At 41.7% G+C, this 124,614-nt stretch overlaps 12 protein-coding genes across 19 annotated transcripts; 4 read left to right on the top strand and 8 right to left on the bottom strand.

The window, feature by feature from the left end:
• Nucleotides 1–3,024: 3,024 nt before the first annotated feature.
• gjb10 (gap junction protein beta 10) lies at nucleotides 3,025–5,978 on the bottom strand. The gene is made up of 2 exons (XM_086127956.1): nucleotides 5,778–5,978; nucleotides 3,025–5,273 (listed from the first exon to the last, which is right to left on the bottom strand). The coding sequence occupies exon 2, from the start codon at nucleotides 5,242–5,244 to the stop codon at nucleotides 4,459–4,461; it is 786 nt and encodes a 261-aa protein (XP_085984082.1). The 5' UTR covers nucleotides 5,245–5,273; nucleotides 5,778–5,978; the 3' UTR covers nucleotides 3,025–4,458.
• A 541-nt stretch (nucleotides 5,979–6,519) lies between these two features.
• ppie (peptidylprolyl isomerase E (cyclophilin E)) lies at nucleotides 6,520–9,732 on the bottom strand. The gene is made up of 10 exons (XM_086127169.1): nucleotides 9,690–9,732; nucleotides 9,299–9,397; nucleotides 9,154–9,197; nucleotides 8,905–8,931; nucleotides 8,724–8,805; nucleotides 8,537–8,637; nucleotides 8,341–8,464; nucleotides 7,316–7,501; nucleotides 7,053–7,195; nucleotides 6,520–6,722 (listed from the first exon to the last, which is right to left on the bottom strand). The coding sequence occupies exons 1-10, from the start codon at nucleotides 9,718–9,720 to the stop codon at nucleotides 6,654–6,656; spliced, it is 906 nt and encodes a 301-aa protein (XP_085983295.1). The 5' UTR covers nucleotides 9,721–9,732; the 3' UTR covers nucleotides 6,520–6,653.
• Nucleotides 9,733–11,121: 1,389 nt separating this feature from the next.
• On the bottom strand, nucleotides 11,122–22,976 carry pabpc4 (poly(A) binding protein, cytoplasmic 4 (inducible form)). Of its 2 annotated transcripts, XM_086127166.1 has the most exons (15): nucleotides 22,424–22,975; nucleotides 18,319–18,512; nucleotides 17,248–17,363; nucleotides 16,254–16,393; nucleotides 14,996–15,090; nucleotides 14,783–14,920; nucleotides 14,598–14,693; nucleotides 14,255–14,524; nucleotides 13,182–13,269; nucleotides 12,984–13,079; nucleotides 12,266–12,396; nucleotides 12,074–12,164; nucleotides 11,856–11,986; nucleotides 11,639–11,756; nucleotides 11,122–11,548 (listed from the first exon to the last, which is right to left on the bottom strand). In XM_086127166.1, the coding sequence occupies exons 1-14, from the start codon at nucleotides 22,614–22,616 to the stop codon at nucleotides 11,655–11,657; spliced, it is 1,881 nt and encodes a 626-aa protein (XP_085983292.1). In that variant the 5' UTR covers nucleotides 22,617–22,975; the 3' UTR covers nucleotides 11,122–11,548; nucleotides 11,639–11,654. The 2 variants fall into 2 exon arrangements, 1 of the variants encoding a protein (XP_085983292.1); XR_015102661.1 differs by lacking the exon at nucleotides 11,122–11,548 and having other exon boundaries at nucleotides 11,856–11,960; nucleotides 22,424–22,976.
• A 1,394-nt stretch (nucleotides 22,977–24,370) lies between these two features.
• zpcx (zona pellucida protein C) lies at nucleotides 24,371–27,657 on the bottom strand. Its single transcript, XM_086127167.1, has 9 exons — nucleotides 27,286–27,657; nucleotides 27,105–27,214; nucleotides 26,269–26,342; nucleotides 26,021–26,192; nucleotides 25,839–25,938; nucleotides 25,670–25,755; nucleotides 25,242–25,327; nucleotides 24,559–25,171; nucleotides 24,371–24,392 (listed from the first exon to the last, which is right to left on the bottom strand). Exons 1-9 carry the CDS (start codon nucleotides 27,655–27,657, stop codon nucleotides 24,371–24,373), a joined length of 1,635 nt encoding a protein of 544 aa, XP_085983293.1.
• A 920-nt stretch (nucleotides 27,658–28,577) lies between these two features.
• On the bottom strand, nucleotides 28,578–31,449 carry LOC147196081 (tubulin beta-4B chain-like). The gene is made up of 5 exons (XM_086127088.1): nucleotides 31,348–31,449; nucleotides 30,460–30,568; nucleotides 30,268–30,378; nucleotides 29,459–29,703; nucleotides 28,578–29,387 (listed from the first exon to the last, which is right to left on the bottom strand). The coding sequence occupies exons 1-5, from the start codon at nucleotides 31,402–31,404 to the stop codon at nucleotides 28,578–28,580; spliced, it is 1,332 nt and encodes a 443-aa protein (XP_085983214.1). The 5' UTR covers nucleotides 31,405–31,449.
• A 1,731-nt stretch (nucleotides 31,450–33,180) lies between these two features.
• On the top strand, nucleotides 33,181–38,287 carry tmem54a (transmembrane protein 54a). The gene is made up of 6 exons (XM_086127251.1): nucleotides 33,181–33,336; nucleotides 35,144–35,340; nucleotides 36,408–36,467; nucleotides 36,970–37,164; nucleotides 37,238–37,375; nucleotides 37,985–38,287. Exons 1-6 carry the CDS (start codon nucleotides 33,324–33,326, stop codon nucleotides 38,117–38,119), a joined length of 738 nt encoding a protein of 245 aa, XP_085983377.1. The 5' UTR covers nucleotides 33,181–33,323; the 3' UTR covers nucleotides 38,120–38,287.
• A 48-nt stretch (nucleotides 38,288–38,335) lies between these two features.
• On the bottom strand, nucleotides 38,336–46,352 carry LOC147196079 (putative histone deacetylase 1-B). 2 transcript variants are annotated; one of them, XM_086127249.1, is made up of 14 exons: nucleotides 46,186–46,352; nucleotides 44,781–44,893; nucleotides 44,179–44,296; nucleotides 44,016–44,090; nucleotides 43,790–43,928; nucleotides 43,044–43,185; nucleotides 42,874–42,966; nucleotides 42,696–42,804; nucleotides 42,488–42,628; nucleotides 42,132–42,240; nucleotides 41,391–41,521; nucleotides 41,080–41,250; nucleotides 39,150–39,201; nucleotides 38,336–39,077 (listed from the first exon to the last, which is right to left on the bottom strand). In XM_086127249.1, the coding sequence occupies exons 1-14, from the start codon at nucleotides 46,232–46,234 to the stop codon at nucleotides 39,050–39,052; spliced, it is 1,470 nt and encodes a 489-aa protein (XP_085983375.1). In that variant the 5' UTR covers nucleotides 46,235–46,352; the 3' UTR covers nucleotides 38,336–39,049. The 2 variants fall into 2 exon arrangements, with proteins under 2 accessions (XP_085983375.1, XP_085983376.1); XM_086127250.1 differs by having other exon boundaries at nucleotides 41,098–41,250.
• Nucleotides 46,353–47,567: 1,215 nt separating this feature from the next.
• Nucleotides 47,568–62,624, bottom strand: lck (LCK proto-oncogene, Src family tyrosine kinase). The gene is made up of 13 exons (XM_086127037.1): nucleotides 62,498–62,624; nucleotides 61,402–61,514; nucleotides 60,687–60,747; nucleotides 60,363–60,453; nucleotides 59,134–59,232; nucleotides 58,890–58,993; nucleotides 57,703–57,852; nucleotides 57,472–57,624; nucleotides 54,948–55,127; nucleotides 51,662–51,738; nucleotides 49,557–49,710; nucleotides 48,031–48,162; nucleotides 47,568–47,940 (listed from the first exon to the last, which is right to left on the bottom strand). The coding sequence occupies exons 2-13, from the start codon at nucleotides 61,507–61,509 to the stop codon at nucleotides 47,744–47,746; spliced, it is 1,506 nt and encodes a 501-aa protein (XP_085983163.1). The 5' UTR covers nucleotides 61,510–61,514; nucleotides 62,498–62,624; the 3' UTR covers nucleotides 47,568–47,743.
• A 4,281-nt stretch (nucleotides 62,625–66,905) lies between these two features.
• fam167b (family with sequence similarity 167 member B) lies at nucleotides 66,906–70,763 on the bottom strand. The gene is made up of 2 exons (XM_086126436.1): nucleotides 70,370–70,763; nucleotides 66,906–68,361 (listed from the first exon to the last, which is right to left on the bottom strand). Exons 1-2 carry the CDS (start codon nucleotides 70,646–70,648, stop codon nucleotides 68,098–68,100), a joined length of 543 nt encoding a protein of 180 aa, XP_085982562.1. The 5' UTR covers nucleotides 70,649–70,763; the 3' UTR covers nucleotides 66,906–68,097.
• A 2,975-nt stretch (nucleotides 70,764–73,738) lies between these two features.
• LOC147196076 (myotubularin-related protein 9) lies at nucleotides 73,739–81,000 on the top strand. 4 transcript variants are annotated; one of them, XM_086128022.1, is made up of 11 exons: nucleotides 73,739–74,169; nucleotides 74,360–74,416; nucleotides 74,695–74,803; nucleotides 74,973–75,098; nucleotides 77,180–77,353; nucleotides 77,428–77,645; nucleotides 78,154–78,315; nucleotides 78,437–78,578; nucleotides 80,170–80,390; nucleotides 80,465–80,616; nucleotides 80,865–81,000. In XM_086128022.1, the coding sequence occupies exons 1-11, from the start codon at nucleotides 73,985–73,987 to the stop codon at nucleotides 80,966–80,968; spliced, it is 1,650 nt and encodes a 549-aa protein (XP_085984148.1). In that variant the 5' UTR covers nucleotides 73,739–73,984; the 3' UTR covers nucleotides 80,969–81,000. The 4 variants fall into 4 exon arrangements, with proteins under 4 accessions (XP_085984148.1, XP_085984150.1, XP_085984147.1 ...); XM_086128024.1 differs by having other exon boundaries at nucleotides 74,357–74,416; nucleotides 80,230–80,390; XM_086128021.1 differs by having other exon boundaries at nucleotides 74,357–74,416.
• A 1,212-nt stretch (nucleotides 81,001–82,212) lies between these two features.
• srrm1 (serine/arginine repetitive matrix 1) lies at nucleotides 82,213–96,292 on the top strand. 3 transcript variants are annotated; one of them, XM_086126874.1, is made up of 16 exons: nucleotides 82,213–82,330; nucleotides 83,696–83,785; nucleotides 84,936–85,058; nucleotides 88,564–88,734; nucleotides 88,935–89,023; nucleotides 89,111–89,356; nucleotides 89,540–89,722; nucleotides 89,805–89,924; nucleotides 90,047–90,252; nucleotides 91,842–91,928; nucleotides 91,993–92,128; nucleotides 92,207–92,293; nucleotides 92,932–93,390; nucleotides 94,530–94,716; nucleotides 95,265–95,438; nucleotides 95,599–96,292. In XM_086126874.1, the coding sequence occupies exons 1-16, from the start codon at nucleotides 82,310–82,312 to the stop codon at nucleotides 95,707–95,709; spliced, it is 2,490 nt and encodes an 829-aa protein (XP_085983000.1). In that variant the 5' UTR covers nucleotides 82,213–82,309; the 3' UTR covers nucleotides 95,710–96,292. The 3 variants fall into 3 exon arrangements, with proteins under 3 accessions (XP_085983000.1, XP_085982999.1, XP_085983002.1); XM_086126873.1 differs by having other exon boundaries at nucleotides 88,561–88,734; XM_086126876.1 differs by lacking the exons at nucleotides 82,213–82,330; nucleotides 83,696–83,785; nucleotides 84,936–85,058 and adding an exon at nucleotides 85,298–85,400 and having other exon boundaries at nucleotides 88,561–88,734.
• Nucleotides 96,293–97,945: 1,653 nt separating this feature from the next.
• Nucleotides 97,946–114,594, top strand: clic4 (CLIC family member 4). Its single transcript, XM_086126877.1, has 6 exons — nucleotides 97,946–98,340; nucleotides 108,167–108,276; nucleotides 110,915–111,040; nucleotides 111,155–111,261; nucleotides 112,320–112,501; nucleotides 112,895–114,594. The coding sequence occupies exons 1-6, from the start codon at nucleotides 98,272–98,274 to the stop codon at nucleotides 113,057–113,059; spliced, it is 759 nt and encodes a 252-aa protein (XP_085983003.1). The 5' UTR covers nucleotides 97,946–98,271; the 3' UTR covers nucleotides 113,060–114,594.
• The last annotated feature ends 10,020 nt before the right edge of the window (nucleotides 114,595–124,614 follow it).

Here is a 124,614-nt window from a genome sequence, read left to right as displayed (position 1 = left end):
TTAGTCACGATATGATATTAGCACAATACTTTTAGACAACCACACCGCTCACAAAAAGCCTCGAGGTATTTTGCTTCTGGGTTAAAGGATGAAAATGAATGCAATATTAACACCGCGAGTGAACCTAATATGATCTTCTATACATTTTTTGAACGCACATGTCCAACTGTTTGATGTTTCAACGCTTCAAGAATAGAACGACAAAATTTACTATAGGTGTTGGATGGAAATTTCCAAGGCTGTCCACCTCTATACCTTTCTGTGACTCTTCCAGTCTCTCTGTTGCAACCGATGATACGCTGACACTCTCAGCGCAGTGACTTATTTCCTCTAGGACATTTACTGTTTGAAGCCTCGCAATTGTTAGGTGTGGTCTTGGTAAAATCTAAAAATTTGTAAAAATTCCTGCATGAAAGAACAAACAGAAAAACGATACCATAAAATAATGAATGCGTATTTTAACCAGTTGATGGACAGGAGTTGCAACAGTGGGCAGCTTATCATGTCATCACGTTACAGGATGCATAAAAGCGTTAAAATAGGGCTTTAATTTTCAATCAGCCTGGATATTGATAGAGTCGGGCCCCAGCCTCCTATGACATAATTTGGAAAATGTCATATTTAAAAAAAAAAATCATTCTAAATGTCTACATGTCTGGGTGTTATTTATTTATTTGACAGTTTTTTGTTTTTTTTAAGACTCTTAAGTCTTGAAAATGGTTGCACTCTTTCATGATTCACGTTAATGGCTGAAAATCGTTTGGGGGGGGGTCTCCTGAAAAGTGTTCATTTTGGAGGAACAAGAATTCCACCCGACACCGGCGATATGCGAACCAAAGCCATTATTCGGGCCCTCTTGGAATTGCATTGTTTATTATTATTTTGGGGGGGGGGGGGTCAAACAGTCCTGAAAACAGACTAAATTTTGCTCATATATGTCGACTCGTAGGGCAGCCTGGTGGTCCAGTGGTTCGTGGATTGTGCAGCACATTGTGCTCACAGTGCAGAGGTGCAGGGTTCGATTCTGACTCTGGCCTTCCTATGTGGAGTTTGCATGTTCTCCCCGTGCCCGTTTGGGTTTTCTCCAGGTACTCCAGTTTCCTCCCATATTGCAAAAAAACATGCATTGCAGGTTAATGGAACACTCGAAATTGTCCCTTGGTGTGAGTGTGAGCGCAGATGGTTGTTCGTCTTTGTGTGCCCTGCGATTGACTGGCAACCAGTTCAGGGTGTACCCCACCTACTGCCTGAGGACAGCTGGGATAAGCTCCGACACGCCCCGCAACCCTTGCCAGGATAAATCGATTGAAAAATGAATGGATGGATGAATGGGTCCTGGTAAAAATGTATTTCATTTACAGGTCCCCAACACGAAGCCCCAAAACTCACTCAGTGGAACCTCCTGGAAAGTTAGATAATTTTCCCGCAGCACAAGTTTCAACAATCCTCAAGGACACATGCATGAAATTTAAGAGGAAGTTGGCCCTTTTTGGATTGAAACAGCCATTGACTGGAACCTCAGAGATGGCGCCTAATTTTTTGTGAAACCTCTCAAGTTCAACTTGTAAGTCTACAAAGGCAAAATCTTAATCGCTCTTCCATTGTACAAATACTTTTAAACTGCAAAAGGATTGATAAACAAACAAAAGCCAGCAAGTGTTGTCTTGCCTGTGAAAATTCCGAGCCATCTACGTCATAATTGCAGCTGGATTTAGCAAGCAGGTCAACACTTGTACACTGGAGTTTGTTTTCAGCAGACATGTTTATCATAATATTCCAGTATTAATGTTAGCAAAAAAGCCACTTCATTAGTTGACTATTCATATCAAATCCCCTTCAAGTCCAATCAAGCGCCAGCAAGGATTGTCTAAGAGCCAAACACTCTCAACCAAGCCCATAAATTCAAGGATGAGGGAGCACTTTCCATCTGCTAACTCACAATGATTCAACACGGAAACTGGTACAATGTCACCAGGAGGCCTTGATGAGCACGCCAACACTGAAAATATTTTTACATCCTTATCCTACCTCTGAAGAAATGTGGCACACACTTCCTATACTCATAAAAAAAGTTTGAGGCTGTGTAAATTGTTTGGCGGCTCAATGCGTTGAAAGATTTCAGGGCAAGTAAACAATGTGGGTGCTGTCAGCGAAATGAGGAATTCTGAAATATCAAAACAGAAACCTCTCAGAGGTCTGGCAGCTGTGAGCTAAAACTCACAGAAGATCACCAGATTTCCAAAGTGACTTGTGATGTTTGTGTGCGCATGATGTGAATACACTCGCTTTAGTAAAACGGAATATTTGAGCTCGAGAGGGGGGAAGGGTGAAACACTTGGTTTTTGGCGACAACTGAAGAACTGGTCCAGTCAGTTTGTTGGGACACACCTGGAGGAATGCATTGATTTGCTCAACATCTTCCAGCGTGTTTCGACAAGATCAACCCACACAAAAACGTCACGACGCTGAGCCGTCGGAGTAAGGGAATATAATGGCAGGATGGAGAAAAAAAAGCTAGCACCAGGAAGAGAGACAGCCAGAAAAATCCCATGATTTACAGCACATTAGGGAGCCACACAGCTGTGACTTTTTTTTTTTTGGGCGGGGTGTAAACAAGGACAAACATGTACTGGAGCAAGCTTGTATTTTGACATGAAGAGGCCACACGTGAAGCATCGAGCAAACACAAGATCTCCACAGCGCTCCATAAACACGTTCAAATCCACATGTGGAGTCAAACGTGAGCAATTTTGATGGTATAAGCTTTACTTTTGCACTCAGCCTAGACAAACTTCGCAGGGCAAATACAAAGAATAATCAATCGACTGTCAGCACGGGCAAAGAATTCCTTCGCTGGGTGGGCCTGCGCGTCACCGGGGATGACTCAAACCAAGGAGCACAAGGCTCCTCCTTTTATTTCCCCTTCTCACAGTACCAATCAAGGTAAATAACGAGGGTGTTGCAACATGGCGGACGAAACATCTTTTTTTTTTTGAGAAACAAAGCAAGATAGGACTCAAGAAGTGGAAAACAAGTCTATTTAATGCAAATGTACATCCTGAACATCTTAACAGTGTAAAAACAAGCAACTTGAATCTTTCATATTACAGTGGTGATAAATTACATGCACAGTATAAGACAATGGAAGCAAATGGACACGCGCGGATATAAACACACGCATTGTGGACAAAAGTATTGGGACGCGACCACACCGCAAGTAAAAAGTGGATTGAAGATGTTCCAGATTCCACTCGTTTGGGAATTACGCTTGGCTCATCGTCTCTATGTGATGGCAGTGACTGTCATGGTTTTACTTAACAGTCGATTCAATGATCGTTAGGAAAGCGGCGTGGAAGCGATTTTGAGCGATCGATTATCGCAACTGAAGCAAAACGGAGTGCCCTCCTTGGTTGCAAACAGCATTTGATTTGGTCTCAACTCGTTACGCTCGTACACTAGCTCAGCTTTGCGAAGTTGAGTACAACAACACTGGCACGGAAACAGGAGTTCAGAACATTCAAAGATGTGGAGTCTACCCCAGCAGACTGGGATAGATGTAGGCTACACACACAGCACAAAATGCATTGAATAAAACCAAAGAGAATTCAACATTATATATTTAAAGAGCAACAACCTGAAGAAGAAACACGGGTCCCTCCTTTGGGCTCACCTCCTGTTTGAGGAGCCAAGGAGGTCGGGAGGACAGTCCACACATGACCTTTAGAATCAAACGTGTTTTGGGAATTTGGGAGGAAGACGGAGAAGACCCGCACAAAAACAAGGGAAACGAGATTCAAACCCAAAACGTCACAACTCCTCATCCACCGTTCTGCCCATTCACCTGCGTGTTAGCTGATTGTTCATCCCCCCCCCACCCCCCCCGAGCACATCCAGAAAATGTCATCAAATGCTCATCCCCAGTTCAGGGCTTTCAAGTTCTCCTAAAATCAGGTGTTTTTTATTTGCTCCCACAGTGTTTGAAGAACATAAATTCTTAATTCATTTGGAAAAATGCAGTTTCGGAGGGTACTAAAGAGTCTGGCCCAGTCTGTAATTAACTGGATGAAGAGCAGAGTCTCAAGAGTTTTGTCGATGCAGTGTATGTGCGATTTGAAAAGACTGTATAATTTGAATGAAAACATTTGGAGGTTTGGCACTGCTCAGAGGAAAATCTTACACAGAAACCGTGTGTGTATATCTGTGTGAGACCACACTCTCCAAATCACAGAATGACTCATGTATGGTCCAAAAGCCCGCTTCACATAAAAGTGACTTTCTCGCTTTTTCTCTCAAAATGTCACTAAAAGCACGACTTTGACGGGCCGTTGCGGGGCAAGAACCTCAAAATTCCAGACAATAAGAAGTCAGTAAAGATCATTTTCTCACATCATTAAAAAAAAAAAGTGCCTGCCTTGTCAAGTCTTTACCTGAAAGAAAAAAATAACATAAAACAAAATTTCAAGATACGGCCACGCTGTACGCCGGAGCAGGTGGGACCGGCGTGTTCTTTTTGGGCATCTTGAGAGCGTTTGATTCCATCAAGTTGCTGTGACTGGTGGGCACCATGCGGTGAGAGTGATGATAGACACCGCTGAAGATCTCGCGGCAGCGTTTGCCCACCAAGTAGACAATCTCCAAAATAGAGAGGAAGATGCAGGCCAGGCTGGTGACCACCATGAAGATTGTGAAGATTCGTTTCTCAGTGGGCCGGGCGATGAAGCAGTCCACCTTGTTGGGGCACGGCTTCTGTTCGCACTTGATGAGCGAAGGGAAGTCGTAGCCCTCGTAGATGTGGTAAAGGAGGTAGACAAAGGTGGCGTCCACGCCGACTTTAAAGACCAGAGTCAGGACATAGGTCCACCACAGACCGCCGCGCTTCTTGCCCGTGTTTTGGTAGAGGCGGTGGCAGTTCTCGCCGTACTTGAGGCGGTTCTTGCGTTCGCGGTCCTCCCGGTAGGCCACATGCATCACCACCAGGAACGAGGGGCAGGTGACGAAGATGAGCTGCAGGGCCCACAGCCTCACGTGGGACACGGGGAAGAAGTGGTCATAGCAGACGTTGTGGCAACCCGGCTGAGCGGTGTTGCATTTGAAATCCTTCTGTTCGTCACCCCAAACCTTTTCGGCCGCTACCACGAACACCAGCACCCTGAAGACAAACACGATGGAGAGCCACACTCGCCCGAAAGCAGTGGAGTACTTGTTCACCCCGCTCAGGAGGCCCTGGAGGAAGCCCCAGTTCATGGTGAATCACTTTCGTTGCTTCTTTCTTCCTGTTGATGAAAGTGGAAAATCATAGGATAAGGGAACAAAACAGGTCACAGGTCACATGTTAGTGGGGCACGACAAGGAAAGCAACATTTTCAAACGTTGTGTTCAAGATTCATGTATGTTAATATTATGGTTGTACATTTCAACTTCAGGATGTCACGGCTGAAAAAGATCCGCCAAGTTGTGATCTCATGTCACAACTATTTTAAGTTAGTTATTATTTTAACTAAGTTTAAAATGGGCAAAAATAACAGGATTACCGGGAGCTGACTGTAAACGGTAGTTGAATATTTCTCGAGTGGAAACCCTTTCGTCTACTTCTATAGCAAATCAGTCACGTTGCGTTCACGGAACCAGTTAAGTACGTTGGAAGGCAAGCCAAATCTTAGGCAAATTCCCCGCTTTCGAACGTCCGCACTCGCTCAAGGCGTTTAACAGAAAGGACAGAAAGGACGACAAACCTAAATCGGCCTGGTTTTAATTTTAAATTTGAGTAGGGTACTTACAGTGCAAGACGGAGGAGCAGAACTTGGATGAAACTTGCCGACGGGGCAATCTGAGCAGTTGTCAACAGGACCGACGAGTGGAGGGTGGAGCTGTTCCTCTGCCATGTCCTTGCAAAATGTAACTTGCCTGCTCAGGTGTGGCAAAGCCATTCCGCCACTGTTGGTCGAAGCGACGATATGTGTCTGCTTTTCGCTCTTTTTTCTTCTTTTCTTAACTCCACCTATGTCTGCACTCTGCAGCAGTGCGCATAATGGTGGTTGGGGTGTTGACCGGGCAACAAGAGGTTTCAGGGGATTTCCGACAAAAATCGCTCTCAACATTTTATTTATGTATTTATCCATAGCATTACGAGTACTTTTACACACTTTGTTATGGAATAAAAGTCGGCTGTCAGAGCAATTTACGAAATAAAAAAGAGGTACCCTCTTCAAAACAACAAATAAAAAGCAGGAATAATAGTTGCAGTAATTTTACCTCAAAATTGATATTTTTTTCATGCATTCCAATTGGCTAGCAGATGCTTTTAGGGTAAACCACAATTGCAATGCGTTTGCACTACCTAGTGGGGAAAGTTGGTTCACAGTATTTATTTTTTTCTAGCCCTTGAACAATCTTCTCTTCTCTCTCCTTTCTCGACTTAGGTGGAGTTAAGAAAATACAGTAAGAAGAAAAAATAGCAGCGAGGAGAGGGAGAGAGATTTCTCCTCACTGAATACCTTCACCAAGATGGACCACCGAGTCTGACTGTTGCAGTGTCTTTATTTTAAAAAAACAAAACAGTTTGAAATATTTACATTGCAAAAGATTTGGACTCAAGGTGTAAAGGACGGCACCTATCACACAAAGTCAAACAGGCGCATGAAGTTCGGTTTCTTTTACACACATTCTCCACAGTCAGAGATGATGACTTTCTGCTTTGCCTTGCCGTCTTTTGTTCCCTGAGCCTGCACAACAAAAATGGTTTTTGTCAACCAAGAATGCATGTGAAATTGTGATTGCTGTTTTACAACAAGGCAGCACAAAAAACACCAGTGTCAACAGTATTAGTGTTTCGCATATGCCCATCATCTCAAATTTGAGTGTTTCATCTAAATATGATTCAGATGAATATTTACTGAAAGCTTTTTATCCCACCGCCATCCCATCCAAGCATCCCGGTCAGCCCCCAGGAAGAGGATGTGTACCAGTATGTCCTTTGCCGTCCTTATTTGTCTCATAGACCATCCAGCATCAAAGAGTGAAATAAATGCAAGCTGTTGTCATCTGGCCCTCACCTCCATTGCACGAAGCACATCCATCCCCTCCACCAGCTCTCCGAACACCACATGTTTGCCATCCAGCCAGTCTGTTTTGTCAGTGGTGATGAAGAACTGGGAGCCGTTGGTGTTGGTACCAGAGTTGGCCATAGAGAGCTGCCCTGTGTTTACCAGAGACAAAGTGAAGTCACTCTTCCGGGGAATGTGCCAGTGAACAGAAACCATGAAGCTTCAAGTGTATATTAATAATGAGACAACACATTCTAAGGCGAGCCCCTCACCTGGAGCGGTGTGTTTGAGGACAAAGTTTTCATCATCGAACTTCCGGCCATATATGGACTTGCCACCTGTGCCGTTGTGGTTGGTGAAGTCACCTCCTTGGCACATGAACTGGGGAATGATGCGATGAAAGCTGCTTCCTTTGTAACCAAATCCTTTTTCATGTGTGCATAAGCAGCGGAAATTTTCTGTAAAATAAATCAAGTCTATGTCAATTTGCATCCATGACACAGCATTTCAACTCATCAATGTGCTCACGGAACATGATGTCCAAGGTGAGAATGGAATCTCGAAGGTAATGAACCTAAGGTTGGACAGTTTCTAATTTGATCACTCATTTTCAGAAAAAAAAACACCTCTACAGTCACACAAAACTTAGTTGAACCACAGTCTTGCAAGATGTGACACAATATTATAGCGTATTGATTAACCTGAAACCGGTCTGTAGCGCAAAATAAAAGTTAAGGACCACTGCTTTAGATAGACCGAGCAGAGAAAGAAAGAAAAAAATGACTTTTTTGCAGGACTGATGCAGCCAACCTGTGAATTGTGCAGTCGTGTACAATCGGTCCATTATGTTGACATAATGTATGGAAATTGCGATAGGTCCTCATAAGAAATGAGGTGGAAATGTGCAGGGATGTGCTGATCAGTCTGAAAATATTAGAACGTACGGCTTGACATATACATGGGCACAGGCGGGTGCAAATGATTTTCAAAATAAAACTTTTTTTCAGCCGTTGGTAATTAATAAAACATTTTTATTCAGTCTCTCTGTGCAGCCCAGTGCCAAATATCATGAAGACCAGTACCAGAGCCGTGATCTAAAGGCTTAACATTGCTTACAGAGTAGAGACCAGTTTTAAGATGGCATCAGATAGATGCTGGAATGGATCCGTTCATTTTCCATAATTTCTGATGGAAAGAGTTTATTTTATTTTACTTTTTCTTCGAGAAGAAACGAATTGTCTCCCGGAATGGATATTATCTACTGTGCTGAAAGCCCAGTGCATTGCAACATACAGACCCGCTGTCATGGGAACAATGTCGGCCCGAAGGAGGAAGCGAAGTCTCCCTGCAGGTTTGTTGCCAATCTTGATGTCCATGTAGACCTGTGGATTAATTCTGCCCTTTTTAGCAGGGGGTTCGGCCTGCAGAGACAAATGATAACAGGCTTCCAATCTGATGTTGCACAATTCCACACAGTAGAGTGTACACTCAACCTCTGGGGCAGCACTTTTGACTCCTTCTCCTGCCACTTCCACCTCAGCATCTTCTATAGTCTTGCCTGAGAACTTCTTCAGCCAGTCGTCATCCGACCACACTAAAGAAAGAGAAGAGAGAAGATCAGAATCAAGCGACCTGAGCCTCATTTCAAGAAAATAAACCAGTCAATTACTATGTAGCCACCTGGTCGAGAGGATCCTTCTTTGATTCTCATTGGCTTGGCGATATTGACACGGACAGTTCGACCGAAAAGCTCAGATTCATTCTAAAACAAGTATGAAAACAACAGAATATTGTAACATGGTAACCTATTTTTTCCACACAATGCTGAGTGTAAATGTCTGCAACGATGCAATGCACTCACCATGTTATCAATAGCTGCAGCAGCATCCTGCACGATCAAGTGGGACATACACGATACTTATTATGAATGTTCACTAAGAACTACAAAACATACATCAACTGTTAAATTATGAGCGAACTAGATGAAGTTATAATGTCTTTGTGGAGAGTAAAATGCTTCAGGTCACACATCAAAATGCACATTCACGTTTTTAAGACATAACTGTATTGAGACAGCACAGTTTGTAGACAAGTGTAACCTCAGACATACCTCTGCCAGCTCAAACTCAACAAATGCAAATCCCCTGTGCTTTTCTGAAAATTGAGCAAAGGATTCATAAACATGTTGACAATAAATTATTGAGTGGAACCATATAATGTCAGGATAATCAGGGCGGAATGATTATTAACTGTACCTGTCTCATAGTCTAATGGTATTTGGATATCTGTGATGTCTCCAAAGGGGATAAAAGCAGCATGCAACACTTTCTCGTCCACTTCCTCCGCTAGCCCACCTAAAACAAAGACGCAGCAAAATGTGTACACAAATAAATTCACACTCCCTTAATTTCAAATTAATAATTTGCCAATGAACTAAGGAATGCCCATTTCAAATGAAAAGCTCCGAACACTGTACGTGTTGATCCCGGTAGCTCAAATAGTTTTTGTTATCGTACCGCGTAACCTGTTTCCACAATTTGCACACACCATATTTGCTTATTGTTTAGTGTTTTTTTTTTCAGTATTGAGGTCGTCTGAATAAATTTGATTATTAAACTATGTCGCCGACATGAATCAAGAACTCACCAACATATAAAACTCGCTTGCTTGCCGCCATATTGGAAGGGAGGGTTCAACTTTAACCCCCGCTCTGATTGGTGGAATAAAACTAAAACACGCCTCCGCTTCTGCGTAGATTCCTGCGTCATCCAACAACGTTGCGGAACGTCACTGTACTACAAGTGCGCCACATGCCGGCCGTATCAAGCTATCTATCTTTTGTCGACAATACTGTACTGTCATTCTAGGTTGCTCAAATTAATCCGTATCTCTCAACAAACATTTATTAACTAAAACGAACTATCTGATTGACGTCGTCTTTCACTGCCAAAAGTACAATGCATAGCGTGTTTTTATTCTGAGAGCCCTGCAAATTTATGGTGACAATTCCTGGGTGTGCCCTGCCTCCTGCTAACAAAAGGCAGCTGGGATATGTTTCAGTTCACTAGATATGTTATGCAGATGAGGGATGAATGAAATGATGAATAAATTGATGGATGGATGAATTAATATTCTATAGAGGGCTGGGCAGTCACCAGCCTTCGGGAGAGAGAGCTACTTCTTGGCTACTGATCAGCACAAAAAGGCAGTTTGATACACACTTCTGAAACAAGTTTGCATAAATTAACTTTAATCATGTTATTATGAGTAAGTCAAGTCAAGTTGACAGGTTGGCCGTGGCAGTCCTGAGACCCCACCACGTCCCCAGCTCTGAAGGCAGTGTTCCAGGCCCTCAGGAGCCTGCGGACCTCATCTGTCAGCCATGGCTTCTGATTGGCCCGGATGGTGATGTTTCTGGTGACTGTGGCATCGTCCATGCACTCCCTCGCGTAGGACTTGACGCTCTTCGTATACTCGTGGAGGTCAGTGATGCTGTTGTTGGGGGTAGCTGCCTGTTTGAACACACTCCAGTCTGTGGTGGAGAAGCAGTCTTCGAGTGTCTCTGTGGACCCACTCAGGCCACACCCGTACCTGCTTTCTAGCTGGTTTGATGACTTTAACCAGCGGCCTGCGTGCTGACATTAGCATAACAGTGGTGTGGTCCAAGGCACTGAGGTGGGAGAGGGGGAGGACTCCTCTATTTGTAGTGTATACGTTGTCCATAATATTGGTACCGGTAGCTCTTGTGGGAAAGTTGACGTCACAATGGAGTTGTGGAAGCACACTCTTGGGTTTTGCATAATTGAAATCCCCAGCCAAGATGAGAAAGGCATCAGGGTAGTGGCGCCCGCTTATTCGCATATTCACAGATTTATTTTTCCATCTTTTTTTCAATATAAAAAAAAAAGCCACCAATTTTCCATGTTTCATATGGGAAAGGAATATTGCATATTTATCAGCGTTTTTAATCAAAGAATTTGTTATCTTTAACTTTGGGGGGGGGTTTCCAAGCATTTCAATGGCAGTCAAACAGATTTTGCCGATTTGCATGCCAGTCCAGTCCATTACCCCTGCAAATAGTGTGAGTCCAGTGTATTCTTGTTGCATGAAGTCCCTTTACAGCACATTTGAAGAAGAAACACTCCACAACATCAAATAAACCAGCATTGTTAAAATGATACATCATCCTTTTATTGAGAATACCACAAACCCATCATAATAAAATGGGATGTAGAAACCCACCATTTCAAATCAAACACTTTCAATTGAAGAAAAAGTTCAAGGGTCATTTTCCTTTTTGGAAGTTGTTTCTTGAGCTCTTCATGACTGCATACTGTTTGGTGTGCAGTTTATTAGATTTAGAAAATAATTACCTGTCAGTTTCTCTTTAAATACTAAGTATATTTTCAATTTAGATTTAGCTTTTTCCCTTTTTTTTTTTCTTCAGAACTGTTCTCAACTTGTCTGGTTTCATTATAGCATGGCTCTCCACAGCTCAAACTGCCCTGCAAGACACAGTGATCAAATTTGTCAATACTTTGGAATGTACAGTATAAACAGTCAGTGTGAATATTATCACAAAGTGTTGTACATACCGATTGAATTAACCATTCAGGATGTGGTAGCAGCACCGGTGTTAGTCATGCCGCCTACTTTCTGAGTGGCATCTTTCTTTGCTTGGTGGGCCTGCAGCACCGCAACAGCTTCTTCCACCTGTCTCAGGAAAAACAACAGCAATCATTGAGCGCAACCTTTCGGATGAAAAAAAATAACAACAACAAAAACATGAAAGTAATACTGGAAGTGGCGCACCTTTGAACGCAATGACTCATGAGATTCCAGCATATGTAGCAGTTCCGAGTTGTCGATCTCAAGCAGCATGCCTGTGATCTTTCCCGCAAGGTTGGCGTGCATGGCCTGAATCAGTGGGAATAGACGTTCCCCTATTCAGAACAATGAAACCGCACGGAGGAGAATCATCAACATAATGAATGTGGAAACGTTGATGCTTCGAGGCTACAGATTGTTACCGAGCATTTGCTTTTGCTCCTGCGGAGGTGCAGAAGCCAGCATGGAAGCCGTCAGCGGTTCCTGACCCTGAACATGCACAGCTGGCTGAGTCTGGAGGGGACAAATTACAAAGACAACATAATTGCAGACGACACCTGACACACATCCACAGTCTAGTTTTAATGAGACGATGATTTCTGCTCTGATCGTACCTGCTGTAAGGCAATAGGTTGCACCACCTGGGGATTTGGGTTGCGCACACCCGTAGCGTATTTGTACGGCGGCATGGTCCGGGGACCTGGCACTACCATTGAGGGACGAGGACCAATGTTCTGGCCGGAACCTGCCCAAAAAGAAAAAGAAAAAAGTACAATATGAATATCCAGCCATCCATTCTCATCTGTATCTGACGAACTGATTGACCAAAGGCTTGCACATGCAAAAACAATCACAAACTTTACTCTTCAAACAGGAGTGGAGGGTGACCCACCAGATCAATGTGATTTACAGAACTTGAGATGAGACGTGTTGCGGTACTAGCGTAATGCAGGCAAAATGAGAGGCAGCGGCGAGACATTTTAAATAGTGTTAACATTTTTTGAAATGCCAACAGAATTTTGCATCTATTTTGCAATACAATTTTAAAGCGTCTGAAGAATACGAGGCCTAACTTGAAGCCAGTCACAAGAAGGAGTCATGCTGTATTCTCTGACAAAACTCTTTTCTGCCTCATTCACGCACTGTGATAATTGGCGCTTGCCTCTCCAAGAACAGTTTTGTAGGCGTGCCGTCCCCAAATTTTAAAAGCAATGCTACGCAGGATGGGTTATACTTTTTTGGTGCAGCTAATGTTAGATTCGGCTTCTTTGGCACACATAGTTAGACAGGTGATTGAGCTAACCTGTTATTTGCTTCTACTTGGCTACTTACCTCTTGGGCCTTGGGTGTTGCTGTTTGGAGACATGTGTCTCAGGTTAGCACGTGGACCTGGTTGCCGCAGTGAGCTGGGCATCCCCTGGAAACCACCTAGGAGCACAAATACCAACAATGACAATGACACCCCCATACTCATATCTACAAATGTTGATTGAAGCCCGCTTAAAGTGCTCTGTGATGCTACATGCCCACCTTGACCCCTACCACCTTGTTGCCAGCGAGGATTTGGTCGCATTTGGGCCATCTGATTGGGTGCGTAGTAAGTCGTTCTATTCTGGGCCTGATCAGTAGAAGAAAATGAAAAAATGCAGACTCCTATAAAATCTGAAACTATAGCTTGGTTTTCAAGACTATCTGCATTTATTCAACATCACATGTTAAACCTCCAACAGTTTTGTAGCATAGCATGTTGTCCATTCATATTCCTGACGAGCACACCATTGGCACCCTGTGCCGTTGTCATTTTCTTATACTGTAAGTCAGTTACTAATTGTGTCAACTTGATGCTTAAAAGAAGCCTGGTGAGAAAAGCCAATCTTCTTTCCTGAAATGAATTGCAACACTGTTGGTTGTAAATGCGTTGCAATTCATTTTAACGCTTTCATTCCACAAGACGTACTTCATTTTAAAATTAGGCCCCGCCTACCAAAGACGTACTTGTAGTCTAAGACTTTTTATTGCGTCATAGAGAGGAGGAGGGTCTGATCCAATCTGTGAATGAGAATAAGCCGTTTGCATTGTAAATCATGTAAAAACAGCGACCAGTAGGTGGCAGTGGTGCCTGATGTGCTTGAAATGCATGCTTTTCCAAAAAGCAATTATTCTCCGTTTTTTGCCCAGGAATCACCATTTTCATGAAACCTAGCCATTTTGTAATGTCGATTGCTGAAAAATGGGAAAATAAACATTTTTTTTTTCTGCTGAAAGAAGAGAGTCCAAACTTTTGGTCGGCTCCATGTTTATATAGCATTAGAACCAAATATTCTGTGGGCCTTGCAAGATCAGTCAAAATCCAGTAAAACGCTGGGATTGAGGGGGTTGCTCCAGTGATAATGGCTGGGATTGAATGAGTTAAGTAGGAGATGGTATTTTTGTCACAGGGTGAAAGGTAATGTACCGCTATAACACACGTGTTCTAAATAACATGTTGACCGGTGAACTGGGTACTTAAGAAGCTAGAGATGAAACTTGAATCATGTGCTGCGTTGGTGGACAAAAACACGGCCTCCTGAACCCCGACCAAGTTTCCGTTTCGATGCTCGTACCTGTGGCACGGTTGGCATGAAGTAGCCACTGGTGGGTTGAAACTGATTAATGATGGCGTTGGCCGGCATTGCCCTCATGCCCGTGATGCGTTGCATGTACTGGTTGGTGAGATGGGCTTTACGCTCTTCTTTGCGCTGAGCAAGAGCCACATAGAGCGGTTTGGAGCCGACGATGCGTCCGTTCATCTCAGTTACTGCTTTGGTGGCCTCCTCGGGGGAAGAGAAGCAAACAAAGCCAAAGCCCTTGGAGCGGCCCTCCTCCAGCATCACCTGACAAGATAGTGTGGTTAACCTTTACTCCAATTACAGAGCAATCACATCTCATCTCTTTGGAATATCTCACCTTGGCACTTGTAATGGACCCGAAAGGGGAAAACTCCTTACGAAGTTTTTCATCATCGATGGTGTCATCTAGATTCTTGATGTAAAGATTAACTCCCTAATTCCCAAGAATAGCAGTCATCAGCAGAGCAGTTTCTAAGAATCTTTAACTTACTCATGCTGAGTGTGTCACGGTGTCCTGCCAACCTGATAGCGGCTGATTCTCTCCTGTTTCAGCATCTCAAACTTGCGCTTTAGTTCTGCCTGCCGTTCCATTTTCTTCTGAGCTCGTCCCACAAACACGGTCTTGCCGTTGAGATCCGTGCCATTCATGTCCTCTACAGCCTAAGGATTAAATTATCACCATCACGGGTCATGATGAATATACACATTTCACACATTTCCATGAGGCCAAAATACCTTGTTAGCATCCTCATGCTTCTCATAACTAACAAATCCAAAGCCTCTGGATTTGCCAGTAGGGTCTGTCATCACTTTCACACTGAGTGTTTTGCCTGCAGAATTAATGCACAATTAGTGTAAAGTTCATTCAAAGATTTTTTTTTTGAAATACATTTTTCATGTTTGAAGATAACCGATGTCCTGAGACCTATGTTGTACTTAATTGTGCAGCTGCCTCAATAAATAGTTTTTCACCATTTCACTTTTGCTTATTTTTTGGGGGCCGTGGCTAAAACGCCCCCACCGCCTTGCATTTAACCAGAAATTGCTTCACTCGTTCATCATTCTTATCAGCGGATAACCGGCGAAATTGCGAGTTACTTATGCTCACTGCACACCAAGCGATATGGCCGAAAGCAATTGAAGGAGACCATGGCAAAAATATTACTGTCGGCAAATCTTTGCAGCACACAAAGCAATTAAAATACCTTATACCGACCGACACAATGGAAAAACGGAGACCCTGTGTTGCATTTTTGAGACTCCGCAAGCATTAAAGAGCCCAATAAAAAAGCGTGTGGCTATTTTGAGAGGCTGTTGTTGGCAATGAGCAATCGCTCGTTGCTAACAGCAACAGAGATTCAGTGCTTTGCTTTCTAGCCACAGGTACTTATGAAATTATAAATATAGGTCAGTATTATTGTAAAACAAAATATTCAGATACAGGTATTTTATATTCTACGGCTAGATCCATAGACACTGGCAGAATGTGTATGCGTCAGTATAGTACGACATATTTGGACAGTTGTGTTTCCAACTTTGTGTGAGCCATTTGCTGAAGGTCCGGTTTCCATTATGACTATGGCCCAGTGCTTGGAGACACGTCCATAAAAGTTGGATGAGTTTGGTGTGTAACAAACTGAGAATCGTCAGGTCATCTCCATCAAACACGTTTGAAATCAATTAAAAAAAAAAAAAAAAAAAAGATTGTGAGCAAGGACCAGGGGCGTCATTTATTACTATTGCTTACGTACAAAATAGGTCCTGAAAATTGTTATGTTACATTTTCCACCAATAATGGGATTGATAATCACCACTTTACCGAGATGAAAGGTTTAATTTTTTTTCCCCCACAGTAAAAAGGGCCTGATCAACAGGCCCAAAGAAAACCATGTTCATTCATAAGGAGCTTTGCATTCCATTGAACTTTTACGGATGAATGGAGGTCTGAAGAGGGCAGGGCCAAATGATAAGAAATCAAATCTACACATCTTACCATATTTGTCAAAAAGCTCCTTCAGATGCTCATCATCCATATCGTCACCAAAGTTCTTGATGTAGACATTTGTGAACTCCTTGGCTTTGGCCCCAAGCTCGGCCTCACGCTCCTTGCGAGATTTGAAGCGACCGACAAACCTGAAGGAGGAGAAAGAGCAACGGATACACACTCTTTTAAAACAGCCCTGAGTGATCTGGGAAATCTCAAACGATTTATAGCCATCCTTTTATTTTATTTTATTTTTTATACACATCGAAATCAGCTGAAGATCAGGAAGTGACCATACCAACCACAGAATAGTCACCATTCACAAAACACAGCTATATCACATCCTCGCTGCTGGGGCAAACATGACAAAATACACTGCAGGCTTGTTAATACCACGGGAGGCAGGCAGATATGTTGACATGCTTGACAGTGACTACCAGTTCAGTACCACCTTGGTCCAATATGAGGAGGAGGATGATGATGATGATGAGGAAGAAGTGGATGGAGAGGGTTGGAGGAACAGGGTCTCACAGTACAAAGGAAAGCTGGGGAGGACCGAATGTTCTCATATATACCTTGCTATGTTGACCTCTCCCATTCTGCCATCCAGTATTGCATTCCTGCATTCGATCCATCACTAAAACACACAAGCGTGGTCATACACACAAACACACTCAGACGGGTAACCAGCGAGTGCACTAAGAAGGCTGCAAGAAACTGTTTCTGGTAGAAAAGATCAGCATTTTAGTCGGTTATTGATCAATTTGCAGGTTATCCTTCACGCTGGCGAAAGCAAAGAGATGAGTTTATTAGTCATATCACTTCATCACCAACTGGGGGGAAAAAAAACCAGTCCATTTGCCACACACGGGTGCACAACAGAACAGTTAAGGCTTGCAAATTGCACACGGAACAATTCGGGCTGACGCACGAGATTCATTGACGTTACATGAACCTTTTATGACGCACAAATTGATAAGTGATAAAAGGATGAGACACTCACACCTTGCGGTCATTCAAAAGCATGCCGTTCATTTTCTCAATGGCGCGGTCAGCAGCGTCCTGCGTCTCAAAGTGGACGAAGGCGTAGCCCTTGGAGCCATTTTCATCACACACCACCTAGAAGACAGTCAGGAAATATACATGGTGTCCTGCTCGACAAAGTGAGAAACACTTAGGTCCTTCTCCACTTTGTTAGCACTTTTGTGTTGACATTTACAAAACAAAGTACTTCATTGATCCATCCTTATGAAAACTTTACTTGTATACTTCTGCAGAAATGCATCCATCCATCCATTTTCTGATCCACTTATCCTCACAAGAGTCGCGGGGCGTGCTGGAGCTTATCCAAGCTGTCTTGGGCAATAGGCAGGGTACGCCCTGAACTGGTTACCAGCCATTCGCAGGGCACACAGAGACAGACGAACAACCATCCGTGATCGCACTCACACCTAGGGACAATTTAGAGTGCGCCATTAACCTGGAAATGCATACATGTAATGTCAAAATATGTTTTCTAATCGTAGTTGTGACACTGGGCGGCCCGGTGTTCGAGTGGTTAGCACGTGCGGCCTCACGGTGCGGAAGTGCAGAGTTCCATTCCAGCTCTTCTCCCCCGGGCCTGCGTTGCTTTTCTCTGGGCACTCAGGTTCCCTCCCACATTCCAAAAATATGCATAGCAGATTAATGGAACACTCTAAATAGTCCCGAGGTGTGAGTGTGAGCGTGGATGGTTGTTCGTCTGTGTGCGCCCTTGCGAATGGCTGGCAAGCAGTTCAGGGTGTCCCCCGCCTACTGCCCAAAGATAGCTGGGATGGGCTCCAGCACCGTCTGCGACCCTTGTGAGGGTAAAGTGGATCGGAAATTGGATGGATGGATGGAGTTGTGGCACTGCATCATACTAAGAGCTATTTCTGGGGGTTCTGTTGCTTTATTTAGCGGGTAGTCACATCATTCTAGTATACTACAACAAACATTAACAATATCAAACCTGCTGTTATGGCATACCTTCTGTACATATACCTGCAGTTGCATCTCTCTAAATGTACTGTATTTTTACACATAGAAAATCTACCTTGCAGGACAGGATGTTTCCAAAGGCAGAAAAGGTGTCATACAGCGCTTTGTTATCGATGGACTTGTCAAGGTTCTTGATAAAGACGTTGCCCACTCCAGACTTCCTGAGGGAGGGATCTCTTTGGGACCACATGATTCTGATTGGCTTTCCTTTCACCACATCAAAGTTCATGGTGTCCAAGGCTCGCTCGGCTGGTTTGTGGGGGAGGCGCGCACACACACACACACACACACACACACACACACACACACACACACACACACACACACACACACACACACACACACACACACACACACACACACACACACACGCACGGGATATGGGTGCTTGTTTACATAGAAACACTGGTTTGTGCTACTGTTAGTATTTTAGTGTTTGGCTTACTGGTATAATTTACAGACATACCTTCTGGGATGCTAGCCTTCATGCTGTATTAATTTCACAACAAAATCTGTCCTTTTTCTTCATTGATAGATGTACCACCCTCAAAAAGAATCGCTCCCACAAAGCGTTTGAGTATCACAAAGGCTTTCTGAGATTTGGTGACGCCAAAAGGCAGAGAGCGTCTTGACTTCCACTGTGCCTCTGACACAGAGACTGATGTACAACAGCGATTCTCAAAGTATGGCACCAGTAATGGTATGCAGCCTGTCACTCCTGCTGGTAATACAGTACTGCCAAAGTGCAGTTCAGTTATATGTACATTTTAGGTTCAATATATTCACTTTCAATCTTTAAGAATGTTGTGTTTATTGATCTACAATTTTACTTTAATGTGCAGGAATTTTATTTAACTCTTTATTCAAGTACATTTTGATGGTGCTGGATTTTGCAATCATATTAACCCCTTCGGGGACGGCGGTTACTAGAGTGGGACATCTTATCCTGTTTATCAGGTTACGGGTTGCATGAAATGGTTAAATATTCTATTTAGGAATAAAAAACGGCCTCATTTTTTATGAACACTTGGGCCTATTATGCAACTGTATTTTATTGTTGCTCATGAGTGTGGTATTTGCAGAGCCAAATACTTTTTGGGGTGGCACTATGTGCACAAAGTTTTGTGTATCAGAATCAAAAGCACTTGAGACAAAAATTTAGTGTATGACTTCACTGTAAACAGTAGAGGTCACCATTGATACAGACTCATCTTTTCTTTTACAGTACTGTACCTGTAGTTAGGTTCATCTAGAAAATAAATATTCAAACCGTTCTAGATTGATGTCATTGAAGTAAAAATGCAAAAAGTCTAAATATATAACTTAAATCATATATGCATAATAGTCCATGCATCTGTTATGTAATTCGTGTATTAATGTGAACACATTTAGATGACTATTTAGCTGAATAAAAAGACAAAAAAAAAGGTAAGCTGTGTGATAGTTCCTTGCGTTTCTGAACCATTATGTTGGGAAAAACGCATTCATTGTTAAGCAAATACATATTATTTAAGTGATTGGTTTACTTGTGCTCTGAAAAATATTATTCAGAGTAAAAAGTAAAGTTTTCCGTACCCAAAGAATTTGTCAGAACACAAGAAATCTAAAACACATAATATGTTCGTCTTGAACAGTAATTTCATCTGAACATTTAATTCACTGCATTATGTTGTGGCACACCATACAGAAAACCAGATTGCACACATACAGGCAGGCAAGGAAAGATGCCAGAGTGATGGGCTGCGCATCTGGATCATTGTCAAGATTAGAATGTCGAAAAGGAAATTCTGCATCACAACAATCAATAGGAACATCCATATTTAAAAAATAAAATAAAATAAAGACTCGTCGATCAACTGATTGTTGAATTTGTCCATTGTTGATCAAGGAAACGTAGTCAACACCATCCCTTAAACCAACTGACTATTTTATTTATTTATTTTTATGATCAAGCCGTCCACATTGCCTGTTATGAAATAGCGTCTATAATATCATTCGACCATTGCCGTACAGTTACCGGGATGCAGAATGCTGTTACAATTGTGCATTGGACACGCATTTTGACACATAATCTATGAGCAGCAGGGACATACTGCTGTATGGTCAAGCTGGGAACACATGGGCCTCTTCTCTGGCTCAACACGTGCAGTTGGCCTCACAGTGGCACAGTACACTGGGCCTCTGATAACACCAGCAGCCGCAAGCCACGGTGTGAAGATGACATCTGTTTGCATTAAACACCACCTTTTGTTACGCAAGCCGAAATCACTTTCTACTGTCTGGAGTACACTGAGATTTGACTCATAATCTGACTCTTAACATAGGACAGGGCTCCAAAGTCCATGTGGTTATATATGCCTAACATGCTTTTGTTCCGTCACTCCACATTAACACACACAGAGGCCAGGCTGCTCTGCAAAAAAAAAAAAAAAAAAGGTCTGGTAAACAAAACAGAGCTGCCTTGCGTCTGCTGGCATCAGCAGTTTGGCTCGCAATTGTACTTCACAAACCGTATGTTCAGAAGTGTGTGATAGCCGTCAAACGTGCCCGGCCTGGGCACTTCAATCTTGGCTTTCAATAGGAAAATATCCTTTAGTACAAGCACACTACTTGCTGTACCACCCCCCCCCCCCCCCGAATAAATGGGGAAACAGAATCAAACTAAAAGATTAAGTTCTCTCTCATTTTGTCTCGTCATTTCGAAGAACTCATTAAAGCGCCGGCGGGTTTTTGCAGCTCGGAGAGATGTTCTATATTTAGAGAGAGGGGTCCTCAAAGGTATGTGCTGGCATGGTGTGCCAGCACATACTCCATTGATGGGGAGAGACATACAAAGTGTGGTAGAAAAGATTCAGGACTGGTTATGGGGAAAAATATATTTCAAACCCAAAGTACGTGTCTTCCCCTTCGATGTGGACCAGTTGATCAACCAGCAGTTCTACCAAGAGCGCTTATGGCAATTGCTTCATTCAGTGCGCGAGAAAAGGTGACGGTTGTGGAAGGACAACATGCCTGCTCGCAAGGGGAGAACATCGCTTTGCCGAGCAACCTTCACACTCACACAATGTGGTTTAAAGCTCAAAAGGGGTTGTCAAGGAGACGCGTTTTGAAGATGTGGAGGACATCAAAATGGCTGTGATGATGACGTTGCAGAGGATCTTGAAAGAATACCTCTCGGATTGAATGAAGGGGTGGAAGAAAAGGCGAGGAGTAATCTTTGAAGGGGACAACTTGTAGTCAGGATTTGAAGTATGTCTTTTTTGGCACGCCTTGTATTCAATTGTAATGTTTGGAACACCAGGTCTCGTGAGCCTTGATCTCAAGAATCCAGTCTCGACAATGTGGTTTCTTTCACCTTCCACTAAAACCACTCGACGCAGTCTTTGTCAACAAGTCAAATGCCGGTTGTCCATAAAAGCAGCAAACATGTCACTCAAGACACGTGCCGGGACTACGTGGAATTGCCCAACAGCTACCACCCCCACCCCAGTACACAGTACACGCCTGACAACAAATGGTGTCGTCTCATCAGAGGCTCATCTTACAGTTTCAGACACCAAAACGTCTGGAAGTGAGCCAGTTGTGATCACTCCACCGCCTTTCGGTTACCGACTGGAGCCCAGATATGTTGGAACAGGTGTTCCAATGAAGCCTGATACAAAGACTCTTAACTGCTGCCCCCACTTTACTACCCACCCACACACAATGTAACCAACCACCTGACATGACTGCTCAATCCTTAAATCATGACTGTCAATATAATAAAAGACGCATATGAGGAACAAGGATGACTCTGCGAGTCTTGGTCAACTTGACCACATGGAGTCATAAATCTTTACGAAATCGCTGTGAATGAAAGTCTCCATCTATGAACAGAGCACACTAGCATATCACACAAACAATGTGGTGGCCCAGTTTAAGTGTTTGAAGCATCAAAGGAGGTCGCCTTTGGGTCACAACTGACCCTATGTATAAAAATGAGGAGACGCTTGTGGGTCTGTACGAACTGGTCAGTTCTTAACGAGCTTTACAATTTGAATATAATTGCTTTTCTGGCTAATGTCCTATGAATGGGAATTTTATCTTAACGGGTTGACATTGAAGCCACGCGTTAGTGTCATTACGCGAGTGATGCAAAGAGCAAATAGCGGCTTTCTTACCGTCCGCAGGCTGGGAGAAGTTGACATAAGCGTACCCCAAGGACCGCCGGGTGATCATGTCTCGGCAGACCCGAATGGACAGCACCGGTCCGGCTGGGCTGAATTTCTCGTACAACATCGCCTCCGTGATGTCGGGGTGCAAGTCGCCAACGTAAAGAGAAGCCATCGGATAACTCCCCGTCGCAGTGTTCATATCCCGAGCGTCTAATTCAGTGAACTTCCTTTCAAAACGTTGCTATGAGGAGCGACTGATCCAAAATGTGCGCGTTCACCCAGCTGGCAAGGAACCGCTTCCAAACAAAATTTTAAAAAAATAAAAAAAACTTCAAAGATCGACGAAAAAAATGTATTTATTTTTACGACCGGAGGTCTTTTTTAATTTTGCAAATTTTTTAAAACTATTTAACTATTTTCTTAATATAAACACTTCGTTTCTTTTTATGAAGTTTTTATAATTTTTATATTTTTTTATGTATTTTTTTTCAAAGTTTTTCAAGAACAGTGAGTTAGACACTCACGGTGGTTTTGTGGCCGTGGAAAGAGACTGCATGGGGGTAGCATGGGTACTTTATACACGGTGCGCAGCGTGTGGAGGAAATGGCTGCAGGGTCAAACTTGGGGTAGGTGGGGGGAAAACACGCCTCTGCGCATGCGTAGTCTGCAGAAAGTGCGTCCCAACCATAGACGTGTGGGACGCGACTCCTCATTGATCTTTTTGGTCGTTACTAAATAAATATGCAATCTGTTGCAATATTAATCAAAGCCTTAAATGTACATGTGACCTGAGTTTTGTAATCCTTCCCTTCTAACATCTGTTCCCCACTGCTTTCTCAGTCATCGTTGGGAAACCTGCATAGTTAGGTCAGCAAATAGCAACAATAATACATATATAGTACAGTGCAAACAGGCTTCGTTGTGGGTGATTATGTACAGAAGTTAGCAAAGTCAGAAATTGTTATCTTTGAGGGGGGGAAAAAACATTCTTCAATTTTAATCCCATGAGATGTCTTTTACTGTAAACACGAATATTTTTTTTTTCCAAGCAGCAAATAAGATTCTCCGCGGATGGCTATACATGTATTTTTTCACACCCAACAAGGCAGCGAAGTTGACGTCCAACACAGTCCCCGACAGGCTGACACCACACTGGTTATTTATGCTAAGCACATGGCCTAGTTCCCAATAGCGACATCTGAAGGCGCGAGAGGCACACTGCCAGACAGAAGACAGTGTACAGTGCTGTACTGTATGTAAAAAAAATAAAATAAAAAAAACCGATACTGAATATATTTCTCAACAAAAAAACAAAACCGATCTTAAATAGTTCTAATTAATTTTGAGGGGGTTACAGGACAGTAAAAGTAGAACATTGATTGTCCTGCATATTTACTGGACTTTAAACCACAAGTGGTTGACAGAAGCCAAGTACTTAAGTCTAAATAATTGATTTGAAGTAAAAAAAAAAAACCAACTCCCAATTCCCACACAAGTGGTACATAATGTCCTTCCAAATATTTAAAAATGTTCGCATGAGCATTTTAAATGCTTTAAACTGAACTTATACTAAAATCAAACTGCATGAGCCGTTTTATATGATTCAAGGGACTCTCAAAGTGTGGTCCTTGCAGGTTACCTGGCACACCATATTAAAAAGGAACACTTGCCACAAATTACAGTGTACAGAAACCCAAGTATTTAAACGCTGCTGTGGGATGAGCCTTGCCACCAAATTCATGTTATTGTATATTACAGTTTATCAAGTAGATTAAAATAAATCCAGTAGAGACACCACATCCTTGAAAAAGTAATAGGATCACATTAGTGAAAAACGTAACAGCAATACTTATGCGGTTACTTCGACCACAAATTAGATTATGTCGACAAATGAACAAAGGCTACAAGGAATGAATGTCAAATATATATTTTAATACGGCTGGAGAGTTGTAGTTACTCCTTTTTATCCATTTGCCTGGAAATGAAGGAAAACAAAAATTAAACCACAATTAACAAGCTACAACATACAGTACAAAGATCATTCGATTCGGCACATATATCCAGTATTGTAGTGGGTGGTTACATATGAGAGTGTTGAAAATGGGGTAAGCAGGTCTGGCCTTTGCTACAAGCTCAGTTACCTCAACAAATCCAGAAAAATAGAACGTAGTGCCCTGCGTGCTCGCCTGCGTTTACACCCAGGTTCATCTATTCCAAGTGATCTAAAAGCACCTCCGTCTTGTGCTACCACCGCTTCCTCATAACTCAGAGTTTGGGAGCCATCAGCACTTTTGGACAGCTGAATTTTTGAGTGGCGTATCGGCTGGGCAGAGTTTGTCCGGTCTTGGCTTTCCACTGCTTTGTCGTCACCCCGCAGTTCATCTCGCACTTCGATGTGCAGAGGCCTGTCCGGGGCCAAGTCTGCACTTTGACCTTTGGTATCATTTAGGTTCGTCTTTAGTTTCAGGATGGGAATCTGGAGCTCATTTAATGCTTCGTCATTTACAGTGTCGCTTTGTTCATTCTGCGCTGGTAGCACAAGTGTCAGGCTGGAGACCGGGTCTTGCTTCACAACCACCACAGCGCTTAGTGGAGTGGGCCACTGGAATTCACTTGAGAGTGAAGTGTCAATCGCACTCTCGTCCTCTGGTGCGGCGGCATCTGACTGCATGTCGTTAAAGGCTGGTTTTGGGATAGTGGGTGCTGGTCTTTGCACCATGATCAATGGACCAGTGCTAACAAGTGCCTTAGCATCTGTAGAAAAAAAAAAAAAGTTTAATTTAGTATGATTATTTGGTGCTTTTCTTTTACTCAAGAAACAGACCTTCAGAAAGATGCTTGACAGACAGGCCTTTACACTTTGCGTTACAGCAATGACACACCTTCACATTGCCACTTAGCTCCTCCCATCTGAAAATAAAAATTAAAAAACATGGGGGGGGGGGATTGCGCAAGTATCACCGATCCCAAACTTGTAGTAGGGGAGTTTATTTACTCAAATACAGGCATTTATTTCAAATAATCATTTGTGTGGAGGCCTGACCCAGAATTGCCATTTTCACATTGCACTGGAACTTTGTAACCGTCTCACATTAGTAATTTCACTTCTTTTAACATTAGTGCAGTGCAGTTGGAGACAACTGCTTTTTGATTTTTTATATATATATACATACATACATCTATTTTAAGCAACGAATGAATGCATGCATCATTTAAAACAGGGGCCATTGTAATGAGATACAATTCAAATACCTTGAGTGGACCACATCATAGTTGCAGGATTTAGAGCCACTTGTTATCCCAATGTCTGCGATGAGCACACTACAGTGGATGTACAGCTTCAAGGGGGTGAAAAAAAAAATGAACACACATGGCCATTAGGTAAAGAACAGAAACTGTGCGGTATTTTAATACAACTCACCTCTGAAATCAAATAGGTGGAATTTAGAGCAAACTTCACTTCTGAATTGTCCGAGTTGAGGAACTTGACTGTGTAAGGAGAACCAAACGGGGCTGTGCAGCTACAAGGAGTATTAGCATCAATTCAAAATATTCCCGATGATAATGTGCAAGTTGCAAAGAAACAATTAAATGGCCGCTCACCCTTTATTCATTATGATTGCATGCCGGGGTTTGGTGTGAAACGCAGGAGATGCAGAGATGAAGCACGACTGGATGAAAAGCTGCTGTTGGGGACCGATTTTAGCAGACACCTGAACATTGATGATTTGGCCTCGCATATAGACGTTAGACTCCGCTGCACTTGTCCATGACGCTGCAGGACAAACACGTGCTGAAGCATTCAATACAGTACCGATTGCAATTATTATTTCCATCTGTACTGCACTCACGATCCATTGCTTGTATGCTGAACCGTCGGCTTTTTTCAGCAAGTGGGTGGTAGGGCAACATTGGTTCTTTTAACCTGGAAGACATTTATCATTTATTGCCTGCAAGAAGATTATTATTATTACTATTTTTGTATACAGCTGCTGGCTTTCCACTTCTCCAAAAGCATGGTTACATTTGATGAGAATCCAAAGAAAGAAAAAAAAAAAAAAGACCAGATCCACATAATTGAGCAGGAGAGATTGAAAAAGCCCAACCACAAGCTGCATTAATCACCCCCCGCCTCCCAAAAAAGCATTTTCTCTGACCTATTGTACTAATGTGCCTAACCCAACTTGACAGTATCTCATCCAATTAAAACATCTATTCAAGCATCCATTCTCGAAAGCTTTCTCTCGCATAAGGGGCGCAGACAAAATAAGAAATCCTTTATTAGTCTCGCAATGGAGAAATTCCCAATCCACAGCAGCAAGCTGGAGCTCATCCAAAAAGACTGTGGTCACATTGAAGGTTACACTTCAGTCTGGTCGCCAGGCAATCACACGGCACATACACAACAAACAAGTCTGTCACAATCACACATTGAAGTCAATTAACCTTAAAGACTCTGGGGCGCAGCCAGAAGGTTCACGACCCGATTTATACAATTACGATGCATCTGAAAGGCTGGAAGCGGATTTTAGCATGATCTGAGCACCATTTGGTAAGAAATTGAACTTTAACATAGAAACCGCCATCTACGAATTGGCTGTGCTCATGTAGTAAGTCACTTGGTAAAATTACAAATTCTCTCTCACGCACACCAAATGTCCACTCAAGTCTTACATGGATACTCTACCTATCTGGAAGACAGGAAAAGTGCACAGTAGAGGGTGTGAGCCTCGTGTTCAAGACTTTCCTGGGACTGAAATGAAGAAAGTTGGAGAACACATCCAAGCCGTTCTCCACCTGTGACACAATATTTCACTCAACAGCTCATTCAAATTATAATTCAATCAATCAGACTTCGGTCAACTCACGTCATGACTTGTTCCACATTGATCGTAGCCGTACGCGAACATCAGCTGGCTTGGTAGCTCACCGTTACTGTAACAGCCATCACCCAACTGAATTTCATCTCGGTGGAGGGTGACATCAGCCAGTCTCTTGTTGACGAGTAGAATTAGGTCACGCTCATCACAGTAAACCTGAACGGCCTTCATGACAGAAGAGATATCAGCCAACATGCCAAATTCAGGGAGTCGTGCGCTCCAGGGGTTGAGGATGGCGTTGAAATCACTGGCCATTTCATACGGAAAAGGAAGAATGCTTGGGATAAAGGCAGCTTCTGTCAAAGGAACCAGCAAGATACGGCCAACAAATACACACCAAAGTACCTCCAGCACACCCATGGCTAAGCTCAAAGTGGATCAACCACTCTAACCATTATGTGGAGCCGCGTGCCACTTATTGTCTCAGCGGTGAGGTGACAGCTGCTACCAGTCAAACTAATGAAGCTGTAGTGGCGCGTTCAAGATGACAATTGTTCACTAACCACACACTTGTAACTGGAGAAAAGGTTTGCAATTAAATGCTTGTTATGGATAAGAAGTCATTGCAAATATTAACTGCATGGCTAATTCTATGTTGCTTATTCTTCTATTTTATGCAAGTTAATAAAATCTGAATTTAAAGGTTTATATAGTTGCGCACCTGAATCATCACTGTGCATCTACTTGTGCACAACAGGACTGTCTACAATAACCGAAATCTTTTGCCAAAAGCAATGACCGATACAATTGGTACAATACATTTAATCCCGTTGGGAATACCAGACAGACATCCATTTTCTGATCTGCTTCCCCTCAAGGGTCATTGGACATGCTGGAGCCTATCCCAGCTTTCGTCAGGCAGTAGGCGGGGGACACCCTGAACCGGTTACTCGGGAAAATTTCGAGTGGTCCATTAGCCTGCCATGCATGTTTTTGGAATGTGGGAGGAACCTGCAGTACCCGGAGAAAACCCACGGCACGGGGAGAACCAGTGCAATCGTCACAGGAAGGTTGCGGCCAGAATCGAACCCTGCACCTCTGCACTGGGAAGCCGGCGCGCTAAGCAGTCGACCACCAGGCTGCCCGACATATAAACTAAAAACATTGGTGGTTTATGCATAAGACTGAACATGAAGACTGTTGAGCAACATCATTTAATATGACAAGGCTGAACTTTTTTTATTCAAAGATCTACAAAATATCCCCAGTCATACCGGAGACCAGCCAATGCTGGTTTCTTCATATGCCAATGAATGCACTGACATTGTTATCTTCAAGCTTTAGTCGTCGTCAGCCTCCTCCTCACCTTCCCCTTCATCCTCAGCAGTAGCGTCCTGGTACTGCTGGTACTCGGACACCAAATCATTCATGTTGCTCTCAGCTTCAGTGAACTCCATCTCATCCATACCCTCACCCGTGTACCAGTGCAGAAAGGCCTTACGGCGCAGCATGGCTGTGAACTGTTCAGAGATACGCTTGAACATCTCCTGGATGGCTGTGGTGTTGCCTATGAAGGTGACGGCCATCTTGAGGCCGCGGGGAGGAATGTCACAGACGGCGGTTTTGACGTTGTTGGGGATCCATTCGACGAAGTAACTGCTGTTCTTGTTCTGGACGTTGAGCATCTGCTCATCCACTTCCTTCATAGACATTCGCCCACGGAACACAGTGGCAACTGTTAGGTAGCGGCCTTGACGCGGGTCGCACGCCGCCATCATATTCTTGGCATCGAACGCTTGCTGGGTGAGCTCGGGTACCGTGAGTGCTCGGTACTGTTGGCTCCCCCTGCTGGTTAGCGGAGCAAAGCCTGGCATGAAGAAATGCAATCGAGGGAACGGTACCATGTTGACAGCCAGTTTACGGAGGTCAGCGTTGAGCTGGCCTGGGAAGCGCAGACAGGTCGTGACTCCGCTCATGGTGGAGGACACTAGGTGGTTAAGGTCTCCGTAAGTGGGCGTGGTCAGTTTCAGTGTGCGGAAGCAGATGTCGTAGAGAGCTTCGTTGTCAATGCAGTAGGTTTCATCTGTGTTCTCAACAAGCTGGTGGATGGAGAGAGTGGCGTTGTATGGTTCGACCACAGTGTCAGACACCTGATAGAAAAAAAGTGTACGTGTTTAGCATCGTTAGCCAAAACAAACTTTATATTACAAGGACGGCTAACCTTGGGGGAAGGCACCACACTAAACGTATTCATGATCCTATCAGGGTATTCTTCACGAATTTTGCTGATGAGCAGGGTTCCCATGCCCGATCCAGTTCCACCCCCGAGAGCATGTGTCAGCTGGTACCCTTGCAGGCAGTCACAGTTCTCCGATTCTTTGCGTACCACATCCAGAACCGAGTCGACCACCTCGGCTCCCTCAGTGTAGTGACCTTTGGCCCAGTTGTTACCAGCACCGCTCTGACCTTTGGAGGAAAGAATGACCTTTGTCAATTTAACAGTCCTAATCATCCATTTTCTATAGTTACTGCTTATCCTGTTCAGTGTTGCAGGGAGCAGCAGCCTGGCCCAGTTGACTTTGGGCGCACGGTTGACTACATTCACTCACTCACATCGTCACTGAGAGGGAAACTAATCATGCTGCCTGCCTTGTAGTCAGGTGAATGACCCACTACACTGAAAAAAAATGGGTGTGTTGAATTCACTCAATTATATTTCATTGGATCCAGATGATTTTAATTCATGCAACCACTTGACAAAATAAAACTAAATTCAAGAAAACCTTTTTCAATGTACACCTTCAATAACTACAATCATTAACATATTCAGATTAAGCAGGACTAATTTACATCGCATGAATGGAACACAATTCTTTTGTCAAATCTAACTGGGGCCACTCTTGCATGCAGTGGTAAATCGAATATTGTACATGATTCAAATAACATGATACGCTGACATTTTTAAACATCAAGATCTGATGTGTGACCATAACCATTTGTCTAGTGATAGGCTCATTTTAAATCACTCACCAAACACAAAATTGTCAGGTCTGAATATCTGTCCAAAGGGTCCGGATCTCACAGAGTCCATTGTACCAGGTTCCAAGTCCACAAGAACAGCACGTGGCACATATTTACCTCCTACGTGGAGAAGAATAACAATGGTATATTGGCGACCCAGTTGGAAATTTGTCCAAACGTATTAAACAATCATGTCAGAACCTGTTGCCTCATTATAATAAACATTTATCCTGTCCAGCTGCAGGTCACTGTCTCCATGGTACGTCCCTGTCGGGTCAACGCCATGCTCGTCACTGATCACTTCCCAGAACTGCAAAAACAAAGTTGGATCACAAGATTACTCCATTAATAAAAGCAGATGAACAATTTGTCATTGATACCATTGGACCCAGAACCTCCTTGCTATGTGAACAACTTTCTTGCTCTAAACATGGCACCATTCTTAATAGCTCGAGAATCAACAGGTAGAAATTAAAATATGAGGATTTTGCAGACAGAAATGTCACACATTAGCATACGAGTAAACAGATTGCATGCCAATATTTAACTTTTATATATGGACATCTAGGAATTAAACCTACGTGGCGTGAACATGGGGGAGCACAGAGGCCAAGTGGTTAGCCTACCGGTAATAAAAGAAAAAAAAAAAGCAGGCCTGTCTAACAGTTCTGAGGTTCAGGGTTTGACTCTTAGACTAGATTTATGCTTCTGCATTCCAAAATCATGAATGTTCAGTTAATTGAAAACTCGAAAATTGCCAATAAGTGAAAATATGTGGGTAAATATTCTTTGTGCCTTGATTTGGCTGGTAACCCGTCCAGGATGTACGCTGCTACTTAGCCAAAGTGAGCCAAATAAAGTCCCCAAATTGTGTGAAAGAAAATGGATTGAGTGAAAATGATGGGGAAAAAAAAGCTTCCACCCACTCTTGATGAATATATCATTTGTTGCTTTACATAAGGTTAACAAATTCAATATGCAAAAGAAAGTTAGTAATTAGATTTTTATTTTAATAAAAAACTTTTTTTATCCATAAACCGTTAAAAAATATTTAGGTGCATTATGATAGTTATAATTTTGAATAATTACCTTGGCACCAATCTGGTTACCACATTGGCCCGCCTGGATGTGAACGATTTCCCTCATTGTTGAAACAAAAACAATATATACAACGTTGGACACTTTGGAACGTTGAGGGTCAAATCTTCTAATGTTGAGGTATCTGTTTCTTTTTTCCCGACTATGGCAGAAGTGCCCTATACCCCGAGCAGAGCCGACGCCACACACGGACCCACTTGACTCTGTCACAGAGGTGCACGGTCACCTCACGCGGGCACGTATGAGCGTGAACGCAGGTGACGCTTGCACGTCGACCTATTGTAAGAAGGCACTTTGGCGAATTAAAGCTGTGCATTTCCACCATGTTTTTCTCGCAAGTAATAAATACAGAGGCTCACACATGACAACATTAATCATTACAGCATTCAATTAGTCATCGTACGTAAGACAACGTCCGTTTTTATAACAACATCAACCAGACATCACATATGACGCACTAATGTATTGAATCAGTGACACCTTTTTTTCATCACAATAAAGAATTAGATCAGTTGTATGAAATGTAGATATGGGAGTATGCACTTTGACTATAATACCTACACTTTTAAATCAGATGCAAGTTTTGATTTTTTTTTTTGCTCTCGTTTTTTTCTGTAGCACAAAAGGTGCCCATAATGATAATAATTTTAAAAAATATATGTATGATGTAAATACGTTATATAGTATTACATTTTGTAATACTGCATTCGAGAATTAAGGGGTAGGTTAGGTTCGGGACCAGGTGTTTTTTTTCTGAAACGTCACAAATGATAATGATTGGTAAAATATGTTATTGCGCAAACTAGGTCAAACTAAATAAATGAAAATATCCGAAAACCCCGATTTGCTTGGAAAAAAGTAAATACCTTTTGTTAAAAATACATTTGGGGACATACAAAACCATCTGATTTAAGTTTGCAGTTGAGGAGTGTAAGTCAGCAGTTCATCAATTATCAACAGAGGATATCGTTCCTAAAACTGAAAAACATTCATTGACCACAGTATTAGGTGCACCGGCACAACACATTTATTTAATGAACACAATCTGATTGTTGTAACTATAAAAATCAATTTGCTTGATGAACTATGAATGTTTTGAGTGGTCATTTGAACTTTGATTGCATTTTTCTGTACGCTGTATTAAATGTTCTCACCCACTTAATAATTTAACAACGGACTAAATATCATTCCGAAAACAGTGACAAGCACTCAATGGTCACGTTTGGTACATCTGCACAATATACTGAGCTTTAAGCTCATGACGCTCAGTTTGACAGTCACCGAGGCATCAAATTAAGAATTGTTGAACGACCGCAATAGTAATCAACATCAAGGTTGATTACTGCTGCGCTAGTTTGTGTAGCGGTGTTACGCTAAAAATATTTCTAATATGTTGCCGCTTCTTGTAAGTCAACGCGGTAATAATAACATTGTTGATGTTAAAAAAAACAAGACGTCAGTGCCAATGATGCATTATAAAAAACATAACGTCAGTGCTAATGATACATTAGTGGCCAGTGCGTGCATGCTGTACGTCGTAGGCTGATTACGCGACGATGCACTACGTTTTGTGGAGAAAAAAAATATTGGCTCTACTATTTTGCGTTATCCAGAACGCGCGTGCTAGTTTTCAAAGCACGCTCCTGTGGCTAAGGTTAAGATGCACGAGCCCAATAAAATACAGTACACGCCCTTTCAAAATATCTTATCTGCATAGTAAATACCACATATTTTTCGCCAAACGTGATGTCGCAACAATAACAATGATGTTTAAAAGAGAAGTAATGTGGTGCAGAGAGGCGTGGCTTAAATTCAGGTGAGGAAGTTGAAGGAATCGCAGGCGAGCGACAGTTGAGCAAGACAATCCCGTAAACCATAATGCGAGTTTTTCAATAAACGCTGTCAGAAATGAGAGCGGCACACCGTGTGTTCATTCTTATATAGTATAAGAGAAGAGGACGTCAATCATGGTGAACTGTGGTATGTTTACTTGGACTTTTTCCTGCGTGTTTTAGTTTGAGATGACAGGGGCATTCTGTTAAGGTGTGGTTCTTTTCTTTCGTCGTTGAGAAGGCGCGTTTAGGTCCAGTTAAACAGTTGTAATTGTTGTATACCAAGCAGCTACCTCACTTACTTTTGTGGTGTATTATCAAAATGCCAGATTTTAATATTTTGGGGAATTGCAAGGCCTCAAATGTGAAAACGACCCCCATATAAGCAACAATTACAGACGGTCAAATATAAACTTCATACAAATACAAAATACTGTACATAATTCTTTAGAAGTGCAGTTTTTTGTCTCAGATCTTTGTTTATACTGACTTCTGCTCATTGTACACTTCATCTAAAATAGTGGGGAGCGGTTAGCAATGCAGCCGAGCTGTCGAGGTTCTGAGTTTGAATGTCAGCTTTGGCGCTCCTGTATGGAGTTTGTAGGATTTCTCCAGTTCCTCCGGTTTCCTCCCACATTCCAAAAACAAGTTTATTTGGTTCATTGAAGATTGGCGTGAGTGTGTGAAGGGTTGTTTGTCTATACGTGCCCTGTGATCTGCTTCTTGCTCAAAGTCGGCTAAGACAAGGCAATTGATGATGTCTCGAAGTTACGAGCACAAGGGGCAACCTCACGTACCGCCATCCTTAGTCATTTCAATCGGTTGTTTTATATCGATGGTTTCGAAGAGTTTTTCAGCAACATTTTTTTGGGCGGTAGTAATTATTTATGACTATTGCATTAGCACAGGTGAACCATTACTCTCGTACAAAATACAGTACATTGTGGGCATAAAAATATAATTCAGCCTTTATTAAGATAATCATGCTTAGTCTTAACTGCTTGACACTGTCAGACACATTCATTTCACAAAATGTTTATTGTTGTGCTATTGGTCAAACGCACCGCATTGTGCTGAGAGGTGATGCCGATAAGTATGGTCAGCATCGGTGAGTTATTCAAAGCACTTCTAACCCTCTTTGACGACGTCAAAACTTGAATTGGAATGTTGGGTTCATCTCTGGTATTGGATCTCAACAGAGTGCAGGCGTATATATTTAAAGTGATTGTACACAGTAAACAGACTGAAATCTTTTCATCATCAGTTCATGTGTACATGTGAATGGCAGTGAACAAACTAATATTATGACCCAAAACACCAAGTTGGTCTAGCAAGAAACTAACAGCACTCAACCCTCGGGGAAGATATATGTTACACCCCACCCAAACCTTTTGTTAACTTTGTCGAGATAGTGGGGTTTTACAGATCCCATCCTGTAGGGTGCTCAAGAGAAAATAACATTGTTTTTTGCGACTGATTTAAAAAGCTTAATCTGCAGAGCGCTTATAAGAAGGGGATAGTCTGGTTGTAAAGCGAGCAATGTGAAGCAACGCCACTGAACAGCTCAGCTTTTATGTTATCAAAATAGTTTTGCTAAAACTAAATTGGTTAACAATAACATAAAAAAAACATCTACACACATCCTTGTTTTTTTTTTTAAATTTCTCACATGGAGGATTTTTGAACACCAGATGGTTTTTAGGCTGTCACAACGCATCTGTTACAAATGATAATTGTAGCGAGCTGATAACGTCAATGAACAGAGATCGTCTTGCTTCTCTGAATACCGTTGCTGTGGTTGTTAACGCTCGAACCTAGATGGTTCCCGTTCTTTCGTCTTGCTAACAGCCTGATAAGGCCCCAACATTCTAAATTCAACCACAGTTGAGTTTACCGTTATCGTCATCTGCGGGGGATGCAAAGTGCTGGAAGTTAACATATTTCTTCTTGTGTAGGGGTGTGCTGTGCTAACCTCAAAGACAACAAAACCCTGATGAAGATGGGCTTGGCACTGGTGCTGGTGGGCCATGTCAATTTCCTGCTTGGCGCTCTGGTGCACGGTGCGGTTCTCAGGCACATCAGCGTGCACGCCGAGGCCCGCATCTTGGTGTACGCCATCACTAATGTCATTGCCATTGTGGCAGGCTTAATGGTAAAATAAATTCCCACCAATGTATAGCAGCCAAATTTATGTTTGGAATTATATTTGCGTTTTAAAAAAAAATCATTCATGAATGTATGAGTATCGTTTGAATTCATTGATGTGCATAAGAGGGTTGCATCGGTGGAACAATTGCAGTATTTGCACTGTAGACATAAAACATTTGGGTTTGGCATTACAAGACAATTATGAGATGACATAATGTCAGCTTTTATTTACAGGTAGTTACTTCTGGGTCTCATATATAGCCTAAAATATATGGCCCTTTTGGTTTCAATGCATGGATTTTTTTACATAAGCAAAAGTATTGGCATTTGTGATTGACAGGTGTGTTTAGTTTGTTAGGTGTGTCCTGTCACAGTGGTTATTCAAACAATAAATAGCAAGAAATTTTGTGCCTGTGTGTGTGTCCATTCCGTTCACCCCACTCGAATGATATCTGACAATTCTTCAGAACAACAGTGCTCTCGGCTCTCACGAAATCGTAGAACTCCTTTGGGGTTCTCATCTGGTTTGTTACTACACATCTTTGAGAAAAATATTCACGGCAAAATAGCCGCCGCCTGAGATGGATAAAATGGTGGATTTTTCGGAAATGCTGGAAAAGCACACAGAAGCAGAATGCAGCATTTGGTGATGTCAACGGGTCACAGGCTTGATGCAATTTTTGCCGCTGAAAGAACTATTAAGTATTTGGCCTGTTCCAATACTTTTGCTTGCCTTAAAACTAAAACGTTGAATTCAAAAGATGTCTTTTAAGATGTAGCAGATCCAGATGTTAGTACCTGGAAATAAAAGCTGAAATGTTTTGGTAGCTTATCTCCTATGTAAAATTCCTATTTTGATGTTGAACCAAAATGTTTTTCATGAACAGCAAAACTAAAGGAAATGGCATTCCAATACTTTTGGAGGAGAGTGTAGATATGCTTCATTTTTGTCGTACTGATGAGCCACAAGGCAAACCATTTGAACAACATTTAAAAGCTTCATTTTAAATCAGTTTCACTTGATGAATTTGCAAAATAAAGTGTTGCTCATATATGTCTTCTGCTCCTCAGGGAATTATTGGTGGAATAATTGCAATTGTCTTGTCCAAAAACAAGAAAAGCAGGATTTTGGTGAGAACTGTTTGCTTTACTTTTGCAGTCTTTGCATGCTTCTATCATAACTTGTCTTCTCTGTTCAGTGAGGGTGACAAATAGACCGCTCAAAATAGTACACACAACTTCAGTGGGACCTCCGAAGACGAACACAAAAAAATTCCGGGATGCTGGTCAATCTCTGAAAATATTGTTTGCTATACCAAATAGGCTTCTGCGAATTAACAATCAATTGAAAGTTGCATCCATAGTAAATAGTGAAGAGAAGTCTCAAATAAGTCACCCATTGATGATGCAGTCATTCCAGTCATGAAGGTATATGACACAATGCACTGTAAAACTTGACGAATTAGTGCCTCGGTGGCAAATCTCTTCAAAGTGACACAAAGTCGAGCTAACTATTACTGCTTTGGAGGTCCCACCACGACTCAATGTCGGCGTCTTGGAATTCAAATATATCACCTAACTTATTTTCTTATTTTTAAGCCTACCTGAGAGTTATTCTGTGGTGTCTGTGCAGAAGTGGGTCCTACTGGTATTCAGCTTCATAGCAGGTCTCTTGGCTGTTGCCTCCACTTTGGGCCTGATAACGTCCGTGGTCACCGCCATCGTTCACAAAGGACGAAGCCTGCTGACACACTGCATTCTCCTCAAACACGGTGTCGGATCTTCCAGTGTCACCTACGAATGCCCCTTTGACCCCACCCGCATCTATGTGAGGACAAACACAGAAGTTAAAGACAGTGTCCGCCGAAAAGTTCTACCCAATCTTGTTTTTCCTCCATTAGAGCACCACAATCATTTTGTGGGTGCCGCTTATCCTGATGTCTGTGGTGGAAATGGTGTTCTCCTTCCGTTGCTTCGCTGCCTGTACGTCATTCCTGTACCTCTGTCCGTGCAGGCGGAGGCCCACCATCGCAAAGAGGGTAATTTGTTCTTAATTTTCGGGATTGATGCAGGCATTCCAGATTACACCTAGAACATCATCGAGATTGAGCTCTTCTTACCTCGACTTTAATAAAAGTCTGAAAAATAATTTTCTTCCAAAGTAAAAAAACAAAAACAAATGGAGCATACTAAGGCCAAGATGTTCATATTAAAACATTTTATAACAAAAGAGGCTGAGCTCTACTGGTTACATACTTACGTATTAAAACCACATTAATTAGTAATTTGCATTCAGGATTATTTGGTGAGGGGGTGTGGTACAATTTCAGACAAGCAACAAAGGGAAAGACTAGAGTACTGCTCTTTAGCAAGGCATACAACCAGCAACATTTAACATTACTTATAGGACAAACTGACCACATTTGAATATGGTATTCATCCACACCATTAAATATTAATGGTGATATTCCATAAATGCCATTATACCAACTCGAGCCAGATTGGTCATTCACTAGGTTTAGACATCCATCGGTTTTGTCACCTTAAATTCACTGTCACGCACTGGGTTCCAAGGTGACATGTTCAAGTCTTGCAAGATGATCTTCAAGTGTTCTCCCAAGTGCTTTACAAGTGTTGTGCGGTTCCAGGTCCGCATGCAGAGGGCCGCCGCAGTCCCCCAATCGCCTCCAAGGGAGCAGCCGACCGAGCTTGATTCTGAGGCTGTAGAGCAAGATGAGCTGCTGCGCAGCGGTGCGGCAGCAGAGCAGAGCCACTGGCTCTGAGCACATCGATTCAAATAAAATGGGATGAAGCGATGCCTAAGATGAACCAACATTTGGAGTGATACACATTTGTCTAATATTTTTCCTATGTATGTAAGCTTTTTTTACTTGATAAAATACTGTTATTTTGTGTTATGACCAAATTGTGTATTAAAAATGGTAAACATGGGTGGTCAGCTTTCTTGTTCATTTGACCTGTTATAGAAAAATACTACATTGTCTCTATAAATTTTATTTGAATCAGTCAAATATCTCATTTAAACGATTCGAAAGGATTCGCCAATTTGAAGCAGGTTCTCATTTAGAGTAATAATGGCATTGATTTCACTGGATTACCACTCAATCTGCCATTTTTCCATTTCCAAACTTCTGATATCTTTGCAGTGTTTCAAATTACAGTACACAGCTAAATAATACTTCAGAAAATTTCAAATATGCAATGAAAAAAAAAGCACAGGTACACAAATAATTCCTGAAATTTTTAGCAGGGAAGACTACTGAGACAGAAGTATGATAGAAAAGGTTCTATTATACAAACATGCAATAACTATACTCTCAAAGGCACAGGACACAATTGGGACTGAAAGACATGTTAAAAAAAAAGGAAGGGGCAAAGAGTCCAAATATCTATGATTTAAATAAGTTAAACTCATGAGATATAAAACCAAGTCATTTTAAACAGTTGCCTGACGCAGGAAATGCAAGTGTTGGTGCATTAAAGGTTTGGGTGTCGATGTATTGACAAAACAAATTTTCTGATTTCAGCTCACAATAATATTGGAAAAGTGTCCAAGAAAAAAAACAATCCTGTCCCAGTTTATAACCTATTCCATGGGAGCACCCCCCCCCATCCAACCACAAAGTATAAAAAGAGAATGTTGCTTTAAGATCTTTTCTTCCCAGCGCTGGCATCATTAGCTGGGGGGGACCTTATGGTGTCTTCGACTCCTCTTTTGGCCTAAAGGAGCAGCATGCGACATGATTAGAACAACTTCCTGGACACTATATGTGTCAACATGTGTTTTCTCACTTTGATGTGTCCATTTTCTCCTCATCTGGTGCCTTCTCCTCATCTTTGACTTCTGTCAGGAGTATAAAAAAAAACCAATTAATTAATCACCATCGCAACCCTAATAACCAACAACCATTTACATGTCAGCAGTGGTGACTGGTTATGACAGTTTTTTTTTTTTAAACATGCCAAATCCACTTTAAAAATCTCAAATACAAACTGTAGACATCTGGAAATGCTCAAATATAAAACTGGTACCTTCAGGTGTATCCCACTAATTAAGAAATATAAAATACAGAGGACCCTCAAGTTATGAACATCCCTTTTTACGTACAATTCAAGCTACACACACACACACACATTTCTTTTGTGGAGAAATGACCTCCATTTACATACTATTTTCGATGTACGAACGGTCTTGGCATTGAAGAGTGGATGAGTCTATGTTGTGTTTTTTCCTCGCCCCGCGTAACCATTCATTGGTAACATGCATAACACATGGTTGTAAACTTGTTGTATCCCTCCACTGCTTAAGGCGGAACCGGAAAGTTGTTGCATACGTAGGCGGAAGTTCCACCTTTGCATACTTGATCATCCATCCATTTTCTACCACTTATCCGAGGTCGGGTCGCGGGCATACTTGATCATCCAATCACAAATCTAATCGTGGTTGAATGATACATCGCCTAGGAGAAATCTGAAAATCATTCCATTTTCATTCATAAAAAATAAAATAAATAAGAATAATACTATTTACAGTGTGTTATTAATTGAAATATAGCTTCTCTTAAATTAATCACATCAAATATCTGACTCTGCGTGTTGTCGCGAGGCAAAGGTTCCTCCTACATACGACACATTCAACGAATCACAGACGCCAGTGAGGGCCGCGTTGAATGAATGCGGAAGCTGGTCCCGTGTGGACAGACACGCTGAACCGTTGCCAAACATGTAAACAAAACGCAAAACAGTCAGAATGACTCCTCAGAAAAGGGGAACTACTAGGGGGGACTGTAATTGGAAGCGCTTGCCATGCATGAGCAGAAAGATTCTTCTCGCCTTTTGTAACAAGACTATGTATCTGTGGTGGTCGTTTTGGTTTTTCTTAGACAGACAAATGAGAAAACACTCGCTAGTGATAGCATGAGCGAAGCAGATTAAACAAAAATATATAAAAAGAATCAAAAGAAAATGTGTAGTGAATTAATCTATTACATGACAATGTGACGCCTCACTTTACGGAATAAGACAAATTTCTCCAAGCTGGTATGGCAAAAATCAATCAATGAATTAGAAAAAACACACATGAGAAACACTTGAATCAGATTTAATCCATGTTATGAAAGAAGAGTCTTTTTCAATGGAGTAGCAAAGTACTCCCATCCACTGCTAAAGAGCAATAAATACTTATTTTTTAATAATGTGTTTTCACTAATTTATATTTCATTATATTTATTTTTATCCAAACACTGGTTAATTTTTTTAAAAGTAAATCTACACTTAATTTTATTGGCTGGGACGGATTAATCGAATTTCCATTCATTTCAATGGAATTATGTATGAATGTTTGAAGTTACAAATGGCTCAAGGAAACAATTAAGTTCAAAACTTGAAGTTCCACTGTACATTATGACTGCAATGCAAAATCACTGTCTCACTTGGTAAATTTGAATGCACAACATACCGCTCATGAGTACTAGTTCAATTACAATATTGCATGTCTGACAATGACACATTAAAAGAGTGAACATCTCAGCAAACAGAAGAACATGGCTGCCAAGGGAGTCATTAAAAAGTTTAATTTCATTCGTTTTAGTGGCGGTCAGTTTTAGAAAGAGGCACCCCAGTGAAGATTCGGACAGATGGCTAACAAACGGAAGCGTCAAGTGATACACAGCACCGGTACGCTGGGCGAGATGAGAATGGAAACAAAAAAATGAGTAAATACCTTTTGTTTCCTCCTCACCTTTCTTCTCCTTTTCTTCACTCTCTTTCTCTCCTTCGGTCTTGGCTCGCTTGGCCTTCTTGAAGTTGGCTGTGTTTCTGCGACCTCCTTCACCTTCATCCTCCGAGTCAGAGAACTCTTCCTCACACGCTATCCTCTTGTCATGAGCACGGACTGAAAACAAAAAAAAAAGGGGGGGGGGGTGGGCGGGCTACATTAAAGCTCTGGCTCTTGAATGGATTTTCATGGTTAGATTTGATTGATTGATCCGTTGATCTCATGTTTTTGATCAGTAAATGCCAACAGATTCATACTGGAGATGCGTTTGTTGGGATCCTCCTCTTCCTCGTCTCCACTATCCTCCTGTACGGCGTCTTCAGGGATGGCCTGCATTTGTACCCCTGGAGCGTGGGGCAGCATGCGTAGGTTCTCAAATAAACGCTGCCTGGAGGACACAACCCATGTCACAGCTTTACAAATAAATTTCACTGACCTCTCGCCTTCAGGTTCAAACAAATAACAGGGAACTTGCAAGACTGAAGGTTATCTTCATCCATCCATCCACCCATTTTCTAATCCGCTTATCCTCACAAGGGTCGCGAGCGTGCTGGAGCCGATCCCAGCTATCATCGGGCAGTAGGCGGGGTACGCCCTGAAGTGGTTGCCAACCAATTGCATTGCACAATTTGGCAAATAACCATTCACGCTCACACTAATGGACAAGTGTTTCATTAAGCTCTCATGCATGTTTTTGGAGTGTGAGAGGAAACCGGAGTACCCGGAGAAAACCCAAAAACAAATCTCACAGCTCACCCCTAACGTCCTCTATCAAAAGGTCACCAAAAGAAAAAAAAAAATGGATACATGTATCGTCTGCTATCCAGTAGAAGAACGTTTAATTATTTTGCTTGTCACAAAACAGTTCTGGCACACAGCATACAGATTTAAAAGGATACATTTGTGGGGAGATAAATTTGGGGACCAATTTAGCAAAATTGGTTAGTTAGGCACAATTGTGGCACACTGTTTGGGAAGCACTGCTTTAGTGGACTTACTTTATCTTCTCCAGGTAATCATTGGTGTTCTGGTTAGTCATGTTGGAGGGGCTGATGTGCAGCTTGAAGTCTGGTCCAAAGTACTCAAAGTAGTCATTGTATGGGAGTTCTGGGAGGGTTTGAATGGAAAAAAAAGCAATGTGAAATGAAGATGGGAGGAGAAAAAAAAAATCACAACACATTACTTTTCATCTACCGGATGCTAATAGTAGCACGCCAGTGGATAGAAAGTGAGGCAGTATTTAAATCAACAGCAATACAAGTTCAAATTAATTCATTCTTAAATGATAATCAACAGCCCGGTGTTTGATTTGCACTGCATGGTATATTGCAACACCTCCTGAATGAGTACGTACCATTCGGGATTGATGTATCGAGAGCGACAGCGGTTTCATAAGTCCAACAGCGTGCTACGTTTCGGATGGTGTAGCCGCCTCCTCCCAACATGAGGAGAGGCAGGTTGAAGCTTTTCATGTACTCCACACACTTGGCATGTCCTGTGGGAACATCATAAGGCTGTTAGAGAAATTTGTGCTTGCAGCCAAGTAGGCCATGTCTCGCTACCTTTAATGGTGAGGTTAAAGCAGCCGAGTCTATCGCCTGACAGAGAATCTGCGCCACACTGCAGAACCACAGCACTGGGCTGGTACATCTCCATTACCTTGGCCATGATCTACATAAGACAAGAACATCCACTTCAAAATGCTTCTTTCAATCAGACATGGCTGTTTCATCTACTCACAGGCTTGAATATGGCTTCATAAGACTCGTCATCAATCCCATCTCTCAGAGGGTAATTCACAGCATAATATTTGCCCTTCCCAGCACCAATGTCCTGCAGAGGACCAATCGAGCGTCACTTCAATATTTAGTTATTTTGACAAGAGAGTGTTGCTTTTGTCAAATACATACTCGCAGGTCACCGGTGCCAGGGAAGTACTCTCCATACTTGTGGAATGACACAGTCATGACACGGTCTGTGGTGTAGAATGCCTCCTCCACACCATCTCCATGATGGATGTCGATGTCTATGTAGAGAACTCTCTGGTGGTACCTAAAGCACAAAAGCAGTGTTGTAGATTACTGTTCCACAGATTCTGTGACACTGTTTTTAAGATCAGAAAAAGATCATTTTAACAGGACTGTGTTCACTCCCGACATCTGCTGGACACCGGACACACGATGAACACTTGCACAGTATGATTCACTGTCAGAGAGGTAAGCATTTAACACTATGCTTAAAACTATAGCTGTAGTTTGCAGTAGTGTAGAAATGTACAGTATCACACAGAGATGTTTCTAATATTTCTGAGTCATGTAACTAATTGAATTAACTAAAATACATAGCTCTCGTATGGCAATAACAGTGCGAAACTACTGCCAAACTAAAACCACAATAATAAAAAAAAAAAAATTAATTTTTAAAAAGCAAAGTCAGCGCCACTCACACTGAACATTATTACCTTTTAAAAGAGAGAACATTAGATTGAACCATTGTATTGAATACAAAATGCAAGTGGTCCTCATTGTATGATTAACAATCTAATTGGCTATCCAAAAAAAGGTAGCGTAATCTCAGTCTTATTTTCATTTTTTCTATTGATTTAGAAAGCTAATATTTAATCACTTATGGCTTGGTGCCAAGTTTGTGTGCTTACTTGAGTAACTCCAGTATAGCCAGGACAATATCATTGACGTAGCAAAACCCAGAGGCCTCAGACTTCTTGGCGTGATGCAGACCGCCTGCCCAGTTGATCGCTATGTCTGTCTGCTGTTTGTTCAACTTGACGGCACCGGCTGAAGCGGAGAGCGGATGTACGAATTAGCACCCTGATTTAATCAAAGTTAACAAGTTGTAATGACAGAAGTGGGGCACAATTTTACCAACAGAGCCGCCTCCTGAGAGCTGGCAAAACTCAAACAAGCCATCAAATACTGGACAATCTTCTCCTACATTGACTGGAGGAGTAACAGAAAGGCAAACAGTGAGAAATATTCTGCATGTGAGCCTAAAGGAATGCTGCAAAGACTGAGTGCTTCAACTTACACCGCTGCATCTGTTTGCTGTACTCTGACATGTTGTCTGGACGGATGGAGCGCAAGAATTTGATGTAATCATCACTGTGATACTTGGTCATCTCCTCGCCACTGGCTTTGTGTGGACGCTGCAAGCAACATTAGAGAAACATAAAACAAGACTCTGAAGCCCCCAAAATTAATCAGCACAATTACTGTTCTGTATTTAACACCTACTAGGGCTGAACCATTAATCTAATTCAAGATGACATCACCATGCAGCATGATGTCAAATCGCAAAGGCTGCAATTTGGAGGGGGGTAAAAGCTTCCTTTTGGGTGGTCAGTAGACTTTTTTTTAATAGACTGCAAATACACAGGGTGTAGATAAGTTTAGTGCTTAAGTGCAATCCACCTTTTCACAATGATTTCATCAAACATGAAAAGTTTGATATAAAGCCACAGATTTGTTCACATTGTTTCATGATGATTTCTGACTTTTTATGTCACATTTGGTGGAATTTTGTGATGTTGTAGCAAACGCTTAAAAGCCTGCAAGTCAAAGTGTTTAGTCAGTTCACAGCTCTAATCGCAATTAGACAATTTTTCCAAATCGTTCAGCCCTAAAACCTACATATATCTCCATCTTTCTGTAGAGGCCATAGTTGAGCAGCAAGTTGTGTGTCATGCGGATGCGGTGGGGCTTCATGGGATGACCCTGTCCATAGTAATAATTTCCAACATCACCTGAAATGAGAGCAAGTTGTATGAAAATCATTCAAAGGAAGCGCACACCTAAACTGCATCACAGGACATTCCTGTGCAAAGCTTTAGTGAACGAGGATGAACTCCAGGGACAATCTAAAATGGTTAGTGAGTGTATTTTTTTGAAACCACAGCCAATCGCCACCAAAATTTAAATGTACAGTACATCTCTACCGAAGACCACTTCAACCTCTGAAAATATCAAACCAATCGCCAACGTATTTGGGATTTACGGGCTTTAAGCTTTTTCATTACCCAAATACATTCACGACTGAGAAAAAGCTTGACGAGGCTTAATGTTAGAAAACTACAGCCATTGCATCCATAATTCATGTGCACATTTCTATGCCCACACCAATCCATGAAAATATGAAAACAATCACCTCCATATTTTGGATTTAATGATCATTAAGGTTTGAGTGTGCGCCAATGGAGAGGAAAACAGTCTATAAAATCTCAAATAAAGTGCGTTTGTTATTAGGTTTTCTGACATTGATGTGGGCATAGGCAGAGATGTCAACGTGAATTTTGGTGGCGATTGGTAGTAGTTTTCTAACATTAAGCCTCGTTAAGGTTTTTCTCTACAGTGAACGCGTATGAGGAGGAAAAAGCTTAATGCTCATAAATTCCAAAAGACTGTGGCGATTGTTTTGATATTTCTAGAGGTTGGGGTGGGCGTAAGTACATATGAGCATGCGAATTTTAAGAACGATTGCTCGTAGTTTTCTGACAATAACCCCAAGTGAAGCTTTTTAAAACTGCCCCGAAATGTACGCACGGCGATCTGATTTTGCACACGCTAACAGGTGAAAACAATAGCTTTGACTGAAAGAAACATATAGGTCTCGGAACCGACGCGGAGAATAACATTTGTGTGCAAGTAACATTTGATTGAAATGTGTTCCCTTTCCGCGAAATGAGCTCCGCTGATGCTAGCTACGCGTTATGTTGACAATGAAGCGCTCATACCGCCATTGTTAGCTCAAGCAACAAATGAGCACATGCAGAATGGCTAAAATGTGCTCAAAATACACCAATAACGCATTTTATGGCATGGCGTTTACGAACACTAAATTAACACGACTGGGTCAAGCGTCGTCTCGTGTGCCTGAGTATGACAATGAAAGCAGCTCTACAGCTTTAAGCTAGCTATGTAGTTAGCGTGCGCGATTAGCAGATGAGGAAATTTAAACAAACATTTGATGGCGATAAACTGCCCATTGCGTGAATCTCTCGGCACTCGACTCCAAGCACTCGGACACGATGGAACTTACCGTCGTAATAGTAGCAAACTTTTTTCTTTGTTCCTTGACTAAGCGCCATTTTCGTCCTTTTTGGTTTGCTTTAACTGCTCACCCGCGGGAGACTACGACAAGAGGAGGACGGACGACTTGTAAAACGTTCAAACGGATGGCATGTAAATGCTCCTTGCCTCCAAAAGGGGCCGACAATTTCCATCAGTCTCCGTTCTTCTTATTCCTTGCTTTTTGCATCCAGAAAGTCGCCCGAAATGTTGCATGCCAGGGTGTCTAAACAAAATACAGAAAATCCCGAGATGTTTGACATTCTTCAACTTTACATTTCAAACCCGCTAAAACCAAGATAGGTGTGTAAGATTTCAAAGATAGATTAATTTACATGACACCAGCAGTACAAATTTTGTAATTTTTTATTTTATTCTGTGGGAAATATTAAGAAAGTTAATTATATCAATAAACATACGATGCACTGTGCGTAAAACGCGGCTCTGCTGTGTCTTAAATTAGCATCATACTGACTGCGTCTTCTGGATCATGGTCCTGCGCAACGTGTTTTATTGCAGCAGCAGCCGCCCAACTTGGGAACGACCTCCACGCGGTGTTGGGCGTGCCTTCGGGCTACGAACAGTTTCCAATCAACGGCCGATTATTATCGGCCGTTGATTTATTTACAAATTAAAATCTTGACAGTTCACGTTTAAAGTAATAGCTTTCAGTTAAATAGTTTAATGAATTGCACATAAAGGAGGACCCTATTTTTGTAATCAGGCGGATGTATGCTCTGTGTAAAGACTTGTGTATTTTCGTGCCCGGGTATGTTTAGTTCACCATGGTTGGGAACTTCTAATTTCCATTGCACACCCCTGGTGCACGTGACAATTTGGTGACAGAAAGTAAATTACACTTTATTCATTCATTTTCCGAACCGCTTTATCCTCACTAGGGTCGCGGGGGGTGCTGGAGCCTATCCCAGCTGTCTTCGGGCAGTAGGCAGGGGACAGCCTGAACGGGTTGCCAGCCAATCGCAGGGCACACAGAAACGAACAACCATTCGCGCTCACACTCACACCTAGGGACAATTCGGAGTGTTCAATCAGCCTGCCATGCATGTTTTTGGAATGTGGGAGGAAACCGGAGCACCCGGAGAAAACCCACGCAGGCCCGGGGAGAACATGCAAACTCCACACAGGGAGGCCGGAGCTGGAATTGAACCGTTTAGACCAGGTAAAACCTGGTCTAGGTTGTGGTGCAGGTGGTGGTGTAACGCAGTTTTGGTGGATATGATCCACATATGAAAATTTAGACTGAACTTTGCGTAAGCTAAAATTGCACTAGGCACGAAAATAGGGCCTGAGATGTGTGTGTCTGTCAACCTGCTGCTAATTAGAAAAGTCAAATAATTCAAAGATTTTTTTTAATTGTACAATAAAGACAATAAAAGTAACACATTTATGAGGACAACAATGGTAAAATGTTCCCTGAACAACTGTGATGAAAGATAGAGCTGAAGTATTGCATCAGGCAGACATCAACCTGGCCTTCACAGTCGGAATGTGACTTGGCGCAGATAAGGCTACTCCTGATACTGACGTTCTGTGGCAATAAAGAAGTCCTCCAAAACACTCCTCAGGTACTCGAAGGTGGGTCTATTTTCCGGGTTCTCTCTCCAGCAGAGACACATAAGATTATAAAGTCCATCTGAACACTTTTCTGGCTTTGGCATCCTGTAGCCCTGCTCCAGGTTCTGGATCACCTCAGGGTTGGACATACCTGAACATTGATAGAAGAGTCAATTACCAGTGTGGTTATTGTGAAGAGATTTGTGTAAATATTGTAAAGAAAATGCAAATAAATGGTTACCAGGGTATGGTATGCGGCCATATGTGACTACTTCTGTTAGGAGGATCCCGAAGGACCATACATCAGACTTGATGGAAAATGTTCCAAAGTTTATAGCTTCTGGGGCAGTCCACTTGATGGGAAACTTTGCTCCTGTGAACACAAAGGTAAATGAACATTTGAGCTGCTGCCACGGTAGGAAGGTTGTGATGCTTCATGTTGGTGTAAAGTCAAATAGTAATAAGTAAAAAGTCTAATTATGCTGCAGTTTGTACAATCGTTGGGAAAATTAATATCGACCATGATATACAGTATATCTCTATAATGCTGAATGATAACATAACATACTAGAGTGTGTGGCATTCTGTCAAGACTGATGGACTCACGTTTTTCTGGCGAATGACAAAAATTTCAAAAAAGTTGCTGGATTAAGCGCCAATGGAAGTGTATTTTCGTCCGTCACTGAAATCGTCGCTACCCGATCAGCACCTTAACTGAGGAGCTCCCGTTTCGCTGACGAGTGACGGAAACACGTGCCACGCATTTGGCATGTATTCGTTTGCAGGGGGCTACTACACCAGGATTGCTTTGAACGGAGCAAAGGAGTGGCTCCCTGTCCTCCGACAGAAAAAAAAACTTTGAACATCGCCTGTCAATCTGGTGAACTATGGTTGTGTTGGCTGCTAACTCTTAGTTCCCATTCTCTAAGCCTGCCCCTTTTTTACGTTGCAAATAACTGATAAACCGTAGGCTAAATACAGTACTAAAAACTTGTTTTCCCATAATGCTGCGGGGTATTGACTTGCGCATGCGCAAGTAAAAAACAAAACATGCAATGTTTTTAGCCTTTAGCCTTAAATTACCGGTATACCAATAAGTTGGAAAATTAAGTAAACATTGTTTATTAGCAATTTTAAAAGATGTCTGCAGAGCATGATTTCCGTTCTGTATTTTTCCCATAATTCCACGGGGAATTGACTCACATGCGCAGGTAAAAAAAAAGTTCTGTTTTTGTGACTGATGTTGACAATCTTGGTCCGGCTTTAAATAATGACGGACTGATGATGATGACGGATGGGTGGCCTGGCCGCTGGCAAATGATGAATGAGCTACCGGCAAAATGTATTGACTCCTGTATCTACGGTGTATGAAATATCTATTGGTATGCCTTACATGTATGCACAATAATTGTATTGCATGTTAAATTTTCTTCAAGTTTCACAACATTAACTCTTTCAGGGACAGCGGTTACTACAGTGGACAGCTTATCATGTTATCAGGTTCCAAGGTGCATGAAAGGGTGAATAGAATGAAAGATGTTAACGCAACGAGGCCTTTGTGAATGCTTACTTATCTACAGAAAATGTGATCATTGTCAAATATTCTACAGGCACAGTTCAGCAATAACTGCAAAATGAGAGCTATAATATGGACAAAAAAAATTAACAGTGTGTATACAACAGGAGAACAATGTAATATCACAAAATACTGCATAATTGTCTGCATGAGGAAAGGCTAAAAGGGAGTAAATCAATTGGTCTCCTTACCCTCCCTAGCTGTGTATTGACTGTCCTCAATGAGTCTGGCAAGTCCAAAGTCTGCTACCTTACAGATGAGCTCATGGGACACCAGAATGTTGGCCGCTCGGAGGTCCCTATGGATGTAATTCTTCTGCTCAATGTAAGCCATGCCGTCTGCTACCTGCAGGGAGCAGCACACCATTAGTCCGACCGTTCTGTACTTCTTTGCATACACCGTGTCTTCCGTTTACGAAGACGTGTGCGTGTGTGCGCAGAGAGACTTGAAAGACAGTGTGTGTGTGTGTGTGTGCGCGTGTGTGTGTTTTGGACATAAATCCGGCTACATCCATTTTTTTAGCAACTTTTTATGTGAAGGGTGACGGGAAGCTAAAGCCTTTATCTGACATTGGGTGAAAGGCAGACTATGACTTGGACTGTTTGGCAGTCCATTGCGGGACATTGTTTTGGGCTGAAGACGAGAAATGTTGACAGGTCAGGAATGTAACACTTTCCTCATCTACCTTTGACAAGACCTCTCATCTCCTGCAGTGTCCTCCACCCAGGTACACAAGTGGGCCTGCTATTGCCAACTATACTCTATCTTGCCCTCGTTGCAGGCTAATTCCTGTGACCATCATTTTTCACGTAGAGAGAATGGTGGGATTGTAAGCATTTTGGTTTGCTTGGTCTGAAGCGCATATTTCAGACCTCCAAAGAATGTGTCTCATAGGTGCCGTTGGCCTCGAGAACTTGTCAGAAACGTGACACGGATAAAGTCTGTTTGTTCTTTTAGATTTTAGTCAATGGCATTACAACTCTTTATGCTCCTTTCCATTCATTACATTGTCACAAGAATCAGTCATGTTTGTTTGATGTTATTTGTTCAATTGATTTGACCAACTTGCCACATATGTGTAATGGAATAGCGAAAAACAAGTAATGTGTCACATATTGGATTTTTATTGACATGCCTTGATTTGAAAAACTAAGGTAGAAGTGGCAACTTTATCAAACAAGGGGTGCACTTGTATTAAATATATGGTGGCTTCATTGGTAGAAAAAATAGTAATAAAAAAATTAACTTTGTCTTGATTTATTTCACTTTTATGGCAACATTTTCAACACACGGGTATGGCCATGTTGGATCCAATGAGATGTAACCAGATTAAAACACATTTTGATTTCCATCCCATTATTCAAAAACATGACTTTGTTTCAAATTCACATCAGACATTAATTAATTATCGTGCTCCACCCGACCACCTTGCCATGGAGCCCGCCGCCTCGTCAGTAACATACGTTGCCTCAGAGATTAAGACATGCAAGTCAGAACGCACGTCGCATAACCTAAATTTATAACCTTTCAAGCCTTTGTATGATCGCAAGGATTCACCACTGGAGTTCTCCCCATTGCGATAGCTGTAAAAAACACTCCTGGCACTTGATAGGGATCTGTAATATCCCTGTCCATCTTGCACATGTATCTCATTATGTCCTTCTTATTAAACTAGGCTAAGATGGGAATTTACTTGGACGTATTGTTGACTAATAAATGCTCATTTTATCATTGCTCACCACTGTAAAGTCTTTGCCTGCCACAGCTTCTACCCTGCCAGTGTAAACAAACGCACACAGAGATCATTCAAGTGACGTCCAGAGCTCTAAAGGTCAAAGCCGCGATGCGTTTCCAGAGGCAATGCCGTCCGCTCAAAACAATCCAGGTTTCCCATCATTCATCAGCAAAATGGGCGTCTGTCAGTGACGGATTGGCGAACCATCCATCAGTATTGACTGAATGTCCACCTCTGTGTACAATGTTATATCGAGGTGTACTGAGAACAGATTTTAGAGACAAATTATACTATTTATAGTGGCGTCAGCGAGTTGGGAGTGGGAGGGGGAGGGGGGTGCGTAATAGAAAATAATTGAGACACACTGGTTTAGGGACAACACACGTTTGTTAATATTGCAAGACCTAGTGTTGAGTCTACGGCTCATTGGCACAGTGGCTGACTTTTTGTCTGTGATGATCATGCTCGAGAAAGAAAGGTTTAAATAAAATTGTGCAAGTGGCACGAAAGGAGAGCATATGTCAGAGAGACAGACAGAGACAGAATGAAACACTGTCTTACCTGGGATGTCATGTCTATCAAAGCTTTCATGGACAAATTACTCCCCTGTGTTGTTTTTAGGTATTCCAGCAAGCTACCTGTCAACAATATAGGTTTCATAAAGTCACTCCCAGTGTTCTTATACATCCATTTTCTATACCAGTAAGGCTCATGAGGGTCACAGGTGAGCCAAAGCCTGTCCCACCTGACTTTGGGTCAAGAAGCATTTTTGTTCTGACCTCCACGGGAAAGAATGTGACAGGATGTCTTTTTTGAAATTCTGTGCACATTCCAGTATGCCAATGATGATCAACATTTAAAAAAATTGGTTAGAATTTTTTTCCTCTAATTCGTTGGCGTTATGTTATTGATGACATTGTTCAAATCTTATGAAAATCTGATCTGACCAAATTTGGTATGCAGACGCTCGGGCAGAAGAAACTATGGCATCAAAACAACTTTCATTAAAACCACAATGACTTTTTTTGGTAAACAATTTAAATTGAACAGGGAATATCCATTTAACACTTTCATATTTTTATTTACCTCAAATCACACCAGGTTCGAATTGACTGTGACCTTGTTACACGACTATTATTGTACCCTTGGAAAATACATTTTACATCCGCATTTTGGTTAATATTGCATTGGTGTACTAATAATTAAACATAATAGTTCATCAATCTCAGGATGCCTCAGGATTACCTTGTGTTGGTGACCGAAATTAACGTCACAGCTACCCTCGCGCGAACAAACCCAGAAAGAAAGTTTAGTAGACTCTCTAGCCGTTTCCCAGTTTGTGTTCTTGTATGTTCTTACGTCCTTGTGATCTTGTAAAATGTCACCAATCGCGGCCCAAATCCTGTTCCAGTTGAAAATATGAATAAACCAAAAATGCACGGAATACCCGGATGTTATTCTTGTCAACTATCTTAAGCAAAGGCTGCATCGATTGGTTACATGTGACTGGGAAAATATCCCAAGATTTGTTACGTGCTTCCATTAAAATTGCTGGGGAGAGGATTTAAGATTAAACTTTTTTTTTCTCTTTTATCATGTTACGAAAATACTTCAGAGCAGGGCGGAAGTTCACAAGTACACAGTCATTCCAATGACAAAGAGACACGCATTCTTAGCAACTATGCTCTCAAGTCCGTTCTTCGGACGACCGTACCTGCCGTGTTCACGAGACCGTTTTTAAGATTGAGAAACGACTTCTGTGTATGCTGCAAGTTGTTCACATAATGATTCTGAACCATGAACCTGAACTTGCTAAAATGTTGTTCAAACTATCATGCCACCAACCTGTAGTTAAGCTAGTTATCGCAGCATACACAGCGAGTCTGCTAACCTGTTCAGGTTTGGTCACATGACTTTAACAACATTCGAAAGGGTAGTTGCGATGCCCAACATGGTGGCACCCTGAGATTAATAGACATTGATGAATGATTGTTCTTAAGTCTTATTCCATGAATGTGATATTAACCACAATAGTGTGTTTTGATTAGCGGTGGCACATATAACGTATTCTAGTCCTCCCAAAAAGTTCTCCTTGAAGAAACTCCATGCTTCGAAAATACATTGGCAGACTTGGACCAGAATAGAAGTTCAAATCAGGGAACATAACAGTGGAAGGAAGTACATTGAGCATCAGTCAATTTGGGTTGGAATAGAAAAGAACAATACCTTTGCATGTCAGACAGCCACATTAACGCAAAGGGAAGCAGTTTAAAAAAAATGTCTGTGGCAGGAAAAAAGAAGCTTTACTGCCCTGTGTTTGGGTTGCGTTTGAAGTCGAACAGCCAAATGAATGTTTTTTGTCAAGGTCACACAGAAGCCTCTGAGGACACGCCTGTTATTTTCCATCTTTGTTGTTGTAGATAGTAAAAAAAGAGACAAAGTCAAAAGACGGGAACTCCAAGCCATCCTTTCTCTTGACAACAGAGGCTGCATTTGTTTCCTCTTTACACGTGGATTTCAGACAAAGAGAGCCACTGCTGGTAGTTTGACAGGCCGGTCGTAGAAGACTTTTACAAAAGAGCACCATTCAAGGCGATGGTGATGTTTGGGGCAAGACCCCAACCAATTTTGGTATTGTTTAATTGTCCGACCAGAAATCATAAACCTTTGGAGATTGAGGTTGCACATGAAGCAGTTTCTTGCTGCTATTCATTATTTCCATGTGTTTATGAATCTTTCACATTGTTATATATGGAGAAGGGAAAAGAAGATCCAGTGGCAAGATTTGGTACAATCTGCTTTTGTCGAGAGGCTATTTGTTTACAACCGCGATTGGGCTGTGCCAGTATTGGAGTGCATGTGACAGTGCGCGTGTTTGTGTCTGCGGATGCACAGATTCTGGAGAGGGGCCAGGGGTCACTGAGAGTCTCTAAACAATAACCCGGTGAAACGCCCTTTCCATCTTTAACACCTTCCCACAAACAGGCCTTGAGAAACTTTGCCTTTGCGGGTAAACAACAGTGACATGACAGCATCCGCAGGAGCGCACAAAGCCAGTGAAAGTTCATGTTTCCTCGGAATGCCCGAGGAACTGAAAACAGCCAATCAGACTTCTTCAGCATAGCAGAGGAACATTGTCTTATTGCCTCCGCCAAGCATGAAAAGGCGAGGGCGAGAGCTACTACTTTGGGTTGTTTGATCATTAGAAGGAATGGATGATGACTCATTTAATTTTGGTGAAAATCCAAAAAAAGGGTGCCGATATACAGCCAACCTTCATTTTGACTTTTAACTCTAACAGTTTATATGGAGAAATATTTTTCCTTGGTAGAGGTCTGCCATCTCTGAGGTTCTATTCTTATTTAGATTGTTTCATATTGCTGACTGTGCTTCCTTTCACAGCTATCCATCCATCCAGCCATTCTCTGAAGAAATTGCGCCACGTTACTTTTGAAAAACAAGGAGACGGTCAGCGGTTTGATGAAAAAGAGCTCTTTCACTGCTCTACCACAATACGTGAATATATGACTCAAGACTATGTTGGGAAATGAGGGCGATTCTAGGTTTTGTTCAAACATGTGCTCTATTATCCAGAGATTGAAACCATAGCGATGTGTTAGATCCTGAACATGGATGACACAACACTGAGTGTTTCCTCGTTTGCACTTATGCCTTTGCGTTGCCTATGGACAAGAAACTGCTCTGTCAGATAACGTTTGATTGTTTTTAAGGTTTTGTTAGTCATTTATTGGAAAGACCCAAGGGCCAAATTTGCTTTTGTTCTTGATGCTCCAGTGATCCATTTGAAATCCCGTTGAAATAGTCATTGGGAGACCCTCTTACGTACCGTTTTCCATGTACTCAGTGACAATAAGGATGGGCTCCTGGCTAACCACAGCGAAGAGGCGCACGAGACGAGGATGTTGCAGGTTCTTCATCACATTGGCTTCTTCCAGGAAGGCTTCCGTCGACATTGTGCCAATCTTCAGACCCTTAATTGCAACCTTCCTGTCATTATTGTAGAAACCTGAAAAGAAAGTACTTGAAAATGAAGAAACAACAAGGGGCTTTATTTGTATTATTCATTCATAAGCCTCGACCGCAGGGGTGTCCAAACTCGGTTCTCAAGGGCCGCCGTCCTGTTTCCCAGCTCTCCCAGGAGCAGCACACCTGATTCAAAAATTCTGAACGACTTGCTCGAGTCCATGCAGGAGATCGGCGCGTGTACAGTAAATGTATTGAAAATGAATTATGAAAAGCATTCCACTTGACTTCAAGTTAGCCGTTGTGCAGTGAGATCGCCTTCTAGCCCCGATCGTGCGACCGTGTGTGAAAATCCATCCATTGTGCTTTGAAAAACATATTTAGGACGATAACAAAAAAATAATTCAATGACTTGATTTCTTCAGACTCACAGGGATTGACGCACACTGTTGTCACGGTTCTGATTGAAATACCATGGCATCCACCACACACGTCCACGGATCCAGAATCTGTCTGCCGATGCCACGATCAAATTCACCAAGATCAAAAACTTCATCCTCGCCACAACTTAGAATTGCTTTAAGATGATCTTCTAGTCTACTTTCTGGAACCAAATTGTCAACTGCACCGGAGACGTGTAATAGAAAGTGCGCTTGGCCTGCCGGAATGCCCGGAAAGGTGCAGAGCGGTCTGCCAAATTTCCAAACAGCATTGTTCGCTTACATTTTCCATGTGTCTGAGAACTCACACAAACACTCTGAGCATTTCCTTGGAACACGGTGAGCAACATCAGACATGAACATTAACACATTACCTGATGTAGGTATCTTACAAAAATGTCAAACCACTTATATATATCAAAAGAGAACATATAGCTCAATATAGATTTGTGACACAAATAAAATTAATCTTAGTTTGTAAAAATTGCTCCAAGATGAAGTATTCTAGGCCACTTTTATGTTGTCGACCAAATCGACCCAAATTGGCTTGTCCAAAAATCAACGTAAGTTTATGGGAATTGTTAATACATTTTCGCTTCAGTATTTGCTGTCTTATAATATCAAAACTATGAAGTGGAGAGTTACATGAATGACGTTTGTGTCGTTGAAAAGGTAAACTCACTGTTCAATAAAGTTATTGCTAATAGCAGTAAAAGTGTTGAGATCCTTCACTTCACATCTTCTCATTCTCAGTCGCATTTTCCTTTTGTTTTTGTGGCATTTTCTTTCCATCTCTTGCCATCAACCCACCATCCATCCATCCATTTTCAATACTGCTTATCCTGAACAGGGTCACGGGAAGTTGCTGGAGCCTATCCTTGCTGAATTTGGGTGGAAGGCAAACTACACCCTGAACTGGTCGCCAGTTAGTCACAAGGCACATAGAAAGACAAACGACCATTCACACCCACATGCGCACCGTCACTGAGTGTCTCCATGAACCACATGTGACAAAATACAATTTTCTGGGAGGAGAATATGAAAACACAAAATGCAAACGGCGCTCAGGATCGTTTTTTTTGGTTTTGTTTTTTGTATGCGCTGCATACATTTGCGGTGCGCTGAGAGGGCGAGGGCAGTGCACAATTGCTCACACTTAGACTGAGGGAACATTAAAACAGTAAAGTAGACTTGCCCCGGCATGAAAATGAAGATGCATCAGTGTTTACTCCGAGCGCACATGCACCTATCTATGAAAATAGGGCCTGAGTGTTTTGTTGTCTTAATATTAACAGTGGTTGTTTTACTAACAGTTGCTGATGAAGTTGTTGATAAAGATTTTATTATGCAAGGAAGTTTGACCCGAGAATCCATCCATTGTTTCTATTTAAGTTTTGTCCTATGTGGAAAAAAACAAATAAATAAATTCAAGAGGTCGATCTGCGTCATAGAGCTGCTTGTGTTCGACCTTAGAGGTTGCACTGTGGTAAAATAGGGACTGAAATATGGAGAAGTTGAAGCGAAGGTCATGTTTTCACACTCGCTGTGGTGAGAGTTCATCACAGCCGGTATGAGGGCATTTAAAAACAGAGGAAACAGTCCTCCAATTAATGATACAAGGGCCGTGACTCATATTGTCCAAGTACTATAATAGCAATTAAAGCAGAACTATTTGGCCTCTGGATGAACTTGCACAATGGACGGTCATGCTGCTATTGTGAAGATAGAATTCCTTAAATATAGAAAGTTCTCTGGAAAGATAGATTAATGGAGCCTGAGTTAAGCTTCATGACAAGGCTAATTTCTTGCATTATTCTGCAGGTCAAAGAGCTTAAAGTAGCATACGGTAAAGAGCCACTGTTATCGGGAATAATCGAGTGCAATGCGGTGTTCCCCATGCAGTGGTAAATGTCAGACAAACAAAGACAGAGTGGTTGCTCGGCTCACCCATCCAGACATCTCCAAACTGGCCCGCACCGAGCTTATTCACCATTTTCAGGGACTCCCGGGGGATCTCCCACTCATCTTGCCACCATGGTTTCTGAGGAACTCTTGACTGGCATGGCTTCACCAACTTGGTACACAAACCATCTGCATCACCTGAACGACAGAAAGTGGATCAGTGAAAGACATCGCAGCGATAAACCTGACTTTTTGGGAAGTACTAATCACACGTACGTGTATGATGCTGGACAAGCTCTTTCAGGGAATTAAAAGATATCTTATTGGTGATGTAGAAACCACCGCTGTCCAAGTTGCGGATCCTGTAATGTTTCACTCCTTCACCCGTGCTTGGGTCAAAGTCCCTGATTGACAAGGAGTATGACCCTGAAACAAATAAGATGAAGACATTTACAGTAGAAATGAAAGGAGGGGTTTATTTTTTCTTTTTGCCCTTGGGAGTCACAATTGAATCATCACAATAAAGTTAACAGTTTGTTAACTTTTTTTTGTTAACGTTTGTTAGCACATTTGTTAACAGTTCAACCTTTGGAAGGTTTGTCGACTAAGAGCCACTACAATGGCATCAGCGGTGTCGAGGATGGAAAAGTTTAATCTAATTTGGTCTGTAAATATTTGGTCTGAAACCTTTGACCTTACCCAAGTACTTCTTTATCCAAAATGCGAGGAACTAAATTGAACGAAGTGGTAAGACCACAAAACTCTCACCTCCAGACAACAGTTTTTGCACACGTCCTCACATTCGGGCCCACATTTTCCCATGGCCATTCAATCATTATGCACTTTTACAGTTATTTTTCATAAGTAGCTTTTTTTTGAACGTACACAATCACATGTGCAACACTCCTTTCAGAGTACATATTAGAAAACTGATCCATCCATCAATCCATTTTCTGAACCGCTTTATCCTCACAAGGGTCGCGGGGTGTGCTGGAGCCGATCCCAGCTGTCTCCGGGCAGTTGGCAGGGGACACCCTGAACTGGTTGCCAGCCAATCGCAGGGCACACAGAGAGAATCAACCACCCGCGCTCACATTCACATCTACAGACAATTTAGAGACTTCAGTCAGCCTGCCATGCATGTTTTTGGAATGTGGGAGGAAACCGGCGTACCCCGAGAAAACCCACGCAGGCCCAGGGAGAACATGCCCCCCCTCCCACCACCACCACCAGCCCCACACCACTGGCCCCCTCTTTCCCCCCAAAGGCAAGGTAAGGCTAAAACGGGCATTCTGAGAGTATTATGGCCATTTTCATCCAAGTGAAAAACAAAAAAACTATTTTTAACAGGCCAGCACACGTGTCCTTGATAGTTCGGTGTGAAATTTTTTTTCCAAAAGCCTATGACTTTTGGACAGTACTGTATGTGTTACTGTAGTACAGTGATTGCACGCATCCGTCACCTGGGATCGTCTCACTCTCACGAATCAGGAAGGAGCCCTTCGTGTTCCCGGGAGCAAGCAGGAGCCTCATTGAATCATTTTTAGAAATGTTCTTAAAGAACCACCTGTAACACACAACATGCTTCACACTGAAAACTGACGCTTTTTTTTTTTTTTTTAGGCTGGTGGGCTGGCACTGAGGTTGCAGGACACAGCTTTGAGGTCAACATCTTCATCAATGCAATATACTGCCTGTGTGACATACGGTTCTGTCTCTTCGGTCTTCATTGCAATAAAGTTGTGTGGGACGTAGCCCCTCTGTCCTGTGGTGAGAGATTCTGCCAAATACCACTCTGGATCATCCCTGATAGTCAAAACACAATTATTTTATGAGTTAGCTTACAAATGTGCAAATCTGACATAGATGAGTACAAATCCTATACAGTAGTATATTTGTGAGTAATGTGCTCAGAGGACGTGTTTCTTTATAAATGCAAGTGAGCACTATCGAAATTGTAAATACCAATTGTAAATCATCCATTGTGACAGAACATTGTTGCTTGTAATTTATTTGGTTATTTAATAGTGGCGTGAAATGCCCACTTGAGAATGCGTTGTGGTGCCGAACCATGGAATTGCATATACTGTAACCGTTTTTTTTTCTCGCTCTCATGTTACTCAGAAAGTCCCGCATGTGGACATATCCTCAAATTCCTCAAACTTCGGATACAAATTCATGAATTAGTGCAGAGAGATATAAGTCTGATGTGTTTCAAAGGGAAATAAGTTGGATGACCACTCAACTACACAATGGATTACAGCTAAGGACATTCTTCTAAGAGGGAAACAGAATAAATGTTTAATCATCACATCTTATTATTACTTGTACACAACAGACAAATAAACAAATAAAATTGATGGATTACTCATTTTTAAATCAGTCAGCTGTTTGTTGTTTGTTCAATTATTGTTCAAGTCAGTATTAACAGTGTAAAATAATTATTGCAAAAGCTCAACGTTATTTAATTCCACGTGACAATTTGACATTTCGGTTCAGATTTTCATGGATCATGGAAGTTGACACACATGATTTGCTTTCGAGGGCCACATAAAATGATGTGGCGGGCTGGATCTGGCCCCCGGGCCTTGCGTTTGATACCTGTGGTTTAGAGTGTTCAATTAAACACGTCTGCATGCCTTTGGATTGTGGGAGGAAACTTGGAGAAATCATGGTTCGTGCTTACTTTTCATTGCATTTTTATTGCTTTTGTCAGATTCATTTTTTTCCTTCACGAACAAAGGAGCACCAAGAATTGTTTCCATGACTGTATTATTTATTTGTGGCATAATTAAAAATAGAGTATATTTGAATCAAACAAAAGGTCGAAGTCATAATAGGGTTCCCGTTAAAAACATGACAACAATCTGCTTAGAGCGCAGTGGCGGGAATAAAATGTTTGAGGCCAAACAAGCTGTCACAAGTTCAGAACTCACCTGTTAATTATCTTGAGTTTCTCTCCCTTTTCAAAGCCCAGGTCACCATCATGGGCGGGTTCATAGCTGTAGCAAGCCACTGCCAGGTTCTCTGCAAAAGCATTCCCAATAATTGTGAAATCAGGTTTTACAAATGGCTGCCCCCGAATGTCGAAAGACAGTTTTGAGGAGAATGGGCCGGGAAGTAATTTCATACAATGCCGATCCAAAAGTGTGCGGATAAATATGAACATTCATGTTCATCTTCACATTACTGTTCAACAAACACTTCACTTCATGGTTTGCATCCTGTTCATCAGAAAGAGGAAATTTGTTCGTTGTTACCGGGGAGCGGAGATGAAGGTGGTGAACCCGGTGATGGATATGGAATTAGTTGATTGGTATACTGGTGACAGAAGACAAGAAGATGTGCATTAGAGTTAATGATGAACAGAAATGCAATATTGGACAGGCAATCAGCAACACATCAAACATTTACCATCCGGAATTCAGGAAAATCAGATCTGCCCTGACACAGTTTTGCTGTATTCTCTAAATCTTATGTAAAATTCATTCATTTATTCATTCATTCATTCATTCATTTTCCGATCCGCTTTATCCTCACAAGGGTCGCGGGGTGCTGGAGCCTATCCCAGCCATCTTCGGGCAGTAGGCAGGGGACACCCTGAACCGGTTGCCAGCCAATTGCAGGGCACACACAGACGAACAACCATTTGTGCTCACACTCACACCTAGGGACAATTTTGAGACTTCAATTAGCCTGCCGTACATGTTTTTGGAATGTGGTAGGAAACCGGAACACCCGGAGAAAACCCACGCAGGCACGGGGAGAACATGCAAACTCCACACAGACCTCTGCACTGTGAGGTCGACGCGCGAACCACTGGACCACCAGGCCTCCCCTTATCTAAAATCTACTTAAGAATTGAAATTCTCTTCATTCCTCTTTTTTTTTGGGCATGAAATTATAAAAACACTTTTACGAGCAGTTTTGCACGAGCTGCCGTGCCTCCAAATAAAACTCGCAAATGCAACTTACTTGATTGCTTGATTGTGGAGGTATGGGACAATTACAGTGCTCGCAAATTTCATCCAAGTTCTCAATCCATTCAGCATCTGAGTAGTCGGAGCTGCAGTTACATCCCATCTTTTCTGTAAGTTAATGATAAAATTAAAAGAGCATTTTTGGGCCACCGGCTCTTAAGATGGTGTAATTATGAGGTCACTTCAATGAATACATTGAATTTCAATCAGATTAACAAAAAGTGGTTTTGTTAATCTGATTGTTCATTGATCATGTTCAGGTTTCCCGAATGGCCTTGCAGCCATTACAGCATGCTTTGTGTTTGAATTCGAAGTTTTGTAATGAACCAATCAAAGAATTCTTCCAAGAGCAACTTGACTTGCTTATTTTTTGGTGTCATAAAGTCAAATAATGCTACTATTCAAATGCAATTACAAGCTCTGGAAACATGTACCAATGCTTGAATTTATAGTGACAAAAGAAGCATGTCCATGTGCTCTACATTGTGTTGTTTCAAAATCTCATGGTCCCCATTGGACGAGAACCAGGTCAATGGGCTGATTGTAGCATTTGACTCTCTCCGACGTCTCATAGTCATGGAAAAAATTCATCGACGAAGACCCCAAGGAACAAACCACAAGACTTTTTTTTCTCCCCTGCTTAACTTTTCTTGTACTCTCAAGTGGGGAGCATTTTTCTATTCTTGCTGACAAAGTCAACATTTTCCATTGAGTGGCTCTCTCTTCTTGTGATCTACAGCTAAAGGTCTTCCAAACAAAAAAAAAAAAAACCACAGCGTGTTATTGTTTCCAATGTTTTATATGCAAACGGATGTTGAGTTTGTCACATTTCACTGACCAAAAAAGAATGGTTCTCTTCTCGTAAAACTGAAATGAATCTTTCTTGAAACAAAATAAGGACTCAAAGCAGAAAACGTTCTCACTGCCGTAAAATCAAATTTGGAATTTGCGCATAAAGGTACAAATGTTTCTCAGGCTTCAAACTTGATTAAGATTTGTAATTTGTATGAGGAAAGTTCAAGAGTTTTGTTTTATGATCTACGCTCTCGTTTTGTCTATACGTACCATCACAAGTGTGATACTGTACTCACCTCTTTGTGTAGGAAATGTGTCTTCGCGCACATCAGAGTTCAAGTTCAGCCATGGGTGATGGATGTAAACGACGATATTTAGAAATCACTTTTCACCACTTGTGCATGGCTGTGACAACATCATCATCTGTCTGTGTACTTAGATATGTCTGACAGTGCTTACGTGCATCTGTACACGCACGCGCGCGCACACACACACACACACACACACACACGCGCGCGCGCACACACACACACACGCACACAAAACCTGAAGTAGCAGAGAGCGGCATGAGAGCTTCCTGTCGTTGAGAGGATATTGGTTGCACTGCAGTCATTTAGCAGGTGCTTAGTGTGCAAGCGTTTTGGCGCAACGGTAGAGAGGTCATAACAGCAATTTTCCAAAGGAACTTTTGCTGCCAATGTGCTTGTAGGTTGGCTACCTACCAGAAAAAAAAACAACAAAAAAAAACTGTGTGGTGTTTTTTTTTTCAATTTAACTTTCATTTCTCTTTCGACACAATGCATTTCATAGTCAGCAACCATATTTTAATTTTAATACATACAAATATTTGTCCTGGTCAGGTCTCACAGTGCAGAGGTGTAGGGTTTGATTCCGGTTCCGGGCTTCCTGTGTGGAGTTTGCATGTTCTCCTCGTGCCTGCGTGGGTTTTCTCCAGGTACTCCAGTTTCCTCCCATATTTCATAAAACATGCGTGGCAGGTTAATGTAACACTCGAAATTGTCCCTTGGTGTGAGTGTGAATGGTAACCAGTTGGCTGGGATCGACTACGGCATTCCCACGACCCTTCAGGGGATAAGCAGATTGGAAAATGAATGGATGGATGGATGAATGGCTCACTAGTCCTTGGTCACTTGCTTAGGTCAAGGTCATTATGAATCATTAAAAAAAAAAAGGTCAAAGACTGTCATCGAGTGTTATAACAACACAGGAAATAAGATTAATATGCACATTTTTTCGTGGAATAACTTCTCTGTATTAAATGTAAATTACTTACTGAAAAGAAAGACAGACAACAAACAGAGTTTTTATCATGTTGTCATGTTGTACCGTGCCACTGACTCTGCTGTGGGCCACAGCGCTATTCTTGTGGTGACGAGCTGCGGCAACAGAGCCTGCATTGGCAGGAAGTGTGTGTGTGTGTGTATGTGTGTGTGTGCGTGCGTACACACGCACATATAGCCTTTTAAGGCCTGTTAACTTGCACACTTTTAAAAAATATATATTTTGAGTAAGCAGAGATATTATTTTTAGATTCGATTTATATTTTGTGTGGTATGATTTTAATCCATCCACACACGAGGTTTTCTGTCCCACTCCCACAGGAGAGCTGGAGCCTATGCCAACTGACATTAGGGGAAAGTCAGACAACATCCTGGCTGTCGATCATGGAGCACTGACAGTATAGACACAGACACCCGTTCACACAGCCACTAAGTGGCAACTGAGTCAACTTTGCCTCCACGGAAGTCAGGCGAGTGAACTACTAGACAGACTCTGCTCGATATTGTTTGCAGCAATAAAACCAAAAAGAAAGAAAAACAAAGAAAAAACAATATTGTATGTCGATGTCAGTAATGGAGGGACAGCTTTGGGAGTTTGGTGCCTTGCTCAGATGTTTGCAGCACAAACGTTAGACCCTCGTGTCCTCATGGCACTTCAACATTATGAAAGTAGACTTTCAATTTTGTCATTTGAAGGGGGTGTAAAGCAGATAATTGCTGAATGAACAACAAAAAAATGATTGCTCCCGCTCTTGAAGTGGATTTTATGATTGGGCAAATGTACCTAATGAAGTGTCCATTGAGCGGATGAGATAAAACAGAAACCTGGGGCAACTGGGACGCTATGTGAAAGAATATCCTACTTAAGGGGTATTCCGATTTTCTCGAGCACAACTGCGGTCTCTGACCTCTAAATATGATGTGAAATCTCACGTATTACACAGTCAAAGTGTGATACTATCATCATGTTTTCCAACCTCCACCTCCCACATTCGCAAAGCAGGTGCAGGCTCACAACTCCTGGAGAGCAGCCTTACCGCGTATAAGGTTAAAAGGTGCCTACCGACTAAATGAAGTATACTGATAGGTTTAACTGTGACATGTGCTTTATATCCACTCAAGTGTCAGCCTCTGTTCTTAGAATAACAACGGAAACATCCGGGGAAAAGGTCAAGGGAAACAATCTGTGGGCCATATCACAGTGGCAAGAGAAACATATTTCTGCAACACTTTATTGTGAGCACTCACTGAGAAATAAGGCCTCGGGGTACAGCACTGCTACTTCTACGCATTTTCCTATTGAATTACATTTGCAAAGTGAAGGTATAAAGGCACATTTCATCTGTATCCTGAGGTAGTCTCTGTGGTGTTCTTTTTCACACAGAGGCCGCACTCTACCAAGGCATATTTAGTTTCTTCTATCCGCCCATTTTATATTTCACTTTTTGCTATTTGAAAGGTGGGCTATACAGTGGACTAGTCGCCAGTCAATCGCAGGGCACTCATAGACATATGGTACAAGCATACACAGTCACATGCACACCTATGGACAACTTAGAGTCTGCCATAAACCAACCATGCAGGTTTCTGGGGTGTGGGAAGAAGCCGGAGTAACATGCAAACTCCAAACTTCTGAAATTTGAACCTCTCAATTATGAGCTAACCACCAGGGCACGGTGCTGCGTATTTAGTTTCTTTTTTGACAAATACTGTCCAACAATATCTATGGAGCTGATCTCACCTTCTGACCAGCTTCCTCACAAGGGTCGCGGGGGTTGGGGGGGGGGGGTGCTGGAGCCTATCCCAGCTGTCTTATACCCTGAACCGGTTGCCAACCAATCGCAGGCCACACAGAGACAAACAACCATCGTGCTCACTCACAACTAGGGACAATTTTTGAGTGGTCAATCAGCCTGCCATGAATGTTTCTGGAATGTGGGAGGAAACCGGAGGACCCGGAGTAAACCCACGCAGGCACGGGGAGAACATACAAAATCCACACAGGAAGGCCGCAGCCGGGATCGAACTCGCAACCTCCGTACTGTGAGATCGACGTGCTAACCACTGGTTCACCGACCCGCCCTCACTTAAACATGTGTTTCAAAAAAGGTCAAGATTGAATTTTTAAATGTTGGTTTTCAATGCTTGTAATTATTTTTCAATCAATTCCAGACTGTTCAACAATTTTATGGCAAGAAAACCAAAAGAATATTTAATCTAAGTTCATTTTCATTGGGTTGTTGTTTTGCAGTTCTCGTTTACAAAACAAAAAAAAGGTTTGGTCTTTCCTTTAAAATGAATGTTATAAAAGTCCCCATCATAAAATTGCCTCAGGGTCTGGTATCTGAACTGCATGTCGGATGTTTCAAAGTGTCAAAATCGGTACAGAATTTAATAAGCTATGATGAGTTTAATTGCATCCAAACCCCAGTTATTAGCTAAATACAACTTGATGGAAGAGCTCGTCTTTGGAACCCTGGTTCAGGATGGCGCTAAGTCTGCATGTCTTCAAACACCCGAGGGTAGCCCAAGTGCTGATGCATGTCTATAGGCTTCTTCTACGCATTGCAGCAACGGTACGCATAACTACCACATGCCATAGAACAAAAATGAAACATAATTTAATGTACTTCGTGTGTGTGTGTGTGTGTGTGTATATATATATATATATATATATATATACACACACACACACATATATATATATATATACAGTATATATATATATATATATTATTTATTTTTTTTACTCTTCATCTGCAGAGAATGGCCAGCAGGGGGAGAGGCACTGTCTCAATTGCTTCCCCTCCCTACTGCTGCCATTCAATCACATACATCAATTCACTCACATTCACATCAATGCAGAGGCCTCAATCAACCTAGTATGCAATTGTTTGTAATGCGTGTTTGCGGAAAACTCCACATAAAAAGGTCCGAGCAGATCCAACCCCACACATTCTGATTGTGATGCAGACATGCTAACCACAGGCAGCACTGATTTCTGCGAGACTCATTTTATGTCACAAGACACATTATACTCAATTGTTTTAAAAATCATCGACTCGCAAGTCTGAGTGTTATTAAACTCAATTTTGCACACATCTGCGAAAATAATAATGACTCCGTGCACAGTTACGCCACTCGCCATTCTGGACTTACGCGAAAATAGAGCCTGTAGTGTTGTAAACAGTATGAATGCAAACCAAGTGTCAATATTTGACACTTGATACCTTTCTCAGACCTTCTCCTATCGTGGAAATAGGAAAACAAGAATAACAAGATTTGACCATATTCAAATAGTTCTCGTCAATTCTGTGTCAACGTTTACAATTCTCAAACGGTCTTTTAACATTCGGGTATTGTCCGAGCCTTGACTCTATTCATAATAAATATTCAAAATATGTCAGAGGCAGCAGATTTTTTCTTTAATATTGAGTTGCAATGACAATTTACATCTGCATTTTGCAGTTATGTTTTATATGTAGCCATTGAAGACACATTTTACAGTAGCATCTGTCAAGAGTCATGTACTGATTTTTTTTTAACATTTAACATAAATCCTGGAAGAGAAAATATGTAATTGTTCATAAATCCTGCTGATATTGTTAATAAGAAATATCGCTAAGCAACAGAACAAGTTTGCTACCTTGTGCACAATGTAATGGAAAACCGTATCTTTGTCAAGAGAAGGCCATCGAGATATTTGGGGCTTTGGGAGATACAGTATCAAAACGCTGGTGTTAGACCACATGGCTAAAACGGCCATCAACGTGATCATAAAACTCATTAAAAAAGATGATCCTTTCATAACTCATGTTACTTATGCACTTAAGATATATGGATGGATGAATGGAATGGAGGGAATAAGGGATGGAAGGATGGATGGATGGATGGATCTTGTCCAAGGTAGTAAGCTAGATCATATCCCAGCTGACTCTCTGCACATTTAACTCTCATCAACACAATTTCGAGACATCAATCATCCTGTTTCTGGAAAGCACGTGGCAGACAATGCTACAGTAAAATTGAAGATTGAAACTCGAACTTCGGGTTGCAAGGCAATCTGCCGAGTCTCGTGTAAAATGTACACTTTTTATTCACTCTGCAGAAGAGGTATTATTTTAAAATGCTTCTTATTTTGGATCGTAAACAATGGTGTGCAACTTCACAGTCATGGTGGACGGCAAAGGATGGCAAATATGATGCAATGCAAATCGACATCATCGCAAACTGCAACTTCTTTGAAAAGGGATCATTTACTTTCATTAGATTGTGCGGTTGTACGTGATAATGAGTCTAATTTGTGCTAATAAGAAAACCTTTATTAGTCTCGCAATGGAGAAATTCCCAATTCACAGCAGCAAAGTTACGAAAGGGAATAGCCTTCATCCAGTGTAATAGTGCATCTGTGTTCGCGACATGTACTGTACATGCTGGTGCACTCTCCACGCACGTCACACCGCTAAGCATACAGCAAATAGTTTACAGCTTCCTTTTGTTGACACTGTGGACCTCCCAAAGAGTAAATAGCACTCAGTGTTTGATGGAAGTCAAGTCGAACTTAATATTCATCATCAGGAGGAATGGATGAGGCTTTAACACAGTGAGAAACGTCTGGAGTTGATGTTCATCTTCGTGAGGCCCAGATGTTTCAGTGGGGTGGACAGAGCAAAGGCGGCTTTCATGGGGATGTCACACAGCAGATCGGACTCCTCGCCGCACTCCTCCAGCTCATACGTCGCATTGTCCAGCATTTCTTTGTGGCGCTCACACACCTGCTCCACTTTCAGCTTGTTGATCTCCCCACGAAGATGGATCAGCTGACGGGCCAGATGGTTGTCCTGGTCTTGCATCTCCCTCTGAAACGGGGGAAGGTGGGATGTGGTGAGATAGAATCAATGTTTCAGCGATAGAAAGCATTTTAGTTTCGTGAACGACGTGAGGTGAGCCTTTATATTTAAAAGAAGAGTTGTGGTAAAGTAATGGATAACTTTCTGTGACATCACGCATCACCATGTTGGAGGTCAACACACTATTTAGGTCTGGCGATTGAGTGTTTGAACAGAGAATCATTTCGATCTCAACCACCAACACAGCAGACAAATACTGATCATGACAACAATGGCATAAAAGAGTTTGTTGACGTTCTTTTATTTTTGCTAAACCTTTTTTTTACACCAACCAGCCGCAAATGCAAATTGCTGAGCCAAAAATGTATTTTTAAAATTTACACAGATAATAATGCTCACTTTAACAGATGATGTTTGAGCGGTATACATTTTTTTTACATTATATATTATATATGAGTGGTGCACATTTTCAGCATGACGTCCCTGATCCACTGGTGAAAGGACACTTTGATCCCCTCCTCTTTCATCTACAACTGCTTCATACAACAAAGAGGATGCAGAAAAGTGGTTAAGATTGAATGACTGTCTGTGTCTTGTGTGTTGTGTTGTATTATTTTGTTATTTTGACTCCATGATGGCGCCGCGAGAGTGGCTGCCTTTACAGCAGCTCCTATGTTTTGTTCTTCTACTTCTTCCTTTCATAACTTTGCTGCTGTGAACTGGGAATTTCTCCATCTTTCTTATCTTATCTTATAGCATTTTTAAATTCATTATTATTGCAGTGGTAATTTTGCAGTGGTGTAGGTGAACCTCTTCATCTTGAGAGCTGCTTATAAGATTTTTCCCGATCCCAGGCAGTGAAGGGTGGACCAAGTGTGACCACACTTGGTTCACCAATTCCCTGGACTATGTGACCCGCTCACCTTTTTAATCCAGCCCACCAAGCATTGAAATTAACATGAGCCCTCTAATATTTTTTGAATTAATTTTATATTTCCCTCTTGCAAATCCTAAAATACATTTTTAAAACTTTTTTGGATTACTTTTTTTCACTCAAGCACATCAGATTTTCATATATGTAATAAAGTGATAGGGAGTTAAATTTTGAACTGTTGAGTTAGGTTCAGGATGGTACAGTGGCCGTCTGGTTAGAACGTCCGTCTCAAAGTGGAGCAGTCGGGGGTTTGAATCCAGGCTCCGCGTTCTCCCCATGCCTTCCTGGGTTTTCTCCGGGTACTCCCACATTCCAAAAAAAACAAAAAACATGCATAGGCTGCTTAAACCAGTGGTTCTTCACCTGGGTGAGTGAATCGGTCTCAGGGGTTTGACAGAGCCTCTGCCATGGAGGTTTAGACACGCTCAACTCAACATGTCAATTAGTTATGACACGCCTGCTTGGCCATCACTATCTGGTTCATTTTGTGTACAATTAAAAAAAACGTATACTTTATAATTATACAAATTGTGTTTAATTGTGTTCTCTTTTTAATAAATGCGTTTTTATGTCTTGAATTTGTAAAAAAAGAAAAATCACACTCTTTTTTTTTTCACTTATGAAGGGTTCTGTGAATGTGCATATTAACCGGTTGGGTTCGGTACGTCTAACAAGTTTAAGAACCACTGCTCTAAACTGTTCATAGGAGTGACTGTGCGTGTGAATGGTTGTTTATCTGTCTATATTGTCTGCCACCCGAAGGCAGCTGGGATAAGCTCCAGCACGTCCGCGACCCTCGTGAGGATAAGTGATTCGGAAAATGGATGGATGGTTAGGTTCAATTTTACATACTTTACATTAGCCTACACATTTGGCATGTTATATATTTTTAATCAAATGATTGATTGCTTGATTACAGTTAAATAATAAATGCAATGTAAAATGAGACAAACCTATGGCCCATCTGTCCATTTCGAAAATCCAAAGCGGCTCTCAGGCTCTTGCAATGAATCTTGGAAGTGTACCTAATGTAATGGTCGATGGGTGCATGGATAACAAACGCAACAGTTCTGCCTCACTCACCAACTCTTTTCTGAGAAAGTTTAAGGCGTCATCAATAGTGTCAAAGCCACAGATGTTTCGCACGACCACGTCTGGATCGCTGTGCGTTGAAGCTGAATGGTCGCGTTCGTGTTGCTGTGAAGTTGATGGATTCTTGTCCCTCCAAGGTCCGCTCAACAGCCTCTCCTGCCACTCCAGATAGGACGATCTGCGAGTCTCTAATTTGAGTTTCTCCGTTAGTGCCTTCAAGCTGTCCAGACTTTCCGTGTCTCCCTCGTCTGCAGAGTGTTGGGAATCCATGCGAGCAGGGGGTGAATTTCACTGAGATTGTGGCTGGACACTTGGCTCTTGACGCGCAAAAGGTCCGCCGCACTTCCTTTATAAGCGGATAGAGACAGTGACCGCCCACGGCGCCGACGCCTACTTAAGTGTGGTAGAAAACTCAGACGTTATGTTATAAGGCAGCGGTAAACCTTTGAATTGGGTTGCATAATGCTATGTAAGCCCATACTTGAATTTGATTGGTCGCCTCAAACGAAACGCTGTGGTTCAAGTGACGCTGGAGGCCCCTTTGTATCGTAATCATCATTAGGACTCACCAGGCACGGCGCTACACCGGGGGCTATGGGGGGCTCTAGCCCCGTCAGACAGCTCTTCATAAGCAATGACTGTTTAAAAAAAATTTTGTTCACAAGTAAGTAGCCATTCTGTACCAATTCAGATTCTTCTTTCCGTGTTTGTGCTGCAGCTGTACCCCGTGTCTCTTTGTGAGGGCAGGGAGGGCCAAAGTGAGTCTTTTAGTTAACCTGTGCATTAGGGGAGCGGCCGTAATCAATCTCCGAGCACACACTGGTTAACTGACACCGTTCGGATATTTAGAGCATTGCTAAAATTTGTCGTTTGGCTATTCAGAGTCCACCAAAAAAGTACAAGGTACTAGGCACTCCAACTGGGGGCACGGCGTGCCAGTGATGGTTGCGTGTGGAAATTAATGAGAGTGGAGCGCACTCCACCTCTCCTAACACACCCACTTTCAGAATAGTGCACGGGTGTTGGAGTGACTTTCCGAATGCACTTTAGGTTAGAGTTATCTTGCAGTCCATCTTAGCAATGGATCGCTTAGTTTAAAAAAAATATATAATAATAATTCCCTCCCAACTTCTCCCAGGGGGGTAGAGAAGAACAGGGGGATTGGAAAAATGAGCCTAGACCAACTCCTGAAGGAGCGCCAGCCGCAGCCTGTAAGTGAGAAGGTTTCAAAATAGTGTGCAACAAGTATTCTCCAATAAAAACAGGAGTAAACAGCGAGGTGATGGGGCCATACAATTTGGGCATTTCTGTCACACTGATTGAGCAATACACACGAAAGGGGATACAAAGACATAATCAATTACCGTGATTGGACAGTAAAGTCCAAATTGCTGCCTTCGGGCAAATTCATACCTTATGTTGAATACACGTCTCTATGGCGCACCACTAGTGTGTATTATACTTTTATGTAAAAATGTGAAGTCATGAGAATGATTTTTTTTTTCTCAGCCCCCCACCATATATTGGTCAAGCCCTCCCCTCTTAGGCTCGGGAGGGGAAAAAAATCCTGATACTTACTTTTACTATTAAACCAGTTTCTGTACCTCAACTCTCATCTCAATTTATCTTATTCATAGACCACTTTAATAATCATAGCTGTAACAAAGTACATGAGCTCTATCATAAAACATAAGCCATAATACGAACATAAAAACTCAAATATTTTTATTTTTGTGGACAAAATTATTGATATCCACCTGATAAATAAAGGAAAACACCCACAATGATCACAGGAAAAACTAACAAAAGTTATAATAAAAACTGAAAATTAACCAATGAAAATCAAGCAATGTTTTATTTGTGTCGTCCAACAGAATTATTTAAAAATAAATAAATCAAAATGGCCTGGACAAAAATGATGGTATGCCTAACTTATTGTTAATTTTATTGCACAACATTTTGAGGGAATATTGCAATTAAGTGATTTCTGTAACTGCCAAACAGACTTCAGCATGTGTCGACAAGTACAGTATTTTCGCAACTCGGCAGGTACGTTGGCCCTCTAGTCATGAGCAAAGTACGTCAACCTTGGCAGATCTGAAGTTTGCCTTTTCAAGCTATACCTTTCGTCTTCTTTTACACATGTCTAATAATATCAGGACTCTTCAGAATAGTTTGAAGTTGTTGTTTTTTAGCTGTTCATGTTTTCATTAGCTGTGTGTTTGTGTCTTTATCTTGTTAGAAGACCCATGACACGAAACTGCGGCCAAGCTTCCTGAGATCAGGGAGCACATTTTGTTCCAGAATTGATAGGGTTAGGATTTCTGTGCCGGATTAAGCAAAGCACTCACAGAACAAAGCAGAGGCTGCTGTTTGTTTCACAGTAGGCCTACAGTGCTGTTGTTTTTGTTTTGAACCTATGTCCTGAAAAAGCCCCAATAGTCACGGTCAAACATTGTCTCAGAAGCATTGTGGCTTGTAAATATGCATTTCAGCACTTTCCAGTCTCATTAGTCTGAGGTTATTTCAGTGTTTATCCCATCATTTTTGTCTGTGCGGTTTTCATTGGCTTGTTTTTTAAGTCTATTCAGATGGACCACAAAACCGAAATAATGCCTGATTTTCAGTGGTTACTTTTCACAATTTTTTCATTCATTATTTTGTCCGTTTCAGATTATTTTAGTCATCATTGAGGGTTTTTCTTGTGTGAGCGAAGGAGTAGCAATAATGTCCTCGTGTCATATATTGTTTGTTTTGTTTTGATATAGGATTTTAAAAAAATATAGTAACAGTTGCAATAAACACAAATGCAACAGGATGAACATTAAGTACTTTGAAGTTTTGTTTTCTGAAAAATACCACGTTGCCGAAGGGTTCCTTAAAAATTAAGAAGTTTGTGCACAATTTCACGCCGTAGCCACTGTTAAATGGTTTCTCTTTACCAAATGTAATGAGTGTGCATTGACTCATTCCATTTGGTAAAGAGAAACCTTTCAATTACATGTTAGTACTGTGTCTCCATCTAGTGGTTATTGGTTATATTGCAGCTTGCGATCGCATTTTGAGAGTCAAACTGCTGTGCGAGTGTGTGCTCTTTCACGTCTCCTTTCAGGGCCCAGATGACAATTCCAAGGAAAAGCTCTGCGGCATTTTCGAATAATAATAAAAAAAATTAAAAAGCCACTCATTAGAAAATGTTGATAACATATTTTCATATAGTTCTTTCAGAAAAAAAGTCGTTTAAAAAAACTGCGAACCTCTGCAAATTACCTACACAGCGGTAAGCGAAAGAGAGAGAGAGAGAGAGAGACTGAGCTACAGGGAGGAGATGCACTTGTAAGTCTTGCATGCTCTCGTGCAACAGCTTGCAAAAGTGTGACGAATATGTGCGCATGTTCGGGCCTATGCTCAGAGGTTGGGAAAGCCACTTCTATTTATCTTCAGATCGTGAGAGAAACAGACGAGCGAGAGGAGGAAAAGGAGGAGAAACGGGAGGAGGAGGAGCGTCACTGTAGTTTTCTTTCATTTTAGTGTAGGCGAGGAAGTGATTTCAAGTTGAGGCACTTTATTTACTCGAAAGGTTTGCTGGCGCTTGGCTTTGGATGAATGGAGTTTTCCGAGCACATCAAGACAGCGAATGTAGAAGATGTTGTGCTCCAGCAGCCTCTGCACACTTCGATCAAGGGCACCCTGTGCATCACCGGCCACCACCTGCTCTTCTCGGACAGGGAGGAGGAAAGCTGTCAGCAGGTTCTGCTGCTCCTCAGAAACATTGATGCTGTTGAGAAAAGGTGAGGAGATGCACACGGAATAACTTATAGATAAGCATAGTCTAATAATATTTGTTCCTCATAAAGATAAAATACAGTAGTGGAGCGGCATGATATTTCTAGCTTTGATTAAATCATATGGTCATTTACACATAAGCTGTTAAACTGTCCATTATCTAACAAAATAATTCCTCAAATGTGTTTCAAGCAGCGTGGAAAACCTTTTGAACTACTTCAGCCTCTTTCCTAATGCCGGCCACAGCAACAGGTTGGAGGCTCATTTGTGTTGCAATGTGTCAGCAGTTTGTTGCACCTATACAGCCCACAGGAAACATGTTTGGTTACAACAGCTCTTCGTGTGTGCGGCTTGCTATCCTACTAACAGCTCATACTTGTGTGCAGTTTTTACAGCAAGCAGAAGGCCCATGTAACAAAGTTGTGCAAGTCCAATTTTCTGCACTGCTCGAGCCAAAACATGGGGCATCTAAAGTGCGAAGCAGTTATAAGGGTATCGGGGCTATTGTTTTGCTCTGTGTTTGTATATAGAGCTACAGAATCTTCCGGTACCATCGTCATCAAGTGTAAAGATCTACGTGTGCTACAGCTTGACATCCCAGGCATGGAGCAGTGCCTTAACATTGCACAATCCATTGAGGTACATGAAATCACATAAAGTGTCCAGTGCATGGAAAAGAGCCATCTACATGTGATGCATTATTATTATATATTTTTTAATAATAATAATTGTTGTTGTTATTACTGAACCTGGAAGCTTTTATCTGTTTCTTTTTTAGTTTCTCATCATTAACTGTTGTTTTTTCCAGACCCTGTCTTGTCTGAACTGTGTGGCAGAGATGTATCCTTTCTTTTACCGACCCTCCAATGCCAGCGCGCAGGACCCGTGGGGCCTCTCAACCCCCGAAAGACATTACACTGAAATGGAAGAACTCGTAAGATTGAAAATACACATACAGTATGTCTCTTGGCACTGTTTTCTTAACCCTGAGCCTATAATCACATGACAGGAAAATGGCAGGGAAACAGAAGATAGAGGGGGTCAAGAATGAGGAAATCCCCTATTCCAGTTTACAGCTTTACCTACCAACAGCAACCTAACATTTGTAACAGTGAGTCGCCCTGAAGCACTGGGACTGGCTTTTACTGAGAATTTCCTCTTTATTGCTAAAGAACAATACAAATTTCATGAAGTGCTTGGCCAAACATGTCAACACATTTGCCCGAAGAACAACTTAAAAAAAAAAAACTTGCATCTTGCCCAAAAGTCAGGTGGGATAAGCTCCAACATATCTGCGACTCTAATGAGGATAAGGATTTAAGAAATGGAGGGATAAACAACGAAGATGCACCTTCATATGGGGGGTTCTCACCCAGTAGTTTGATAATAGCTCTTCCCTCAAAATCTGCTGTGAATGCTGAGAAATGCTGAACGAAAATGTCACTCTAACTAGCTTTGTGTCTCACATATATGGGAATTTACAGATCTTCCACATGACTAACTGCAAGTAGAGACGCAGGTATACCCTCAGCCAATCAATTTGAATATAGATCGCCAGTGATCATTTGAAACTTAATGGAAAAACTACAAATAATCTGTTTAGTATTGTAGCATGTACACACATGGACAAAATTGATGATACAGTACCTCCTCTGTTAATGAAATAAAACCATAGTGCTCAAAGAAATAACTAGAATATGACAAAATTAAATCATCAATTAAAAAGCAATGAAAAATAAACGCTGAGAATCAGACACTGCTTTTGAATTGAGGTTCAACAGAATTAAAAAAAAAACAAACCCATAAAACAGGCCTGCACACAAATAATGTCACCCTAAAAAAAAAAAGAAAATCATTTGAGAGACGATGCATTATTTGTTATTAAGAAATAATTTTTTCACCATTACCGGTAAGTGAAATTTGATAACTTCCCACGGCACACCATTATAGGTCTCACGACACACTAATGTGCCCCTGCACGCTGGTCTCGAGAAAGCACCCTCCAAACCTGAGATTATTGGAGTTGTTTCGTCATGAAGAGTGGGGAAAAATATCTGCAGAAGTCTGAAAATTTCAAAAATCGTTTGATTGGAGTGAAAGGTTGTGCAGCAAAATATTAAGATAAGGGTACGCACCTTCAGTTTTCTCCATGCCCATTTCACGAGTTTTTTATTTTTATTTTTTTGGCTTGTTGTTTTGTTTGTTGTTTTTTTTTTTTGTTTCCATCAATCTTTTGAACCCCAATACAAAAGCAATGTCTGATTTTCATTGATTAATTTTCATTACATCTTATTTATTATTTACTTGTGTCGGGTTCACTTTGTTCCTGTGAGCACTGTGAGTTTTCCTTCCATTAAAAGAGGGCTACCAACAATTTTGTCTGTGTGTGAAAAGACAGTCCTCGGATGCCATATTAATATGCAGCATTTTGATTATGTAATAAGTGGAATGATTGAGGCATGACTGAGATAGTGTTTTTGACAATTCTTGACTCTCACAGGATTTAAGACTCAACAAGTAAATTCACCAACATTCGAATCTTTGGGGCAGCACTGAACAAGTCATTGGCAGTAGCACATCTGCCAAACAGTTCTGAGGGTTGATGTTGAAAACTAGGGTCCTTTCTATGTTTTCCACAGGCTTTCTGTCAATTGAATTTAAGGCTTTAAATGATCCATTTTGTAGTCAATGGCAATGTGAATGCTTGTTTGTGCCCTTTCACTGTTTGCTGAATAGTCCAGGGTGTACCCCTACATGTTGATCAGGGTAAACTAGAATAGGCTCCTGCTTACCTATTAGCGATACAGAAAATGGATGCATGGATTAAGTTGTTGAGTAAGGCACAGAACTACCCACCCAGGTTGTACTAGGACCTAGTACAATTACATTTCTTGTAAGTGGTGACAAAAGAGCCTCGTCATACTTGCGTGCTGCGAGTCCTTTTATTTCCTGTGGTTTTCAGTCACGTAGTTGCCTTGTCAGGCCTTGATGGCGCTGGGCTGTCTCTGTTTGCAGCATGAAAGGTGGAGACTGAGCACCGTGAACCAAGACTACTCAGTATGCACCTCTTACCCTCCAGCTGTCATTGTCCCCAAGGCAATCGGGGATGACGCACTAAAAAAGGTCGCCAAATTCAGACAGGGGGGACGCTTCCCTGTCCTCTGTTACTACCACAAGAAGAATGGCACGGTGAGGCCAACGTCCCGCAACTTTTATTTGCGGTCGCCTCATTGTTTTGAAAAGCACCCAAAACCCATTTTCAGGTCATTTTGCGCAGCAGTCAGCCACTGACAGGAGCCAACCGGAAGCGTTGCTTGGAAGATGAGCTCCTCTTGCAGATAGTGATCGGGGACTCAGACAGAGGTTATATTATCGACACACGTTCAGCTCAGCAGGCGCAGCAAGCCAGGATGATGGGCGGCGGGTTTGAGTCCAAATCATGCTACAGCAACTGGAAGAGACTACACAGGCACATGGAAAGGTGTGTGGCTATCACGCTATGGGCTCCTTTCCCGTGCCCAGGAAGTGGCAAGCTGGTGAACTCTGTGTGAAGGAGGGCTTGACAAAGATTTGGTATTTTCGCAAAGGCACGCAAGTTGACACAGTTAGAAAAGGGACTTTTCTGCCACTGTGGCATAAACACACACAAGTTAATTTGCTGTCAATCAAAGCAGCAACGCTCAATCCTTGACATGGCAGGAACAGAAATTAATTTGCTAGAAATGTGCAAAGAGGAACTACTACATAAGGAACTACAAGTAGACTTTCACAGATGGCACATGTGAAAATGCGGGCATATCCTGATTTTCATGCACACGCCAAGTAGGGTTGCCAATTTTCACACTCCAAAATAGGAGACAGGTGCTACACTATTCTATCTGATGTTAAAACTTGGAGAGCTAATTATCAATACTTTTGAGGTGGTACTCAGTTTAAAAGCTCGAAAACAATCTACACAATTGCAGTAGAGAATACGTATGTTTATACAGGGGGAAAACACTCCAGGAGAGTCTAATCAAGCTGGTGGAGGCCTGTGGTGACAAGTCCCCGAATATGGACCGCTGGCTCAGTAAGCTCGAAAATTCCAAGTGGTTGTCTCATGTCCAAACTGCGATGTCAACTGCTGGCCTGCTGGCAGAGTGTGTGGAGAGGTAGGCACTCTGAATACGCCTCTGTCAGAAATGCTCCCTTTTTAATCAATATTATGATTATTATTATTAGCAATATTATTATTATTATTATAACATGCATGCGCCTGTTTGTTTTACCCAGAGATGGTCACTCAGTCCTGGTTCACGGCTCTGAGGGGACAGACTCCACACTGCTTATTAGCACTCTTGCACAACTCATTTTGGACCCAAGTTGTCGTACACTGGAAGGCTTTCTGAAACTTCTAGAGAGGGAATTTGTCCAGGTACAGGTAGTTTTTTTTTTGTAGTTCTACATCCATACAACAGGATTACATTAGTATTCATGTATTTTCTTTACATTTTGTATAACTAGTTATGTATCCACTTATCAGTTTTTACCTATCCAATTCAAAGTCCTAGGTGAGCTGGAGTCAAGTTGACTTGGCAAGAGGCTGAGTTCACATTGGACTGGTCGCCAATAAATCAAAGAGCATATATAGACGCATAATCATTTCAATTTCTAGTCACACCTTTGTAATTTTTTAAAATATTGAATTACTGTAATATGTATTTTCTTTTCTAATGTGAGGAGAGCCTGGAGAGGTCCCACAAATGCAAAGGGAGAAAACGCGAATTACACAGAGGTCTGTACAGACATCTTTTGAGTGTGAGGATGATGTGCTACTGCGCTCCCCCTAATTATATATGCTGATCAAATATTTTTTATTATAATATAAATATTTCACTGTTGTCAATATTTTCCCTTGCCTTTTGACTAAGAGAAGTCAGTCATGTGTCCCGTACAGTCTACTGCCTCACAATGAGTCTTGCTGCATCCATTTTGAAAACCCTTTGGCAAATTTGGTATCTTGCTTCACAATAACATAATATTAGTGTTGCATACAAGACTGACTATAATAGACTATTATGGACCATGTTACTGTTATGAGATGGGTGAAACAAGAACGTAAAGGTGTGTAGCTGTGCGCTTTTCTGGGTTCGCGCATTCTTCCATGGAATTACTGTAAAAGCTTTTCCCCTTCTGTACTCCAGAGGCTGTAGTTAAGTCCAGAGAAACATAAGTTAGCTCACTGCCAACACCCAGTGACGGCTGACCTGCTGACAGCGTGAGTCACACCTGTTCCACAACGCTCACAGACTACCCGATGGCCATAATGTGCCACTAAAAGTTACGGCAATGACCACGTGTGCGATTGCAGCTTCAAACATGCTGCTTGGAGTTGTTGTTGTTTTTTTTTTAAATAGTAAAGGGTTCTTATTACAAAAACGTCATTTATCATCATGGTGCTATAGTGAGTCAGATAAGATAAGAAGATAAGAAAACCTTTATTAGTCTCGCAATGGAGAAATTCCCGATTCATTTTTGCTTCTGCGGCAGTCGTCAAATACGTTAACCCTTTCATGTACCATGTAACCTGATAACACAATAAGCTGTCCACTGTAAGTAAGCGCTGTCCCTGAAAGGGTTAAAGTGACACACTGAGTCTGTGGTGCAAAGACGGTTGTAGGGCACCAGGATTCTAGAACAGCCAGCACATTGCCTTTTTTACTCATGGCTAGTCATATAGAATTGTATTTAGTGTTATATTTCTGCTCGCTACGGCGTCTGGATCAGTATGAAGGAATGGTGCCTCCCAGCAACAAGGTTTTGGGTGTGAATCTGTCCAGTAGAGCCTTTCTGTGAGTTATCCCTATCAATGAGTGAGGTAATCTGGGTATATATTGATTGACCATAGGTGTCAATGCGTTTTTTGTTTTTGTTTTTGATGTGATCCAGCGAAGATTAATGGAAGAGATGTAGAGGATAGTTTTCGACATGAATCCATGGCTGCATACTGTATGTCTACCTTGCAGGCAGGACACCCATTCCAGCAGCGATGTTCCCACTCAGCCTTCTCCCATGCTCGTATCCAGCAGGAATGTCCAGTGTTCTTGTTGCTGCTGGACTGTGTGTGGCAGTTATGGCGCCAGTTCCCCCTTGCACTCGGCTTTTCTGAAGCTCTGCTCCTCAGGCTGGCTACTGAAGCCTATGCCTCGGACTATGGCACCTTCCTCTGTAACAGCGACTTGGAACGGTCAGTTATGCTTCCCTTTTTTCACTAATGTACAGAATTTTTCCTGACAATCAACCATTGGCTTTCTTTCCCAGCTGTGCTCTCCAAGTGAAGGACAAGACTCATTGTTTGTTTCGGGCCCTGCTGAAGCCAACGGAAAGAGAGCAGTACACTAACCCACTATATGAGCCAAATGAACTGGCCATTTGGCCTTCAGTCCACCCACAATCCTTACAACTATGGAGGGGTGAGCTTTGGTTCACGTATGGATTCAAGATTTACTAATTTCTGCAGACATGAAAATGGGAGAGGTATTGTTCAGATCAGCATTCATTTATTGAGAGTGAAATGCAAAACATTTTCCCATCAAATCTTGAAATTTTGAGAGCAGAGGTGTTGTGTAAGAAATCCAGAACAAAATGTTGACAGACAAATTCACCCCACAGTGAATGAGAGTTTTCTGTGTCACGTTTTCAGTGTTGATCTTTTTTACAGGCTATTTTCTGAGGTGGACCCAACAGACTCGTCACCTGGAATTGGTCCAGGAGGAGATAAGGAATATGGTCATTGAGTGGGGGAAGATGGCACTCAGCTGTTGAACACTCATCAATAAAGAAGTGATCGGGAAGAGCATGAATTGTGTGTTTTCAAAGAGAAATCTTATATTGGTCCTCATTTCCACTGCCTATTTAGAATTTATGAAGTCATTTCTGTCTACATTGAAACCAAAGCTTAGGGAGAAGATTTAAGTTATTCGAACACTCAGTACTGTTACTACACTGTCCAAAGTTGGGTTCAGTTGGAGCCAATGTCACACACTTACTTTTCACACTGAGGCAGGGCGAAATATTTGTACATTTTCCACTATATAGGTGTGTTTCCAAGCTGGCAAGGACTATTGTCAGGGGTACAAAATTGATACATACGGTGTATTATATTGCACAATGTTAAGAAACACACTTTAAGAATAATTTAGGAACAAATCATGGACCAACGAGCATCCCCCAACGCTACCCCCGGCCTCCAGCAAACCACAGCAGTCCGGACAAGGGAAAAAGCAAGGCGAGGTGATGCCCATGCTGGACGGACTACAAAGACATGAAGCCTGCGGACGCTTGGCCATCCTCCAGGAAGAAAGACAAAAGATTAAGTAAAAAATACTCATATTAAGATGAAAAAAACAAGTTAAAATTTAATTTCAACTGATTTATTTGAGATTCAATTTGGTCATTAGGGAAATGGGACAAGAGAAAACATTTTGGGGATACTCCACACTTATCGGGTATTTTAAAAACTATTTTCAAGCGGTCTTTTCTCTTAGTTTTTTTAGATTTGGACTCGGGACAAGCAAATGTACCCAGAAATTTACCGTTTTAGTATTTTGTAATTTTATTTTCAAATTTTGATGCGTGGGTCGCAAAATGTCCTCCAATTCTGGAATGACCCACCCACTTGTGAGACTGGTACTGTACTGTAGAAATTTCATGAATATTCATAACTTGTAAATGGTGACATCTGGTGGTGTCTTTATGTCTTGGCGAATCCCCAAACGCTGTCCAAAATTTAGACCTATACTGTATTTTTATTTGCCTTTTCCCCCAGCTGAAAATTGAACTACGAAAAGCAAACAAATAAACAAGTGGTAAGATATCTGTTTGGACCAAGGGAGTCACAAAATTTTGATTTTAATGAGTGCGAGATATACAGATGTGTAACAAAGTGCATGCGTGGGTTCGGTTTCTCGGCCGGACAAAGACACGGCACACGTATTGTTTATGTCAGGGCATTAAAGAGGATATTTGGAGGAATCGAGCTGTTGTCTTTCGCCAAGCTGCTTCAGCCGATGTAATTCACGTTGCCTCCTGCAGGATCGCAATCTTCACGAGGCTGGTGCCACACGTCTTCACTCACTGGTCTTCTAACATCTATTTTCTTCAACCATGGACGCGGGATTCTTCCGCGTAAGTTGCTCAGAAATGTAGTCATTGTAAAACCGATTCCAGGTTTCTGTCCTGATCTATTGCTAGCGTTGTCTGTTAATTTGACGTTTACCTATCAGGCCTGTCGCTATTGAGTTACCTTGTATTTTTGGGTACCGACTATCAACTGGTACGTGCCAACATTGCAATTTGCTCGATATTCGGTTAAAACTCTTCGAAAAAGGGTTCTCACATGGATTAGAAAACGAAAGCTAAACTTGTACCGTGGTGTTGCACGGCTCCGAATTGCGTTTGGAGTGACATTCACGTGACACTAGAGTGAAAATGACACGAACTTTGCTTCGCCGGTTACATGAAAGCGGCTAGCCTTCGCTAATAAAGATGGCGCTTGGGTGGTGGATCGTTTCCGTCTCCATGAGCGCGTTGCCGCAACACTGAAATGTCAGAATACATGCGTAGCGAGTAATGTCTGCCGCAAAATCAAACCGATGAAACATTTGTTACTGTGCCTATATGAAGCACAATGTTGCTTGCTATCGGCTGCTTTGTCTTCAATTTCCAAATTTAAGATAATTCGTCAATTGAGCTAATGCTAGCTCATTGCTACCAATGTCATATTTTTAATCCTACTAAATGAACCTGATCAGGATAACTTGACTCTACGCTCATCTTCTAACTTGTACCTTGGATGTGGGAATAGTCCTTTTTCTGTGAATTTTCAGATACTTTTCTTCAAATAGATCCCGATAAGTGACACTTTAGTATATGGGCCTTACATATGGTGGTACCAGAGGCAAAAAATTGTACTCTACCAAGAATACTGTTGCCTTAAGAATAATGTGACTCAAGCAAAAGTTAAAAGTAGTCCTTGAAATAATTATTTCAGAATCATATTCAGAAGCGATATTTTAAAACTCAAATTCGGTGTAATACGTGATTATTTTTCTTAATTAGAGCATGAGCATCAAACTGACAAAAATAAAGACTAGAAATTTTCATTTCAGATATTGTCCAACATTGTGACTTCAAATTGACCAAAGTAGACCTAACTGGAATTTTTTCCACAGATTATTTTGCTTGACGACAGATTATTTTCCTAGATGTAGCTGTTGTTTTTCAACGTCTGTAGAGTAAACAGATTGAATGTGAGCCCTGTGGTGTTGTGCCTCATCTGACTGAGAGTGCCATCCCTTTGATATCCTCTGTTGCTTCTGTCTTCCAACAGATATTAAAAAAGTCACTTTGTAAATGTAGCTTCTTTGTTGGGCTACTGAGACTTGGCATTGAATGGTCTCAAGAGTAAATGCAGTGCATTACTACCCACCTTGTTGTCATGTTTTGCTACTTTTAAATGGTTAGCTAACATTTGATAATTTGTTTCTACAGGGCACAAGCGCGGAGCAAGACAACCGGTTTAGCAACAAGCACAAGAAACTGTTAAAGCAGCTGAAATTTGCCGAATGTCTCGACAAGAAGGTATAAACCATCTACAGTTTGTATATCTTAATTTTGTTGGCGTCATTGATATTTCAACTCAAGCATACATACTACAACTAAAGGGTTAATTAATTTGATCTATTAATCAGAGTTCATTACTCAGGATCTTTTCACTTATTTTTTTTTGATGTGCACTGCTTGCACCAACATGACTGCAAACAGAGATGAGCTAGTTTGCAGAAGAATAGCAAGTGCTGCCAATTGAAACTGTTTCAGACCCCCTCTAGTGACTATTAAAAAAAAAGCAACTCAGGATTAATACCTACTCAGAAACAAACGGCATGAGGTGACTGATATATTGTTTTCCCCTCTGTCAAGAAAGGGGGCTGGTGGAAAGCTATTGTGCAAAAAATTTCCAAAGTCATGGTGCCAGTTAAGAAGTGACTGGTGAACATGTTGGCAAAGGTTTAGGCCAGAGATGTTTGCTTCCAAGCTGCAAGTATTTTTTTGCCTTGTCTGACTGCTACAACTCTATACACTGTTCCTGTGGATCCTGACAAAAGTCTTTGAAGGCATTGAATCCATGAATCTAAAAACAAGGCCTAATTGCCCTTGAAATCTCTTCTATCAATCTTTGCTCTGAAAAGTCTAAATGCTAACACATATTTGGATTTGGATTTTTGATTATGTATATAGTTTCAAATCTTTCTTCAAATAATTTACTGAACAATCACATAGTAACAAAATGCAGTTACTACAGCGGAACCAATATAAGTGATGTGATTTTAGTCGGCTTGAGGAAGCCAACGTTACTACATCTACAATAAGCAGAGATGCAATACTGAGGCTTGGCTGCACCTGGAAATACTCTCCATAAAGTTTATGTACAGAATTGGTGACAAATGGGCTACCGTGGCAAAGTCCAACCCTCACTGGAAAAGAATTCAACTTAACTGGTTGGACTAGTTGGAATCGGTACAAGAGCCCTAGGTCTGTTTGGAATCTGCGCCCAACTGTATCTAGTCGGAGCTTTGCCTCGCACACCAGCTCATGCTCTTTCACTGCCAGAGAGGTGACATTCCATGTCCCTAGAGCTCGCTTCTCTAGCCGGAAGGGAGGTGAGGGAGCATTAAAAAAAGGCACACATCGTTTTTTGAATGATTTCATTGTTTGCCTTTGTGTCTTTTAGGTGGATATGACCAAAGTAAACCTCGAAGTCGTAAAGCCATGGATTACTCAACGGGTGACAGAGATTTTGGGGTTCGAGGACGATGTCGTCATAGAGTTCATATTTAACCAGCTTGATGATAAGGTAATGCTTTTAATTGTGGTTCTTTGTTTTGACACAACTGTATACTTGAGGGAAGTGCTTTCTCATTAAAGAAGGGAAATTGTCACATTGTGCTCATCTTAGACTAATTGAGTGGTTAAATTAGCAATTGGTGTGATTATAACAATGTTTTGCTGTTATGTAACGAAGTGACTTTATTCAGCATACTTCTAATTATGATGTGATTTATGATTTAAAAGGCCTGAACCAATATGGATGTTATACCTTGCATCAGAAGTATAGCACCAACACCTAATTAGCTCTCTCCTGAGCCCAAAGTCACTGAGCCCAACTCTCCCTTCATGATGCAGTGTGTGTTTTGAGGTGAGTTATATCCAGGGATCATTATTATGCCAGTGATCGACACACCTGAAAAATGCCATAGTTATATCCTCCCTAGGATTATTCAGCTCATTAAAACTTCCAGATCCCTTAAAAGTAGTTGAAGTTGCCGCCTTGAGGGAATTGTAATAGATAACACATTTTTACAAGTACCGTATCCTAATTTAGCATGAAGGTTGAATGATTTCAACCAACTTCCAATTGAGTAGCATGTATATTTGCCCTGGTTGTGATACAGATGGGTGTGTTTGATCACATTATGTATTGTATACCCAACCCAGTAGGTATTGCGTATCTTATTATTTCTGCACTTCAGACAGATGAATTTGTAACAAGAATGAATCCTTGGAATTAGTCACTCAGAATAACTTAATGCACACTTATGGGACATACTGTGCATGTTATTCATTCTATGTTACAAAGTATGCTACATTTTAAAATCGGAAATAGAGACTTTTGGCAAGATTATTTATTTATTCTTTCGGTCACATTGTCTGCCTATTTGAGGAGAGGAGCGGCATTAACATTGATATTCTTTTCATTTTGTTGAAGGTCTATTGCCAGTCTTCTACTTAATATGTTCATTGATAGTCCCCCCAGGAATCTGCACAGAAAAAGTGTTGAGTCCACGGAGAACAATCCTGATTCAGAGGAGATCTTGATTCTGCGGCTTAAAAATAGATTTTCGGAGGGCATAAAAATATCAACCTAAAATAACCCAGTTATAAAACGAATTCATGTACGAATGATATACAAATTCTTTTAAGAAATTATCCACTAAACCAAAACACTGCAACATTGTGGTTATAAAATAATCAACATCAGTATTTTCTCTCTTTATAGGGCAGATTTATTGAAGAAGAAGAATTTATAATTAATGAACTTTTTATTTTCATTACTCATAAAGTGCAAAACATTTCACCAAACTGGGTTTGAGGTAGATAGAAGTGATATTAAAGCAAAATTTAGAAGTGTAATTTAGCCACTTGACCTGGATATTGTAAAAATCCTGCAATACAGTATGATAGCAAATGTAATTCAGCCAGACAGAACGCTCATTTATTACGCCATCTTTAGTACACATCTCTGTTGCGTGTGGTCATCTTTACCGGACGGCTTCATGGAATGAAGAGAAAGAAAAGCGGTGCCTCATTTCCACATAATTCCTCGCTCCTCTGTTGAAAAAAGATGATTAAAAAATTAGCCCCTACACTGGGGGTGCCCTAGTTTTTTGGACGGAAGAGCTGCTTTTTAAGCAGCCAACCTTCCACAATTGACGAGTTCATGCACGTCACACATGCGAACGTACACACACGTGTACTCTCATGCCACAATTTGCAATAGCCATCACAGACCCTAACATGAACAAAACAGAAGAGTAAACCAGATAGATACAAGGCAGACATATCTCTGAGTTTTATGAAAAGGAAATCACTGCCTATCTTAGTGGGAGACCTGACACAGGGAGCAGAGACGCACTTTTGTAGAGTGTTTCATGCAGAAACATCACTATCACAGCTTGCGTGTTTTAAAATGCCGCCTCGGCTCTACAGATTCCCATTTTTGCTAATGTCATTGGTGTTTTGTTGATTGCACAAACATGAACCAAAACTAGGATCTATCTCAAAGGCTCTGATTGTGAGCTGCAATTGCAGTCTGCTGACCATTAACAGCTTTCTGTGATGCAGGTCATGCGCCACTGTAGTTTAAAGCTGACCTACTTTTTCATTTTCCAAAATACTTTTTTGTGGACGTGAGAATGAGAGGATGTGTAGGATGTATTGTACATGAACACAAAAATATATATAATATTAATAACACGTTCACACCCACCCCAAAAAGAAATCATTAATTTTTTTCTTTTTCCCCCACATCCCTCCCAGTCGACTTGGGACCAGTCCATGGACTACCGTTCAATGGCACATGAGTGGTTGGACACTATCCCTACACGTTGGATCATCTACTGTAATCACTGCCACATGTCATTGAATTTTGCGTGTTTCATCTTTGTGTGCAGGCGTGTCACATTATGGACGTGTTCAATTCACGTAGAGGACGCATTTGTTTGTGTAATGTGAACAGGAACATAAAAAGCACATTTAACAAAAAATCTGAATTGGGTATCGCGCGCTGCAGTGCGAACATAGCCTATCCGACCGGGACGTCTAGCTGCCGGGATGAAAACTACATGTAAATCTAATCTTCTGCACCTTGCCCTTATTTCCGCTGTCTTCTTTCTCTTGCACGGTGAGCTTCGAAATCTGCGGCAAATTCTGCGATCGTGGAATTGCGGATTCCTGTGGGGAGTACATTAAGATGCAGTTAACCACATATTCATGTGTGCCTCCAGTAGCTCTGCCTAGATTTGCTAAGTTAAATGGTATTACAAATAGACCATGGTAAGAAAGATTAATGATAATTGATATTGTTGAATAACACGCTTTTTTTTTTTTTGTGTTGCTCTGTACTCATTATTGCTTGTTCGTCTCTTGCAATTTAGATAAATGATATAACATTAAGCTCAAGGTGGTTGAGTCTCAAGCAGTAGTGAGGCGGAAGCAAGCCAAGGGAGCTCCATGCCCACTGATCCCACGGGACTCACTGAAGACACCGGAACTGTACTTAAAAGTGTTGGGTTTTAATGCACTCTGTATTGTGGCTATTTGTTAGAAATCTGAAGTTGTAGATTGTGGGGAGATTGTACAATGGGATGGGAAAGGACACATAATTTTAATGAATATCATATATACAAGATAAGATCATTTCTTTTGTATATATATACTTTGTGTGTATATGTGAATGTAGAGGAGCAGCAATTAGAATATGATAGCAACATTGCATGCAAGATTTGATCAGCTAGATTTCTTCTCCGCTTTCAGTTTTCAATTGGAGTTCAAATGAAACTCGTTGCCAGAGTCCAGTAGTGGACTCTGTTTTATTTATTTATTCAAATAAATTTGAGTAGGAAGCATTTCTTTTTACAGTTAACAAAACAATCAAAGGTACTGTATATTCTAGAAAAATGAAAGCTAGGCACTCCCAATTGAGAGCTCCTACCTCTTAATTATATTTGTGTGCCATTATTTCAACAGCATTATGTTTCTGTCTCTCTCTTTCTCTCTCCCTTTCTTCGTGTGTTTAGCAGCACCCGGATAGCAAGATGATGCAGATTAACTTGACGGGTTTCCTGAATGGGAAAAATGCCAGAGAGTTCATGAGAGACCTCTGGCCCCTGTTGCTGAGTGCCCAGGAGAACATTGCTGGCATCCCAACCGCATTTTTGGAGCAGAAGAAAGAAGAAATTAAGCAGAGACAGGTGAGATGTAGACACCTTTTGGTCCAAAACAAATATGTCAAATGTCTCAATGGCGTTTTGTGAAATGTAATATAGTCTGATATGTTTTGGATGTTCTCTTGAAATTGCAAACAGTAACGTTGCATTTTTGACTACACAAATGAAAACATTTAAAATGCTCAGTTGTTAGAGGTGTCAAATAGTATTGTCACCTCATACAGATTGAACAGGAGAAGCTTGCTTCTCTGAAGAAGTTGGAGGAGGAGAAAAAGGATTCAAGAGAGAGGGCTCAGTCAAAGAGCCCGAGAAGGTAATGCAGTTCCTCTTCTTCAGAGTCAGATGAATGTAGCATAGTTTTGTTTTGATCCAACTCATTGTTAACCTTTTCTATCTCCAGACGCAAGACGAGGTCTCCATCACCAAGGCGCAGGTCTCCGTCACCACGGCGCAGGTCTCCATTGAGGCGGGAAAGGAAACGAACCCCGTCACGCTCCCCAAGACGTAAAGCCACTCTACCTGGTGGGAGCTCACCTCCTCCACCCTTGATGCAGCTTTCCACAAAACCTGTGGAGCAGCCATTGGAGCCTGACACATCAGGAAGAGCCATGCCAGAACCAGTCATCCAAGAAGTGTCTTCCACCAGGTATGTGTTGAAACTTTGCTTGTCCGAATGGGTAGATGTGTAGTTCAGAGATTGTGGTAAACTATCTCCTCTGCATCAGTTATATTTCAACTAAAAGGAAGCACAGTGAAGTTATGCTATTGCCAATGTATTTCTACACTCGTAAACAAATAATCTAAACAAAACATACCCTCTTTTCTCCAGCGAATCTGTTGTAGAGGTGGCTAAAGCAGACACGATTACTGAAGACAAGGAGCTCCCACCTGACAAAAATAAGAATGAGGAGAGGCCCAAGTCCAGGGAAAGGGAGAAGGACAGTAGGAAGGAAAGACCTCAGCGCCGTTCCCGTTCTCATTCTCGCCACCGCAAACGGCGTTCTCGTTCAAGGTTGTTTTCTGTTAAACTAATATGTTGAATCGTCTTCAAAAGATGTCATACTTTAACCTAACTATCCTCTAACCTCTTTTAGGTCTTACTCTCCACGTAGAAGACAGAGTCCCCGAAGGAGAATGTCTCCGCGCCGAAGAAGCCCACCCAGACGGGGCCCTCCCAGCTCCAGAAACCGACACAGGCGTTCTCCTGTCCGTAGGTTCGTCTTTGCCAATGCTTTCTAACGTTGTGAAATATAATACCTGAAAGTCTCCGCTTTAGTGTTTTAAATTCATGGGTTATGTCACTTGTCGGTCTAATTGTGTCATATATGACCCACAGGAGACAATCTCGTTCTGCTTCATACTCTGGCAGCAGTTCCTCTCGCTCGCACTCGCCTAAAAAAGTAATCAAAAGAATATCCAACACGCCGCCACGAAAACAGCCCCACTTTCCTGATGCCATTAGCCCTCCCAGGAAAGACAGGCGATCACCTTCTCCAAGGGTCAGAAGGGGCAGAGGGTCAGCGTCTCCTGTCAGATCATCTGGTAAGGTCTTCAACCTTTTCCTTGCTATGGTCCTTGGTGCCAATAGGGGATAGCTATGGTTTTCATAGCAGTCTTCGTGGCATCAAATAAAGTGTGTAAAACACAAATCACAGTTTTATGTTAGAAGCGGTACTTTGGATCTCTTCAATTCTGATGGAATAATGATTTAAATGTGTTTGAGAGGATCATCTCTGACAATTCAGTCAAAATTGAGCATTTTTGCCTTTGTAAGGAAAAGAATGATGCATGCCATCAGATTGTACAGGTGGCCATATAGTTGTGGCAAAGTGAGTCATGCAAGAAAAAGCAATCAGCTGTTGAACAACTTTATAGTATTTTAATCAGACATGCAGTTAATGGAAGTAAACAAAGCTATGGTTAATTTAAATTATGGACTCATGGACCATTATAAAAACTGTTTTAAGTCATGCAGTAAAGAAATTAATAAATGCAGTATTTTTTGCACGATAACTTCGAGTATAGTTGCACCACTCAAAAAATGAATCATGAAGAAATGGAAAAGAAGTCATACTGGACAATAGTACAGCTCACAGACCCCTTATAAACAATAAAAATATTGGAGACAGTTTTCCCTTGCCAGGATGCTGGTCACTGGGGCCCTCCTCTGGAGGTGGGGCTCGCCGGCCTCTATTGTTGAGGTGGCCGATTGGAGTTGTGGTCGGTGCTTGTCTTGGCAGCAACCCACGAAATCGCTGTTAGGGATGCCGTTAAGTTAAAGGAGGAGTCCCATCACCTAATGGGTACCAGCTAAACAAACGGAACATAGCTTCAGCAGCAAAAACTCCGGTATGGGGAAGAGTTTAATGAGGCCATGGAAGCCAACTTCTGACCGGCTTCGAGGACATTTTGGCCCACCATCCGACGTCTCAGGAGGTGGAAGCAGTGTACCATTAAACACTGCTTAGTGAGGATGGGGCACTGCTGACCTCAACTCGGGAAACTGAGTCGGTGGGCAGAATACTTCGAAGACTTCAATTTCACCAACCCCTATACCATCTTTGTCATAATTTGGTTTGCATTGCCAACAGTAAGTCAGATTTATTTAAGGTGAGGTTTGGACTCCGCCAAGGCTGCCCTTCACAGTTCAGAGTGTGAAGTGGTTGGGATGAAAATCAGCACCTCCAAATCCTTTAATAATGGTCCTCAGTCGGAAAACGGTGGAGTGCCTTCTCCTGGCTGGGGAGAGGGAAGTCTGGGCTTCCCTGCTAAAACTGTTGCCCCCGCGACCTGACCCCCGGATAAGCGGTAGAGAATGGATGCATGGATGGACTGGACAATAAGTCACATTTTTGGGGAAAACTTTGTTTTCTCAAAAAATAGAGACCCAAAACATCTGAACTCAGACTAAAAGGATCAACTTTTCTGAGGATTAGAAGCTTTCAGATACAACCGGAACTCGTTCGCCACCATCAAAATAATTCGGGAAATGGGGATTTTGGGTGCAAGTCTGATTCAAAATTAGTTAAAATTGAAAGTCAGTTCACATGATTGAAATCTGTTTCCTGAAAGAAGTTACTTTGTCAGGGGAACTTGTAACTGATGGGAGATTTTATCATCTTATGTTGCAGAGGAGGATAAAAACGAGAAAGGCGCAACTGCGGATTCTGTGCAGCAAAGACGACAATATCGTAGACAGAATCAGGAGTCATCTTCAGGTATTGATGAATTTTACTCTGCCAGCCCTACTTTGCTATAACACTTTTTTTTTTTTTAATTCAGACTCAGGATCTTCCTCCTCAGATGACGAAGCATCCAAGAGACCAAAGGGAGGACCAGGTGCTAGGAACGGTGACGTTAAGAGGCGGCGTAGCCACACCCCTTCCCCGAGGAGGCGACAGAGAGAGGCCTCTCCTAGGCAAGACACATTATAAATATATATATTTTTATTTTTGTTGACAAAGGAAAGTTGATTTGACTCTTTGTTCACTTTCAGGAAAAGGCGTTCACCATCTCCTGGTCCACGCAGACGCCGTTCCCTTACTCCCGTAAGGCGTCGCAGGTCCCCTTCACCAAGACGAAGGTATTGACATATTTATGATGCATTGTAGGAATGGAACAGTTTGAAAACCATTTTAAACATTTCGTTTTGACTCCTTTGGTTCGGTTTGCATGTCTCATGTTTGTTCATATTACTGTTTTTGAAATTTCTTTGGGTTCTGCTTTATCTTTTTGAGATCTTTTGGCCGGAGGATGACACATTGGAGTACCTGCATACTTACTGCTAATTATGTACCCACGATGCTTTACTTTGCAACGTGTCGTGGTGGCCTGAATAACACAGAATATATGACATTTAGAGAATAAATGACACCGAGATGTCCTGTATATTATTGATACACTGATTCGAATGAGCGGCAACTCATGCCAGGGGCCTAAGATTGTCACTGAGCCCAATTTTAGCCACGCCCCAAAAATGAGGAAAACTGAAATGGAGAATGCCAGCTTCATGCTATGTCGCCACAATTATGTCCTAAGTAGTTGTCAGTTGTAAAACATTTTCAGAAATTACCCGTGAACATTTATAATGTATTTAGAAAGAACTAACTCACTGACTTCACTTTAAAGGGTGTTAATGACAAAATAATTGTTACCTGTACTTCTCTGTCCCTGTACAATTAACAGTAAATCTCTATTCTAAATGTCTTTGGTGCTTTGCAGGTCTCCTTCCCCACCTCCCCGCAGACTCTCTCCATCCAACAGGCGTTATTCTCCTCCAATCCAGCGCCGCTACAGCCCCGTACCTCCTCAGAAGAGGAAATTATCTATCTCTCCTGCTAGACGTGGTTCACCAGGGCACAAACGCCGTCCTTCAAGATCTCCAAGACGCCGAAGTTCTCCCACTCAGCGGAGGCGCACACCACCCTCATCAATATCCCCTCCCAGACACAGAAGAAGCCCCAAGTCCTCTTCTGCCCGGTTAAGTCGGGATGCACGGTCCCCTGCTGCAGCAGCAAATCGGCGCTCTCAGTCCCCTGTAAATCGCAGTCGCATTAACAGAGATTCGAACAGTCCTGCGAGGCCTTTTGAATCCTCCAACCAGCGGAGACACTCTCCATTGCAGAGTGAAAAACCTATCCGAAGAGTCTCCCGTACCCCTGAACCGCGCAACATTCAGAGGTAAAAGTGACACTGTTTGCACATTTTTTGGTTCCGCAACAAGATTGGCTTATGCAATATAGTATTTATAGACAAGGACAAAATTGTTGGTTCCCCTCTATTAATGAAAGCCTCCAGCGGTAAAAACATGATACTGCTTCAAGTAATACTGGTAACAATTTACGGAAACTTGACCAGTGAAAATCAGACATTGTTTATTAAGTTGTTGTTCAGTAGAATCATTTGAAAAAAAAAAAAACAACTAATGAAACAGGCCTGCACAAACATGATATACCTAGACAGGATTGAAAATGATTTGACCATAGCCAGTTATACTAAGGTTGGTCCCAATTAGCATTATAGGTGTCTTCAAACTTGTAATCAGTCAATTTGCTCATTACCAGGACGACAAAGTCACTGCGCTGTTTGGTGACATGGGGTGTCCTACACTAAACATCGAAGACAGAGAAAGATTTGTCTCAGTGTGCATGTCTTCCAACAATCATTAAAGCAGGTGTCAAACCAAAAATTGTCTTTGCAAAATGTTCTTTGCGCTTCTACTAGTCTGAGCATGGAATTCGGATTAATATTGTGTTTTTGGAAACATTTAGCATAATCACCCATTTTTAACCATCTCAAGGGCCTGCCATTTTATCTTGTACTGCTGTTGACTGAAATGGACATCAAAGTGCCCACAGGCTTTGCTTGCGAAGGTCATGCATGGTTCAACTGTTTTCTGGGTTTGGGCATGTGACATTTGCAAGGTGAGCTCAAATGGAACTGATGTCGGTTTCACTCAACACCAGTTGGTAGTACAGGACAAAATGGCAACCCCTTGAGGTGGATAAAAACAGGTGCCTTGCTTGATTCTTATTCCGAACCACATATTAATCATAACACCTTGTTTTAGATTAGTGGAGGCACATAAAACATTTCAAAGAATTTTTTACTTGACTTTGTTTACATGCGCCATGTATTTTTTTCCCATGACAGAAAATATTACACGTGTAAACAAACATAATAGTTGTCAATTCTTTCTCTCATTGCCCTAACAGAAAATAGTAAGTATTTGAGAGTGTGAATCGAAGTGTAACAGTAACTCGATTGTGATTAACTTGTGCAGGTTGACATTGATGATGTCAATGTCATTGATCTTACAGACGTTCTCTGAGCCCTCAGCCTTTGAGAAGAGTTTCCTCCAGATCTCGATCCCTTTCTCCTCAACCAGCTCCAGTGAAAAGCCTCGCCCCCGCATCTGCCTCCCCTTCACCATCTCGATCTGCTAGTGCTTCCCCCCCACCAGCCAAAAAGGCAAGCAGTGGCTCTGGTAGCCGATCACCTAGCAAGGTATTCAAACTAAAGTGGTGATTATTTTCAAATCGTAATAAATAATAAGGCTGCACAATATGTGAAAATTGCTATATCAATACTATTGTGATAAACATGTACCTGTATCTGAAGAAAGTATATTTTTGTTACTAAATATTTTTTTAAAAAAGTAGGCTGAATGTATTCTTAGCTAATTGTAATAAATTACAAGATTTGACATTTTTTTTAGTTAGTGTTAGTGCCCCTAGATACTGTTAATTTTGGTGGTGATGCACATTTAAGATTGCATCTGATTGGTCAAAGTCAGATAAGCATAGCATTCCATTTGAAATAAATCTTCCATCTTTGCAATACGCAAATTGCACGTGCCATTAGTACAATGATATTTTTGAGATATGTTGTGCAGTGTCAAGAGATTTAGGGAAGTTGTTTTAAGTCTGTGCTGTTGTTAAATTCATCCATTTTCTGATCCGCTTATCCTCGTTCTCACATTGACTGTCACAATTTCACTTGATTGTTTTTTTAAAAAAATCTTTGTAATTGGCTTGTAATGTGTTGAATTTCAGAATTCAGATGTTGATGGCAGCGCCAAAAAGAAGAAAAAGAAGAAGGAAAAGAAGCATAAGAAGGACAAGAAACATAAGAAGCACAAGAAGCATAAGAAGGAGAAGAGTGGCAACACCGGGAGTGGAGAGACCCAGCAGAACCAGGGTGGGGATGAAGATGGTGAATCAAGAAAGGTTATGTCTGTTTGTCATCTTTAGCAACGGAGGTTTTCTGGTGGCATTTCAGTAAACGGCATAGAACATCGAAGTAGGAGATAGGGTTTTATTATTATTTTTTGACAGACTGTTTCTCTCCCTGGTTTAATAATAATCACAGATGGTTGTTCTTTTCCAGGAATCAGAGAGCGAAGTGGAGGACACGTTGGATGATTTGGAGAAACACCTGAGGGAGAAGGCCCTCCGCTCCATGAGGAAGGCCCAGGTGTCTCCCTCACAGATGTCCTAATTCTCAAGGAGCGCCCCTCCACCTACCCCACCCTTTTCACATTAACCTTGATGTTTGTGATAAAATGATTCAATTTAGAATGTACAAACTGGTGATTTGCGTTTTCTTTCTTTTTACAGATTTGGTACATTTTGAGGCATTGCTTTTCAGTGTGATTTGTCAGCCTACCAGCGACACTGTAAAAAGTTTGTGTTGTCCATTACTACTAAATTGATGAGCATGGGAACATGTAAATTGAGGGTTGATTTAAAGACACCCCCGCCCACCCTTTTCCACAACCAAAAGTAGACTCCTGTTAAGAAGTGATTGCATGTGCAGTGACTATGTGGTGTGCATGTGGAGCAGTGCCACTTCTGTGCTAAATTGTTTTGGTCCTCAAATAGTGCACAATTTTCTTTACCAGTTGGTTATTGTGACTCATTCAGAGAGGATGCTTTAATTTATCCAACTAGATTTTTTTGTTTGTTTTTTTGGGGTACATCCTTGTTCCAAGTTAATCCGTGTGGGACTGCTTTGCTTTGTATTTAGTACCCCTTATTTGTCTTGTCAACCTTTCAGAATTAAAAGCTTTTTATAGAATCTCTTAATGTTTCCAGTGAAATCTGTGAAATACCATTGCGAATTTGAGATAGTTATAGTCAAACAAAGAATGGGGTAACATATCAAATTGATGAATGTGAAAATAATTCACATTAGGTAATCTAACACTGACATCCAAACATTGCTTTAAAGAGTTTTAAACCCAAACCCAGGTTTATTACTTAGCTACATCCAGCCAAAAATGTATTGTCCAAGTAAGTAATGTGGTGCTATCGAACCCCGTTTGGAGCAACAAATTAATAATGACCCTTTAACTGATTTGGAATGAAATGTATCATAATAGAGCTGTGCTTGTTTGGTAGAATACGTTACATTTTGGAGGGTTTTCAAACCAGTATGCTATCCTGTAGTTTTAAGTCAATTGAATCTGTAGATGCTTTTAGTAAATTACAGTATTTTGATTCTTTATACATTTCGTAATTTATTCCAAGGGAAAAGACAGGTCAGATGTGAATGCTTTTGGTGTAAGGCATGGGCACATCATACAACTCGGGATTTATACTCCTCTTGAAAAAGCACATTTTAAAGTTTTGTTTTCTTTGGACCTCGTTTTTTTTCGCTGTGAAGCAAATGGTCAAACAACATGTGCTGGATGATTTGGGACATATTGGAATTGATGTTTTTTTTGAGGGGGTGGTCGACTAGTTAGCGCGTCAACCTCACAGTGCAGAGGTCGTGGGTTCGATCTCGGCTCTGGCCTTCCTGTGTGGAGTTTGCATGTTATCCCCGGGCCTGCGTGGGTTTTCTCTGGGTACTCTGGTTTCCTCCCACATTCCAAAAATGTGTGGCAGGCTCATTGAACACTCAAACTCAGGTGGCAAAGTCAAGGCCCGCCATGTCATTTTTTGTGGCCCGAAAGCAAATCATCTGTGTCAACTTCCATGATCCTTGCTTAAATCTGGACAGACATCACAAATTGTCATACGTAATAAATAACGGTAACATTTTGCAATAAGTTTATCCTGTTTACATTCATTTGAGCAATAATTTAACAAATACTTGACTGATTTCAAAACTAGTGAGCCATCATCTTTGGGTGGGGGCGGGGGTGTAAAAGTAATAATACGATGTGATATTAAACATTTATTCAGTTTCACTGTCATGACGGCCCTCTGCGGGAAGATGTAACTCCAAAGTGGCCCGCGACAAAAATGAGTTTGAAACCCTTGCTCTAAATTGTCGCTAGGCGTGAGTATGAGTGCTGATGGTTGTTCGTCTCTGTGTGCTCTGCGATTGGCTGGCAATCGGTTCTGGGTGTCCCCCACCTAATGCCCGAAGACACCTGGGATAACTGTGATTCCCAATTGCTCTGCGCAACACTCAGATTTGACACTAAATTGAGAGGAGATTGTTTCGATATAATGTGAATGTCCCCTTCGTGACATTGGTGTTGTGCAGGGAGATTTTTATCATGTAAAGTATGTACTGTGGCTCAATAAAGGTTGGGAAACACTCGATAATATCCACATCAGGACATCCGGGGTGAATCCACCATAATTGTGCTCTCAGTGAGAGCACAATTATGGTGGATTCGGTGGTGGATTCCCTGTGAGAGAGTCTCACAGGGGCATCTTTACTCCGCCTCTTATTCCCTCCCACATTTTCGTATTTTACCGCTGTCGATGACGTTACGTTTTGTAAAAATAAAACCCAATTGCTGAACTTGTCGGCTTCTTCAAGTTCTTTGCTCAAGTCGCAAGCGTTTCACTCCAGTGACGTCACTTTATCTCCCCGTTGAAGTCTTGCACGGCGACATTGGGGCGCGAACGCGTGGCGGACGCGACTGTCGAGTAGGCTTTTGTACCTCCAGCGCCCGCGGCGGGCTCTTTCTGGCCAGACAAAGCACAGCGTGGACCTCGGTGCGGGGAAGGGGTGGAGAAGAGCGATTTACGTTGGGCGTGGTGGACCAGAGCAAAAGTAGCCTTTCCTTCCAGCTGAAGTTAAGAGAAAGTAGCGGTCGCCATGTCACTGTCGGTACCGCAAAACGGCGTAAAGGCGGACAACGAGCCTGTTATCGAGCTGTTCGTCAAGGTAAGAAATGCGTTGGCCAAAGTTTGATGTTGTGAGCATCTTGCTGTCCGCTAAAACCACGAGACACTTGCGAACTGTTTTTTTTTCAAAGATGAATGCAGCTTTTGCCATGTGCTGGGCGAAGAACATTTGGAGTAGCGATAACATGGCCCTTGCGCGCTTTAGTTCATTGGCTATTGTCTTCTTAGTGGAGCCCTCCAGCAATAGGAGCTCCACACTCGTACATACATAACCCCGGCACTCACAATGACAAGGCGGATGCAGTTCTCCTCGTTGCCTTGTTGAAAACAAAAATAGTTAATATTTTTTTCCCCATGTACAGTAAGTTCATTGTTTAAGTAAATGACTTGGTTGTGTTGAACAACCGTACATGGAAATGTATGGGTTGAGCTATGACTAGTCAATGAGGCCACCAAACCCGATTTGAATGTCAATTTCAGGTCAGTTTCGCATTGCTGGTCGTGGAGGCAGTTTAGTGGGACTGTTGCATGGACAAAGAATAATGTACATAAAATTCACAAGGCCGCCCCTTTACTTGGATTGTTAATGGCGAATGTACATCACTTTTCAAGGCCGTGATGCCTCGTATGGTCCATGTTCGTTATCATCTCTGAAATCTGGACGTTAAATTGTTGATGCTGTGCTGAAAGAGACTGCAGTGACGACATGGCTCTGTGGGGTTTCTTATGCAGAGCGGGAAAAGGGGAGAAAGGGGGGTGGGGAACAGCGTTTTGCACAAGCTGGGGATGCTTTGTGAGGGGGTAATTGTGTTGAATTGAGTGGTGGTGCAGTCGGTGGGCATGTTTCGGACCAAAAACAAATAAACCAAAAATCTGTGTTACACTTGCTTCACCTGAGGGCCATGTATAGTGTCATCCAGGTGTGAGCAACATTTGCCTTAATGTTTAATATGATTTAGTCACAATTTTATGCTGGTCTCTGCTTGCCTTCCATTTTGGGTTGGCTTCAAGTCAGAAAATCCTCTTCAACTGCCAGTGAAGTAAAGTGCAGCTTTTGTTGGGGCCAGAATAATGTCTCACACAGACTACGTTGACATGCAGTCATAACTCTTTTAAAATTGGAACATTGATAACCTTCCACTTGTGCAAGGCCATTTAAACACCCACAAAACCCCAAATATGTTCATATTCTTGTTTTAAAGCCCCGAATAAGACCACCTGGGTAGTTCTTTTCGAACTTGACTATGTGGTAATATAAACGCAAATCGGAATATCTCCAGTGACAAGAACATTAATTTGTTTTCTGCATGTACTCAATTCAGAAAGAATATTGTTTTTTTTTTAGTACAGGAACTACTTTTATGCCATGTTTAGCGCGCAACCAACTGGAAATAGAAAAGCAAAGGTCAACATATAGTGAAACTCAGAGATAGAGCACAGCACCACTCTTTTGGAGCCTGGAGGAAACAGACTACTTAATTAGTGTGGTTAAAGACATGAATATGTCTTTTATTGAAGGTTGAAAGTAAGAAGCGCAAATGACGTGTACTGTATTTGTGTTGTGATCTTGTCTGTGTGTCATGGTTTAGATTGGGGTATTCCAATTGATTGGTGTCAATGGGTTATTCCCAAAGGTGTAGAAACCAAAATTTTGACATTAGCTCAAATGTTGACAGCATTTAAACGTAGACACAGTGTGCTTGTGGATATTCTCATTCATCCGAGACATTTCTTTACCAGGGCATTGAATCGCTCACAGTCTGAAGGAGAGATAACGTCATCCGCAGGCCTGGAAGGTTTACACATGATGTGGCCAGCTCTTTCTTTCTGCCACTCCTTGCTTGGACTGTGCACCCTCTCAAATGTGTGATGCAGGGCTGGACTCTATTTGACTGATGCATCATAAATTTTTTGCTAGCACTTTCTGTGTGATTGAACCGCCAGGCAGGAGGCTGAGAGGAAGATCAAAGAGGAGGTTTATGGATGTAGTGAAAGAGGACATGAAGGTAGCTGGTGTGAGAGAAGAGGACACACAAAATGGGGTTAGATGGAGGCAACTGATTCGCTGTGGTCAAGCTAACTGCAGCAACTATTGTTCATGCCATCTTCAAAATATACCCTACCTTACCAAATATTTTATGGACACCAATGCCATGATGTTTTATTTAGAAGTTGTACCCAGCAGTGTGTCGCGGCGTAACGGCTGACTTGACTTGTCTTTGAGACTGTGTTTTTGGCATTTTATTTTCCCATCACAAACTCTTGCTAACGTCCTGAAATAATATTTAATTGCTAATTAAGGGTGCTAAAAAACTGATTAAATGACACTAACACTGTAATGTATGCCATCTGTTGCCATCATTTAGCAGCGCTTAATGCGAGGTGCCTTTTTTCGATGATGCAGCCTTACTATTGCTTCCGTAATCCATTCGACGCTTCATTAACCCTGGAAAACCCAAGAACCCTTTTCTTCTTTTGAAAATGATGAATTTTACATTAAATGACTGCTATATGTTCACTGAACACCCAAATATGTTTTTTCAAATATTTAATGCTTTAATCCTAATTTAGGATTCGGGCCAAATTTGACCCTTTGGGATTTAAGGGTAGCATATGAGTAGCAGAATTTATAGGGGCCAAATTTGACCCCGTGGGTTCTCCAGGGTTAAGTTAGCGTGCACCTGGAGATTGCGTTGCATCAAAAACACATAGTAGCCTGTATATGCTAATACTGTCTTCCAGAAACGACTCTGCCTACGTCAGAAATCAAATCAGGCATCAACCACAGCCAGAGCCATAATCCACAAATGGTGAGAACGCTGAACAGTAGTGAACCTGGAGTGTGGTTGGCCAACCAAAATTACTCAGAGTGCTTTTCATGAGTGCATTGAAAATATTCCAATACGATTGAGTTAAGGTAAGGGTTAGGAAGAAAATGGGCCAAAATTCCTTCACAGCGATTATTGACTCTGCTAACTATTGCAAACAACACATATCCCAATTTTTTTCAACCATTTTAACACCAGTTGCTGTGGGAATAAACGCTAGTGCTTCAGCTGTGTAGAACTCTGTTTATCACATTGGTAGCAGCTGGGCATGATCGTTACCAGAGAAATGAGGATCAACTATTAGCTGTTATTAGTTATTTTCTACATCTTATTTTTATTCCTTGTGCATATGCCGTACACTACACACAATGAAAAATGTCAAAAACTGGGAAGGAGGTTTACAGACAGCAGTCACAGGCAAACCAGGAAACATCTTTTTTGTCTGGACAGCATAATGCCTGACTGTGTGTGTGTGTCTGATGGGAACTGTAGGATGGAATCCATTTTCTCTATAGCTTGTCCTCATTAAGGGGCGTGGGTAACTGGAGCCTATCCCAGTTGACATAACCTCTTGGGTACACCCTGGATTAACCTCCACTCATTTGCATATGCAAACAACCGTTCATACTCACGTTTACACCTTAATTCAGGGTATTCTGTTAATCCAAGAAGCATGTTTTGCAGATGTGGGAGGAAACCAGACTAGCTGGACTAGACCCACCCGGATTTCCTGAATGTAAACCTGATGTGAAAAATCATATATGACTGTCCTGCCAGTGTGAAACATGCATAAGACATGAAAGCAACATTTTTGAATTGGCCACCAGAATCTCAGACTCATTGCAAGAATGCGGGTGAACAATATCAGACAATTTGATAGCGAACCAAAACTTTCACAATGCACCATGAAATCATCTTCATCTGCTACTTTTTTATATTCCAGTCAAAAGACAGTTGATTAAATTAATTGATGCCTATAAATACAAAAGAAAGCAAGAATTGCTAGTATTATTGTTGAGTGGAATATAATTTCAATTTAAGAAACTCGGATTTACCATTGAATAGGAATTAAAATTAGCAAAACATGAAAGAAGCTTATCTTAAAAACGATTCCAATGTATCCAGAAAATATCAAATTGTAATTATGAACCAAACTCTTGGCTGACTTGGTCATTCAAGAGTCCTTGAGTAAAATGTAACTTTGAGCTTGTAAAGTCAAGTGAGTCAAAGTCACGTACGTGGCTTTGACTTGACTTTTTCTTTTTATAGAAACATAATGGCCCTTAGTAGTTAATGTTTTTCATCTGATGAAGCTGGAAAGGATGTTACATGTGACTGTGTCTTTGCTAAAAGCCATAAACTTTTTCATTATGGTTATTTTTGTTTCTCTACGCCCACCATTCTTCTACTGCTTGGGTGGTGTTCCAAACAACTAAGTAGGAAAATCACTATCACTATTTGTCTTTCTCAAGCACTCAAGCATTGCTGCTGTCAGCATCACAAATGAGGAAACAAACACGAATGGTTTATGATTCAAGAATGCTGTTTTTTTTTTCCCTGAACACAGCATCTCCTCCATTTTGCACTTATAAAGAAAACAGAGGCTGATACAGTACTGTAAATTACAAATCGCAATGCACGGTTGTTAGCTTTGAATAAATGACCCTGCAAAAAGACTTGTAATGTCATAATTTGTCCGATTGATCAATGACATCATTACTATAAGGCATACCTAAAAGCATTCGATTTTCTCAAAAGCCGACAGTGCGCCTTGTCATCCGAAGCGCCTTATATATGGATGATATTCTGATTTCTTGGACATAGTGTTTTAAATGTTCTGTAAAGCACTTTGTTACAGCTGCAGCAGTTGTGCAAACACTCTATAAATATAGCTGTATTGTATTCCCTTTAGCATAGCTCTATCTAGTGGATGCATAATGCAACTGCAGCCACTATTGTAGCTTCTATTCTATGAGCCTTATCATGCAGTGCGCCCTATATACAGTATATGAAAACAGTTTTAAAATAGACCATTCATTGAAGGTGCACCTTATACTCTGAAGCGCCTTATAGTGCAGAAAATACGGTATTTTTAGCCTTGTGTGAGCGGAAAGCCTTTGTGCTGGGCCCTTGCCCATCCAATCACAAAATCATAGCATTTGTGTACTTTTGTGTAGATTTACATGATTAAAAAAAGTCATAAAACCGTGTTATGTCCAAAAAAACTAGCTACTGTATTTTTATTTCATTTTAACATCTCTTTCATTAAGACCGCAAACAGTGGATGTCATGTTAAAATAGCCTTCATCACTACCTGGAAGTACCCTGAACATTTGGCCATGCACATTCGGCCAGTTTCCGATGCACCCAGCAGGCAAGCATGATGTTTGAACTAATAATGAAATATGTGCATCTTTTATCCCATTATCCCGTATATCTCCCCCGCACATGGTTTGTTGCTCTTCCTCATTCTTTTCCTTAAACTTTATTGTAAGGGAAGACATGAGTTGGCAAGTGGTGTTTGAGACGAGGATGCGGGAGATAGACTTCAATGGAAAAGGTTGACTCGCTGCGGCGACGCCTAACAGGATAAGTCGAAAGGAAAAGAATGACATTTTTTCATCAGTAAAGTCTTCTTGCCCATCCAAATTCCTGGGCTGGACAATACCACAATGAAGTAGTAATGTGGTTGGTTATGTCTCATTGGAATGCGTAGCTAATTGTTTCCTTTAGCACAGTAGTCTTGTGTCTGATGAGAAGTTGAGGAGTTTCCACTGAGTGACGTCAGCATGAGTCAAAGCTGTGTCATGGGATGTTATGGTGCTGCCATGATCCAGAAGGCTCTGACTTTTATTACAACTCATCGCAATGGTCTTCTTAGACAAGGGGAATTATTAGTTACAACTCACCCGAACCACAAATATGGTACTTGCCAATATGCACAGCTGATGGGTAAAATAGTGTTGGTGTGATGTATAAATATGACTATTATCATGTTAAAGCATTCACTTATTCAAACTTGCATTGGAGAATGATCAACTGGTATTTTGTGTGGTGCGGCCACTTTTGTTTGAGACACTCAGATTATTTTGAAGCAGCCTTCAAGTGCTCTGTCTCTGTCCACCTGTGCTGCAATAGCGCTGCAGTCTCCGTTAAAACAAACAAACAAACAAAACTTAAATTATCTATTGGATTCGATCTGTTTCTTCTTCAGGTCTATCCTGTGCACTGCTGTTGATATAGTGCCTTCAGAGTGCATTAACTGCAGTTGATCCCTGCCGCAGAGAGACATCAGTCGCTCAATCAGCACAGCTGGAGTGTTACGCTGTGTTGAGCGATATCAATCGGTCTGGCTGGGGGCAGCCGCCTCGCAAATTTGAACGCAGCAAAAGCCCTGATCTGAAATTTGGTCTGGTATCCTGAAGGATTTGGAGTACTGTACTGTATTTTTCACTTGTGATTCTGTTTTGTGCAAACTGTAGTGTAAAGTAATACCTAAACGCAAGGATGGCGTGTCACTTTCCCAACTACAGTCCTATGTGCTGTTACTGTCATTTTGTGTGTTGGATTATGAAACGGTGAAAGGTTTGCCTCTTTTTTTCCCCATTTTCCTGGAACTCTGGTTCAGTCTACCACTATACATCAGTCTTTTTTAAAGTATCATTTTGTTTTACCCTCCTGTCACAGAGCTTATGCTACACCAGCATGCATGAGAGTCCAGGAAATGGGGAGTGGCGTTGCCATGTGGTTGCCATAGCTGCGCCCTTCCCAATTCAAAATCTCTTCTGCGTTTGGCAGCTCAAAGAGGAAAGCTGCTGGCTTGTTCGTCAGCTCCTTATTCGGTCAAAATGTGGCCTGAACTTGTTGAGCACCCCACCCAATTTTAGAATATAAAGTGTGTTGGGGAGGGGTGAGCCTGGCCGGCAAGTTACTAAAATTAGGCTGTGAGCTTACTGTCTGGACCTTGCCTGGTCTGAAAAGGAAAAGGAATCATTGTCCCTGCCTGCTGCCTCCCGCAACTTTGTAGTACTTGAAGATAATAAACTGATTATAGTCAGCCTTTGAAGCAGGAGTGACCATGACGTGATATCGTGATGGACCGGTCGATTCCCAAGGGAGTGTGGGGTGATCCTGTGGCATTAACTCCATCACTGCCAGCCCTCCCAGTTTCATGCCTGTCAATGGCAGTGAAATATAAAAACAAACAAAAAAAAATAGATGTCTGCCTGTCATCAGTTATGAAATTTGTCACTTGATTGACATACATTGTAGTCCGTAATACACCTCTGTAATACACCATGAGTCACATATAATGGTGCTATCTGGCAAAAGTCAAGCAAACTAGCCTCATTATCTCCAGGTAGTTTATTTTACTCTACTGTTAGAAAATGATTAGGGGACCAAAGAAGCCCAGTATTTTAACTCTGAGTGGGCGGAAGATTAAACACAATTGAGGTTCGTAATAATTTTTTTTTTCTCCTTCGATAAATGTTCCAGTTTCTCACACGGCCCCTCAGGAAAAGCAATTGTTCACCTCTGTCGGAAAGGATGTCTGATCGAGATAATATCAAAATGCATAATTGGCTCCTCTGATCAAATAGGCTCACAGCGCATTGCTGACTCTGAGATGACTTCAGTGTAACTCACTCCTCCGCACAGCAGCTGTATACATTTTTTTGACATTAGATAAACCAGCTGGCGAGTTTGTATCTAAGTCCTATCCATTTGAGATTGTGAACAAACATGACTTGTCTTGTGTCTCCTTGAATTTTCATATTGTCTATTTACAGAAGAGAGTTAGGTCTTTCCTCAAGGGTGTTGTAACTGTTTGCAATACTTGAGTAATTTTCTTTTCTTGGCACACAACCAAATGGGTTAGGTAATATGAACAATTGTTTAACATCCTTGAAAAATGTTCACCTCTTCCAAGTGGTCTTCATTTTATAAGGACGTCCAAATAAATGTCTGGCATCACCCTGTTATTTTATTGGGCTGTGAACTAAGTCACCCCCACTCAACAGGGCAGGAGGGCTGCCAGTTGCTAAGTGGTGATGTTCCTAAAATTAAAAACAAAAAGCGCTTTGTGTTGCCTGTGCAGAATGTTCGGTCATGCTTTTTACAGAGGAGCTCTGACCGCAGAACAAATATTCTGAGTGACGTTTTTTGTTGTTGTTGTTTTTTTTTCTTGTTTTTGTTTGGGTTTTTTCAGTTTTTTTTAAAAAATAACAGTGTTGCAAATTGTGCTATGATACGTACTGTTGTTTTATCTGGGTTTTCTAGTTGAATTACCCCAGAAGGGCACGTGACTTGGATAGTACAGTGAGCTGTTCTGCATGGAAACACAACTTGTGAAATTTAATCCTACCACCCCAGTATCATTACCTAAAGTAAACAAGGCACCCTTTTTGACAGGACTAACAGGACATTTCTGGCATACTTTCTCTCTCCTCTGCTCTAATGGCGACCCCCCCCCCCCCGCCCCCCCACACACACACTCAACAGAGGGGCCCAGGATAAGGAGAGAGGGATGAAATGGAGTTGGAGTAGGAAGAAGAACTGAGCAGCGGGTTAAGTCCTGTCTTCCCATCTTTTCTGTTTAGTTCCATCATCCCAAAGCAGTTGTTACTGCTTGTTCATGCTTCTGCCAAAGATCACGACCTGTCATCCCTCATGTCTCCCCATTTCCTGCGATTTGCCTCTCTATCTCCTTTATTTGTCTTTGGCAGGGAGTTACACTCTGTTCTCTTTCAGGCACGGTCACAGCTGTGACAACAGGCTTATCGAGAGAATGTGGAGAAGCCTGTGTCATTGTCAGCTGCTGTTGATCATTTTGGATTCAGGCTGTCTTGGGTGAATGTGCCGAACTACAGGAAATGTTTATTTGTAACTAACATTGCATTGCGAGGCTCACCGAAAAGACTGAGTTTTACCTTTGAGTTGGTCCTGTGACACTTTGTGGCTGGTTGTAAATGTCTTGTCTGATATTGCCAGTTGCCATGCTGCATTTTTACCCTTGATCTACACCTGAATCTATCAACAGTCAACTATAGTTGTGGTGGCCCATTGAGGGAAATGGATTCATCACTACACTGTTTTGCTTCAGGTTCATCCATGTGATTTACATCACATGGATGATAAAACGGCTGATAAAAACCCCGTTTGCAATTTGCAGTTCAAAGACAGTGATCTGACCCAAGCCTCTCTTATATCGAATTGAAATGGGAGGTGGGTGTGATGTTGTGGAGGGAGGGACAGCCGCCGTACAATGGAAACCAGCAGATGAAAGAGGGTCATCCCACTGGTTGTTACGCAGAGGACAACAGCAGCCACCCTGTTCACACCAGAAATGAGTCGACTCAAAATTTCAAAACAAAGTCTTCCATTCAGTGACGGTTTTAAACCTGTATTTTTTTAAATTCACTATTCATTCATAAGCTTTCATCTTTGCACATCTGCCCTGATATATTTAGTAGACTCGTGTATTTGAGAAAAAAGCGTTCATGTATTTACATTTTATTTTTTGGTCCGTCAATCAATGAGAAAAGTGAACTTTGTTCTTGGTTAAAAGGGTACTTGCATTGATCTCAATCCCAACTCTTCACTGTTCTTTGTGCAGTCTACAATTATAGGAAAAAAAAACCGCCAGCGTGTGTGAGTCACTTCAGAGGTTTCCGCTTACTCTGGAAAGTAGTTCTCCAGATAAATGGAGGCAAAGTGTGAGCAGGCATAAGAGAAGGCATTCGGCGCTTTCGCCCCCCCCCCCCCCCCCCTTTACTCCACTCAGCCAGTCATGTGTAAAAGTGTTTGTAAAGAGTACAATACCAACAAATGGACCGTAAGGTTTAGTGTGCTAGTTGTGGTTTTATTATTGTTTTTTTTATTCTTGAGACATGAGTCTACATTTTTCAATGATATGCTTGCAAATAATGTTGTTACAGCATGGTAGAGGTGTGGGTTTTTTTTTTGGGGATGTGGCTAGCATGTTGGGAGAAAAAGGCGCACATTGCTGATTAAAATTGCTGTCTGTGTTTATTGTAGGCAGGAAGCGATGGAGAGAGCATTGGAAACTGTCCCTTCTCCCAGCGGCTCTTTATGATCCTGTGGCTTAAAGGCGTCGTCTTCAACGTCACCACTGTGGACCTTAAGAGGTGCATCCATTCACTCTGTTTTGTGCTTCTTTGTAGTTAATTTGCCGTACAATGTGTCACACATTTGATGCATATAGATTTATTTAGAAAATGACTGAACTCACCCGAACTTTATTTAGATGCTGTAGCACTTTCACAACAACCACGGCTGTAACAAAGTTCTGCACTTAAAACGAAAGACAATTAAAATGGGAATAATCATATGATCATAACTAAATGAAATCTTTTCAAATTAAAATATGCTCTAGATTCCTTTACATTGTCAATCTCACATACAGAAGGTGCAGTGTTTCATTCCCTTTTGTTGGACATCTTTTTTGTTGGTGAGAGAGAAAGAACAAGTATAATGTCTCCATTGACCAGGATGAGGGGGCTGGGCTTATGGCTCTGTCAATCACATTGTACATCCCAAGTGTTCCAATTTGTCATTTGTCAGTTACTTGCCATGTGCTCTTATGAATAGGTCCAAAATGATTTGGAATGGAGCAAGCAAATAGGTACAGTTTGACTTGAAAGTATCATAGCTTGTCAGTGGTTGACAAGATTTGGACTCTACCCACTAATCGCGAATCTGCATTTGTTGATGTCATTGCATCTTCCTCGGTGTAAAAAAGAATATACAGTGGTATCTAAATTTATGAACCTACTGGAATTGATTCGTGATCCCGTTTGGAACTTGAAACGTTTTTAAATCGAGGTAAACTTTTCCATTGAAATGAATGAAAATGTAATTAATCTGTCCCAGCCCCAATTTGTAGTATTTTGTTGTTTTTCCATTTTACAGTATATGTTGTATCAAAGCTGGTGTGATATGCTGCGATTTCCATATGATCCGATGAGTCAACTCATCGCGACTACTGTTAGCGATGAGTTGACTCACGAAATAGTTGTTTCTGGCAGCGTAATGTCACTCTGTCAATAAAACTGTCACTACATTATTGCATATGAGAGTAGTAGTAAAGTGTTAAATACGAGTGGGTGATATGAGCTAAATACAACAAAAGTAAAACTCAAATAATAATTTGACGATATTCTACCAAAAAATAATTCACAGAACAATAATGGATAGGCAGCATTTCTGAATAGCTCTTGTTTATATTTTAAAATGTCTTCATACATCTGTAAAACATTGCACAGCAAAATTCTCTGACAATATTTAACGATGATTGTTCCTCTTTCTATGCCAGTTACGCATATTGACAGGCAGAAATAATTACCATAATGGCCCTTCCACTAGATGGCAGAATATACAATTCAAATGCGTATTCATCTGATGCCATTCACACACCCAAATAATATCTTTGCTGTTCAACTTAACAGGCCCATATTTCTCTCGACAAGTTTGTGTGTATTGCAACAAAGTCATCATTCTTTCAGTGTACATATAATTTGGCGACTTTTGTTTAGTCATGTGCTGGCAGATTATTCTAATGGGAAAAAAAGGTGTCTGAAGTGGTCATAATGTTGTGGCTTGTTGTCGTAATTCCTCAGTAATCTTCAGGAGCTGTGTAACACTTTGATCCAGCCCCACCCGTGGCACGCTCACTGTCTCCACACTGTTTGGTTTTCCCATGACCCTTTCCCAGCCTGGAGACAATTTGAGAAAATATACACTCCGGCTCGTTTGAGGCCACAGAATCCACACACATCCTGCCCGCTTTGCTGGACAACATGTTATTTATCATCACAGAGATCAAAATAATGGTGATCCTCTTGCAATGCTGACTGCATTTCCTGCCAGCTGCAAGATCATATTCCGGCACCAGACAATCTTTGACTAAACCCCCTACTTTTTCCCTCCGTAGGATTCATAAAAATTCGACTTCATTTTTGTCTTTCTTCGCAAGCCACACCAAAATGAACTGTTGCGTGTATGTTTGCTGTGTGTATACATGGATTTTTTTTTATTACTTTAAATTAGAACGGTATGTAATGCTACATCTGAAGGAGGAAATGAGTTTCAAATGTCACTGATCCAGGTCTAATAGGTTATATTCCTTGAGTTGGCCTCTGATGGGTCTAATATTTTGTATCAGTAATGAAAGTCTGCGATTTTTATGGCCGCTTCTTATCCACTGTTCAGTGATATCATAGGCCAAGGGTGCCACTTCCCCTTTGCATTCCAAAGTGTTGGTGTTATTTCCTGTTTTTGTAGCCATTGGATGCCTTCGCCCAAATTGTTCCCCACCTCCTTATTACCTTACTTTTTACCTCAAGAGCTCTAGTTGGGTGTTTTGTTTTTCGTTGAATTATTTGAGGCTCAATGAAATTAGAGCAAAGTGTGTTGTTGAATGCTGAAGAGAATGAAGCCTTTGTTTACACACAAACCATTCGACACATGCTCGTTTTTGTTTGTGTGTCAGTGTCATCTGCCAACAGGGACATCTGGTTTGAAATGCAAATGCATGCTCGAAGGCCACAGAGAGCGGGGCACAAATATAAACACCAGAAACAGACATAAACACAGAGAAAACCACCACTTCTTGATGAATTACCTCAAAGCTTGACCTGTTTGCTTTAGCTAATTTGTGACAGTGTATTTATTTTACTTTTCATGTCTGAATGCCAAGGTTATGTTAGCAAAGCGGCTCACTTGCTCTTGTTTGTTCACCTCGAATCTTTGCTCTGTGCTACGCAGGAAGCCGGCAGATCTGCAGAATCTTGCCCCGGGCACACATCCTCCCTTCGTCACCTTCAATGGCGAGGTCAAAACAGATGTCAACAAGATCGAGGAGTTTCTCGAGGACGTCCTCTGCCCGCCCAAGTGAGCATTCTCTCACCTCCGTGACAGCAGTGCCTATGACTTTGTCAATGGACTCTCTGTGCCATCATTGCCAAACACACTTCAACCACTCGTTTCCATATATTTTATGTGCAGGTACATCAAACTTGGCGCGAGACACCCTGAGTCAAACACAGCCGGTATGGATATCTTTGCCAAGTTTTCGGCCTTCATTAAGAACTCAAAACCAGATGCAAATGAAGGTAGGAATCTCCTTTGCCACATACAAATGGTGGAACTGTAACACTTACTCACGTATTCAAGTATTTTCTGTCTCTCTGATATTAAATCGCAATCGTCACAGCCAATCACCCCAAAAAAATCACTGAACTTAAACCTGATTGTCCCCCCTTTCTCTCCCCCACTGCTATCATACATCACAAAGCCAGCTGTACATGTACATTCACATATTTTTGCATGGGCTAAGTAAATCATCCAGTCTTGGAGACTTGGAGTGGCTCTGCAACATGATTTCTCTGACCTGATTGGTGGCTTACATAACCCCAAACAACACCTCAATTTTTGCTCTGCTTCCTCCACATGCCCTTCACCTCCTCATCTGTTACTACACGATGTCCTTGGAACTAATGTTCACAAATTCAACCCTCATTTGCAATTCATCCACACAGAAACAGTCTGAGAAATGTTGCCAATAACATAACAGCAATTCATTTTTGAAAAATACTCAGTCTATTTTGCCTAAAATGTTCTCCTGCATGCCGCGAGAACATTTTCCCATCATCACAAAATGCCATGAACTTGTGGCATTTTCTATTTGTCTGTTCTCCATCCTGGGAAAATATTGAGCCATAAACTGAAAGCTTGTGAAAATAAACAGTGTGGATCTGAATGTCGTGCATTGTTGACAAATGCCCTATAATATACATGTAGTCGTGTTGAACAGTGGTGCGAACAACATTGATATCACATTTTCCAGCGTTACCATTAATTGACTGAAACAAATACAGGAACAATCTTTTTTTTCCCATGTTGTCTGTACATGAACATGATTGCCACTGAACTGAAAAAAAGAACTCTAATATGCCACTGCAATAAACCTTATACATACAAAGTATAGCTACCTAGCTAGCTAGAAAGAAAGAGCGTGCGACAATGATCAGGTTTTTACAGGTCATTGTTTGTATGTTGATGAAATACTACTCCCACGTGCAATGTGCCAAACCCCTACACCAAGACTGAACATGAATTCCATCCATCCATCTTTCATTGACCCCTCAACATTTCTTGTGGTTCTGTGTAGCACTGGAGCGCGGGCTTCTGAAAACACTGCAGAAGCTGGATGAATATCTTCTCTCACCTTTGCCTGATGAGATTGATCACAACAGCATCGAGGACATCAAGGTTTCCACCCGCAAATTCTTGGACGGAGAAGAAATGACCCTGGCCGACTGCAACTTGCTGCCAAAGCTGCATATTGTCAAGGTGCCGCATTAAATAGCTTATCAAGGAGTTCACCAAAGGTCACTTTTTTATCACCTGAAGTTTCACTATTGGTGGAACTCCGTATCTCAAAGGAAAAATCGACAGAGGAAAAACGGAATGACACCAAATAGGTTTGATTACATAATAGGCATCTTATCACTCTGTCTTGCACTACTGAGGTTTGGATCTTGGTTCAGGCCTTGGTGGGTGCAGTGTGTGTATGTGTGTGTGTTCTCTGGGTACTCCGACCTCCTACTGCTTGGCACAAACATGCACGTTAGGTTAACTAAAATGTCCTGGTTACAGTTCTATATGAACAGCAAATGGATGGATCCCTGTTGAGATTACTTGTTTATTGTCATGTCAACCTCTGCCCGGGTACTGTTCCTTCAGGTGGTGGCCAAGAAATACCGAGGTTTTGACATCCCCAAGGAGATGACGGCCATCTGGAAGTACCTGAACAACGCCTACACGCGTGAAGAGTTCACCAACACATGCCCCAGCGACAAGGAAATTGAGATTGCATATGCAGATGTAGCCAAGAGGCTTGTCAAATAATCTCACCTGTTTCGAACCCCCCCGGTACGGCTACACGCCCACACAGCACATGGACTGGAGTGCTAACACATGAGAAGGAAAACTACACCTCTTTCCCCCCATTCGTCACATGCCAAGAGTTCATTCAGCACACGTCTTTGTTAAATATGAATCATTTTTGGTTTTTGTTTGCTTTGCTGATGAATTGTGAGGCACGACCACAGTAAAGCAGCATTATCAGTACTTGTCAAAGTCCGGATCCCCTTCACTCTCTAATAAGTCCAAAGTGACCGCTCTTCATGCGGAGAAAAGGCCATGAACAGCTGTTTGTAGGGAACAAAAACCATCCAAAAAATAATAATGCTGTGTTTTTCCAGTCCTTTGGCCTGTGAACAGCGTTTAGTCTTTCAGTGTGTTCGACCGAAACTAACCCAAACCTGTTTTCATCTCATTTATCTGCTCACTGAAGGTCTTGTAAAGCCAGCTGGTATCCAAACAGGTGAAAACATTTTGTAGCTATCCTCTTAACAACAGTAAGAACCTGAGGTCTTTCGGCCATGTAGCCCACAAATAGATTTCCGCTCATGCCTTATGATTCACCACATTGCCATGTCGAAGAAATGTCCACTGAAACAGCAATGCCAAAAAAGGGACTACCGGTAACTAGCAGGTTTTTGGAGTAAAGCGTTCAGCTCAAGTAGCAGGGTAGCTGATGGAATAAAGGGCACATTATCCTGGCCTGACTCTGCAAGAGAAAGTAGAAAACAGATGTAAGGACACCAATTGTGCTCAGTGGTGTACAACGTTTGATTCCAAAAGAATCTGGCGGAACAGCATGAAAACAAATCTTCAGTCTGTTGGTTATAATCTCAAAGTAGTGAATGTATTGATGATGATCACAGTAGCTCAAAAAGTGCTTTAGCATCATGCGCCGAAAAGCATAATATTGTTTTGTCCCACATTTTTCACGTTTTTTGTTCGGATAAAATTTTGCTTCAAGGAATTGTAAATATTTGTTTGATTGCTCGAATTTCATTGTGTAAATTTTATACATAGCATGGTCATGGTTTGAAGAAACGGGCTCTTTCCTGCCCGCTCAGATTTAAATTTTAGATGAGTTTTCATCTCTTTGCCGGATCATTTTAATTCAACGCGTCTTCGCCCTTGCACCAAGATAATATCAAACCTGTGCTCTGTTATGTTTTTATGTTTTTTTTTCCAAACACTAAATTGAAATAAACTTATTGGCAGTATATTTGATGTGTGCCATGAAGTGTACCTTTTATTGCCGACACTTGAGACCCAATGCAACAACTGTATACATATTTTTGACCTTTTCATAAAACTAAGAATGCTGCCTGCCCTCTAATGTTGACTCTTCCAGGTAAATGAGGAAAATAATGTATTAAAAAGAAAGAAATGGCTATCTGTGGGATGCAGTGCTGTTCTACAACGTGTAAACGGTAAATAGATGCCAATTCGCTACCTTTGGCCGTGTCATTGGAGATGTATCTTGGGGAAAAAAAATACTTGAAGAATAAAGCTGTTGTATCTTGCCTCGTTTCTATGGGTCAGGGTTCACCACATCCGGTCCTCAAGGGCCACTATCCTGCATGCTTTAGAAGTCTCCCGCCTCCAACTCACTTGATTCAAATGATCAGCTCTGCAGAAGCCCGATAATGATGTTGATCATTTAAATCGGGCACGTTGGAGGTGGGAAACATACAGGATAAGGGGCCCTTTAAGAATCAAATTGCTGACCGACCGACCCCTGCTATCGGTTGACGAGTCTGCTAGATACTTTCTCTCCCTGTCAGCGGCTCACAAGTGAGCTGTGTATGTTAAGCCGCTATGAGCTGCCCATGAAGACACACTTGACCCTACCTTATACCAAAATCCAACACGATGTGGAGCCCAAAGAAGCCTTTTCTGTCATTTTACAAAAACTGAAGTTGTGGGGCCATGTACTGTAGCTGTTGGATGCTCTCCAGATCGTTAAAGTGTCAAGTTTCAACCCCAGTCTGTGCTCCGCTGTCACTGGAGAACATCAAGACACGGGCTGCACGTCTAATTCACAGGGAGGAACTTTACCGAGACAAGAGGCTCGGGTGTGAGCTTGTGTTTGTGCAAAGTGAAGGTACGACACCACACGCTCATTTCCAGCAGGGTAGGTATTGGTGAGTAATTTCGTAATGAGTGTGAGGTTGTGAACCGTGTTAGTACCTGCTATGTGTCCGCCGCTACACTAATAACATGATTGCGTCAAGCTATTCCTGGTTTTAAAATCCACACGGAGATTGTGTCAGTTTGTTGTTGTTTGCTGCTTGTGTGATTCTTCTCCCAATGAGACAGGGGAACATGTTTGGCATTGTTCATTGTTTTTGGCATTGATGTCCCCACCAGCCCATCGGCAAAACTGGTGTTCTCACTTGGCGAGGTTTTTACAAAACACCCCTTTATACAGCTGGCCAAATATTTACACTGGTGAAGTATCTCACCCAAGGGTGCACGCTATAAGCCAACTTTGTTTTGGACCTACAATATGCGAAAATTGTTCTTTGCGTGGGGACCCCGTGCGCTTGACATGCAATGTGGTGGTGTAATATTGCCTACAAGGTAAAATACTAAAAATAAGCTACTATGATGTCGATTGTTTCAATAAAAAACAAACAAACCAGACGTGCACGTATTTTGATCACATACCTAGTTTTCTTATCACTATTGGTTGTGAATTATAAGAAAACCTTTTTTTTTATAAGATTATAAAGCTATCAATCTATTGACGTCGTATAAGACTCACTAAATAACTTGAGCTTCAATCAAGGAGAGTAAGGATTACTGTACTTAACATCAGTGTTTCCCAACGTTTGTGCAGCCAAGCTTTATTGTGCACTCTAGTGGTACATATGGTGAACTACATTGTATTTCAAACCTCGCAGCACCAAACAAAAATATAAAACGTATGCAAACTGAAATAATGGCCTTTTCTCACTTTAGCCACATATCTACTTAGTTGAACACAAAGCTGATATTTGCAAGCAGCCGTGACTTATTCTGTTGCATGATTGGCCACAGGTCCACCTTGTGTGTTGATTGCCCTTTTTGCCATCCCATTGAAGAGCATTTATCATCCCACCGGCAAAGATAGAACAAACCTTAAATAAGCATACAATCTTGATGAATAATTATGCCATGAACATAATTTTTCACTTTTAAACTATACAAGCCTTTGATTTTTCAAAGAGTCAATCATTACCGGACCTTACCGTGAGCACAGAACCGAGATACAAACCAAACCATGGATTTTGTGAACCGTTCTGCCTTTGTTTTATCTATCTATCTGTGTGTGTGTGTGTGTGAGAGAGAGAAAAAAACTTCCTGTGTGGAGTTTGCATGTTCTGCCCGTTCCTTGTGTGGGTTTTCTCCGGGTACTCTGGTTTCATGCCACATTCCAAAAGCATGCATGACACTGTCATGATGTTTAACCATGATGACAGGTTAATGGAACATTTGGAATTGTCTTTAGGTGTGATTGTGAGCACAGGCGGTTGTTCGTATATGTGTGCCCTGCGATTGGTTGGCAACCAGTTCCGGGTGTGGCCCGCCTACTGCCTGGAGTCCACTGGGATAGGCTCTGGCCGGGACTGCTGCGACCCAAGGCTAGCAAATGGATAAATTCTTTTTGAGAAGAGATCTGTACTATGATCTAAAGGAAGGACACTTTATGATTAATTATTTTTATGTGCACAAATCTTTATAATCAAATTCATTGTTTATTTTTGGGAGGGGTCTCTTATATATTTTCATTTACAAATCGTTATGGATATCACTACAATTGGAGTTCCAAACTTTAATAAATCAGACACTGAAGGCACAGCACGCTCTTTTAGTTTTTTGTTTTGGGTTTTTTTTTTGTTTATTTGTTTTTCTTCCATCCAAAAATACTTTGTTCCTGGCTAGAAATAAAAAACAATATTTTTATTATTATTATTTAGAGCCACCGGCCTAGTACACCTAAAGGTATTTGTTTGGACGAATTGTATTAATGGCAACAAAAACATTGCAGCTTATCCGAGCTGAATTTAAGGGACAATTGAGACATTTTCCAAAGGTTTTTTTTTTCTAAAATAACCAAACTCACTTCACTTCTTCTCAATAGTTGTGGCATTTTACCATACTGCCAAAAGGGCTGCTTTATCTTAAATCTTAGGCATTCCCTGTTTTCTTTGATGTCAATAAGTCACTTGATACACTTTTGGTGGCACCAGATATTAAAATGAACAAGAAAACATGTCTATTTCATCATTTTTATTCCACGGCCATATACAATTTATTCTCAAAAAAGTGCAATTACTGTTTGAGGTGGAGGGAGACAGCCGAGTCTTGACCTGAAGAGGTAGCCCGTCTGTTTTGTGACATGTGCCAGTTTGTGTTGCAGCAGGTGGTGGGATTTAAAAAGTAGGTATTGGTCAGATTTTGTGGGTTTTCTGTAAACCCCAACATGGAGTTTCCGTCATCAATGTGTGTGTGTGGCCCCTGAACTACAACTGCAACTACTGATTTGGAGTCCTGACTGGACCTAACATGTGAGTCAAAGCCTGACGACCCTGAGGAAACCAGTGCAACCACAGGGAGACCATCCAAACTCCACATGAGAAGCCCGGAGCTGAGAATGAAACCAGAATCTTAAAACTATAAGGTTGACGTGCTAATCACTTTACTACCATGCAGCTCATATGCACAATATTTATGAATTTCATACATTTGGATATAAACCTCCTGAAGTCGTGTGACAACGTGTGCCAGGCAGACAGAATGAACGGAACTTGGAAGTAAAAATGACGTGCACCGAACCCTGTCGTGTGTTGCTACCTTCATGGCTCAAGTGTATTTTGCAACATAATGCTCACCGTGTCCTTTATTTGGCCCTTCAGAAATGTTGGCTTTCATTCAGAGGTTACATTGGCATCTGTGTTGAAAAATCTTCAGCTGCAGCTGGTTAGAGGAGTGTTAAGGCCATGCTGAACTTCCAGCAAAGGTGTTTTTCTTTCCAAATGCCTTAAAATCTTACTAGCTGTCATTAACCCATCAATCAAGTTTTTTTTCGGGCTGGAACACAGTGGTTTTGTCTGCTGGGCATATATAAGTCATAAATAAGCTTTTGATTGTTCTGCGTGACACATCAGGGTGCTTAGAGTAATTCAGAGTGGCACATTGGTGGAAAGCATGAAACCCAAGAATATTCTTAGATATTTAAGCTTTTAAAATGGTTTCAAATGCTGTTAATGTCAGGATTTGAGCATCTGGTGTCAAGACTGCAATAAATGCCTTGTGTTTTAAAGGATACGTTTTTGTGTGTGCTTTTTTTTTTTTTTTTTTGAGACATCAAATTGTCCTTTCAGATTACAGTTGCTTGAATACAATATTAAAGTCATTACAATTTCTTCTTAATTGATTTCAAATTTAAAATAAACATCCGGCATACATTAAAATACAGTCAAGTCTTTCACCCAAAATGTTATTCGTAAATACATTTTTTGTTGAAACAGGTAGTTGCAAATTCCTTTTGAAATTGTGTTATTTATTTATGACACATTTAAATCATGGAACATGTCATGAAAGAATGTCTGTGTAACTACGTCAATACATTGGACCCCTGCTGTTCTTCATGGATAGGGAATGGGCCAGCCGCTGGATAAAACTGCCCTGTGCGTATTCCCCACAAATAAATAAATAAATAAACAAATAAAAGAAAAACTAATTCCAAAATAGGTGAATCTGTGGGTGCTGAACCGGGAGTATGCGGGGGTCCACTGTCCTGTCGTTGTTGGATGTTTTATACTGTGCATGCACATCATGCTTGTGAGATTCTACATAATTCGAATATTACCGCGCTACTTATTTCAGTTTTACTTTTAAAATGATCCTTTGATGAAACTGTGCTTTCCTCAATGTGTTTGTTTGACCATACACCCTCACAATTGCCTTTGCATGATTATTGGTGGTTTCTCCGCAAGGCCATCGACTCCCAAACCACCAAGTAAAAGCCCAGCTTATCTACCCTCTGCCGATGCCTCCAGTCAACCTGTCAGGGTGGGTTTTGTGGGCTCACGTTGTTTATTTTAGCCCTCATTAAAATGTGGTGGGGTGGCTTTTTCTCTCTAGGGCTCAGTGGCTACTGTGGTGGGAAGATAGGGGTCTGTGGTAGACCCCCTTGGGCTGCTCACAAAAGCTGTTTTGCCCCCATCCCTGACTGGCCACTCACCCCATGTGGGTCCTGCTGTTACACCCTGTGGCGGAGCTGCGGTTAACGACTGAAGTTGCTTGGTAAAGACCGAGGGAGGGTTTCAACATGTTGCAGTTCACTATTTAAACCGCTAGAGGCCACAATAATCCATAGAATTTTCCTGCAGGTTTTGGCTCCATTTGCTTTCCACTGTCAGCACTTTTTCACAGGAAGCAAGCAGAGCGATGTTTGTGTGCAAAAGGAGGGTGTGTTTGGATAAAAAGACATGTGGGTGGTAAGGCTTCAAAGTCTCTCTCACACACACACACACACAAAAAGGGGCATCTCTTTTAGTCCTGTTTCAACTGTGTACTTGTAAGACACCGTGTGACGTCAGGTACGTCAGCCCACCGACTGGCCTTTTGTCGGGATGTTTAGTCTCTTTATGGGCATACAATAGCTGCCTGTTTTATTTTGTCTGTGATGGGAAAACTGTTGAACACAAAAGACTTGGTTGTGTCAACAACCACGCCCACCACCTTGGCTTTACCTGGCAGGTGATATTGCTTCAGTGTGTCAAGCCTGCGGTGAATACCTGTCTGGTATGTCAAGACTTACTGACGTGAGCATGTAAAATGGATAGTTTCATATCTATCATCCAAAAATCACTCAGTAAGTGCATTTGGTCACGAATTCTCAGTTGTGCGTTGCATGTAGCAGTAACGTAGCGATACGGTTTGTGCTGAACTGAACTAGCAGGTTCCCTTTTCGGAACTGCATAGAACTTCAATGATGAGTGTAAGCCTTTGAAGTTTTGTCTCTGTCATCCATCTTGAAGTCGCTGGCTTTATTTTCCTGCCAGGCACTGCCAAGTCCAACCCCGCAAAGCAGAAAAACTCCTCAGTCAACTCCTCCCCACCAAGTCGCCGATTGGTGAAATAACATCATATTTCTCTCACACATCCCCAACTGACTATGGATCTCTGTTCCAAATGCCAATATTTTTGTTTCAGGTTCTCTATGAAACACCTTCAGTACCATAGAAATAAATGAGACAAGCCTAGAGTGAGAGGCAATCAACTTAATGCTAAACTACTGGTAATGTCCGATCCCTGATGGTTGTTATTCTGCAGGTGCGAGTTCCTCCGAACCAAAAAGTCAACTTTACTCACCTTTGTCCACAGATGATCCCATGACTTTTAGAATTAACACCGGAGGAGCAAAGGAAATAACGGTCTATTGATCGGGCCCCTTCAAAGCTCATGTTCAGAGTTTGTGTTGGCTAAGATCTAAATGTGTTGGCTAATGGCTTTTAGATTTCCATTAGGCCTCTACAGGTAGCTTTGGTTTAAGTAAGAAGCCAAAGTCTTTGTTGCAAGGCTTCGAGTGCGATAGTAAGTTATCGGCCCAAGAGCTTTTGGATCTCCAAAAAGCGCCTTTACGGAGCTCATTCAGATGTGTCCAGATGTGTCTACTGTCAATATATTGCATCAATGCATTCATTACTAGGAGGCTGTTTACACAGCATCATTTTTAACTGATAAATGATCAAAATTCAGCAGTGGTCGTAAAGAAAAAAACCAACACATTATCGTTTCCATGGACTGCTGAGAATTGAGTGGTTGTATGTACAAAGGGGCATCACCATCCACTGGTCCAGCATACAAACAGTGTTACCGGATCTTTTTCATGGTGTTCTTGTGTGACGCAAAGAAGAAATGTTCCTGTTTTTACTATGTGGTTGCTGTGTAAAGGTACCCCGAATAAGGGGGATAACTGGTTGGGTGTTGTGGAACTCGGGAGTCTTTTTTGTTTTTGAGCTGACGCCTGGTTCTACTTCCAAAACCATCTTGTTTTTATAAAGGTTGTGCCTTTTCTTTTTCTTTTTTTGCATGGAAAGGCACTGTGGTTTTCACTGTTTCAGATCACTGTAATTATTGGGTAGGTCTGGCTTTCACGGCATGCACACGCTGGCATATGAAATTCACAATGACCACTTGAATCTACAGTATGTGATTGGGTTGATACAAACGGATGCATCCAGTACACACATTTAGGCATATTTAAAATATATATTCAACTGATTCAAACGCGTCTGCCAAAAAAGAGAATCGCTATTCAGCTTGAGTCCGCTCAGTTTCCCTATTTTTGTTGGCCAATGTTTATTCTACGTATTGGACCACGAAGACAAAAGGACAACGTGGTGTTCCAATATGGCATGGAATCTTCCCGCTGTCTAATCCAATTGTTCGGACACTATCACCTTAATGGACAATCCGAATTTTCTTTCAAGCATCCTGTCCTGTGACGTACTAACCAACATGATTGTTTTCAATGAATTTCCAATATTAGCATACTATCTGACATTTCTCAGCCTTTCAGCTACCGGTATCCTATGTGGGCGCCTTGTCTCCAGTGCACTGTTCCATTAAACCCAGCAAACCCCTCTTCTCCCCGGATATTATCATCCACTAGTTTCCCAAAGCTCTGCCTGACTTTAATGCTGCAATGTCTCTGCAATCCATCAAAGCTCTGGGCTTAAATGCATGGGTTACCATATTTTTCCACCAAGAGGACCGTCGCTTGCCGGGAAAGCCGCACATCATTTTATGTGTGGGCGCATGTGAGCGCTCCTGCCGTTTTTAGAAAAGTCTCGACGTGCGCTTTGCACTAGCACACGTGCCTTACGGAAGCCTCCTGGGTCCATTTCTTCTGTGGTTGGACCACATACCTCAGAATCGTGCTTTAGTTGGAAAAGTGTCCGTTTTATTTTCCAGACATCGGAACGAGTCAAAGTCCTCCACTGTCTCCTCGCTGGACAGTAAAAAAGCTGCAGTGGCCTTGGACTCACTCTCCCTAGTCTTCTCTGGGTCGCCGCTGGTGACAGTAAAAAAAAAAAAAAAAATCAGCACCTCTCATACCCCAGACTGAGACTTTTCAACATACAGCTCCAGTTTCTCCCTTGTGCAATCTTGCTAGTTCAGGCATCAGGAGGGGTGCGTACAGTGTTAAAATCACCACTGACTTTGGAGCCCTCTAATTGTGGCTTCTGCGACCAATCAACCCGCTGGAATTCTTATGCTTTACTCCTGAGTCCAGTGGCAATTCTTTTCGTCTGGTGTATGTGCTTGCTGAGATTTTCCAGTATTCTTGCTTCACCGCCACTGCCATCTGGACATATATCAGCGGCACTCCGGGACAAATACTGCACATATCTCAGACGGCCTCTTTTGGATAGTTGCTCACGTCTGATGACAGAGGCAGGAAATACTAGAGGGCCGAACAATGAGCTTGGACACAATCTAATATTTGCTTTTTGATTACTCATGCCTGCGCAGTCCCCTTTGTCCTAAGCCCCCCCGGCCCCCCAACCCTCGAATAGCTCTTTTGATCATGACTGGTTTTGATATTTGGGTTTGTGATCCTTTTTGTTCTTAAACTCAACACAGCAACTGTGAGGAGGTCGTAGCTTCCAGAGCATTAGCACAACCTTCAGAAAAACGTTTGGATATTTCTCGACATGAGGCTTCAAGAAAATTGCACAATGTATCCCAAACTCCATTCCTTTCTCAAGGCTCAAGACACACGTTAATTGCTCACTTAATGTTATTTATTGTTTCTTTCAATATGTCTACCGAGACCCAATATTCAGTATCTTGGAGTGCTTTGGCTGATTTGCTGATTTATGAACGTTTCCACTGATGGGCTTCCAGGGTCTGCCCATAAACAGCATCAAAACAAGCAATAGTGGAGCTGGCACTCAATTCCAAACTATATTACCACCCAAGCGTGTGGGCCGCCTGCTGCGGTCCCCTCTGCCTGGCCCTCACTAGCTCCCACAACTCCTCGTAACCCCCCTCGCCAACAGGCCGGAGGTAGGAAATCAAACCAATTACTGTTGTATTTAAAGAAAATTGGAGCACGGCCGGAAAAGTGGGGGCATTTCCAGAAACCGCAAAACGAAAACTGCAGGGCCACTGTTTGGCATAACACCGAATGACTGGAGCAGAGAGGTATGGCACTTCTCAGGAAAAGAAAAGATAAAAAAAGAATTGTTTCCCAACTTACGGTAAAAGTGTGTGTGCGTGTGCGTGTGTGTATATATGTATATGTATGTATATATATATATATATATATACTGTATATTCATTCATTCATTTTCTGAACCGCTTTATCCTCACTAGTTTCGCGGGGGGTGCTGGAGCCTATCCCAGCCGTCTTCGAGCAGTAGGTGGGGGACACCCTGAACCGGTTGCCAGCCAATCGATCGCAGGGCACACAGAAACAACAAACGCTCACACCTCGGGACAATTTGGAGTGTTCAATCAGCCTGCCACACATGTTTTTGGAATGTGGGAGGAAACCGGAGAAAACCCACGCAAGCACGGGGAGAACATGCTAACTCCACACAGGAAGGCCGGAGCTGGAATTGAACCCAATACCTCTGCACTGTGAAGTCGACGTGCTAACCATTGGACTACCGGCCCGCCCCCTACATATATATATATATATATATATATATATATATATATTAGAGCTGTCAATTTAGCGCGTTTTTATTGGCATTAAATAAATTTTAACAGGATTAATTTTTTTCTTGCGAGATTAACGCGGCACACGTCACATCACACTCAATGATTTGCGAGGCCCCGCTGAGGTAACTTGAGCAGGTTTTTTTAGCGCTGAGATGATTCGCCAAAGTAAAATCTGTGTTAACTGAGTTCCTTTTTTTTTACGCTTTAAATAATTGGAATTAATTTCCAAAGTTAAGATGAAATAAATCTATGATTAGACAACCATGTCATAAGATAAGGTCATCAAAAAAAGTGATATTTTCCAACCCTTGATCTGATATATTCTTCCAACGTTACCTCTCCCATGTAACCCTCTGATCCGCCTCCTCGCTGTCATCTCTTTGGAAAACCCCTTCATTACCAGGCCTTGAATGTAGCGTCTTCATTTTCCGTCCCCCCCCACAAGCCTTCTTTGTTCCGTGGCTGATCTGGCTTCAAGAGCTCAGCACTTAAAAGCAATTATTCCAAAATATGAATGCTCTCTGTCGGACATCTCCAGACAAATGTTCTTGCCTCCATCTCATCCTCCATGCCTTATGGACAGAAATAAAGGGAAAAGAAATGAAGATGTCTGGTGTCTACAGGCCAAGAATCTGTGCATGCATGAACATCGCCAGTCATTCAGAGGGCCCCGGGCTTTTGCGAAAACTATTGCTATCTTGGTTCAATGCTCCTTTTTTGCTTGTATTGTGTTGTATAAGTTCCGCTGTCCACAGAGTAAAGACTATTTTGCCCTACATTGTTTGTCCACGGGCGGCCCGGTTTTTTTACCTGGC

The sequence above is a fragment of the Hippocampus guttulatus genome, chromosome 13 (assembly GCF_054856545.1).
Source record: "Hippocampus guttulatus isolate MCC_2025c chromosome 13, RoL_Hgut_1.0, whole genome shotgun sequence".
Classification (NCBI taxonomy): Eukaryota; Metazoa; Chordata; class Actinopteri; order Syngnathiformes; family Syngnathidae; genus Hippocampus; species Hippocampus guttulatus.
This window is presented reverse-complemented; position numbering and strand designations above follow the sequence as displayed.

Bases quoted from the DNA above. Each gene is read 5' to 3' on its own strand.
- gjb10 (XM_086127956.1), bottom strand. From the start codon at position 5,244: ATGAACTGGGGCTTCCTCCAGGGCCTCCTGAGCGGGGTGAACAAGTAC.
- ppie (XM_086127169.1), bottom strand. From the start codon at position 9,720: ATGGCGGCAAGCAAGCGAGTTTTATATGTTG. The intron at 8,806-8,904 runs GTGAGTGCATTG...TACTTGTTTTAG, and splicing joins CTGCAGCTATTGATAACATG to AATGAATCTGAGCTTTTCGG. The intron at 6,723-7,052 runs GTGAGGGCCAGA...TTTGTTGTGCAG, and splicing joins ATGTGCTTCGTGCAATGGAG to GCTCAGGGAACAAAAGACGG.
- pabpc4 (XM_086127166.1), bottom strand. From the start codon at position 22,616: ATGAACACTGCGACGGGGAGTTATCCGATGGCTTCTCTTTACGTTGGC. The intron at 14,525-14,597 runs GTGAGATATTCC...CTATCTTGTCAG, and splicing joins GGTCCATTACAAGTGCCAAG to GTGATGCTGGAGGAGGGCCG. The intron at 11,757-11,855 runs GTGCGCCACTTC...TTCCTGAGACAG, and splicing joins ATGAGTCATTGCGTTCAAAG to GTGGAAGAAGCTGTTGCGGT.
- zpcx (XM_086127167.1), bottom strand. From the start codon at position 27,657: ATGGGTGTGCTGGAGGTACTTTGGTGTGTATTTGTTGGCCGTATCTTG. The intron at 26,193-26,268 runs GTGAGTGCAGTA...TTTGTCCTGCAG, and splicing joins CAGCATACAAGCAATGGATC to CGTCATGGACAAGTGCAGCG. The intron at 25,328-25,669 runs GTATTTGAATTG...TTTTATTTTCAG, and splicing joins TATGATGTGGTCCACTCAAG to ATGGGAGGAGCTAAGTGGCA.
- LOC147196081 (XM_086127088.1), bottom strand. From the start codon at position 31,404: ATGAGGGAAATCGTTCACATCCAGGCGGGCCAATGTGGTAACCAGATT. The intron at 30,569-31,347 runs GTAATTATTCAA...TTGTTTTTGCAG, and splicing joins GTAACCAGATTGGTGCCAAG to TTCTGGGAAGTGATCAGTGA. The intron at 29,388-29,458 runs GTTAGCCGTCCT...TTTTTCTATCAG, and splicing joins GTGTGGTGCCTTCCCCCAAG to GTGTCTGACACTGTGGTCGA.
- tmem54a (XM_086127251.1), top strand. The intron at 35,341-36,407 runs GTAAAATAAATT...TCTGCTCCTCAG, and splicing joins CCATTGTGGCAGGCTTAATG to GGAATTATTGGTGGAATAAT. The intron at 37,165-37,237 runs GTGAGGACAAAC...TTCCTCCATTAG, and splicing joins TTGACCCCACCCGCATCTAT to AGCACCACAATCATTTTGTG.
- LOC147196079 (XM_086127249.1), bottom strand. From the start codon at position 46,234: ATGGCGCTTAGTCAAGGAACAAAGAAAAAAGTTTGCTACTATTACGAC. The intron at 41,522-42,131 runs GTAAGTCCACTA...TGTGTCCTCCAG, and splicing joins GATTACCTGGAGAAGATAAA to GCAGCGTTTATTTGAGAACC. The intron at 39,202-41,079 runs GTATTTACTCAT...TACTCCTGACAG, and splicing joins AGGTGAGGAGGAAACAAAAG to AAGTCAAAGATGAGGAGAAG.
- lck (XM_086127037.1), bottom strand. From the start codon at position 61,509: ATGGGATGTAACTGCAGCTCCGACTACTCAGATGCTGAATGGATTGAG. The intron at 60,454-60,686 runs GTAACAACGAAC...ATGCTTTTGCAG, and splicing joins ACCTTCATCTCCGCTCCCCG to AGAACCTGGCAGTGGCTTGC. The intron at 57,625-57,702 runs GTACGTGTGATT...TCTGTCGTTCAG, and splicing joins GCTTGTCCAGCATCATACAC to GTGATGCAGATGGTTTGTGT.
- fam167b (XM_086126436.1), bottom strand. From the start codon at position 70,648: ATGGATTCCCAACACTCTGCAGACGAGGGAGACACGGAAAGTCTGGAC. The intron at 68,362-70,369 runs GTGAGTGAGGCA...CCCCCGTTTCAG, and splicing joins ACTTTCTCAGAAAAGAGTTG to AGGGAGATGCAAGACCAGGA.
- LOC147196076 (XM_086128021.1), top strand. From the start codon at position 73,985: ATGGAGTTTTCCGAGCACATCAAGACAGCGAATGTAGAAGATGTTGTG. The intron at 77,354-77,427 runs GTGAGGCCAACG...ACCCATTTTCAG, and splicing joins ACCACAAGAAGAATGGCACG to GTCATTTTGCGCAGCAGTCA. The intron at 77,646-78,153 runs GTGTGTGGCTAT...ATGTTTATACAG, and splicing joins CTACACAGGCACATGGAAAG to GGGGAAAACACTCCAGGAGA.
- srrm1 (XM_086126873.1), top strand. From the start codon at position 82,310: ATGGACGCGGGATTCTTCCGC. The intron at 82,331-83,695 runs GTAAGTTGCTCA...TTGTTTCTACAG, and splicing joins TGGACGCGGGATTCTTCCGC to GGCACAAGCGCGGAGCAAGA. The intron at 92,294-92,931 runs GTATTGACATAT...GGTGCTTTGCAG, and splicing joins TCCCCTTCACCAAGACGAAG to GTCTCCTTCCCCACCTCCCC.
- clic4 (XM_086126877.1), top strand. From the start codon at position 98,272: ATGTCACTGTCGGTACCGCAAAACGGCGTAAAGGCGGACAACGAGCCT. The intron at 98,341-108,166 runs GTAAGAAATGCG...TGTTTATTGTAG, and splicing joins TTATCGAGCTGTTCGTCAAG to GCAGGAAGCGATGGAGAGAG. The intron at 112,502-112,894 runs GTGCCGCATTAA...CTGTTCCTTCAG, and splicing joins CAAAGCTGCATATTGTCAAG to GTGGTGGCCAAGAAATACCG.